Source organism: Bos mutus, chromosome 25 (assembly GCF_027580195.1).
Source record: "Bos mutus isolate GX-2022 chromosome 25, NWIPB_WYAK_1.1, whole genome shotgun sequence".
Lineage (NCBI taxonomy): Eukaryota > Metazoa > Chordata > Mammalia > Artiodactyla > Bovidae > Bos > Bos mutus.
In genome coordinates this window covers 8930389-9034645 of record NC_091641.1, presented here as the reverse complement: position 1 = coordinate 9034645, position 104257 = coordinate 8930389, and the positions used below count along the sequence as shown (strand labels likewise).

General features: G+C 53.2%; 1 protein-coding gene across 2 annotated transcripts; it reads right to left on the bottom strand.

The window, feature by feature from the left end:
- Positions 1-427: 427 nt before the first annotated feature.
- CLIP2 (CAP-Gly domain containing linker protein 2) lies at positions 428-76131 on the bottom strand. 2 transcript variants are annotated; one of them, XM_070363102.1, is made up of 17 exons: positions 75213-76131; positions 53509-53696; positions 35820-36370; positions 32031-32155; positions 30348-30561; positions 29120-29317; positions 27889-27992; positions 25580-25640; positions 20340-20444; positions 17491-18426; positions 14825-14882; positions 12044-12127; positions 10768-10924; positions 9098-9257; positions 7213-7404; positions 6637-6699; positions 428-2456 (listed from the first exon to the last, which is right to left on the bottom strand). In XM_070363102.1, the coding sequence occupies exons 2-17, from the start codon at positions 53630-53632 to the stop codon at positions 2445-2447; spliced, it is 3144 nt and encodes a 1047-aa protein (XP_070219203.1). In that variant the 5' UTR covers positions 53633-53696; positions 75213-76131; the 3' UTR covers positions 428-2444. The 2 variants fall into 2 exon arrangements, with proteins under 2 accessions (XP_070219203.1, XP_070219204.1); XM_070363103.1 differs by lacking the exon at positions 20340-20444 and having other exon boundaries at positions 75213-76127.
- Between the last annotated feature and the right edge of the window lie 28126 nt (positions 76132-104257).

Below are 104257 nucleotides of genomic sequence, written 5' to 3'. Positions count from 1 at the left end.
GGGGCAGCATTAGCGATCTTAAGCGTTCTCACTGAACTCATCAAATTTGTTAGCTGATCCATCACTATTTTGTACAGGGGAGACTTCGATTTTTCCTTGTGGGCCCACTTACATCTCCAACAGATTCAAATCCAAACCCTCATGCCTCTCTGGCAGCCTTGCCCGGCTTCCACTGCTGCCCCCTTTCTCTGGTTCTCTGCCGCTTTTGTTGAGCTCCCTTTTCTCAGACAAGGCAGCTCAGTTCCACACTTGTTCCACACCAGGCCCCCTGAGGCCTTTATTAGCCATTCACATTTGAGTAAGAATTAGCTATCAGTCCACCAGGAGAACAGGATAAAGTCAGACTCCTGGCACCTGGGTGTTCATGAGCTAGGAGACATTGGGGGGAGGCCAGGGGGCCCACAGAGAAAAGCAGAAACTGCAGGGGTCCTGGACCTCAGTCACAAGCTTTATTGTCTTGAGCACGGACTCGCCACACTTCAACAATTCCACTTTGGGGAAGGGAAGGGGAGGGTGCAGGAGGGCTTGGGGAGGGGCACGGCTGAGCAAACACTGGGCAGGCGCAGATGCTCATGGGGAAAACGCTTGCCACCGGCCAGCCCATCCCGGGGGCTCAACTCCTCTCAGAGTGGGCTTTTGGCTGTTAGTAGACTAATCAGTGCCTCCAGTGGGCAGGGCAGCTGCCTGATTTTGCTGGAAAGAGTAGTATTTGACTCTGGGTTAAGCCACTACAGCATTGCTTCTAGACCGTTGTTAATGAAACCGCATGCAAGAGCTACCGAAAGCCAACGGGGAGCGAGGAGGGGCCGATAGGACTAACTGGCTGCCCCCGGGGTGGGCTGCTTTGGGGCAAGGACGTGAAGACCACCCACCTGTACCTGGGAGCACTCAGGGGTGACCTGGGCACCACCTGCATACCTGTCCTGGTGCAACTGGGAACACCATGCTGGCCCATCAGGCACCCCCTCTACCCCTAGGGAGAGAGGCCCGTAAGCTGGGGGAGGTGGGGCAGGCCTCCACGGAGACGCTGCAGTGCAAGGCAACCATCTGTAGGTCTCCCGGCTCTAGAGGTGGGGCTTCGGGCAGACGCTGGCTTTCCCATCACAAACGAGGCTGGAGTAACTTGGAAGGCTTGGGGGAAGGTGGGGAGATTTGTCTTCCCCAGTCAATCCTTGGATTCTTTTCTTGGCTACAGGAGACAGGACTTAAAATGCCCCAGGCAGACGCTTCGTACCACTGAAAGGGGGCTGTTGGGCTGTGTGTTCAGATGCATGTGCATGGCCACACCTCCCTGAAGGCTCACCCACGTGTACCTGGCTGATTCTGTGCACGAGGCTGCAGGCACATTTGTAGTGTGTGCAATCGCAGCCCTGCCAGGCCTGGGGCTCCATCCTGGAGCCCGAGGGTGAGTGTCCATGTGGTCCAAGCATAACTGACTGCAAAGGTCCCATCCACACGGCATGTGTGACCCCTCTGAGTGTGCCTGTGCTAACGGTCAGAAGGTGTATACGTCGGGGTCAGCATGGGTGAATCTGCCAGTGGGAGGCTGGTTTCAGAACATCAAGTCAACCTGGGGGACAGCATACGACCTACCAGTCAAAACACACCCAAACGGCTGGTTTGGGGCCTCCCTGTGACCTCCCTGTCCCAGCTCCAAGCCAGGTCTCTGAGGATGGGTGGGGGAAGGAAAGGGGCTTCCAGACTTTCCTAATACTGTGGCTCCTGGCCTTGGGGACCACCCTCCAGACATCAGCAGCTTGGAGCTGCGTGTGCGCTGGGGTCGGAACGAAGGGCCCACCTCCCAGCACTTTGAACCTGGGGCCTTGCTGGGCAGACGGGCCGAGGGGAACTTGTACCACTGTTTGCAAGAGGCTCAGTGTGTGGGGACAAGAAGCCCTGGGGACTGCCTTAGTCTGGAAGAGGCTGCAGAAAAGGGGTCTCCTCCTGCCTCCAAATGACCAGACTTCTCTCCTTGGTGCCTGAAGGGGAAGCTGGGGCCCTCCTCTGGCCCCTTCCTGGGACAATGGCTCTCGGGGGTCTGAGAGGGACCCCCAGGAGGAGGGGAAGAAAGGGAGTGGGGACACGCCCAGGGGCCAAGACGGTCCTCAGGGCAGTGGCTTCTGGGGAGAGGGGTCTGTTCGGATCACCCTGGCCTCCCTGAGCCAACTCCAGAAACTGCCGGGTGTCCAGGGCATCCAGGCTGCAGGTCCCGGGAGGCCAGGCCAGGGCTGTACTCTCCATGGAAGATCGTGCTTGAGGAAGCCTCCTGGTCCGGCAAGGGGGTCGGGGGTGGGGGATTGTCCACGGCGGTGGGTACATCATTGTTACAAATACTGTTCTCCTCTTCAAAGCAACAGTCCCGCCCCCTGCCTGGAGGGGGCGCCGCCGGGGCCGGCTGGAGGGGCTGTGGTCCAGACTGGGCCGCTCCACGGTGTCCCTCAGGGTCAGTGCTTGTCCTGGAGAGAGCAAGGGCTTGGTCAGTAAGGGTCTCAGGAGGCCCCGGGGCAAGGGGCAGAGGGGGTAGGGCAGGGCTGGGGGAGAACTAGCTTGTGCCACGTAGTGGGAAGAACAGCACGTGCAAAGGCCCCGAGGTAGGAGCACTCTGTGCTGAGTGGGGCACAGCGAGACATGAAGCGGGGTGGGAGTGGTTTATGGGAATTTGAAGGGAAGAGGCGAGAGCAGGCAGGATTTACAAAGAGCTCCAAGGGTCTGTGTGGAGGTTGGATCTGAGGAAAGGAAAACTTGTGGTTGAGACTCCAAGCCTCAGTTTTCACATCTGTAAACTGGGATGAACCCCGTGTGCTTCACAGGACAAAGCCACACAAGGTCTGGACATCAACTCCCAAGGGGCCCGGTACGGGTGGCTCCTCTGCAGACACAACCCTGACAGGTCCTGCTATAGCCTCCTGCTTCCACCCTGCTCTCAGGTCTGGTTCGGGTTCCCCACCTCCCCACATGCATCTCTCTCTGCTTCTCACCACAGCATCAGCCCCTCAGCAGATGCTGTGGCCAGGGTTCTCTGGTCTCCAGGTGAGGGCCTGCAGCCATGGCTCCATTGGCTGAGTTGGAAGGACAAGCCTTCTTTCCTCCAGCCCAAGATCATACTGGTGCAAGGTCACACAGGGAGCCAGGGACAGAGCCTAATTGGGCTGGCACCTGGGCCCCAGGTGGGCTCTCTAACACTGCAAATGGCAGGAGCTAACTGTGGGGTGTGGGCCACCAGATACCCCCTTAATACAGAACCCAGCAAAACACATTCCCAGCAAGGGAGTCAGGCCCACAAAAGTCCTGGGAAACCAATTTTCGGCCCACAATTTTATAAAGCGTAGACTTTACAGAGACTGTTAAGAAAGAGAGAAGATGCTAAGTTTAAAATATTCAGTTGAAAAAAACCAGGAGATGAAATTGAATATTAGAGCATGCTTTGTTGTTGTTCAGTCGCTAAGTTGCATCTGACTCTTTGTGACCCCATGGACTGCAGCACAACAGGCTTCCGTGTCCTTCACCATCTCCCGGAATTTGCTCAAACTCACATCCGTTGAATTGGAGCACGCTGTCTACTCCATTGCATAATTTAGGGAGTTTCCTAGCAGTCCAGTGGTTAGGATTCCACCCTTCCACTGCAGGGGGGCCAGGTTAGATCCCTGGTTGGAGAACCAAGATCCCAGAAGCAGTGTGGTATGGCCAAAAAGATTAAAATGAAATAATTCACGTGCGACTTTGCAACCATCACAATAAAGACAGCTCAGGCAAGATTCACAGACCGATGATGAATCCAGGGGGCATTTGAGTCAGGGACAGAGAATTCACAAGGTCTTCCAGGGTCTCCACTGAATATTCATTCAGAAAGAACCAGTAACCATGCAGTAGGGGTCAGACAACACCTCGACCAGGTGATTAACATTCACACATGGAATGAAGGGCAGATGGACATCACGTGCCTCAGTCGTGATGCCTGGAGAAGAACATGACCTTGACTGAGTATTTCAGCCTGACTGGCAGAACCCGGCTCTAATCACCCCAAAGGACAGTCAAACCCCAAAGGAGGAATCTTCTATTAAACAAAGAGGGAGGGATTGTGTTTCAAAAATGCCAACGTCATCAAAATCCAAGCAAAATGGAGGAAATGTTCCAGATGCAAGGAGACTAAAGAAGACATAACAAGTAAATGCAACGAGCCTCATTAACCTTAGACTGGATCCTGGATTGGGGCAGGGAAACAGCTGTGAAGACACGCCAGGGTCAACTGAAGAAAACAGGTAGGGACTATGATTGGCTGTATTAACAAATCTCATAACAGCATGACATTTGCTGAGATTGGTAACTGTACTGTGTTTATGTAAAATCATGCCCTGTTTCTCAGGGAATGCAGACTGAATATGCAATTATACTCAAGTGGTTCAGAAAAATATTACATGCATATAACACTCACCTACACATAGAGAACAAAAAGTAAAGCAAATGCGGCAAAATCTCAACCACGTGTTATGGGGGAAAGGAGAGCTGATGCTCCAGGCACTATTTACTTTTAGTTTGTATCTGCGTATAGGTATTTATGGGCTTCCCTGGTGGCTCAGCGGTAAAGAATCTGCCGGCAAGGCAGGAGAGACGCAGGTTCGATTCCTGGGTCAGGAAGATCCCCTGGAGGAGGGCATGGCAACCCACTCCAGTATTCTTGCCTGGAGAATCCCCATGGACAGAGGAGCCTGGCAGGCTGCAGTCCACGGGGTCGCAAAGAGTCAGACACGACTGAGCAACTAACATCGTCACTTGCATAGTTATTTATTTATTTGGCTGCACCAGGTCTTAGCTGCAGCATGAGGGCTCTTAAGTCTTCACTGCAGCCTGTGGGGTTTTCTAACTGTGGCCTGTGGGATCTAGTTCCCCAACCAGGGATGGAACCGGGGCCCCTGCAGGAGCTGAGAGTATTTGCCACTGGGCCACCAGGAAAGTCCTTCTAGGCGCTTTTTTAAAATTCTTGTAACTTTTTTGTCAATTAAAAATTATTTCTAAATAAAAAAAATGTGTAGGGACTTCTCCTTTGCCTTCCAATGCAGGAGGTATAGGTTCGAAACTTGGTCAGGAAGCTAAGATTCCACATGCCTCGGGGCCAAAAAACCAAAACATAAAACAGAAGCAATATTGTAACACATTCAATAAAGACTTTACAAATGGTCCACATTAAAAAAAATCTTAAAAACACAGCTGTAAAAAAAAGCATGTATATATGTCAACTATATGTATTAGTCGCTCAGTCATGTCTGACTCTTTGTGCCCCATGGACTGTAGCCTGCCAGGCTCCTCTGTCCATGGAATTCTCCAGACAAGAAAACTGGAGTGGGTTGCTATTTCCTTCTCCAGGGGATCTTCCCAACTGGGGATCGAACTTGGGTCTCCTGCATTGGCAGGCAGATTCTTTACTGTCTGAGCCACCAGGAATAAATTTTTTTTTTTAAGTTAATGTGTACATAGATTTACAGACATATATACACACACATAACAATCTTCGTTATTTGCAGGAGTCCTGTTCTATAGAATCAAACTGTCATGGAACCAGCAAAAACTGAACCATTGCTCTCAGTGGAAATACAAGGTTCCTGCAAATCTCTGATCTGACGTTTTCATCAATCGATCAACAGGTAATCATGTTTCATGCGTGCTTCTCTTTAAAACATTGCACTGAATACGTATTGTTGACTCATTAATAATGAACCCAAGGCCGGCAGCACTATAACTCATGCCTGAATGCAGCTTCTCTAAAGTAGTTTCTGGAAGGCACATTGCAGCCTTCCTGCACTTAGGAACACTAGACGGCTCTTCTAGAACACAAGATGACGCTTGGGGGCCATTTTAAACAGTGGAAATCACCAAGAAAAAAAGCATGAAAATGTGAGAAACGTGTCACTAAATAGACCGTGAGAAGGACACTTGTTTGCAGAATGTTTGTACAAGCACGCTGCTTTGTACAGGCTCATTTGGGAACATGCCATGTCTCAGGCGATTACATTTTTCTCTGCTCTGCACATGTCCGTGAATGACCACAAAAGTGCTGTCAGTGTGGAGTGTGGGGCTACAGATAAATGTCACCAAGCAGATGAGTGTGCAAATGGAATAGTTCGGACTGGCTGTACATGTGGACATACATACACACACACACACACGCATGCTTAGCAAAGTAATGTCAACCTCGGTCATCTCTGGGTAGAAGAGCTACTGGTGAGTGTTTTTTTTCTGGCCACGCTGCACAGCTTGTGGGATCTTAGTTCCCTGACCAGAGATCAAACCTGTACCCCTTGCAGTGCACGTGAGAGTGCTAACCACTGGACCACCAGGGAATGTCCAGTGTTTTCTTCCTTATGTATTTTTGAGTTTTTTCCTCAAAGTTTCCAAATAGGTACATATTATTTTATAATAAAAGGTTTTTTGGAAAGGGGAACAAGGTTAAAAAAGCAGGATGGGAACTGAATCAAGTTTGGCTCCGCGGCCCCCCCTCTATGAGTAGCCCAAACGCTCTTGCAAAATGTGTCTTTGTTCTTTTGCTGCCTTTTCAAAGTTTCCTCTCCAGAGAAGTCAGCCTGCACGCGAGGGCCGTGGGAGCGACGGAGCAAATCCCCCCGGGGGCAGGGTGCCGCTTACCTCTTGTTTGTGACCCTTGTCTTGCTGGTGGATGCCGTTTGCAGAACCAGAATTGCCGATGGCCTGTTAAGAGTCAAGGGCGAGAGGCTGAGCGAGGTGCCCCAGCCAGCATTTCCCGGTTCGTCCACTAGATGGTGAGGTCTTCCCGATGGGACCATCGCAGGCTCTGAACTCTGAGCGTGCGTTTGTGAGTGCTAAGTCACTTAGTCGTGTCTGATTCTGTGCGATCCCATGGACCATAGCCCACCAGGCTCCTCTGTCCATGGGATTTCCCAGGCAAGAAAACTGAAGTGGGTTGCCATGCCCTCCTCTAGGGGATATTCCCTACCCAGGTATCGAACCTGTGTCTCTGTGTCTCCTGCATTGCAGGTGGGTTCTTTACCACCAGCGCCACCTGGGAAGCCCAGAACTCTGAGCAGAGCCCATCAAAATGGGGAAATCTAGGCTCTCAGGGCAAGGCTGCATCTCCGCCCTTCATCTGAGCTCCTCAGGATAAAGGCATGAACCCCTAGGGCTGGGACTTCCAGGGGGCAAGGCTGAGGCTCTCCCCCCAGACCTGGGGGGCACCCAGCTCACCTGGGACTTGTCAGGGCAGCTCCTCATGGCCTCCACGAGCCTCTCCACCTGCTGAGCCTGATCCAGTGCGTCCCTCAGCGCGTCCTCCGTGCTTATCAGCTGGTGCTGCAGCCGCAGGAGCTCTGGTGCCGAGGATGAGGACGGGTCGATGAGGGAGTAGCGCCTCTGATCCGACAGGGACTTCTCTTTGTCCTGGAAGGAGCAGGAGAGAGCACGAGTGTGTGTGTGTGCGCACATGTGTAGAGAGGAAGAGTGTGTGTGTGCGTGCATGCATGCGTGTGTGTGTGCACGTACGTGCTGCATGAGGGTGACCTCTTCTCTGGCAGGAAACTCATCTGTCCCACGTCATCTCTGGGTCAGGCCTGGGCATCACCAGGATGCCCCTCAAGCCTCCTTCCCTCACCTGAGGATCCTCACAGAAGCATCTTTCCTGCCCCTGCCCTGGATTCCCAGGTTCTATCAAATGCTCCATGTTTTCCAAGTCTCCAAACCTAGGACCCCTCCCTCTCCTCTTTCCTTCCAGTATCCCCCTGACTCCCTCCATACTGTCTTATGTGGGTCCTTCCTCTTCAGCCCTAGACCACCCACAGCCTCATCCCCTGAACCTCTCCTCAGAACCCCTCCACCACCCTCAATAGGACATTCCTTCCCTTCCCTTCCAAACGCTCTGCAGCTGACCCCACCCACCACGGTACCAGAGATGGGCAGATCACAAACCCTCCCTGCACTGCCCTCCTTGGGCAGGTGCTTCTAGGTCCTTCTGCTCTGCTCCGATCCTCTGTCCAAGCCTCCCGCTCCATCCGAACCTCCCTCACTTCAGGAGGTTTATAACCACCGAGCCCATCCTAGTTCGCTGTGGTGCTGGGGATGGTACAAGGGGGACAGGGGAGAGGCTGATCAAATGTAAACTTGACCAGCTTGTGGTTCATGGAGAAGGCGTGGCTCTGCCCCCTCCATGCAATTCTGGGAAAGTCTTGGAATCAGAACTCCCAAGGCCCCACCAGCCTCGGGGTCTTGGTTTCCAAGTTATACCCAGGCTCACAGCACCATGAGGACCACAGAGGGGTCTGTAACCACTCTCTGCTGGGCAGACCTGCCAGGGCTGAAAGGCTGCAGGGCAGCTGGGCCCGGTGGTCCCCATGCCCACAATCTCGGTGCAGACAGAATAATGGACATCCCCCTCCCTTAACCCTGCAGGTCTAAGGCTGCTCCCATGGCAGCAGGCGGGTCCTGGGCTCTCCTCCTGCCTGCGAGACCCCTCTTCTTCCATCTCCTCCACTGTGGCTGAACCCCTGTGGCTGGGCGGGTGGGCAGTGAGGGGCTTTGGAGCAGCTTCCCCTGACAGCAAGCCTGTCCTCCTGGACCTAACCTGTCCACACCCTGGAGTTGACCAGGCCCAGGAACCGGCCACAGGCTAGTCTTGAATGCTGACCAATGGGGGATTGAGTGGGATGAGTCTGTCCTATGCTACCAGCCTACCCCACCTGCACTTCTGGGGACTCTGCTCAGTCAGGCCTCTGTTCCCCTCTCGTCCCTGAGATGGATGCATGAATCACCACTGCAGGACCCTGAACAAGGAGCTGGCTTCTGGTTGATTACTTCCCTGGATGGGGAGCTCACCACCTGGCGGTAGGCCACCCCATCTCTGGACTGGTCAGATTCTTAGGGAATCTTCTTTTGCACTGCATCACCCAGACAGCCACACAACCAGCCATGACGTCCACAAAACCCTGCCAGTGGTTCTAGGGGATTTTGAACCCTCACTGTGACTTGGCAGTCCCTGGGGTGGCTCCAGAAGGTCACCAATCTCCAAGGCCTGAACAGCAGGTTGCCCCAGCCCCTCCCTGGTGTCCCCTATCCCCAGGCCGCCCCCTTCCCCACGTACCAGCCCCGTCAGCTTTTCCCGCAGGCCTCGGATGTCATCCTTGAGTTTCTGCTCCTTGATCCGCCACTCGGCCTTGTGGACCTCCCGGCTCAGGTCCCTCTCAGGCCCTGGGGAGTGGCGATTGGCCTCCAGCAGCAATACCCGCAGTTCATTCAGACTCCTGTAGGGGGCGGGGGTGGACAGAACAGCAGTCAGTCTGGGTCCCTCAGCTCTCATCCTCCACAATTAGTCCGGTGCCTGAGACTGGCCATCCCGAGGGGGATACTGGCTACCAAGACACAGCGTCTGTGCCAGGAGGGGCCACAGAGGAAGCACGAGGCTTGAAGCCATCGGACCACAGCTGGAGAGACTCGGGTTTAGGAACCCAACAGTCAAGAGGACTCAGCCTTTCTTAGAATTTTTTTGAAGTTTTTTTTTTTTTAAAGAGAATATATATTTGTTTAATTAAAAATAGTACAGAAGTAGAAATATAATGTTGTATACACAGAACTTTTATAATGTTGTAAATAAATGTAACTTCCATAACATACTTATTTACTTATTTTAAAAAAATATTTTTATTTTTATTTGGCTGCATCAGGTCTCAGTTGTGGCGCACAGGCTTAGCTGCTGTGCGGTTTATGGGATCTTAGTTCCCCGACTAGGGATTAAACCTGTGTCCCCTGCACTGCAAGGCAGATTCTTAACCACTAGACCACCAGGTAAATCCCAATAAAATACACTTTTAAGATAACAATAAAATTAAATTAAATAAAAAATAAAGCATTTTTCCCAAGAGAGCTCATGGGGCAAGACATTTTAAATACCTGACATCAAATAAGTTTTATTTCCTATGTCAACTCTTAATTAACTGGCAGCAGCTGCCTGGAATACTGTGGTGAGATTGATTCTGAGGTCACATCTGGACTTTGCAGAAAAAGAGTGCAGTGATCAATTAGCAATGTCTCCCATGGGCAGAGGCTGGGAGAAAAGGACACACCCATTTTGAGTTCTTCCCCTTGCCAGAATCTACTTTAGAGGAGGGGAAAATTAACTCACTAGGTGGCCATATGTAGTTAAAAGAATAAAGTAAAAGTTTGCTGGTACTGACCCTTTCCCTTTCTTCCTTCTTCCTACTCTGAATGATGGCACCTGATGGCTGGAGCTTCAGCAGCCACCCTGCAACCATGAGGAAGAGTCTAACAGAACCCAAGAGAGCAAAGGTGTTGGCATTGGTACCTTGAGCCACTGAACCAAATGCCAGCTGTAGCTACCTCCAGATTTCTTGTTATGTGAGGAAAATAAATCTCTACTCGTTTAATCTGCCAACACATTTCTAGCTGATCTCCCACTCCCATCCTAAGTACCAAAGAAGCAAGGAGCAGCTTATGGTAGCCTACATCAACCAAGGAAGGCTTCAAGGAAGAGGAGGTGGGAGTCCTCAATAATTTTTAAGAGTTTCAAGGGGTCCCCAAGACCAAGATATTTGGGAACCACTAATCTTTCCTATGAGTTCTGCTTGGAGAACTGTGTTAAGAAGGATTCTGAGGCTTCGTTGGAGCTTAGCAGCAGACAGTATGGTGATCACCGGTGATGCCAGTCATCTGTCTACACCTTCAAAAAAGACTGGGTACTATTAGCTGGTGGAGTGAGGGTCACGCTGTTCTAATCACCGCCCACGGCTGACTCACCGCTCCTTCCGGAGCAGCTCCTGGCTGATGAGGACCAGCTGGCCCGAGGCATCATGGGTCTTCCGGGACACGGCCTCTAGCTCCGCCTCCAAGCGCCGCTTCTCTTTCTGGAGGGTGTCCACCTTCTTTTCGCCCGACCTGCACTTGCTCTCCAGTGCTGAGGCCAGCCAGCAGGGCAAGAAGGGAGAGGGTTGGGATCACCACGGAAACCTGTCCCACACAGGGGCCAAGGCCCGGGCAGGCAGCAGGCTTTCCCGGGGAGAGGGGGGTGTTAACAGGGACACACTCCACTGAGCGGACCTCCCTCGTCCTGCAGGGCCAGGCAGCGAGGGGCCGAAAAGAGCTACTTAGGAAAAGCAGACCATGGCCCCCACACAGCAGCCGGGCCCTCTGGTGTCAGGAAAGCAGTCCAGTCTTCGAGAGACAGGGGCGTTTACAGTGTTGCCTGGATGAGGGAAATCTACAACTTCACCTTGGCCCCGGAGGAACCTGAGGTCACCTGACCTTTGTTGGGACCCATTAAGCCACATGAACATGATGGGGAGTGGAGGGAAGGGGGCAGTGAGAACCATTTCCCAGGATGGCGGCCGGCTCACGGGCACCACCACTGGCATTCTGGTGGACAAGAAGCACAGCCAGTTTGTCACCAAGCCACAGATTCCAGGCCCCCTACCACTCCCCCTGCCCCACCAGGCTACCCTCTGGCTTCATCCCCATTTCCCCTGGGCCTTGGCTTTTGCTGCAGCCAAAGTCCTTCCCCTCCCAATTCTGAAGTCCTGGTATTTCTTCCAGGGGCTGGTGCCCAAATACTATACCAAAAGGCAGAGAGACTGAAACCCAGGGGTCTTCAAGCCCAGAAAGAGATAAATTGTGATGCGATTGCAGAACACAGGGCACAGAGGCCTGGCTCTGGGGAGAGAAGGTGGCTGGGGTCCCCTATTTGTTTTTTGTGTCTGTGCCATTCGGCCTATGGGATCTTAGTTCCCCCACCATGGATCAAACTGACCCCTGCATTGGAAGCGCAGAGTCCTAACCACCAAACCACCAGGGAAGTCCCTGGGGTCCCCACTTATATTATAGATGAAGTGTGGGCTACCGTGCCCCCCTCACCACTGCCCAGGTGGAAGTCCAGTGCAGGCCACCTGGCCCAGGCTGACTTCTCCTCGAGGCAGAGTGGGGAAGGGCACCCTGACCAGTGTCATCTCCCCCTCCCCCGCTGGACTGGCACGTGATCCAATGAAAGCCCCCGCATCTGCCCGGAAGGAGGGAGACTTACCACTTACTTGGGCCCTGAGCATCTCGGTCTGAGATGTTAAGGCTGTCACCTCTTTGTCCCTCTTGTTCAGCTTGTCCTGCAGGCCTGGGGAGAAGGGAGAGATGAGGGGCCATCAGTACCCCAGAGCTAACAATGCAATCTGGTGGACGAGGGGGTGGCCCTCCCATCCGAACCCTAAAATGACATCACATTTGGCTTCCAGAGTCCAAGTTCTTTCTCAAGACAGTCGACCTTCTGGGTGAAGTGAAATTTGCTCAGTTGTGTCCGACTCTTTGTGACCCCATGGACTATACAGTCCATGGAATTCTCTAGGCCAGAATACTGGAGTGCGTAGCCTTTCCCTTCTCCAGGGGATCTTCCCAACCCGGGGATCTAACCCAGGTCTCCTGCATTGCAGGCAGATTCTTTACCAGCTGAGCCACAAGGGAAGCCTGGGTAACCCACCCTGAAGAAGAGGTGCCAGTGTTGTACGGTCTTGAGCAACTTAACTCTCAGACTCTCAGCTTCCTCAAGTGAAAATTGGGGCTAATAAAGGTGCTCACGTCACCTGGCCACATGCATTCAATACTGGATAGCCCAGGACAGTCATGAAAAAGATGCAAGCAAAGTTCTAGAAATGTATTAACTTTCTGTACGTTAATTTATAAATTCAATGTGAAGCCAGTAAAAATGTCAGCCAGACTGTAATTTTTGTGAACCAGATAAGCTAATTCTAAAATCACTTGGAAAAAATTTTTTTAATAAGTAAATAAAAATTTTAAAAAGGAAAAATATTTAAATAAAAATAAACAAAGTCACTTGGAAAAATAAGCAAGATCAGCCAAGAGAATTTGGCAAAAAAAAAACAAACTTCTTCAAAGAATTAAACACACAATTACCACGGGTGTGTGTGCTCAGTTGCTGAGTCATGTTCGACTCTTTGCGACCCCATGGACAGTAGCCCACCAGGCTCCTCTGTTCATGCAATTTTCCAGGCAAGAATACTGGAGCGGGTTGCCATTCCCTTCTCCAAGGGATCTTCCCGATCTAAGAATCAAACCTGAGTCTCCTGCGTTAGCAGGCAGATTCTTTACCACTGCGCCACCAGGGAAGCCTGCAATTACTATACAATTTAACAATTCCCCTCCCGAGTATATACCCTCAAAGAGCTGAAAACAGGAACTCAAGAAGTATCCCCACATGCACACTTACAGCAGCGCTACTCACAGTGGCTGAAAGGTGGAAGCAACCCAGCTGTCCATTGACAGGTGAATGGATAACAAAATTGGGCGTATGCATACGATGGCCCGTTGGTCCCACATGGGAATGAAGCACTGACCCGTGCTATAATGTGGATGAACCTTGAATATATTATGCAAAGTGAATAAGCCAGACATAAAAGGCCACATGTTATATGATGCTATCTATATGAAATATCCAGAAGAGGCAAATCCATAGAGACAGACAGCAGATTAGCAGTTGTCAGCAGCTGCAATGAGGGGAAAATAAGAGAATGACTGATGATGCATACGGGGCTTGCTCTTGGAGTGATGAAAAAGTTTTGGAACTAGACAGAAGAGATGATTGCACAACACTCTGAATATATCAAAGCCCCTGAATGGTTTGCTTTAAAATGGTGATTTTACTTAAATTATGTCTCAATTAAAAAAAAAAAAGGTGGGAGGGGGGACTTCCCTCGTTGTCCAGTGGCCAAGACTCCATGCTCCCAAGGCAGGACACCTGGGGTTCAACGCCTGGTCAGGGAATTAGATCCCATATGCTGCAACTAAGACCCAGCAAAGCCAAATAAATAAAAAAAAGAACGGCCGAGAGAATTTTGAAAAAAACAGAGCCGAAGACCAGCCTTGCCAGTAACTGAAATATAAACGAAGTTTCAAAACACTGTAAAAGTGGTGCATAAATAGACAGATTGGTCATTGGAAAGGAAAAAAAAAATCTAGAAAGAGTTAATTACCTGATGGAATTTAAAGACGGTAAGTTTGGTTCATTCACATCAGTGGAGACAGGGAGATGAGGTTTTCAAAAACGGTGCTGGGGTAAGTGGGCACTCTTGGGGAAAAAAATAAAAGTGGATCCTTACCTCACACCTGGAGTAAGAATTCTGCATGAATCAGAGATTTACAGAGGAAAAAAATAAACCCAAGATCCCAAAAACAAAGATTGATTTTTAAAAATCTGCATGGCAAGGGACTTCCCTGGTGGTCCAGTGGTTAAGACTTTGCCTTCCAATGCAGGGCGCGTGGGTTCGATGCCTGGTTGGGGAGCTATATTGTAAAACTTTTAAAATGGTCCACATCAAAAAATATCTTTTTTTTTTTTCCAAAAAATATCTTGAAAAAAAGAAAAAAAACACACCAAACACACAATCAAGTCCTCAATAAACAGCCTTTGCCCTCCTCCCATGGTGGGTGAGTGGCTGGTGCACACAGCAGGCAGCTCTTGCATGTGTGCGCTAAGTCACTTTAGTCGTGTCCAACTCTTTGTGATTCTATGACTGTAGCCCACCAGGCTCCTCTGTCCATGGGATTGTCCAGGTAAGAATACCGGAGTGGGTTGACATCCCCTCCTCCAGCCCATCTTCCTGATCCGGGGATTGAACCTGTGTCTCTTACGTCTCCTGCACTGGATGGTGGATTCTTTACCACTAGTGCCACCTGGGAAGCCCAGGCAGCTTTCACCAAACACCAGATGACGCAAAACGAAGTCGAACCGAGCTTGGAGGCAAAACCCACCAGCCTTTCCCCAAAGCCCCACATCCCGCCCGGCCCAGTGGCCACTCACCCTCCACAGTCTCCTTCATCCTGATCTTCTCCCCTGAAATGTCGTTGGACTCAATCATCTGAAAGGAGAGCCCTGTAAGGGAGATGCTCGCCTCCCTGTCTCAGCCCCCAGCCCTAGCCAGCCCACGTCTCCCCAGTTCAAGGAGACTTTCATGGACTTGCTGTAGCAGGGGGCACAGGTGTTCTAGGTCTGGCTTCCCTGACAAGAGGACCCCCGCTCTGCTCCTAGGGTCCCCCAGGGCTGCCTGCACAGCGTCCATGTGATCACTCCCTGTCCCTTCCTGTTTGCAAATGTCTATCATATTAAACAGATGTCTCCTTCCTGGGGATGCCTACAGAGATTGGTCCTGGGACTGTTTCCACCATTATCCAGAGGCAAGACTCCCAGCCTCGGTTTCCCATCCATAAAACAAGAATCGACTGCCACGGGGCAGCGCATGCAGAGCACGCCTAGACAGCTCCCAGAGGGACTTCAAGAAACGCTACTTTCTTTCTCTGCGTGCGTGCATGCGTGCTAAGTCATTTCAGTCGTGTCTGACTCTGCACGACCCTATGGACTGTAGCCCGCCAGGCTCCTCCCTCCATGGGATTCTCCAGGCAAGAATACTGGAGTGGGCTGCCATGCCCTCCTCCAGGGGATCTAACACTGCCTTTAAAAAACAAACCCGGAAGCAAAGAAGCAAAAAATCAACTAAGAAAAAAAAAATCTGTGTGGCAAACATCAACAGGCTCCTCGCTGCTTCTTAGCAGAAATTTCTGGCTTCCTGCACAAGCAAAGCTGGTCGTCCCCTGTAGTTTGCCAGACCCTAGCACTGCATATCAGGGCAGCGCGGAGTTGAGCAGGCAGTCACCTCCATCCGCCCTGTCCCTCATACCTCCGCTCATACATCCCCAGCCCTGCTTCAGCCAGTCTGTTGTGATTAACAAAGCCCCCTAGGTCTTTATTTATACACACTGCAGGGAAAACGGGGCACACATTAAACTTTTTTTTTAATAATTCCCATTCTTACACATGAGAACAAAAATCAAGTTGTCCTTGAACCTTTGAATCTGGAGGGCATGTGGGTCCAGACCAAGGTCCCACATGTGTGGAAATCAGTGGGCATTTCTAAGGTCACCACCCACTCCCTGGGGTGCGGTCTGTGACAGAGGGGCAGCAAGCCATCCTGTGGAACCACAGCAACCCCCAACCTCCCTGCCAAGGGAGTCCAGGTCCTGGGGCCCCAGGCCTGACCCTCCTGCCCTGAGCAGCCAACCAGGCCGTGTGCAACCTGGGGCTCTTCTTCTCCCCTCTGCCCAGCATCCTGGGAGGGTATTTGCTAATAGGGGCCCCCGCCTGGGAGAAGGGGGCAGATGGCTGGTGCAGTGGGGCCTTAAGGCATGACACAGGCAGGGCTCCTTTTACAAAAAAGGCACCCCCTGTACGGAGAACTTCTGAACACTGGTTGCTCAAACACTGAATTCTGGATTAAATGTACAAGGGGAACCAGAAGCTCAAGAACCACTGGGGCTGATAAAAAGGCAACCATCTTGGGATTTCCCTGGTGGTCCAGTGGTTAGGACTCCAAGCTTCTACTGCAGGGGCCCAGGGTTCAATCTCTGCTTGGGTATCTAAGATCCTACAAGCCTCGAGTTGGGGGGCAGAGAGTGGGGGGGAGGCAACGATTTTGCTGCGAATTGTCCCTTCATATAAGACTTTGTCATTCCGGGTACTTCTCTGGCCCTTAGGCAGTGGGGTTCAACAGGAACTCTGCCACTGATGGGCGAGAAACTCCGGGAAAGCTACTCCGCCTTGGAATCTGGGTTTGCTCATCTATGAAATGGAGCCAATATGGACCCCAAGGGAGTCCAGGTGAGATGGGGCATTCTAGGGCCTGCACCAGGTGTGGTGCCCAGATCCACTCACGAGGCCCTTCCTGGCCCATGGGAGCACCTGTTCTTGATACCTGGGGTCCCAGCCTCCCCAGTGTGCTCAGCTGGGACGTCTAGATTTGCAGCAAAGCTGATACGGGGGGCAGCAGTCTCCCCAGAGTCACAGCCTTCTGGCCTTGCAGAGCCCACTCCTGAGACCACTCCCCTACCCCACCGCTCCACTTAGGAAAGTGGCTGCCAGACTGTTGTTCCATCTCGTTGGGACTGGCAAATAGGGGGCCACCCTCAGGTGCCCGAGGTCGGCGCTCGGGTTGGAAATGGGACTCTCTTACCCCTGCCCAGGGGTGGGCAGGGTTTGCCTTCCACATCTCTGCCAGCCCAGTGCTGGAGCTCCTGGTACCAACGCCCTGAGGAGGCCTGGGAGCCTGCACGGTGGGACGTGCCTGCCAGCTGGGGAGAAGGCTGCTGCCCAGGGACACTCCTCTCCAGGCTGGCCTGTGGGGACCCAGCCAGGTCTGCTCAGACTGCTTGGGGGCCCCACGGTCACTCAGGCCTGCTGCCCTTCTGAATGGTCACTCAGGCCTGCTGCCCTTCTGAGAGAGGGGCCAGGGGCTCCTCCTCTGAGCCAGGTGCCCTGTGATCTCAGACTGGTATGCTCCAGGTGGGGCGGGCAACGGGGACGCTTCCCTGGGCTGCAAACAAAAGGTCAACAGACGCCGGAACCCTCCCCCAGCAGGGCCCTTGAGCCCGGGGCCACTTGCCGCCCTGTGGGCAGGAGGGGCGGCGGCCACCTACATGGGTGTGCTGGGCCGAACACAGGGACTCGACGGCCTGGAGTCTGTTTTCGGTGACCAGAAGCTTCTCCCGCAGCCTCTCGGCCTCCTGCTTGCTCTGGGCTTCGGAGCGCTGCAGCAGCTCATAGTCCAGCATCTTCTTCTCGGCCAGGGAGATCTGCTCCTTGAGGAACTCGATGGCCTGCGCCTGGCCCTGGTACTCCACGTCCAGCTTCTCCAGCTCGCGCACGCGCAGCTCGGCGTCGCGGCATTGGTCCTGGGCCTCCTGCAGCTCCAGCCGGTGCTGGCTGGCCTGCACCTCCAGCTGGGCACACCAGTGCTGCTGCACGGCAGCCAGCTCCTCCTGGGCCTCCTGCAGCTTCTGCCGCAGGCCCTCCTTCTCCTTCACGTGCACGGCTGTCTCGATGTCATGCTTGGCCCTCAGGTTGCCCAGCTCCAGCTGGTGCTCCATCTTGATGCCCTCCATCACAGCCTTCAGCTCCCCAATCTCCTTCTGCTGGGCGCCGGGGCCCGAGTTCAGGGTGGCCTTGAGATCCTCCAGGGACTTCTGGTGGTCCGAGGCCAGCGAGTCCAGCTTGGACTTCCAGTTGTCCATGAGGCCCATGTTCTCGCTGGTGGCCTGCTGGACCTTGGCCTTCAGGTCCACCACCTCCTGCGCGTACTTTTCGTTGGCCGCCCGCAGCTTGTCCACCTCCGCCTGGTAGGCCCTCAGCGCCTTCTCGTACTTGTCCCTCAGCAGGCCGCTCTCCCGCTGGCGCTCCTTGCTGGCCGACAGCAGTCGCTCCCGCAGCCGCAGGGTCTCGGCGGCCTCAGGGTGGTCAGCGGGTGGTGGGCCCGAGTGGAGCAGGCACTGCTGCAGCTCCTCGATCTCCTCACGGCGCAGGCTGAGTTCCTCCTCCAGCTGCAGCACCCGCGACTTCTCGGCCACCGTGGTCAGCTACCGGGAGAGAGGGAGACCGGGGTCAGCGGGCCGCCAGGTGCGGGGGCAGGGGGGCGCAGGAGGACGTGACAGGGGAAGGTCACGGGAAGGACACCCCATCCCATCTGAGCACCGCCCCCTGCCTTGGGCCCCAGTGATTCGGGAACTCAATGGTCCCCGATGCCCTAGCCGGCTTGTGACAAATCCGTGGTTAAAAGAAACCATCTGGGGGCTTCCCTGGTGGGTCCAGAGGTTGACTCCACATCCCAATGCTGGAGGTGCGGCTTCAGTCCCTGATGGGGGAGCTAAGATCCGCGTGCTGCGTGGTGCAGCCAAAAATAAATAAAGCAACCAAGGAAGAAAATGGTTGGATGGCATCATCGACTCACTGAACGTGAGTCTGAGCAAACTCCAGGAGACAGTGAATGACAGGGAAGCCTGGCGTGCTGCAGTCCACAGGGTCACAAACAGGCGGACATGAATGAGCGACTGAACAACAAAGAGGGGGAGAAAAAAAAGGAAACCGTCTATTTGAGGTTATGGTTTTCTTCAAGTTTAAATTATTTTTAAAGGGTGGACATGACAGAGGGAATTTTGCACTATCTTGCTCTAGAAAAGTCTCAGCTAGAATGAGTGGATTCACAGAGAGGCTGTTTGGAGGGGGTGGCCAAAGAAGGGTCTGCCATTTTAATGCCTAACACAGAAAAAAAAAAATAAATAAGGCCCAGACCCATCTTCTAATGGAAAACTCTGAGATCAGAGGCTCCACCTGCCCAAATCCCACTTTGATCAAGTCGGTGGTCAGGGATTGGAAAATAATATACTTGAGAGTTTTACATCTTTTATAAGCTTAGGGAATTTGTTTCTGCAGGTGACCTCTAGTTCAATAAACATGTTTTTGGTTTTTTAAGTTGGGCTGAACCCTTCCTAGAGGAAGATGCCCAGTGTGGAGGGCTTCGGCCTGCCAACTGCTTCTGCAAGCAGCCGCTGTGCACACACGTGTGTACTGCACACGCAGTCCCCTGGCAACGGCCAGCGTGTGGACAGGGACCGTGTGCATCTGCAGACACCCACAGGACATGCACACTCACTCGTGTGCAGAGGCCAACCCGCAGAAACCGGTGGTCACCCGCCCCACACCCGCACGCTGTGCACAGTGGTTTTTGTCAATCACTGCTGGCTGTCTGTTTAACTCTCTCATCAGGGGCCCTGCAGCTGGGCTGGCCAGCTTGTTTGGAGGTGGGCCTGCATAGGAGGCCAGCCCCTGGCATGCATGGTGGGCAGGGAGGGGCCAGCAGGGTCTACAGACTGGATTCAGACCGTACCCTGGGACTCCGGGGGGACTTCACTCCCACACAGAGCTTTCCCTGACCTAGGAACCACTCAGACCCTGGGGCTGACGGAGAATCATATGCCTTGGGGATCCCCTACTCCCTCAAAGTCCCACCACTCCTTCAGCCCCAGGTCCTTCAGGCTGGCCCTTCGTGCCACCCTATTGAAGACCTTGGATCTCCAGTCTCCCGACCTCTGCCTTCCCCAGCCTGGGGAGAAGGGAGGGGTGGATGGGTCCTCCACACAAGGGGCGGAATGTTCCCAAGAGCCCCCAATTGCTGAACATGACAGCATTGTCTGGACAAGGCACGGGTGGGGCAGTGGGAGAGGCTCTCAAAGGACCTTCCTCAGGCAGTAGGACCACGAGCTGGGGCCCAAAGTCCGGGAGAACCAAGACCTCCCCCTCCTCCAACCAACATCACACGGCGGAGGAGCGCAAAAGCACGTTCCTAAACCGGCACTGCCCTCCTAGAAGGGATGCAAAACGGAGAAACAAAAACCCAACAAAACTGGGAGGAGAGCAGCCAGAGAGAGAAAATAATAAAACGGGGACGCTGACAGGGGCGTTGGCGGGCCGAAGCGCTGGCAGCGGCGGTTACCCGGTTGTCGGCTAGTTCTCGGAGCAGCCGCTCGGCCTGCGCTTTCTCCAGTAGCAGGTTTTGCTCCAGCTCCCCGATGCGCGCGTGCTCCAGCTGCGTCTGGGTCTGTCCACCCGGGGCGGGTGGCGAGGTGGGGACAGGAGAGAGGAGCACAGGCGAGAGGAAGCCGGAGAAAGAGAGAAAAAAGAGAGAGAGAGAGAAGCAGGTCATCTTCTGTGCGCAAGACAGGAGAACAGGTGGAAGGAAGAGAGGAGGTCTGGGGAGGTGCCCGCCTCTCGCTGCCGGATCTGTTTAAGGGCGGAGGACAGGCTGCAGCAACCTTGCCCAAGCCAGCCCCTGGATGGGGCAACCACGGGCACCCGGGTCCCTTCTGTCACCCCCCACGTGGCCCTTCCTTTCGCAGCTCCTGGGGAAGAGCCCCAGCCTACTCCCCACCTCGCATCAGGGAGCCGAGCCCGTTTCTCACTTTAGGCACAGAAACCGGCGCCCAGGAAACCCCAGGATGGATGGATGAGTAAACGACCCCAGGACTCCTGGTCCCCAGGCCTGTCCTGAAGGTTGAACCAACTGAAAGGAAGGATTTCAAATACACCCACACCATCATGATTTCCCCCGGCCAGCCTCCTAAGTGGAGGCCAGGCTGTGTCTCCCATCGCCCTGCCCCGAACCTGGCCCCAGTGGTGCCCACTCCCGGGGCCCCCCCCGCGGACGCCTGGTCTCCCGAAAGCACAAGGGTGCTTTTGTCCCAGCTTCACAACACCCGCTTCACACGCTAACAAAGCCCGACATTCTCAGGGCATCCAGGCTGGCATTTCGATTTTATCCCAACAGATCTGCGGGGGCAGCAGGAGGCTCAAGGCTCTGGGCATCCAGAAGGGTCTGGACCCCAAGTTCTCAGCAGGGAGAAGCCAGAGGGTTCGCTGCATCCTTCGGCTCAGCCCGACATCACCAAGGAGAGACAAGGTGACCACAGACCTGAGCAGCAGTCTGGGGAGGCAGGCTGAGCACCACAGCACTGCTGTGCAAAACCCAAGAATACACACCCAACACGAGCAAGGGAGACGGTGGCAGAGCAGACTGACAGAGTCGTCTCAGCAACTCTCACACAGTTCATCAAGAGCTATAGAGCCCTTATGTCCTTCAGCTCCCAATCTTATTCCTGTGAATTTTCCTAAAGGAACAAAGGTGTCTCTCTCCTCCCCAAGAGGGCAGCATGGCGCAGTGCTAAAAGACAGCCATGCTTGGTCTCTTTCAGAAAGTTAAGGGCTAAAGATGGTTACTCAACCCCAGCCTCGCAGAGGCCATGTTCTCCCCTGCTTCTCTCCCCCAGATGGTGGGCATGGCAACCCTGCCTGGGACCCACACTAAATTGAAAAAAAAAAAAAGTGAAAGTGTTGCTAAGTTGTGTCTGAGTCTTTGCAACCCCAGGCGCTAGACAGAGCCTGATCACAAATACCACACTGGTGGTCCCAAGGGCCAGAAAAAGCCTCTAGCTTCACAATTTCAAGGTCAACTTCATTTGGTACCCCAACCACTGCAAAAGCCCCCTTCCTGTCACTTTCAAAACTCTCAGCCTCCTGTTCCCTGGGTTGGGGTCTCCCTGTGGGCACAGGGGAACTCATGGGAGGTGCTTGCTTAATTTAATTAAGTTAAGTCCTAGAAGTTTGGGGCAGGAGAGCACCTCTGAAGGCTAGATTTTAGTGAGATGGACAATCTGGCTTTTATTCTGCTCCAAGGACACTGCCCAGGGTGTGAGGAGCAGCAGCCACCACGGTTATCCGCAGGGCGGTGTAACAGTGGATGTAATTTTTGTCTCACACACCAACTTTAGAACCTACCCCATCCCGCAGTGTCTCGGCTGTCTCTCCAACTCACAGGAGAGAGAGGCCATGCCAGCAGGACAACCTCAGGCTCAGAATCACCCAGCAACCTGGGACAGCGTGAAGCCTAGAACTCAGATGTCTGGATTTCAGAACTGGGGCCCTTCCCCAAACCAAGCCTGACTCCACGGAGGGGAGACACTGGTAACAACACAGAGCAGTGATGGAGGCTCCGGCCTTGGGGACTCCCTGTGTCCCCGCCCCCATCCAAATCCTGGAGGCTAGGTGAAGCCTGGCCTGAGCCCTTGACCTACTGTTCTTTTCTCTTCTCCTTGCATGCACAGTGTCTACCCTACTCCAAAGCACAAAGCCTCTGCCTTGGGATGCCCTTCAGGTAACAGAGGCCTGGTATTATCAATCAATGGCAAGGGGCCGGCAGAGAGTTACCCCAACTGCACAAGGGGCTCTGAAGGTCATCACCCCTTTTCATCTCCCTCCAGGCCTCGAGCTGCACAGCCAGTTCCCAACAAACAGCTGGTTCTGAGTTCCGTCTCTTCCCATTACAGTGGGTGTTCGCAAGCCAATGAAAAATAACAGCAAGATGCTATCTAATCAACAGAACAATAACACAAGCCCCCTGGATGATAAATCCCCAAATTTCCCGTCTATTTCAGAACCTCAGAAGGTGACCTTGTCTTTGTACATGTAAACAGTCATGATGAAGTCACCCTGGGTTCAGGTGGGCCTGATGACTTCCTTTTACGGTCACGTGAAGAGACACAGGGACACACGGGGAGGAAGGTCACGTGACCATGGAAGCAGGGATGCCATGACAAGCCAAGGAACACCAGCGGCTGCCACCAATCCTACTAGAGTTGAGAGAGAGGCATGGAATTGACCCTGCCCATACCTTGATTTCAGACTTCTGACCTCCAGCACTGTGAGAGCATCGATATATGTTGTCTGGAGCCGCTGCTGAATTGTGAAAGTTCTTCCTTCTGCAGCCCCAGAAGGTGCTACAAATGCCTGTCACTTGCTCCTCCTGGTGGAGATGTCCTGTGGGTACGCTGGTGCGGAGTTTGGGGGAGGACCAAGGAAATCGTGGGCTTATAAAGAGCATTTAATGCCACAGACTGGATGCTCTCAGCCAAAGTGAAGCCTGAGACTGAGCCCCTGGACAGGCCAACAGTCAAGGTCAGAAAGGCGGTGAGAGGTTGTCATGGGACATCTCGCACAGTTGGGGGAGGGACGACAAGCAGAGAAATGGGGTCACATAGCTGGAGGGGTCCTAGGAGGAGCTCGAGGAGGTGTCTGGGGGCTTATTTTTGACTTTCAGGTGGATGGGGATGAGAGGGACTTGGGTCCATGTGCCTTCCGGTTGCCATGAATATGGTCACAACAGAAACGGAAGCAATGGGACTCCACTGCCCTTGGACTGAACTAGCTGTCCGTCACCGTCTGCCCCACCCCCTCCTCTCTCAGCCAGGGCTGATTGGATCTGGGGTGGGCACCCGATCCAGCGAGACAGCCCATTGGCTAGCCTCGCTAGCCAATCAGATTCTCTCAAGAGGACAGCTGGGAGGCAGTAAGTGCTGGAGCTTAGGCGGGGCCGGGCAGGTGGATGTCAGGGCAGAAGGGAGGAGACGTGTCAAGAGATCTGCAGACACACTGAGACAGACAGACTGACCAGGAATCATGAGAAGAGGGAGGCGAGTAAGAGGGGAAGAGACTCCGTTTCTGATGCTGCTCCTCCTTCCAGTTCTCTGAACTGTCTGCCTTTGGTGCTGTGAGATTTCCCTGCAGCCTTTTAGTAACCCGCCCGCCCACCCCCTACTCTTTGATGACTGAAGTTAGCAGTTACCAGATGTCTTTGCAATCACAGGTGCTTTTCCCGGGAGTGACCTCCACCCCCAAAACCCTTCGCAGCCACCCCACAGAAGAGCTTGCTAAATGTCAACCACATAACTGGCCCCTTGGCTAAGCGAGAAACTTATATTGGAACACCGGACGCCAGGCTGGGGTTCCGACACCAGGTTGTGCCCCAGTAGCCATCCTTTAAGCTCAGGCAGCAAAACCCGTCCCAACAGGGGCAGCCGTCAGTGACCCTAGATCACACATATCCCTCCCCAGCCAGGGTCATTCAGGGATAGGACAGCCATTTGTACAATTTTGCTGAACGCTGGAAGTCAGAGGGGTTTTGACACGGCTCTTTCACAAAATCAGAAACCGTAGTTTCCCATCAGAGCTCAGAAATGATCCAGTGCAGTGATTCCCAAAGTGTGGTTCCCAGGTCAGCATCACCTGGCAACTCATTAGAAATGCACACCCTTGGATCCCACCCAGACTTACTGTATGGGCACTTGGGTCCAGAGTTCTGGGTCTGAACACACCTACTGGGTGACGAATTCTTAAGCTGGGAAATCACTGACCTGGTTCAACCTCCTCATTTAACAGAGGAGCAAATGGAGGTCCAGGGAGAGGAAATGGCTGCCCAAGACCAGTTAGGGTCAGGACTGGAATGTGGAGAGGGACTGAGCTGACTGCCCTCTGCCTCATCTGATGGCTCCGGGAGTCCACATTTTCTGTCACCTCCCAGGGAGCAGGGAGCGTCATGGAAGAAAGGCATTCCTACCCACCCAACTGTGAGCAGCCTAGTGAGCCCTGTAGACTCCAGACGGTTTGGTGAGGAGGGCTGGTGTCTGTCTTGGGTGGCAGGGGTCCTTAGGTGCTTTATTAATTGATGTGAGTGTCTTCCATCCCTCAGCTCAGAAAGGGTGAGTGGGATTGAAGAGGGGGAGTGAAATTCCACTGGTGCCCAGACCCCTTGGCCAGGTGGTGTGACTTGAAGAGGTGCTATCACTGGCCATCCTTATGGGCTACACTAGGGAGTCAGGAGTCCTGGGTCCTGGTCCCAGTGGCTGCTGAGGTGCGCCACGACTGGGTGAGTCCCTTCTGCCTTTCTGAGCCTGTTTTCCCATCTATAAATTCTGTGACTCAAACACAAACTATTCCCAGCCAAAGTTTTAGCTGGAGTTCAAGATGAACGGAGGGCCCAGGGAACACCTTTAGGGATACTGCCAAGAAAGAAGGGACAGGGAGCCCAGCCACCATGCCCTCAGGCCAAGCTCTGTGGATTCCCTGGGTCCATCCCACCCAGCTGCTGACCAGGAAGCGTGGCCCCTCTGGGGCTCCTGGAGCTGAGCCACTCGACTTCTGATGCCCGAGTCTCTCGTGACGGGCCCCTCCCCATGCTCCCAGGGTATGACCTTTGACTCTTCCCCAGTTTGTCTACCTCACAGTCCCCATGGCCCCCTCCCACATGGCTCAGAGTTGCTGCCTGGACCTCATGATGATTTTCCCTTTGAGGGCTAAGCCTGGGGTGCAAGCCTAGAGGGAAATTTGGGGGCCTTTGACCATTACCTCCAGGTCTCCCTTGGTGATGGACTCCTCTTCCACTCGGAACTGCAGGTCCTCCACCTTCCTGCAGGGGGGGAGAGGGGGCTGAGCAGGCTTCACCCACAGGGGTCCGTCCGTGCTCCTGCTCAGTCGTGTCTGACTCTTTGCGACCCCCTGGACTATAGCCCACCAGGCTCCTCTGTCCATGGGATTCTCCAGGCAAGAATACTGGGGTGGGTTGTCATTTCCTCCTCCAGGGGATCTTCCTGACTCAGGCATTGAACCCGTGTTTCCTGCATTGCAGGTGGATTCTTTACCCGCTGAGCCATCAGGGAAGCCCATAAGTGACTCCTACCCAGGGGGGTGGCCTTTGCCAAGTCAGCAATGGCAGAGAGAGCCAAGGCCACCAGAAGCTGTGAGTCCACATTCAGAGTACCTAGAAGGTACTGTCCCAGAGCCTCATGGCTGGTGGGGGCGGAGCCTCATGGCTGGTGGGGGCGGAGCCTCCTGGAAACCCCCAGCCCTACCAACTTCCTGGTCCAAGCTCTACCCAGAGAACATGGACTTCTCTAAAAAAGAAGACATTGCTTAAGGAAAAGATCCCCGGTGTTCTCCTTACTTGCTGCAAGTAATAAATCCTTTATTCTCCTGCAAAATAGTTGTGTTTAATGCAGCATCTTGCCCCTCTAGGGTGGTTGTGGGAATAAATGATAGAATAAATGATAGAATGGACAGAATAAATGATAGAATGGATAGTAAATGAAGCAGAATCAGCTCTGTTTTCATCATAGCAGGGAGCAGATAGGCTGCATGAAACAGTCTATGGGGAAAGACAGAGGGTGGGCTTCTTCCCCTGCTGACCCCATCCTCACTCACTCCCTCCGCTCAGAATCAGGGCCCAGGGTTCCAGCCCCCACCACTTGGGCTGCTCCCTGATGTGGAGGGCCCCCAGTGCCCTGCTGCAGGTGTGGGGCCCACCCTCAAGTACACTCACCCACCCACTCACCCCCAAGAGAGCACTGGGGAGAGACACAGGCACGTTACAGGTCACAAAGCGGCTGCTCCTGGGGCCTCCTGACGGCTCTCAGCACACAGAGGATGAAACTGAGGCCCAGAAAGGGCCAGTGACCTGCCCAAGGTCACACAGCAAGCGCCGGGCAATGCTGGCCCTTGTACCCAGGACTTCCTGAATGCAACTCCCACGATGTCTCAGGGATCTGTTTTTGTTTGTTGGCATCAGGCGCGTTGCCATGGGAACCAGTTGTGTGGGCCCTGCCGTTGGTCTCAGGCAGATATAAATAAGCCCTCCTCTCCCGCAGTCAGACAGTAACAACAGCCCCTAGAGCACATGCCTGGGCTGAAAGCCCAAGAGCAGACCCAAGTTGGGGGAGGTGGGGGGCTGGGGCTGGGGGCTGCCTACTGCACAGGGGGAGCAGAAGCAGCTGCAGAAATCTGTATGTCAGCAGCTCGGAGACAAAGAGAGGCTCCTGGGCCAAAGGAAACCCTGGCCCTTGTGGGCTCTGAACCCCGCCAGGTGCTCCAGGACCAAGTCAGCCCAGAGACCCCACACGGAGGGAACACAAACCCCACTCACCACCCTGGCAGGTCACAAAGAGCCAGCGGCACCACTAACAAGACTAGTGACCTCAGCGAGTCCCTTCCCTGCTCTGAGCCTCAGTTTTCTCATCTGTGAGCTGGGGGCAATACCTCCCTGGGTTAATAGTAAGACAGAGAGACGGTGCAGGTGAAGCGCCCAGCCCGGGGGCTGACCCCCAGGGGCAAGGTGTTTCCAGTGGCCTTTTCCTGCTGCTTCTGAGCCTCAGTTTCCTGACACGTGAAATGGAAATGAAGCTTCAGGACACAGGCTGCACGCTCCACTGGGAGGACCTGCCTAGAGCAGAGGCGGGTAGTCCCTGTGCTGAACTGGGTCACAGCGTGGGCACGTGGGGTACACGTCTTCCTAGTGAGAGGTCCCCCCCAACTGCCCTCCCTGGGCATCCTCATGATGCTGCACAAGCCAGGCAGGGCAGGAACAGTGAACCCCACGTCAGGAAGGAAAGCAGTGACAGACATGGTGTCTCCCAGTTGCTCAGCGCTGTTGTCGGGCGCGTCACTGGGGTTATCTTGCAAGTCCTCCCAACAGCCTGCAGAGGTGGGGGTCATCACCCCACTTTGCAGATGGGAGGACTGAGGCTTGCAGGGCTCCTGTCACCAGCCCAGGGGACACAGCCAGTACACGGTGGGGAGGCGGGGTTTGGGCCTGCTGGTCCCGAGCCATCCTCAGCGAGGCTCTGGGAGTGTCCCCCCGGGACGGGGCCCGGGGCGGCACGCACCTCCTCTCCTCCTCCAGCTGGTTGGACAGGTCCACCTTCTCTTTCCTCACGCTTTCCACCAGGAGCCGGGCCCGCTGCAGCTTTTCTTCTGCTTCTGCAACATACTGGGCCCCGAGCGGAGGGCCCGGACAGGGTCGGCCTCTTCCCGGAGGACTGGGAGTCGGGGTGGGGAGGGATGGGGAGCGGCAGGGGAGATGCGAGGAGGCAGGCCTGGGATCCCAGCCATCCTTACTCCCCCTCCAGCCCATTCAGGCAGGAACTGTGGGTCTAGATGTGAGGGAAGAGGGCCAGCCTCACCCAGCAGGAATCTCAGGTCCACCTGCCCCCTCCCTCCGCCCTTGAGGGCCTATAAGACCTTCTGTCTTGTGAATGCCCCTGTCACAGCACATACGTGAGCTTGGCCTTAATAATTCCAGAGCCCAAGGGAAGAGGGAGCCGGGCTCCAAATGGGGACAGGGGCCCAGGAGGGAGCTCCCAGGTAGGGGACAAGCGCCAGGGAAGAAGAGACACGTGACGGCGGCAGAATCGAGGTGATGGGTGACACCTTCCTTCCCTGAAACCCAGCCCAGGAATCTGCTCAGAAACGTGATCTGAAATGTGGACATCTGTACCTCCAAAAAATTTAGTATTAGAAATTATTTAGAAAAAGTGAGGAACTGGAAAACCACGTGAACACCAGCAGGGAACAGGCCACGTGGGTAAGGACACAGCCTGTGATAGATGGCAATGCAGCCATTCAAACAGGGAAGACTTTTCCATGACCTAGAAATCATGCTCGGGCTGTGTGTGTCAGTCGCTTCAGTCGGGTCCGACTCTTTGCGACTCCACGGACTGTAGCCCGCCAGGCTCCTCTGGCCTTGGGATTCTCCAGGCAAGAATACTGGAGTGGGTTGCCATGCCCTTCTCCAGGGGATCTTGCTGAGCCTGGGATCGATCCCCGGTCTCCCACATTGCAGGCGGATTCTTTACCGTCTGAGCCACCAGGGAAGCCCTGCTCACACTATGGGAAGTAAGGAAAAGCAGGATACGAAGTCTGTACCCAGGTTCTGGAGGAATGTGGGCCTGCCACTGGAAGGAAAATCACCAGGAGGACAGGGGAGGTTGGTAAACCGCATCTCAGTGTCTTTTGCACACCCCGAGTTCTCTCTAATCATGAGGGATGGACAAGGCTGGCCCGAGGAGGCCGCTGGTACCCCGCTGGGGACCCCACCGCCCCAGCCCACCCACCCACCTGCTCGTGCTGCGCCTTGAGCAGGGCGATCTCCTTCTCCACCTCGCAGATGTGGCTCGTGGCCTTGGCCACCTCAGCCCGCTCCAGGTCCCGTTCAGCCAGCAGCTGCTCTATGTGCTGCTGCTTCTCCTTCAGCGCCTCCTGCAAGGCCGTGGTGCCCGAGATCTTGCGGGCGTAGCGCGAGGAGGTCTCAGTGAGCTGCAGAGAGGCGCCGGAGCAGGCGGGACTCAGGGGTGTGGAGCTCCATCCAGACAACCCCCAGTTACCCCACAGGTTGCGGGGGCATGGGGCCCAAGTGCCTGGACTCTAGGGTCCAGCTCCTCCCCTTCCTAGGGCCCTAGACACTCTGCCTACTTATGTGGAAGGAATCGTGACGTTTGAGATCCAGGGAACTCCCCGCTCCCAGGCAAGTTACAGCCCCTGGGGGTCCTCCCCACCTCATGGCGGGGTTCCTCACCTAGGCCACCTTCTCCTGGATTAGGAGGAAGCCTGTGTAGACAGAGCTCTGCACGGCAACCTCACCTTCTCTCCTCACCCCAGGTGAGCTATCGGCCTTCCTAAACTGCTTGCCCTCCACCCGTATTACCTGCTCTGCATTTGTATGACCTTCTTTAATTCCTAAGAAAGGGTTTTAGACTAGTGACACCTCAGTAATAGAAAAATAACAATAAATGTAAATGGGTCAATTTCTCTGTTACAAAAGTGTACACTTTCTTTTTAAAAATTATTTCTTTGTTGGTGGTGCTGGTTGTGGTACCTGGACACTTGGTTGCTGCACATGGGCTTTCTCTAGTTGTGGTGAGTCGGGGGCTACTCTCTAGCTGTGGCCTGTGGGCTCAGTGGTTATGGCTCACGGATTTAATTGCCCTGTGACCTGTGGGATCTTAGTTCCCAGACCAAGGATTGAACCCACGTCCCCTGCATTGGCAGGCAGGTTCTTAACCACTGGTCCACCAGGGAAATCCTTACACTTTCATCTTTGTTCAAAAACTCCAAACTTCTACCTTAGCACCTGAAATGTATATTTCAGTTTAAGAGCCTAAGTTACCAAGTTTCCATGTTGTTTTGTAGAAACTTCTATTAAATATTTAAAGAAAAAAAAAAAAACCTCAAAACTGACAGATGCCTGGAGCCAGAGGAAGTCAGAGGACACCTGAATCTCTACGGCCCCACCCTCCACATCCCCATATACACACCAGGGTAGCCCTCCCCAGTCCGCCATCCTCACCAGGCCACTGCGGCTGGGCCGGCCACCCACGGAGGAGGCCACGGAGCTGACAGAGCTGATGGAGGAGCTGCTGGGACTGTGGGTCAGCGCCGACACACCCATGGCCATACGCTTGGTCTTCTTGGCCTTGGCTGGGCTGGTGGACGGGAAGCCGATGCGGATCACCTTGTGGATGGGTGCAAAGAGACCAAACTTGGGTGGGCACTGGAAGTACCTGGAGGGGCAGGAGAGACCACACTGCCATTACTTCCCCACAGCCTGGAGCCTGGCCTGCCTTCCCCACCTTTTCAGAGCCCAGCAAAGACAGAGAGGTTCCTCCTTGGGGACCCATCACCCGTACCCTAAGATCAATAGACAGGACTCCCAGAAAAGGAACAGAGGTGAGCAGGGTATGCTATTCTGCACAGCCATTGGACATATTTCTGGGGAATGGGGGAATAACAATCAATGAACCCCTGCTCTATGTCAGTCCCTTTTCATAAATGCTCATTTCAATCCCCCAACCACTCTATTGTAATCCAGTTTTCACAAATGAGACGTGGGCTCAAAGAGGTTAAGGAACTTGCCAGAGTCACACAGCTGGTTAAATGGCAAAGTTGAGAGTGGATCCAGTGGACGCCAAAGTCCTCAATGTTTTGGCTCCACTCACACACCAGAGGCCCCCAGCCACATCTGCAGCCTTATTTTCACGGCTGCCCCTGGACCACCCCCAGAGCCAAGGCTCTCTGCCCATGGAGCTCCCTGCATGGAGAAGCAGAAATGGGAAGGAAGCACCTTAGGGGTCAGGTAGGGGATGCTGACCAACCTTCCTCTGAATTCTGAATGCAAGAGTAAGTTGAGAGAAACATTCGCCTTGAAAACAGGAAGGCAAATGTTGTCATGGAAACTGGAGCATCTTCTCTCAAAACCTCTCTGGCAGCTGATTCCACACGGGACCAGGAACTAGTCCTGCACAGTTTCCGGCTCACCATGAAACTGCCACACCATCCCGCCACTTCCTGCATTCAGGTCTTTGTTCAGGCTGACCCCCAGCCTAGCAGACCTTCCTTCTCAGAGCTGTCCCAGCCTCACTTGGAGCACAGAATCCAGCCCAGGGATAAAAACAGGCTCGCGGGCCACCTCCCCTTAGCCCCACACCCGTGACACTGCTCACTCATCACATCACCCTTCCCATCCCCAATGGGCCCAGGAACAGCCTTAGACCCTGTCGATCGAGAATTCCTGACAGTCAATTCCCTTTCATGAGAGATGCTGAGAAACCTGGGACCTAGCTGTGAGCCTAACCTTGACTGTAGAGCACCAAGCACTGATTATTTCCTGCGTCCCCCAGGGCACCTCCCAGAAGGCAGGGACCACTGCCTCTCCTTTTCTGGTACTCCCACTGCACTTAGCCAAGGTGGCATGGGGAAAGGGACACAGGGACAGATGACTCTCCTAGCACTTGCTCGTGACTCTGCGTGATCTTGAGAAATGACCTCTCTGGCCTTGGTTATCTCATCTGTGAAATGGGAGTGACAGTCCCACCACCTGTTTCCATGAGCTGCTATGGCAGCACCTATACATGGTATCAGGCACAGACACCAGATGCTCAACACTGGCATCCTTAGATGCCCCAACCCGTCCCCTGCACCCATCCCAGAAGAGGACGCCCCTCTTCTCCTGCCCAGGGGAAGCCCACCATACCTGGTGCCCGCCACCGCCCCATCGTTCTTCCCAAGGGGCTCGTCCAGTTCCACGCCACACCACTCGCCCTTGGCAAAGTCTGTCTCCCCCACATACCGCACCACGCCAGTCTTCGTCCCACCAACCTGTTGGCACACAGAGAGACTCGGGTCCAGAGGATGCAGTGGGAAGAGCAGAGATGGCACAGGTACCCAGGCGCCCAGGCTCATCCCACCCCTTCCTTCCAGTATGCAAGGTTTAGGAGAGATGGAGGGAGCTCAAGGACAGCAGGGAGGGATACGGGTATAACCAGCGCTTCCCCAGGCTGTCCTGGGCGAGAGCTCTGGAGTCAGAAAGACAGACTTGTATTCAAACGCTGCCACTTACAAGCTGTGTGAGCTTGGGCCAGTTACCTAACCTCTCTGAGCTTTAGCCCTGCTTCATCTGTCAAAAGGGCTCTGGTGAGGATTAAGTACTGTTTGTGCAGTGTCTGGTACATACAAGAGCTCAATAAATGTTATCCTTAAAAAATGGCTTGAATGGGGGTTGCCAGGAGCTGGGTGGAAGGGGAAATGGGGTTATTGTTTAATGGGAATGAGTTTCAGTTTCACAAGATAAAAGAGATCTGTTGTACTACAACAACATGAATCTATTAACGTCACTGAATTGTACTCAAAAATGGTTAAGAAGGTAAATGTTATGTGTATTTTATTTTTTTTATTTTTAAATTAATTTTTACTGGAGTACAGCTGCTTTTCAATGTGGTGTTAATTTCTGCTGTACAGCAAAGTGAGTCAGCTATACACATACATATATCTCCTCTGTTTTGGATTTCCTCCCCATTTAGGTCAGCACAGAGCACTGAGTAGAGTTCCCTGTGCTGCACAGTAGGGTCTCAGTTTTCGATTTCATACATAGCAATGTATAGTGTATATGTCAACCCCGATCTCCCAGTTCATCCCACCTGCCTGTTATGTGTATTTTACCACAGTTAAAAAAACTCATAGACCAGGCCAGTAATCCGGAATATTACCGTAAAAAATGGTTTAAAAAACTTTTAGTTAAGTTTACATATATACATAACGGGGCTTCCCTGGTGGCTCAGAGGGTAAAGACTCTGCCTGCAATGTGAGAGACCTGGGTTCGATCCCTGGGTGGGGAAGATCCCCCGGAGAAGGAAATAGCAACCTACCCCAGTATTCTTGGCTGGGAAATCCCATGGACAGAGGAGCCTGGTGAGCTACAGTTCATGGGGTCACAAAGAGTTGGACACGATTGAGCGACTAACACACACGTATACATAAAGAGTCAAATACTTTCAAAGCCTTAAAAAGCTCCAGGAATTTCTCCACCTCTCTCTCCCCAGAAACACTTTAACTCTTTATGATGAAGTTTTTGGTGTTGACTGCATATTTCTAGTTGACATGCTTATGTTGCTACTTGTCAATTTTTCAGTTTGGGGTGATATCCATTGACTTCCCATCAAGGAAGGGGAGGCTGAACCCACCCCTACTGGCTCTCCACTCTTCCCACACATCAACGGCTTCATTTGATCAGACTCCAGGCTGACGGTGCTGGGACTTAGGTAAACACTAGTCACAGACACGGATGGGTGGATACAGAAACTTTTCCTTCCCATGACCAATTTTCCTACAGATAACAACTGTCTTCTATGATTGTTTGTTAGGTTTTCACACTAGGTTAACCCCAAACTCTCTCAGCCCTCTAAAATCTCCTGCCAAGATGTGTAGAGCCATTGAAAACCCTATCAGATTCTTTCTGGAGGAGACTCTCCTGCAGCTGGGAGTCCCTCTGCTGCGTGGCCACCACTCCAGGGCCAGCTGGCACCATCGCCCTGAGGAGTCCCTCTTCTTCCCTCCTGGGCTGGATTTCCCATTTCTTGGATGCAATATCTTCTGTTTTCTTGGTTTATTCACTTATTTTGGTAGAGCCTTCCACTGCTTTCTAAGAAGAGGTGCAAGAGGAAATAAAATATTTGAGCCTTTGCCTATCTGAAAAAAAAATTTGCAGGATCTTAGTTCCTTGACCAGGGGTTGAAACCAGGCCAAGCCAGTGAAAGCACCAAATCTTAACCATTAGGCCGCCAGAGAAGTCCTGAGTTGCGAAGTTTAGAATTCACATCTTCAATGTGTCTGGTGCATAGCTGGTCCTTAAGAAATGGTGGGAATGAAGTGAGTTCTAATCATGGAGCTGGTTCCTTTGAGGGTACACACCTGAGGCATACTTAGGGGTGTCAGAGAAGGTAACCTTTAGAAAGTCTTATTTTGGTTCACATAAATATGGTAGGGGCTTCCCTGGTGGCTCAGATGGCAAAGAATCTGCCTGCAACGCAGGAAGTCCCAGGTTTGATCCTTGGGTCAGGAAGATCCCCTGGAGAAGGGAACGGCTACCCACTCCAGCATTCTTGCCTGGAGAATTTCACGGACAGAGCCTGGTGAGCTACAGTCTATGGAGCCGCATAACACCCAGACATAACTGGGCGACTAACACAAACGTGGTAGATAAGCACACACATTTATTTTCAGCCTTTCTTCAATTTGCACTAGAAAGACAGTGAAGCGACTTTTTTTTAAAGGTATTAAGTTCTCAAAGGCAAAGAGAACAGGAGAAAAGATGGTAAGACACAGAGCTGGAAAACCCAGGGCAACCAGGTCCACAGGCAGCTGCAGGGAAAGCAGAAAAGCAATCAATGTTTCTCTCAGAAGCCACCTGAGGCAGATCCTTTTATAATTATGGGATGATCTTTATATGTATATATATATATATATATTTTTTTTTTTTTTTGGACCACGTCATGCGGCTTGCAGGATCTTAGTTCTCCAAACAGGGATCAAACCGGGGCCCTCGGCAGTGAAAGAGTGACGTCCCAATCACTGGATTGCCTGGGAATTCCCAAAAAATATATGACACGTACCCCCCATTACAGTATCTTACAGAATAGTTTCGCTGCCCTAAAAATTCTCTGTGTTCCCCAAAGACCTCGAATAGCCAAAGCAATCTTGAGAAAGAAAAACGAAGCTGGAGGAAATCAGGTTCCCTGACTTCAGACTATGACAAAGTTATACTAATCTAGACAATACGGTAGTGGCACAAAACAGAAATATAGATCCATAGAACATGATAGAAAGCCCAGAGATAAACCCACGCATCTGTGGTCATCTAATCTACGATAAAGGAAGCAAGAATGTACAATGGAGAGAGGGCAGTCTTCAATAAGTGGTGCTGGGAAAACTGAACAGCTACATGTAAAAGAACGAAATTAGAACACTCCCTAACACCATACACAAAGATAAACTCAAACTGGATTACTAATGTAAGGTTGGACACTATAAAATTCTTAAAGGAAAACACAGGCAGAACACTTTTTGACATAAATCACAGCAAGATCTTTTTTGATCCACCTTCTAGAACAACAGAAAAATAAATAAATAAATAAACAAATGGGATCTAATTAAACTTACAAGCTTTTGCACAGCAAAGGAAACCATAAACAAAATGAAAAGACAATCCACAGAATGTAAATTGTACAACTATTATAGAGAACCCTATGGAGGCTCCTTAAAAAACTAGCTACAGGCCCAGAAAGGTTAAGACACTTGCCCAGGGTCACACAGCAACAGTCTCCAGGGCCCCCACTTCCCTTGTCTTGCTCGTCCCTCTGTGGTTCTGACCAGGTGTGGGTGCCCCAGCATGAATCCCACCCGAGCCCCGAGGGTCCCGGTCCCTGCCCAGGGCGGGGACTCCAGCTCGCCCACGTGGGGTGGGGTGGGGGTGGGGGCAGGGACTCACCAGCACGCGGTCTCCGAGGCGCAGGTCCTTGTCGCCGCGTTTCACAGAGCCACTGTCCGAGAGGTTGGAGCCCGACTCGTTGCCGGTCTTGACCGAGCTGTTGAGGACGCTCTCCCGCAGGGGGATGACGCGGCTGGTGAGCGGCGGCGTGGCGGTGCCCGAGTGCAGCGACAAGTTCTGGGCGGTCAGCGACTCGACCGAGTGGGCGTCGCTGCCCGAGCCCTCGGCCGCGGGCTGCCGCGTGAGCTTGGAGGGCCGCGTGAAGATGCCCTGCAGGGCCGGGCACTCGAAGTAGCGCACGCCGCCCACCGCGCCGTCGTTCTTGCCCACCGGCTCGTCCAGCACCACGCCCGCCCACTGGCCCGGCGCGAACTGCGTCTCCCCCAGGTATTGCACCACGCCCGGCTTCACGCCGTTCACCCACACGCGCTCGCCCACCACGAAGTCCCCGGCGAACTCGTCGCCCACCTCGGCCGCCTTGGCGCCGGGCTTCTCGGGGGCAGCGGGGGCCGCAGCCGGGGGGCCCGAAGCCTGCTTGTGCAGGGGGGAGCCTGTGGAGACAGGACAGAAGTGGTGGTTAGGGCTCGGGTCCAGGGAGGGGGTGGGGGGCTGGACCCTCGGCGGCCCCCCAGAGCGCGGTCTGGGAGGGGGCTGGTGCCAGCTGACGGATGGGTAAACTGAGGCAGGTGAGGCTGGGAGTGGGGCTTGAGGCGGGTCTCATGGCTCCTGGGCCGTGTGGGTATCCCCTCCTCTGCCAACCCCTCTGGAAGATTCTAGGGATGGAAAGCTCAGGACAGTGCCTCCTCAGAAGGCTTTCCACCCCAAATAAATAAGTAAATAAATAGAGTTATAGGGAGTTCCCTGGTGTCCTAGTGGTTAGGATTATGGCCTTTCACTGACAGGGCCCAGGTTCAGTCCCTGGTGGGGAAACAGATCCTACAAGCCCCACGGTGTGGTCCCCCAGCCAAAAAAAAGTTACAGAGGACTTCTCTGGTGGCCCAGTGATTAAGACTTCGCCTTCCAATGCAGGAGGTGCAGGTTCTATCTCTGGTCAGAGAGCTAAGGTCTCACTTAGCTAAGTCACTTCAGCTGTTTCCAACTCTTTGTGACCCCATGGACTGTAGCCCGCCAGGCTCCTCTGTCCACGGGCTTCTCCACGCAAGAATATGGAGTGGGTTGTCCGTGCCCTCCTCCAGGGGATCTACCCAACCCAGGGATCAAACCTGCATCTCACATCTCCTGCACTGGCAGGCAGGTTTTTCACCACTAGGGCCACTTGGGAAGTCCTAAGATCCCCCACACTCTGTGCTCAAAAAACCAAAACATGAAATACAAGAGCAGCAATATTGCAAAAAATTCAATAAAGACTTTAAAATGGTTCACATAAAAAATATTTCAAAATTTTAAAATTTTAGAAAATTAAAAAAAAAAAAAAAAGACTTTCCACTGCTCGGGGTCACTCAAAACTGAGGGCAGAATGAACCCATGATGGACGGTTACAGGCTGCTACTTCCTCACCCTGGTGGGCTCAGGCCCTCAGCTGTTAATCTGAGACCACCCATGGCCCCATGTAGGACTCAGATCTTGTCGGGGGGATCTCTATGCTCCCCACTTTCCTCCCCAGACAGTTCTGGGCTCCCAACTGTTCCTGGACAGCTAGCCACAGACATCTCAGGACAAGGAAGGAGCCAGTAAACCCTCTTACTCCACTCCTGTTATCTTCTCCTCCCCCCCCACCCCCAAGCTGCAGCCCAAGCCTCAGGGTGCACAGACCAGGAAAAGAGGGGTTGAGGAGTATGGGAGGTGGAAGCAAGCACTTAACCTCATTCCTGGTCTGAACTTCAGGCTCTGTGGCCTAAACTGGGTGCCCTGATTTTGCCCTTCTTTAGAGAAAGAATGACCCTGAGGCTCAGGCATGGGCCTTGCCCAAGGCCACATAGCAGAAATGGGGATAAAAACCCTCGCTGGGGGGCCTGACTCCCAGGCCTGGGCTCAGATGTGCTATAAACTCAGAAAAAGAACAGAAGGGGGCCAACCTGCTTGTATTCGTATGCGTGCGTGCCAAGTCTCTTCAGTCGTGTCCGACTCTTTGTGACCCTATGGACTGTAGCCTACCAGGCTCCTCTGACCATGGGATTCTCCAGGCAAGAATACTGGAGTGGGTTGCCATACCCTCCTCCCGGGGATCTTCCCGACCCAGGGATGGAACCTGCATCTCATGTCTCCTGCCTTGGCAGGCTTGGTCACTCACAAAAGGACAGAGCAGAGCTCAAACCCACCATGCTTTGTGCATGTCTGGCTCCTGGGTTGCATGCAGGGCCCCATGTGCAAGTGTTTGGAAAGCCTGCCCAGTTAAACCTCAAGGTTCAGAGGCTGTTCCTCCTTCCTGCCAGACAAAGTATCAGGCAGGGAAAGACTCATCCTTTTTCTCTTCTACTCCAGAAGCTGATGCGGTTGTCAAACAGAGATGGGGACAGAAGGCAAGCAGACACTGCCATGCCCCTATCAGAGATGCTTGTGTTTCTGGATCTTTCCACAGGCAGCCAGTACAGGGGTCACAGGGGCAGCAGCTCTGCCAGCATCCTCCCGGTACCCAAGGTCAAGGAGGCCAGGGCCATAGGCCTGGCTACATGCTATCTTAAGGCTGGAAGGACAGAGCTCCTGGAGGATGAGGAAGTCACAAACTCCACGGCAGGACGCACATACGAGGCCAAGCAGGCAGGGATCCGTCTGGGGCACTAGTAGTGGTGGGAAAGCATGTGACCACCCAGAGCCTAGGCAGCCAGAACGGGGGTCTTAAGTGAGGGGCAAGGGGCTCCCTTTCAGCTGTGAGCTGGGCTCCCGGGAAATCTGTGAGCTTTGCTAGTGACCTTGATGAACAGCCACAGTGACTGTACCCATGAACGGATGCCCTGTGCTAAGGCGGACGTACAGTAGCTCATACGACCCTCACGGTCAACTGTGTGAAGTGATTTTGTGATCCCATTTTACAGATGAGGAAACTGAGGCTCAGAGACATCAGTTGCTTTATCTAGGGACCCAGGCAAGAGGCAGCAGAGCCAAGCTCCGACCAAAGGCCTCTGGCTCTTGGTGCAGGGCGCTTTCATTCATCCAACAAATGTGTACAAAACACTCACCACGCCAAGCCCCAAACTACAACCACCCTAATCTTGGACTCCCCTGCATGGACCCATTTCCTAGATTCTGGCCAAACCCTACAGTTCCCTTCGAACAGGGAACAGTCTCACCTTATACTCCTTCCTGGAGAGGGATGTGTCCTGTTTCCTGTGGGACCCTGGGTGGGTGGGTCCCCAAGGTTCTTCTCTCCCACCCCTGAGATCCCCAGAGGTAGAGGCCATGGTGGCTAAGGAAGCAGACTCTGGAGCCCCACCTCCATCTCCTCGCCTGGCCCCCATCACAGGGCTGCTGAGCAGTGATGCACAGAAAGCCTTAGGAAGGGTGCCTGGGCCACACCAGTGAGCAAGTGCCGACCATTCTTATTGCGATACGAATGACTGATACTCGAAAGGATTAGAAAAAATTAAAAATCACAAAAGGCCCAGAAGAAGGGCTTCCAGGGAGATTCTGGTGACCTTGGACCAATAGTTCTGCCTCACCCCACCCTCTGGAGCAGCCGACTTCATCCCACTGTTCCCCGCACCTGGGCCGAGCTCTGGGTCCCCAATTCTCATCTAGGACCATCCTGTTACCAGGAACTTCTGCTGGGATCACACCTGTATGGGGACTGGGAACCCCGCAAGTTCAGGTGGGTCCCTTCCTTAGGAAAAAAAAAATGCTGCCTCAAAAAGCAGTCATAGTGGGAGGAAGCCACAAATCAGATGGAGCTCCAACCGCAGGTCCTGCATAGCACTGCCCAAGTAGCCCATGGGTCATGCTAACAAGAGTTCAAGGTTATCATCATTAAAACAGCAGCTACCATTCATGGAGTGCTGACCCCATGCCCTTGATGGACTGGGTGCTTTTTATATTCTTATCTTGCAGATTAGGAAATGGAATTTACAAAACTTGCCCAGTTACCCAGGCCGGTGTATTAAAAAGCAGAGACATCACTTTGCCGACAAAGGTTCACCTAGTCAAAGCTATGGTTTTTCCAGTAGTCATGTATGGATGTGAGAGCTGGACCGTAAAGAAGGCTGAGCACCAAAGAACTGATGCTTTCAAACGGTGGTGCTGGAGAAGACCCTTGAGAATCCCCTGGACAGCACAGGGGTAAACCAGTCTATCCTAAAGGAAATCAACCTTGAACATTCTTTGGAAGGACTGATGCTGAAGCTGAAGGTCCAATATTTTGGCCACCTGATGGGAAGAGCTGACTCATTGGAAAAGACCCCGATGCTGGGAAAAATTGAAGGCAGGAGAAGGAGGCGACAGACGATGAGATGATTGGATGACATCATCAACTCAATGGATGTGCGTTTGAACAATCTCTGGGAGATAGTGAAAGACAGGGAAGCCTGGCAGGCTGCAGTCCTCAGGGTCACAAAGAGTCAGACACCACAGAGTGACTGAACAACAACCCAGGCCTGAGCCGGGCCCAGCCGGTCTGGCTCAGAGCCCCCTGGTAAGGCAGGCCCCGCAGGGGCTCGGCAAGCATCTGTGCCTTTCCCATCTCCGCTTCCTGAACACTTCCTGGAGCAGAGGGGCTCTGTGATGTCTGCTTAACCTAACAGCCATGGCCCAGGTGAGAGCCTACCTGTTGTCTGTCCTGAGAACACAACTGGGACCCCCGGTCGAGGGGGACCCAGCGTGGCTATTCTTGGCCAGAAGCTGCCTACTCAGCTGTCCTCCCAGCTGTCCCAGCCCACGCAGACCCCCAGGTAATCTCCATTCTTCCTCAACCCCACCCCTTCCAGGGGTCACAGGCCCAGGGACCAGTTGTTTCAACAGCTGCTAAAATCCAGGAGCCGGGCAGCCGCACTTGGGTGTTCCGCTGCATTTTTCCTCTTTGGTGGCCCAGGCTGTCAGGCACAAACCTTCATCAAATCCTCCACTCACCCCGGGGCAGCTGGCAGCCGCCTGAGCTGAGGAAGGCATGGCACCCCACAGAGCCCCCTTCCCTCCAGGGAGCCATCCGTCACATGCTGGCTGGGCCTGACCAAGCCCCTTCTCAGGTGTGGGCCTTGGTTTCCCCATGGGACTATGAAGGGTGAGGTCAGAAATTGCTAGGGTTCTGGGAAGCATGGACATTCTACAAGCCTCACCTCTTCTCCCAGAGGAGCCGGCATGTCGTCAAAGACCTGGCTGATGGGTTGAGCCTCTGCGCCGGTTCTGGAAGCTCCTTGAAGGCAGGGCCTGGGCCTCCCTGCCCTCTTAATTCCCTCAGGGACCAGCAGCAAAGCCCCAAGAAAGCAAAGAGCAGCGACGGACCTAAACCTCACACTAGCAGCTGACCCTTCCCCAGACAGCAGGCACAAAGGAACTGACGGCTGGTTTCAAGTTCAAAGTAGAACTTTGATGAAAAGGGCTAAAGGATGTGATGTGGAGGGACAGCAGCTGGTGGTCTGGTCCAAGGTGGGGGGGAGGGGTTGCCCAGATGAGAGTGCCCTCGCCTTTTTCAGCAAAGTCTTTGGTCCCACCCTCCCCAGGAAGCCATTGCTGTTGTTGTCCAATCGCTCAGTCGTGTCCGACTCTTTGCAACCCCATGGAATGCAGCACACCAGGCTTTCCTGTCCTTCACTATCTCCCGGAGCTTGCTCAAAATCATGTCCATTGAGTCGATGATGCCATCCAACCATCTCATCCTCTGTCACCCCCTTCTCCTTCTGCCCTCAATCTTTCCCAGCACCAGGGTCTTTTCCAGTGAGTCGGCTCTTCCCATCAGGTGGCCAAAGTATTGGAGCTTCAGCTTCAGCATCAGTCCTTCCAGTGAATTCAGGGTTGATTTCTTTAGGATGGACTGGTTGGATCTCCTTGCTGTCCAAGGGACTCTCAAGAGCCTTCTCCAGCACACAGTTCGAGAGCATCAACTTTTCAGTGCTCAGCCTTCTTTATGGTCCAGTGGGCACAGGCATTTGTCACACCTGCTGAATCTCAGCCACCAGGTACCCCATTCGCTGAGCACCCAGTCAAATGCCAGCTCAGCCAGAGGGGTGGGGAACACCAGGACCTCAGCTATAACTCAGTGCCTGGCACTCAGTGTCTGGCACTGCCAGACCTCCTGGCTGGCAAGAAGGCACCAAGGGCATAGGGGCCTGGGGTTGGGGAGAGAGGCTCACTGTGAATGGGGGTGGAAGCACCTCCCTGAACCTCTGCCCCGAGAGTCACCTGTTCATTCCTTTACCTCCCCTGAGAAGCCTTCCGTGACTGCTTCACCTACAAGCCCACCTGCCCGCAGTACCCTTTACCTGCTTCATTCTTCTAGAGATCTATCCCATCTTCAAAAAGCTTATGTCTGTCTTCCAGACTTAAATGGAATCTCATAATGTGCTGTGTTTCTGCTCTAGCACCCAGGCCGGGATCCCATAGCAGGCCCTGAGTGCCAGCCACTCTGCACAGCCCGCACAGAACTGGGACCCACCCGGCTCTGTGCTGGGTGCATGGAACATTCACTTCCTGGGCTGCAGGGAGTCAGTCCAGGAATCTGAGGCTCCCTCCAGGCACCTTCCGGTTCACCTGGTCTCCCTCCCACTTTTAGACCTCCCTGCTGCTACTGCTGCAGCTAAGTCACTTCAGTCGTGTCCGACTCTGAGACCCCATAGATGGCAGCCCACCAGGCTCCCCCGTCCCTGGGATTCTCCAGGCAAGAACACTGGAGTGGGTTGCCATTTCCTTCTCCAATGCATGAAAGTGAAAAGTGAAAGTGAAGTCGCTCAGTCGTGTCTGACTCTTCGCGACCCCATGGACTGCAGCCTACCAGGCTCCTCCATCCATGGGATTTTCCAGGCAAGAAGCAAACCTCCATCTCCCTTTGGTCTTCCCTAGGACCCACCTCCCCACCACCTCTCTCCTCTCCCCACACCAGCCCTCTGACAGAGGACAGAGGCCACGTGTGGCATGCACAACCTCCTGGCCCACAAAACACCTTCCTTCACCTCACCCCCTCCTGCTGTCGCCCATTCTCCTTCCCAGAAAACAAGCTTTTCTCTCTCTATTTAAATACTTATTACATGGATCACTCAGGTACACTGCAGAAAAAATTTTAAACATATAATATTTACTGATTTTTAAAAAGGACCTAGAGTTCCATGGACGGGGGAGCCTGGTGGGCTGCCGTCTATGGGGTCGCACAAAGTCGGACATGACTGAAGTGACTTACCAGCAGCAGCAGCAGCAGCAGAGTTCCATCATATAAACATAATCACAGTTAACATCCTGAGCTTTGTTTTTCTAGGCTTTGTCCCGTACACGTACGTGTGCGTGTGTGTGTACACAGTACTTAAAAGTTCAAAACACCAGCCAGGGTGTAGTTAGATACTTATTACTTGTAGACAGAGGAGGCTGGCGGGCTACAGTCCTCTGCTCTTCTTGCAGCGGGTGTTCTTCCATCCAGCAGCATCTAGAAGGGAGTGGTTCCATCCCCCGATAGGACTCTTGCTTCCTCATCCCTCTCTGACCCTCAGCTCCTGACCCCCACCCCTGCCTCCTGGCTCTGGAAACTTCTGCAAGGATGCCCTGTCCTCCTCATTCACTGCAGGAGACCCTTCCCGGCCTTGTGGTGCCTGGCCCTGCTGTCCACGCCCCTCTCAAGGCTCCCTGCTCCCATGACAGGACTGGGTCCCCTCTGCCTCCTCCACTCCAGCCCGATCCCAGTGGTCCTCTCCAATGGGGTGGTCTCCATCTATTTCTTTCCACATATATTCTGGCCAGTGGTGTGCTGGGAAAGGCTTAACTGATTCTCCAAGAGAAAATAATAGTAATATTGGGTTGGCCAAAAAGTTTATCCTGGTTTTTCCATAAGATGCTATAGAAAAAACCAAATGAACTTCTTGGCCAGCCCAATAATAATAATAGTAACCCGATTTTTAGTCTATGCCAATTCCCATAGTGTAAATTCTACCCCCGTGGTCCATCTCAAGATGCCAGTATGATGCCATTGAACACAGAGTTGGGAAGAGATTATATACCGTACTTCCAATATAGAGTAAACACCCTCAAAAACGGGCTTCCCCGCTGGCTCAGCAGTAAAGAATCTGCCTGCAATACAGGAGGCGAGAAAATGTGAGTTCGATCTCCAGGTCAAGAAGATCCTCTGGAGGAGGGCTGGCAACTCACTCTACTATTCTTGCTGGGAAAATACCATAGACAGAGGAGGCTGGCAGCTACTGTCCATGGGGTGGCAAAAAGTCAGATGCAATGAAGCGACTAAGCACGCGTGCAACCTCAAAAACACAGATGCTAAAAATCTTACTAGGAGTAAACAGTAGTATTTTACCAATAAAACAATAGTTGTATTAGTGGTATAAATTAGTGGTGTAAATGCTACTAGGAGTACTACTAGAAGTCATAAGTTTTGAATATTTATTACCTTAGTTTATAATAGAATGTGCTTAATTTTAAGTCCACACACAATCTGATTGTTTAAATAAGGGCTGTGAATCTGGCTTGCAAAATTCCTGACAATTTCACAATTGGTTCTCATGAGCCAGCCTGGGCCAGCGCCAGCACACCACTGGCCATGTCCCAGCCCACACCCTGGCTAGTGGCCCATCTGAGCCCCATCTAAATTCTCTAGACCCTGTGAATGAGAGACAGGAAGAGGAGACAGAGAAGGACAAAGCCCCTGGCCTGTCTCCAACGCTGGGAGCGGGTGGGCAGGAGGCGGGAGGCAGGAAAAATATTCCTCTTCTGCAGTCAGTACCTGGGAACCCTGCTCCGCACTGTGCTCCCCTGTAATCCAACCGTCTCAATCTAACCCTCTCCTGCGCCTTTAGCTGCTGTTTATATGCTGCCGTGTTTCTGCCTTTTTAAAAAAGATGTTAATCAATTCTCCTTGTGAAAGATCCAAGTGATGCGGACACAGCGGGGAAGGAGAGGTGGGCCGAGTTGACAGAGTCGCATTGAAACATACACATTATCATATGTAAAATAGATAGCCCGTAGGAATTTGCTGTATGACACAGGGAGCTCAAACCTGGTGCTCTGCGACAACATAGAGGATGGGGTGGGAGGGAGATTCAAGAGGAAGGGGACACATGTATGCCTATGGCTGACTCATGTTAATGTATGGCAGAACCAACACAATCAGTCTAGTTCAGTCGCTCAGTCGTGTCCAACTCTTTGCAACCCCATGGACTGCAGCACTCCAACACAATACTGGAAAGCAATTATCTTCCAATTAAAAACAAATAAATTTTTTTAAAAAGATCCAAGTGACACAAAAAGATGGAGAATGAAAAAAAAAAAAGATGGAGAATGAAGTTGGAGCTCAGTTGTTCTCCCCAGTCCAGATCCCCTCCCTGGCTGCCAGCCTGCCCTTCCAGCAGTTGCCTCCTCTTGGATGTCCTCCAGGACTTCACACTTGACATTCTGAACCACAGTGACCCCACCTCTGTCCTCCCTATCTCAGGAGTGCCCCCACCCACCCATTTTCTCAGGCCACTAACCCTCATTGCTCCTCCCCTTTCCCCCCACCTCTTCACTCCCAATCCAGTTATTCACCAAGACCTGGAAATTTCACAGAAGAAATAACTCCTAAATCCATACCTCCCTCAAGGGTCTCAGAGACCCCTTCTGAGATCAAGTCCTTGAGATTTCACACCTTGCCCAGCAAAGAAGCTTCCAGAAGGGTTTCCCAGCCTCCAGTCTCCAGCCCCCAGCTTCAGGCCCTCTTCCAGAGCCATCAGAGCAAGCTCCCTGAAGGCAAACCCACCACATCCTCATTCCCCCTGATTCACTTAACTTTCGATTTGGGGATCACTTTTTATGTTAACCTTTGGCTTTTATGAGAAGCCCACGTTTCTCGTTTAATAAAGTGAATAATGCACAATAAAAAACAGAATATTTGAGAAGGAAAATAATAAAATAGGGAATGTCATCTGCGGCCAATTCCCCAAGGAAATAATTTAGGAAAAAAAAAACTGACTCAGTGTCTTGTCATTCACAAAACAAAACCCCCCAAATAGTAAGCAGTTATATAAATTATGATCAAGTCTTGCAGATTATTAAGTACTCTTTAAAAATAATTTTTTTTTAAATTTTTCTTTCAAGTGACATGGGGAAGTGTTGATGATGTGATATTTGGTTAGAAAGGGTTCAAGAGGGTCCCAAGGCAAAGTACACGGGCATGAATATCTAGGTGTGGGGGAAATGGGAACAGGGAACAGGATAAAAAGGAATCAACTTAAAAAAAATCAAGAGAGGCCTTGGAGGGACCCACGGTGGCAATATGACGTGAACCAAGGGGCATGATGAAGTCAGCCCTCTGCTCATGAAGGCCAGAGGGGATAAAGCGTATCTGTACATGTCCCATGGGGCTCCCCAGGTAGTGCTAGTTGTAAAGAGCCCACCTGGCAATGCAGGAGACATAGTAAGGACACAGGTTCGATCCCCGGGTTGGGAAAACCCCCTGGAGGAAGGCATGGCAATTCACTCCAGTATTCTTGCCTGAAGAATCCCATGGACAGAATCCCTGGACAGAATTCCTGGCAGGCTATGGTCCATGGGGTCCCAGAGTCAGACATGACTAAAGCGACTTAACATACACATAAATATCCCACAGAACGTAGTTCCACACAGTGTTAATAGGTCTCATGAAAACAAATCCTTAATCTCAAAATTCAGACAAACTGAGAAGCAGGGGCTTAAGCAAAGTTAAGGTGACTTTGCTGCAAGACTTGTCAAAGCCTTTAATGTGCAAATGAGCAGTGTGATGACTTAGGAGGGGCAGTGAATAAGGTGACTACATGATTTATCATCCAAAGCCAGACACTGTGGAGAGAAAGCCAGTGCTATTAATACAGTATCATGCTAAGACTGCAAGCATAAACCAGGGCTGTCCCAGGCAGTACATGGTCACTCTGACCTAAAATTACAGCATTTTTCCTCTCTGTGTCACTTAAGGAAACCCTGCCTGCCTATCAGACCAGCTCCGGCACCACCACGTGGGCACTGCCACGGAGCTCCATTCTGCCTCGGTTTGCACAGCCTGCCACCCAAACTGCCAGGGTACACATCTGCACCACTCCACCCAGAACACTAGTCCTGGGAAGCAGGGTCCACACAGACCGCCTCTCCAGCCCCAGAGCCCCAGGACGGGGCTCAAATGCAGCCAGGCCAAGACCCTGACCTCCCCTCCGTGGTGAACCTGAAGTAACACACATCAATGCCCCACAAGCCCCACAGCAGCTTTCTGCTCCAAGACCCCTGCTCTCCCAGCAGGTTCTCAACACAAAGGTCGAAGGAAGGGATGGGGTCTCCAGAGCATTCCACAACAGCGCCAACTTTCCCCTTGCCTGCTCCACCTCCCATCAGCTCCTTGACAGCACCTGCCCATATCGTCTCTGGAGAGACCCCTCCCAATGCACCCTGACCAAGGCAGGGCCCACCCTCTGGCCACCACAGGCCCAATATCTCCCCTGCTATGCTGTCCCCAGCCATCCATCCCCGAAGAAGGGACCCTCTACCAGCCCGCTAGGGGCGGGTCCCAGCCCTAGGGATCGCTCAGCATCCTTCCTGAGCCCAAGGGAACTCAGAAGCCCCCCTTCCATTCCCCTTACTCCCAAACCAGGTGGACAGAGCACCCACCCAGCAGACTCGGCTGGGGCCCCAGGGAGACAAAGACACGGGAGACTTACCCTGGAAAGAGCAGAGCCAGGTCCCCATGGAGAAGCCCTGCTATGGCCACGCCAGCCGCGGTGGGCGGGTGCTGGCAGCTGGGCCCCTGCCTGCCCCTCCCTGCTCTCACCACCCCCTGCCACCATTCCCAATCGATTCTGGGAGCATTAGGAGGCTGCCCTGCCCCCCGCCCGTCCACAGTCCAGCCACAGAAAAGCTCAGCTTGGCTTTCCCCATCCTGAGGGCATAAAAAAAGTTTAGGATGTGGTTAGGGGAGGAGAGCAAGAGCGTTGACCTTGAAGGGAGTGCGTGCCGCCCAGGGCAGCGCTGGCTCTGCACGAGCAAGGGCTGGAAGCTCCTGGTTCTGCCCAGGCTTGCACAGCATCTGGGACAAGTCAGTTAAAACGGGCATGATGCCACCTACCCTCCTAGGGGGGACTTCTCAGGTGGGACTAGTGATAAAGAATCTGCCTGCAATGGAGGAGATGCAGGAGACTTGGGTTCAATCCCTGGGTCAGGCAGATCCCCTGGAGGAGGGCAGGGCAACCCACTCCCGTATTCTTGCCGGGAGAATCCTGTGGACAGAGGAGCTTGGTGGGCTACAGTCCATGGGGTCACAGAGTGGGACACGACTGAAGCGACTGAGAGCGTGCGCGTGTGCACACACACACACACACACACACACACACACCCTCCTCGGGAGCATGGGGACTGAGCTGAGAGACAGACCTCCAGGGTGGAGTGGAGGGGGGTCAGTGTCTAGGACCAGAGGCCAGCTGTGAAGCTCTGTGAATGCCTCATCCCAGGCATGGCTGGTGCTCATGTCCGAGCACCCACAGGGTGTGGGGGCACCCGGGCCCCAGCTCAATAAGTCAGACCTGAAAAGCTCTGTGCCCCTTGGGGGAGATCATAGAATAAGAGGTAGACCCTGTCCTGAGTGGGCACTCCTTGTATGAAGGGAATGCCCATGCACACCGGTCCTTGGTCTCCTGTCCCCGACGCTCCGAATGGAGAAAGGCCACAGGCCCACAGGTCACCCAGATCTCATCCTAATACAGACAGATGGCTCCTCCCACCCTGCCCACCAGCCCCAGGTCTGAGCAGAGCGTGGGACTGGACTCAGCACTCCAGCCATCCCAGCCGCCTTACCCCTGGTGGGGGGCAGTGGGTGCCGGCAGCCTGAACCAGTTTTGTTTTTTTTTAATTTCTTTCTTTCTTTATATTTTTTTAGCTGCACTGGATCCTCGTTGCTGCGCTCAGGCTTTCTCTAGTTGCGGCAAGTGGCTCCTCTCTAGCTGCAGTGCGCAGGCTTCTCACTGCAGTGGCTTCTCTTGTTGCGGAGCACGGGCTCTAGACAGCTTGGGCTTCAGTAGTTGTGGCGCATGGGCCTAGCCTCTCCACAGCACGTGGGATCTTCCCGGACCAGGGATCGAACCCGTGTCCCCTGCATTGGCAGACGGACTCTCAACCACAAGACCACCAGGGAGGTCCCCTGAGCCGGCTTTAGACGTGTCTCATGACCCCAGTCCTGCCTCTCTCTGGCCCTGTAACTCTGGGCAACTCAGCTGAGAGCTCGAAGCCTCAGTTTTGTCACCTTTAAAATGGACAGAAGAACAGTTCTTTTCACTGGCTAGTTAATGAGAAAGAGACGTGAAAAGCCACCTGCTGCTGGGCTGGCTTGTAACAAAGCAAGTGTCAAATGCCATCCCCGCCTAGATGGGACATCTCTGGGGCTGGACCACAGTGTGAGGGATGCAAGAGGGGAGAGACCCTCCAAGGACCCACCTGCCCCAGTTGGGGGCAAGGGCAGAAGACCTCAACAGTGGTTTGTGGTCTGTCCCTTCGCTCAGCCGCCCTTGAGTCTCCTCCAGGTCCCCGCGGCCAGTCCTTGTTCCAGAGGGACACACACGGCCTGGCCTGGCCTGGCCCCGACCTGAGGCTCAGAAGTGGACCCAGAAGGGCGAAGGGTCCTGTGCAAGCCCACCGTGGTCCCACCTTTCCCATGACGGCCCAGCAGCGTTGGGCCACCGAGGGCTGCTCCTGACCCACAGCGAGAACCGCCGCCAGCAGCATCTGGGGCCTGGAGGCCTGAAATCCCTCCATGTCTTCCTCAGGCCCAGGATAGAGCCCCAACCCCCAGGGAAGCCCGGGTTTCAGCACCCCATCTCCCTTCCAGTCCCGCTCTTAGCCTGGCCCACTCACAACCTTCCAAGGACCCCTCAACCTGCTCTCCATCCATTCTAGTCCTCAGAAACTTCAAGACTCAGAATCTTTGCTGGGGTGCCCTTTTCCTGACCTCTGAGTTGATGAGCGGCTTCCTGCTCATCAACTCAGATCTTCACAATCAGTGTCACCTCCTGAGTGAGGATCCCCCCCCCGGCCCCCGCCTGATCTGAAGCAGCCTCCAGGGGTTCCATCCCATCTGGCTGGGCTCCCCTGACCTCGAGGCCCACCCAGGCCTTGGTCCACCGGTGGGTCCCAGACTCCCATCCTGTGCACCAGCCCTGACCACCTCTGGGTCAGCTCCTGGTATGGGAGACCCCCTCCCACGTCCCCCTCCACCCCGGGCCATCCTCTCCCCATGTGTCACCACTCTGGGAACTGACACAGGCTGGGGTGGGCTGGGGCATCAATCCAGGCCTGGCCCTTGGCAGACCCTCTGCCCGGAGGCTGAGCTCATACTTTGGGAAGCTGCCACTGCCCTGATTCCCAGAGCAACTGCCCCCTCCAACCACCACCAGGCTCCAGCTTCTGCCAGACCCTCTCTCGGCGCCCCAGTGCCCACCCCCAGAGTCCCAGTGTCCCATGGGGACGGGCACCTCCAGCACCTTGGAGAGCTGATGGCCAGCTCCATGGTATGGGTGAGGGAGCCCACAGGCCAACAGGAGTTGGGGGCAGGCACCATCCTCCCCTGCTGCGGTCTCCCATCCCGGCTCTGCAGGGACTCATTATGAGACCTGGAGCTGTGCCAAAAACGCCTCCCTTCCCCTCTCACAGGGTCCTTGCCCCGGCCAACTACTCCCTCCCCCAGCCCGGTGTCTGTGTCTCTCTGACCTGCAAAGGCAGGTGCCAGAGCAGGAAGGAGGGCGGCACCCAGCACAGCTGCCCCCTTTGGCCACCAGTATGTCCCTAAGTGGGGGGCGTGGCTCCTGATGGATCGGGCATTCAGGGAGTGGCACCCCCTCTCCCCAGAACAATCCCCCCTGCAGGGTTGGGGTCTAGGCAGACCACCCAGCCACCACCCTCAGGGGCTCCCAGACCAGGGTGACCAGGAGGCAACCAGCAGGCCCCACAGTGTGGTCCAATCCCCTTTCCTCCAGGGACCACAACGATGGAGCCGTTCAAGACAAGACGGCAAAGATGACACTGCCTTAGCAGGGGGCACGTGCCACAGAGGCAATGAAATGCCCAGCAGTCAGATGCTGGTTCGGATACAAACCATGCCTTAACTGCTTGAAACAACATGAGCAATAGCAAAGAAGACCAGAAGGAAATAGAGGACGATGGGTGGGGGGGTGTGATTAGGTTAAATGGAGGAGTAATGGGAGTTCCTTCTTTTATCATTCAGATCTTTCCGTAATGAGATTATGGATGGTTGAAAGGAAAAGAAATTACTCTCTAATGAGCCTTGTGCCTGCAGGCACTTAATGTTTATTAACTCAGTTGATTCCATGAGAGAAATGTTATTATCCCATTTGCGGCTCTGAGAGGTCAAGTAACTCTTTCAAGGTCACACAGCAGGGGCAGAGCTAGGAGGGACGTGAGAGCTGGGTCACAGCCAGAACTCAGGCCTCTCTAGATCAGAGCGGGGGCAAGGAGCAAAGAATCTAGAAGGTGCTATGGGCTCTCTTCAAGAGGGAAGAAGGCCAGCAAGGGGCCTCACTTAAGCCCTTCTCCAATCAGTGTGTGTGTGTGTGTGTGTGCGCACACAAGTACACTCAGTTGTGTCTGACTCTCTGCAACCCCATGAACTGCAGCCCACCAGGCTCCTCCGTCCATGGAATTTTCCAGGCAAGAATACTGAAGTAGGCTGCCATTTCCTTCTCTAGGGGATTTTCCTGACCCAGAGATTGAGCCCACATCTCTTGTGCCTCCTGCACTGGCCTCTCTCCAATCAAGGGGCTACACAACTCCCGACCCGCACTAGACCGAGCTCAGCCCACTTGGTGCCTCTGCCCAGGCTCTTCCTCCAGGTCCCATGTCACCCTCCTTCACATTTACATTCCTCTCGCCTCCAGGCTGAGCTCACTCACACTTCCTCCAGGAAGTCTTCTGCAGCCCACTCATGGTGGTCAGTCCCTTGACCTCTTCACAGCCCTGGCAGTGAGTGCAAACATCCTCACCTGGGTGACCACATGCCTCCTCGCCCATCTCCCCAATCCCGTTCTGAACCCCTGCAACCCTCTCTCCAAGCTTGAAGGATGCTTAGCAACACCCAGATGTTCTCTGCTATAATAACATCTTCCAACAGGTCCCATCACACTTAAAACAAACCCAGTCCCCCTGCCCTTCATCACCTGCCTCTGCCGCCCTCCCCAACCTCATACGCCTCATTTCCCAATTCCCTCTATCACATTCCTTTTGATTGAAAATTTCTCAGCAGCTCCTCACCGTTAGGATGGAAGTGAAACTCCCTGTATAACCCCAACTTGTCCCCGCAACCAGTCTGCCCCTATCTCACCGGCACACTTCCCACTGGTCACACAGCCTCACTCGCTTTTTCCCCTCCCTTTCCGCTCCCTTCTGCACCGGGCCTTTGCATGTCCTGTTCCCTCTGCCTGGAATGCCTTCCCCTCCTCATCTAGTAAACCGTCACCCTCACACCTCAGCTCACACGTGCCCTACTCAGGGAAGGTTTTGCTGACCTTCGGGACCGTGTCAGGCCCCAGTTAGAGGACCTCGTGATACTCAGCACCCCACCCCCCACCAGGCTGGCAGTCCCCTAAGGGCTGGGACCACATCCAGTTTTGCTCAAAACGAGAGCTCCAGTGGTTAGGACTGCGTCCACAGAGCAGGCCCTTGATTTATATTTGTTAAGTGAATAGGATATTCTACAGCCATTTATAAATGATGGACACGTGAGATTTTTAGTGACATGAGAAAATCCACTTGATCATGTTAAAAGGGAAAAAGCAGATTTTCAGGTTGTATATGCAGCATGATTGCAAACAGCTAAGAAAAAAGTGAAAAGATAAAAACCAAAGTAATAATACCAGGTTGGCCAAAAAGTCTGTTTGGGTTTTACTGGTATATCGTACGGAAAAACCGAATGAATGCTCTGGCCAACCCAGCAGTTGCCTCTAGAGACGATGTCTGGCGATTTTAGCCCCGCATCAAACTTTAACTAGTACACAGTGGACTATCTTAGTTTTGTCACCAGAAAAAGCCAACAGCTAACAGCTGTCCTCAACCATTTGCCTTCAGAGCTGGTGCCTCCAGTCAGAGTGCCCGGCCTTAACCCTGCCCTGTGGGCACCCTGTGCCCACCCGCAGAAGGTTACATCAGTAAAGCAAGTTCAAAGGGCACGGGTCTGGGTGGCACACAAGAAAGCTAGTGTGGGGGACCATCTCAGACCCCAGAAGGGGAATGAGTGGGCGCAGGGAGGTTGGCAGAGGTTGGAGTGCGAATAGGGCTGTGTCTTCCAGGCTGAGTGATGTGGACAAGCTGCCATGCCTCCCCAGGCTTCCACTGCCTCGTCCCTAAGGGAAGGCAACAGCGGTACCTGCCTCCTGGAGCTGGAAGAGTGTCAAAAGGAACAATGAACCCAAAGCACGTGTTACTGCTCATCGCTAGTTAATTTTCAGAGGGCTGTGGGCAGACATCAAGGAGAACTTCCCAGAACCACTGGCCTCCGGGCTGGTCAGGAAGTGGCTCAAGTCCTTTCAGCTCTTCCAGAAGAACCACTACCCGCCACCCCCCTCCAGCCTCTCACCCCTCTACCCTTGGTCCTACGCACCTTCCTTAGAGCCAGTGGGCGCTACGGTGGTAGAGGCCGAGGCTGACCCAGTGGACGTCCGACCCATGGGGCTTGAGTGCTTCCCCCCACGGCCGGGGGGCTTCAGGCCGCTGGGCTTCTGCATGGTGGTGCCACTGGGTGGGCACAGAAGGTCCGCGGGTCACGTGCTCTCCGCCATGGTCACTCACCTGTGGGCAGACAACAGAAGGGATGACATTACATCACCAGATGACATCACACCCCTGGCCCCGTGAAGTGGAGACCACGGTCACCCCCATTTTCCAGATGGGGAAGTTGAGGTACAGAGAAGTGGTCACAGGTGTGGGCTGTGCATGAGAAGATGTTGTCGGGACTTGTGTCCTGGTCTGCCGGACTCTTAGTCTGGCTTGCTCTCTCTGCCCAGGTCCTGGGCCCAGGAGGTGAGAATCGAGAGTGAGCTGGCTCGGGGGTCTGCGGCACTGGCTGTATTAACCCCAGACGCCCCAGAGCAGGACCACGTGGGTCATCACAGCCACCAACAGCTGGATGCGGCTCTCACCACCAGAGCACAGGCTGGCAGGTTCTGACATGCAGGGCAACCTGGTGGGTCACTCCCCAGTGGACCCCAGACCCTCTAGGACTAGCCAACAGCTCTCATGCTTCTCGATGTGGGCGGACAAAGCAACATCTAATTTAATCAACCAGCTTCACCATGCAGGCCACATGCCAGCTATTGAGTCCAGCACCCGCCCACCCCATCCCTAGTGGAGGGACACACCCACACACAGAGAAGCTTAGACCTGCCCCAACCTCGCACCAGGATGGACTCAGCATGCCCTCTGCCCGCCCTCCCACCGCTACAGCTCCCTGCTTTTATGACTAAGCAGAGAAAAACGCGATGCACACAGCACGCAGGGCATTAGGTCTGACAAAGGGGACTCCTGAGAGGGGAAGTCCCCGTGTCCATGGTGATCAGTTCAGGGTACCAGGTGACAGCAAGATGGGCCTGGCTCAGGGGGGCTGGGGGAGCAGAAAGGACGGGCCCACCACTCCACCCCCACCACACTGTGTGCACTCCCTCTCTTGTATGAGGTGCCCGTGGAGGACTCACCACCTGCTGGGCCCTGTCCCGCCCCCAGAGCCGCAGGCAGGATGCGCCCTCTGCCTTGGGGGGCACACTGTCCAGTGGGGAGAGGGAATACAGAGCACCACGGACGGATAGAGGATTTGGGGAGAAGCATCACGCCCCCCAGGGGCGCTGTATCTCATCCCACTCTTGGACATAGAACACTATTCCTTTTTAGAGAACATTTTTCTCCATTCTTTTTTTCCCCCCAGTTTTAAAATTTTATTATTTATTTTTTATTTTTGGCTGCACTGGGTCTTCATTACTGCACTCGGGCTTTTCTCTAGTTGTGGCGAAGGGGCCTTCTCTCCAGTTGCAATGTTCAGGTTTTCTTATCGTGGAGCACAGGCTCTAGGGCACGCGGGCTTCAGGAGTTGCGGCTCCCGAGCTCCGGAGCACAGGCTCAACAGTTGTGGCGCACAGGCTTAGTTGCTCCAAAGCATGTGGGATCTTGCCAGACGAGGAATCAAACCGGTGTCCCTGCATTGCCAGGTGGATTCTTTGCCACTGAGCCACCAGGGAGATCCCCTTTTCTCCATTCTTGATGCATACGATCTGTGTGTGCACACTAAGTCGTTTCAGTTGTGTCTGACTCTGTACAACCCCAGGGACTGCAGCCTGCCAGGCTCCTCTGTCCATGGGATTCTCCAGACAAGAATACTGGAGTGGGCTGCCATGCCCTCCTGTAGGGAAATCTTCCTGAACCTGGGATCGAACCTGCATCTCTTATGTCTCCTGCTTGGCAGGTGGGTTCTTTACCACCAGTGCCACCTGGGAAGCCCCATATGACTTATGTAAGCTGACCCCAAAGTCCCACACCTAGAGTCCTAGAGTAGACACATGACCCAGGCCTGGCCAGAGCCCCATGGTTAGCTGAAGGAAGGTGGTATGACCCAAGCAGCATCAGGGCCCGGACTCTGGTTGGAAGCTTTGGGAAGAGGTGCTCTTCTTGTTCCGGGGCTGCCTGGCTGGGGATGAAAGCCAGGAGCTGCAGGGTTACCACATGGCAGAGCCTGCCAGGGAGCAGTGCCAGCACAGAGAAAGCAGATCTGAGTCCCAGGATTCAGAGAGCCTGGATCCAGCTGAACCTGAAGGTGGTCCCCTGAGCCCTTCATTCACATCAGCCGACAAATCCTCACACACACACAGGCATTGTTATATCTTTTTGCCTAATTCTCTTTGAGGGACACCTGCAATTGACTTCAGGTGGGGCAGTGGTAAAGAATCTACCTGCCAATGCAAGAGACGTGGGTTCAATCCCTGGGTCTGGAAGATCCCCTGGAGGAGGGCATGGTAACCCACTCCAGTATTCTTGTCTGTGTGAACAGAGAAGCCTGGCAGGCTACAGTCCATGGGGTTGGAAAGAGTCAGACACAACTCAGCGACTTAGCACGCATGCACATCACCCGAAATAAAATAAATTCTGACTAATACAGAAGCCAACCCACAATGCTCCCAGCAGGAATATGCAAAGTGTCCCCAGAATGGCTCTCAGGCCAACAAGATGAGCCAGCAACATTATTACCCATCCTGGCACGGCCATGGAAAGAGTCAGCTCCTCATACAGGGCAGCTAGACATCAGAGCGGAGGAAAATGACCTCCCCTAAGCCACAGAATGGTGGCACCTACATGCCCAAGTGGGCTGATGGGAGCAAGGCATACCTGCCAGCCTTGACCTGCCCGCCCCCCGCCCGAAGCCACCAAACCCAGCATTCTAATCACCCAACCAACTACCTAATACCCCAGGAATTCTGGGGCCTAGGAGTCACTTGCTGTTAGGCATGGGTCAAGCTACAAATCATGTATCTAATAAACGTCATCCATCACCAACATATAAAGAACATTTGGACTCCCCTGGTGGTCTAGGGGTTGAGGATCCACCTGCCAACGCAGGGGACACCGGTTCAATCCCTAGTCCAAGAAGATTCCACCCACGACTAGTGAAGCCTGCGTGCCCTAGAGCCCGTGCTCCGCAACAAGAGAAGCCACCGCAATGACAAGCCCTCGCACCGAAACTAAAGCCCCACGTGCAGCAACAGACCCAATGCAACCAAAAATAATGAACAGATGACTTTTAAAAAGAGAACACTTGACAACCTGCTAATAAGACCTAATAAACAAAATAACAAAAGAGCTGAATACCCACTTCACCAATGAAGGTGTGCAAACAGCAACAAGCATGTGGAAAGATGGCCAACATCCTCAGTCATGAGGGTAATATGGATCAAAACCACAATGCGATACCACTTCACGCCAACTGGAGCAGCTAACATAGAAAAACTGACAATATCAAGTGCTGATGACAATGTGGAATAATCAGAACAGATTGTTGGGAGAAATGAAAAATGGTACAAACCCGCTGGAAAACAGTTTTTGACAATTTCTTGAAAAGTTAATACATACCCACTATATGACCCAACCACCAAAGAGAAATAAAAACATGTATCCATACAAACATTTGTTTAAAAAAAAATTGTTCATAGTGACCTTATTCACAAAACATGAAACACCCCCAAATGTCCATCAACTGGTGAACACACGAACACGTTTATACAATAGTACACAGAGGTCCCTTGGCATCCTCAGGGGATTGGTTCAGGACCCTCTGCAGATATCTAAATGGGAGAATGCTCAAGTCCCTCACATAAAATGATATCATGCAGTCAGCCCTTCTGACTGCAGATGCAGAACCCAACTATCCTTTTTTTTGGCCATGCCATATGGCATAGCCACCAGGGCTTCCCTGGTGACTCAAAACGGTAAAGAATCTGCCTGCAATGCGGCAGACCCGAGTTTGACCCCTGGGTTGGGAAGATCACGTGGAGAAGGAAATGACAACCCACTCCAGTATTCTTGCCCGGAGAATTCCATGGACAGAGGAGGCTGGCAGGCTACAGTCCACGGGGTCGCAAAGAGTCGGACACAACTGAGCGACTGACACTTCCACTTTTCTGCAGCATGTAGGACCTTATTTTCCCAATCAGGATTGAACACACACCCCCTGCACTGGAAGGCAGTCTTCACCGCTGGACCACCAGGGAAGTCCTTGACTGCAGACATATGCAACGATATTGAATGAGCCTCCAAAACACGATGCCAAGTGAAAGAAACCAGACACAAAAGACTACACATTGTTTGAAATCTCAAAACTATAGACACAGAAAGATCAGCAGTTGCTGGGGGCTGGGCAGGGACTGACTTCAAATAGGCACAAGAGAACATTCTGGGTGGTAGAAATATTCTAACCCTGAACTGTGGTGATGGCTGCCCACCCATATGTTTATACTAAAAGTCATCAAACTGTACACTTAAAATGGATAGATTTAATGGTAGGTAAATTAGATCTCAACTTTTTAAATCCATAAAAAAAAAAAAATTCCTGAAGACTCCCCACAGAAGTTAGTGCAAGGTCCTCCTCATGCCCTACCACGGCCCTCCCTCGCCCACTCCACTCCAGCCACTCTTGCTCACGCTAAGCATGGCCTGGCCTCAGGGCCTTTGCACATGCTGTTGCCTCTGCCTGGAGTGCTTTTCCCTCAGATATGCAGTGTGCTGCTCATTTCCTTCAAGCACCTGCTCCAATGTCCCCTTGTAAGAAGAGTACAAGCCCTCCCCACCCCTCCCCTGCTTTGTATTTCTCTACTGCCTGAGGATAGGACTTGAGTCCGTTTTGTTTCCTGAGGTATCTTTGGTCCTGATGTAGGCCTGGTGCCTACAGGTGCTCGGTGAATCTCTTGAATGGTTAATGACACTGGCTTAAAGCAATGAAAGGCCCGGGAGGCTCCCCTCACCTCCCCAGGGCCCAGGCTTCAGGACTCAGTGGCTTGTAATGATCAACCCAGCTGGTCGTCTCACACTGCGGCTTTTCAGGCAGCTGGTCCGCTCACTAGCTTGCCTGCTCTCTGAGACAGGGACCAGGCGTCAAAACTGTGTCTCGCATTCCAGCCTCCCCAGCCAGCCTCGCTGACGATGACCCTGCATTTCCTCACCACTCGCCTGCCACTCCCGCACGTCCCAGACTCTTCCTGTGCCTTTTTTCCCCACCTGCTTCACTTCACATATTCCAGCCACATGTGAGACACTTGGCCCAATGCCTCCTCCTCCAGGAAGTCCCCCAGGACCTTTGACCCACAGAGGCTTGAGGATCACACACTAAGCCAAGAAGAGAGAATACTGTTCTCTTATCTTCATCTGCCTCCTGGGAGCCCACGGGCCACCCCGGGTGGGGCCACAGTCTCCTCTCTGGGAACCCCAGCTTCAACAGGGTACCTGGCACAGAGCTTGTGATTCAGAAACCACACAGGACAGCACATTTGCTGTGGCTCAGAGGACAACAAATCTCCGGGGATACTGCTCTCAGGGGAGGCTTCCAGAGGCTCCCATAGTCGCCCTCCTGCCCTCCCAGGCCCTGATGACCCAGGAGCATCCAGTATGAGGAACCTACTGTGTGCCAGACCATACGCCCTGGTGAGGCAGTGGGCATCCTACAGGTGAACATTCGATGCCCAGGAAAGTCCGAAGATGCACCTAATGCCACAGACCGCTTAGCAGCTGGACGGGAGTCAGACCCAGATCTGGCCCCGCCTCCCCACGCTGCCTGGACCAGGCTTGGAATAACATTTGTAGGACCCCTGGCCTCTGGGGAGGGCGCCCACGTGCCTCACTGACAAAGGAGACCAGAAGAGCAGGCGGAAGAGAGCAGAACCCCGGCGGTGTAACCCAGTCCCCGGAGGGCTGGGGTCAGAGGAGGAGAGGCCAGCCACCCACCCCCAGCCCCACCCCCACCCCCGTGCAAGGCTCCAGCGCTGGGGGAGCACAGCGAGGGGCAAATGGAACAGGAAGAGGGGGAGGAGGGCCCTTTATGACTCAGGCCCGCTCGTGGGATACAGGAAGAGAGAGGTTTCTTGGAAAAAGCTGGGACGTGGGGATACGCTGGCCTTTGACCACGCTGCGGCGGATGGGGGAGGCCTGGGAGGAAGTATTGCTTTCAGTCTCACGGAGTCCAAACTCTAGACCCATCACGACTAGCTGTAGGGCCCCGGCCGGGTGTGAGCCTCAGCGTCATCACCTGTAAAATGGGAGGGAACACTGCTGCCACGTGGGAAGCACGGCGTGCAAGGCCGCGGAGGCAGCCCCACGAGGCTGCCTCTGTGCCCGGCACACAGGCTGTGCAGAAGGGGCGGCGTCTCTACGATCCGGTCTCTGTTATGTTCTCCGCAGGCCCGGAACGCACACGCCGCCTCCCCCTGGGACCCGGGGCCACAAGGCAGGCATCACAGAGGCGGGCGAGGGCGGGCGGCATTCAGACCAACAGGCCCCCTTTGTGGCGCCTTCAATCGCCATTGACAGAAGACAAACCGGGCTGCATTTCAGGGTTTCCATTTCAGCTGTCCCGGGGGTGGCAGGCCGCAGTTTGAGGCCGGGGAGGGGGAATGGGGCCCAAGAACTTTCTGCCAATCGGAGGCCCAGGGTGCAGCCCGGCAGATCGGGGAAAGGTGCCAAATAGGACAGTGGAAAGCCCATGCCCTCGTGCCAGCGTCGCCCAAAGGGCGCGGGAGGCGGCACCAGGAAGTGGGCTCCCAGGACCAGACCTCAGCTCAGCCATGAGCCGCACCCTGGGCTCTCCTGCTGGAGGGCAGCCCTCCCCCTCCGCCCAACAGAGGCGGCTCTCCGGGCGCGGGGTTGGGGGCTGCGCCTCCTCCCCACCCCACGGATCCCCGCGGCTGGGGTGCCCAAGCTCCCCCTGCTCTTCTGAGCCACGTGGCAGCCAGAGATGGACTCAGTGTGGCCCCCTGCCCAAAGGCTGGGGACCACAACAGTGCCATGGTGGTGTGGGGGAGGGGAGGAAGAGTGCTCTACCGGGAGGACGGGGTGGGGGCTGGGAGCACAGAGCCCACCCTACCAAGTCGACCAAACAGCTGAGGATTTAGAGTGCTTAAAGTGGGGCGGGGGTTGGGGGGTATCCAGAGACTGAAAGGGACACTTGGCTGGCGGGGGGTGGGCTAAGGGTCTCCTAGTGGTGCCCAGACACTGGGATGGCGGGGCGGGGATAAAGCGCCATGGAAGACATGGAGCAAAGAATCCAACAGTTTGCATGGGCATTTTTTTTTCTTGGAAAGCACAAAGCAATCAGTTTTATTATGTCAAGTATGTATATATGTTGTAGAGAATTTCTAATCAAATCAAGTTTTTTGCTCTGTTTCATTTTTCTACACCTTTGAAGAATATTTAATGTTTTAAAAAACTGTATTATTGGAGTATAACTGCTTGATGATGTTCTGTTAGTTTCTGCTGTACAACAAAGTAAAGGACACATATATGCTTTCCCTCTTGAACCTCCCACCCCCTGCCAGTCCCACCCCTCTAGATCTGCACGGAACACCGGGCTGTGCTCCCTGTGCTATACAGCAGCTTCCCACTAGCTATTCCTTTTTATTTATTGATTTTATTTGGAGGACAATTACTTTACAATAGTGTGATGGTTTTTGCCATCCATCGATATGAGTTGGTCACAGGTATACCTGAAGCCCCCTCCCCCAGCTGTTTTACACATGGCAGGGTGTATACGGCAGTGCTACAATCCCAATCTGCCCGACTCCCCTGCCCTCCTTGGCCACATGTCCACTCTCCAGGTCTGCGTTTCTATTCCTACCCTAAAGATAGGTTTGTCTGTACCATTTTTCTAGATTCCATATATATATGCGTTAATATATGATTTTTTTTTTTCTTTTTGACTCACTTCCGTGTGTGTCCAGATAAGCATTTTAGCAAAACTTCCAGGAGCCGATGAGGACGAGGTGGGTGGGGGCTGCTGCGACACACAGGGACTCCAGGAAGTCTGAACTGAGACAGAGGCAGTGGCTGGAGGGGACAGACGCTGAGCAGGTGGCAAACAGCGGTGGGGGGTGGGAGGAGGCGGGGTAGGGAGGGCTAAGGAAAGGAGGAGGGACCTGGGAGATGGGAGGGGCTGGGGCGGGGGTGGTGCTCATTTGGGGACACGTTAGTGGGAAGTGATGGGGGTCTAGGGCGCCCACCCAGTGTGCAGGGTCAGGGGCTGGAGGGGAAGAAGAAAGGGACCCCAGGCACCAAGCTGAGGGCACCCGATGACAGCAGGGCATGAGCAGGCCAGCTTTTGAGGAGACAGGTGGGGCCTCCCCAGTCGCAGGGAAATGCAAATCCAAGCCGCCAGGAGATCCTGTTTCCCATCCAATCAGATGGGCGCAAAGTCAAAGAGCCAGGTGATACCAAGTTGCTGGAAAGGCCTCGGGGTAGAGCTCACCAGTGGGCACCGGGAAGGGAGGGGGGCAGGGAGACGTGCGGGTGCAGAGGACACCCAACCACGGACCTTGGCCGAGCGTCCAGGAAGCACCTCCATGGTGCTAATCCACAGCACCCCCAGCAAATGTGGCTTGAGGGATGGGGCTGGGGCGGGGCAAGTGGGGGCTTCATTTCTATTTTTTTTTAATGCAGGAGGCCTGGGTTTGATCCTTGGGTTGGGAAGATCCCCTGGAGAAGAGAATGGCTACCCACTCCAGTATTCTTGCCTGGAGAATCCCCATGAACAGAGGAACCTGGTGGGCTACAGTCTGTAGCATCCCAAAGAGCCTGACATGACTGAGCAAGTAACACTTTCACTTTTCATTATTTATTTGGCTGAGCTGGGTCTTTGATGCAGCACTCTCAATCTTCAATTTTCCTTGTGGCATGCGGAATCTTTTCAGCTGGGCATGTGGGACCTAGTTCCCTGACCAGGGATTGAACTTGGGCCCCCCTGCACTGGGAGCACAGAGTCTTAGCCACTGGACCACCACACAGAAGTCCTGCTTCATTAGTATTTGTAAGATTTGCTTCTTTCAGTCCCGCATGCTGTACACGGGAGTTCACTGAGCCCTGTCTATTCTTTCGAGTGCCTAAAATATTTCAAAACATTAAAATTTTACTTTTATTTATTTTTAGACTGCCTGGTGAGGCATGCAGGATTTCGTTCCCCCGCCCAGGATCGAACCCATGCCCCCTGCAATAAAAGTGTGGATTCTTAACCACTGGTCTGCTAGGGAAGTCCCTCAAAATACTTTTTAAATAAAAAAAAAAACAACATTTTTTTTAAAGATAGACACAAGGAGAGAGGGAGAGAAAACAGTTCCCCCCCCATGCACACCCACCAAGAGGAATGGGGGGCAGGCACCAAACAGAGTGAACCCCAGGTGCTGACCCCAGGCTCCAAATGGTGGGCCCTTATACAAGCATGGTATGGGTGCCCCCAGCCCTGGCCCACTGGGCACCCCAACACTCACACCCGCACTAGAACCCCAGTGCTACCCAACCCCCAAATCCAGGGTGACCACTGCCCCCATGAGCCTCCACCCAGCCGGCACCACAGCCCGTCCCATCCTGCTGGGGAAGGAGGCCGTTTGTTTGCATGTGACTGAGGCTCGGGAAATTTCAGCCAGTGGTGAGGCTCGGATCCCCACAGGCAAGTGGAGAGTGGGGCACCCTCCCTGCGAGCCCTGCCAGCTCAGAGCAGCCGCCCCGAGGCCGGGGAGGGCCGGGGTGGTGCGGCCTGCCTGTGGCCCCGGCCCCACACCCGCCCTGCTCTCACCCAGTGGGGGGGACCACAGGGCAGAATGTGTCAGCCCAACATTCACACAGCCGCCGGCCAGCGGCAAGACACTCCAGGAAGCATGGGGCAGCAGTGGGCCCCGTCTGGGGTCCGAGTCACCCTGGGGATGCCTGGCAGCCATTCAAAATGTGCAGAAGGGACCCAGCCCAAGCCTCACAGCTGCGCTAGGGTAGGAACCCAGGCTCCACCAGCTGATGTGGCTTCCAGGAGCGGGGAGAGAGGACGAAGCTGGGGAGATGACAGGGCAGGCGCGCCCACAGGACTGAGGAGGGAAGGACAGGCGGACCCAAGAGCCCTGGTCGACTCCCCATCTCCCTGGCACCTGCAGGGGGAGCCACGAGCAGGGCTGAGTCCAGAAGGCCGGGATGTAGTCCCGCCTGCTTGCCATCCTGCATCCTCACAGCTCCTGAGCTTGGGGCTGCGGTTCTTAATTTTTAAGTCAGTATCTTCCTTGTCCGGCCCACTGCCTGGGCAACTGCAGAGCTCTGGAAATGGCCAGCCTGTCAGTCCTCCCTGAGCTGGACAGACTAGGGTGTGGCCATCTTCCCTTGGGCTGGGAGTTCAGATCCTGTCTCCCAGCAAAGGGGATCAGGGCTTCCCCTCCCTGCCCTGCCAGTCCAGCGAGGGGAAGGAATGTGGATATACTTCTGTGCATTACACACACACACACACACACACACACACACACACACACACATACAACTGGCATGCTCAGAACCAGAGCACAGCCATGGCCCCAGAGCCCCAGCCCTAGCTGTGCGGCCACGCTCCAGACTTAGTGACTGGACAGCTGGGATCCTCTCACCACTGGTCCAGGACACTGGGCAGGCATCAGCCTGACTTTGCTGGATGGGGTCCCCGATTAGGCCCAAAGAGAAGGGCTAGTTGCCCCCTGACCCACCTTTATTCCCATTTCACAGGATGGGAAAACTGAGGCCCAGGGCAGAAATGTGAAGCGAACAGGACAGTAAGAGACAACTGCCTAAATGAAGAAGAGCTGGGCTGGGCAAGAAGGTCCTTGAGATCAGACAAAATTGGAGTCACAGGGAAGGGCAGGGCTGCTGAGGTCACCCAGCCGTCAGGGCAACAGGAAGGAACGGACTCTGGTATCCTGCCTCCCTGGCCACGATGCTGAGCCAGTTGTCTTTCACTACTGCCTCCTTCCCTTCTGGTTTCCATGGCAGCTCCATCTAACCCGTCCAGGCCAGCGCAGCTGCAGGAGGGTCACCCATCTCCTGGGTTCTCCTCCCCAACCCAGCATGCTGGGCCTCCTCCCTGGGCTTGGGATTTGCACAAGCAACTCAAAAAGAACCCTGAGCAAAAGGAGAGTCTTTACAATAAGTGGTGCTGGATCAAATGGATAGCCAAGAGGGAAAAAAACCAAAAACAAAAAAAACCCCATTATCTTTTCTGTGACTGGCAGAATAATGGCTTCATCCTGGTCCTTGTGAATTTATCAGTTTATGTGGCAAAAGGGAATTAAGGCTGCAGATAGAACTAAGCTGCTACTCAGCTGACCTGAGAGGAGATTATTCTGAATGATCCAGGCAGACGCAATGTAATCACGAGGGTCCTTATAGGTGGAAAGGGGAGGCAGGAGAGGCAGAGAGATGGCTGCCTGCAAAGGACCCGGTCCGACATTGCTGGCTTTGAGGATGGAGGCAGGGGCTGACAGCCAAAGAATGCAAGTGGCCTCTAAGAAGCTGGAAAAGGTTTCCAGAAACAGATTTTTCCTTAGAATTCCTAGAAGGAACGTAGCCCTGCTGACATCTTGATTTCAGCCTGCTGAGATCCATGTCAGACTTCTGACCTCCAGAAGTGTAAGATAATATATTTGTGTTGTTTTAAACCACTAAGTTTGTGGTCATTTGTTATAAGAGCTACAGGAAATTAATACGCTTGCTTCACATCATACACGACAATCAGCTCCAGACAGAGGGCAGGATCTAAACATGAAAGGTAAAACAATACAGTTTTTAGAAGACATGAAAGAGGATCTGCCTAACGCTGGAGAAAGGCAGAGATTTCAACACAGGAAGTGCTGAAAGGGAAGAGATGGAAAAACTGGACAATATGCTTCTGTGACTCAAATGATACCACTGGGGTTGGGGGGAAGGAGAGAGAGAGAATGAATTTGTAATTCCTGTATTCTGCAAAGGATTCCTATTCAGAATATGGGAAAAACTCAACAAATCAAGTAAGAAAAAACTCAGCAAGACTTGAACAAGCACTTCAGCCCAGAAAAGGGTATTCAAACGACCCATAAACAGATGAAAAGAAGTTCACCTTCATTAGTCACCATAACAACACTACATCCACTGGAATGTATAAAAGGAAGCATGGACCCAAGTGTTGGTGAGGACATGGAATATCCAGAACGCTCGTGCACTGGTAGCACGAGTACAAAGTGGTGTCAGCAACGTGGAAAACAGTCTGGCATCACACACCGCAGCTGAGCGTGACCCCGTAATCCCACTCCTAGCTATGTGTGCATGCGTGCTCAGTCACTTCAGTCGTGTCCCACTCTTTGTGATCCCCATGGACTGTGGCCCGCCAGGCTCCTCTGTCCATGGGGATTCTCCAGGCAAGAATACTGGAGTGGGTTGTCATGCCCTCCTGTAGGGGATCTTTCCAACCCAGGGATCGAACCAGCATCTCTTATGTCTCCTGTATTGGCTCTTTACCACTAGAGCCACCAGAGAAGCCCATCCTGAGCTATGTCGCCGCAGGAAAGTGCACATACATGCACCAGGAGACATGGACTGTTCCTAATACCCTCGAACTGAAAATAACCCAAATATCCATCACCATCAGAGTGAGTAAATAAGTGGTGGTTTGTTCACACAACGGAATAAAGCACAGCAGTGAGAATGGGCGAACTACAACTACACGCAACCATATGTGTGAGCCTTGTGAATCTCGAGTGAAAGAAGGCAGTTGTGAAAGTGCTTAAAGTTTGACTGCACGCTTCCGTTTAAAAAGCAGGTCAGGGATTTCCCTGGTGGTCCAGTGGTTAAGAATCCCCCTTGCAATGCAGGAGGCACCAGTTCAAACTCTGGTCCAGGAAGATCCCACATACTGCATGGGATGAGCTCACTGCATGAGCTTGTGAGCTGCAGCTACTGAAGTCTGCATGCTCTAGGGCCCTGCAAAAGTCTGTGCAAAAGAGGCCACCGCAAAGAGAAGTCCGCGCACCACGACTCGAGAGTAGCCCCCGCTCGCCGCCACAACTAGAGAAAGCCCGCACACAGCAACGCAGACCCAGTGCAGCCAAAAATCAATAAAGTTTTTAAAAATAAAAAGAAGCTCAAAGGCAGGCAAAAATTTATTGATGGTGCCAGAAATCAGGGACAGGGTCACCCCTGGGTCAGGGGTGTAGACTGGAAGGAAAAACAAGAGGGGCTCTGGGGGAGCTAGCGGGTTCTGATTCTGGATTTGAGTGCCACACAGGTATTTCAGTTTGAGTAAAGTTGACAAAATACTACACTCATGATACACACACTTGTCCGTATGGACGCTGTACTTCAACAAAAAGGCTTGTTTTTGTTTTTAATTCCCTGGGCTTGGGGGGAGTGGTAGCAGGAGTAGAGGAGGCAGGGCAGGCCCAGATCATTACCCCAGGCGTGATCCCTGCTGCTCCGGGGCCTCCCCCACCCTGCAGATGACCCCAGCCAGCACCTAACCACGTGGACCCACTGACGCATCCGACTCCCCCAGGGTCTGTGGACTGCCCACGGGCAGGCTCAAGCCCCACGGGGCTCCAGCTCCCAGGACCTGGCACAGAGGGGTTCTGTGCTCACCGAACAGCCTTCCAGCCCCAGCTTTCCTCCCTAAAGAAGGCATGCTGATTCCCACCCCAGCAGCCTCTCACTCCCAGGGCTTCCCCTGTAGGCAGGGGGCAGGGGGAGGCAGAGCCCGCTGAGGTCAGAGCCTGGCTCCTCACCCACACGAGAGGAGGGGACACCAACCAGGGCTCACGACGAACGGTCAGGATGTGGGTGGCGTGGAGAAGGGATGAACCAGCTAGGGTCCGTGGGTACCACCTACACCTCTGAAGGGCCAGCCAGGATGGCTGGTGGGGGGCGGTGCAAAGGAACGGGGGAGGCAGGGCAGAATTTAGTGGCCCCAGGGCTGAGGTCAGTGACTAACAAGCCCTCAAAGTCTGTATTTTCTTTTATTGCTTCCAGGAAGGCACTCCCCATCAATGCCCCCAGTCACCAAATTCTGGCAGAATATCGCCAACGCCCAGGCACAGCCACGCAGTCTGTCACATCTCCAGGCCTTTGCACACTCTGTCCCTCCTGCTAGAATCCCTTCCTCTCATCCACTGGCAAGACCCCTGGCCTCTCTCACTGAGAACAGCTTTAAAGGGCAGGTTCTTAGAGTATCTTGTTTGTTGCAGGGCTCTTGGTACCTAGGACAGCGCCCAACCCACAGGGGAGCTCAAAAGATGTTTAAGGAATACATGAATGAATAAAACACCCTCCTCTGCCTTCATCAGCTTCCCAGGTGGCATTAGTGGTAAAGGACCCGCCTGCTGCTGCAAGAGACATAAGAGATGCAGGTTCGATCCCTGGCTCGGGAAGATCTGGATGAGGGCATGCAACCCACTCCAGTATTCTTGCCTGGAGAATGCCATGGACAGAGGAGGCTGGCGGGCTACAGTCCATAGGGTTGCAAAGAGTTGGACACGACTGAGGTGACTTAGCATGCACACATGCATGCCTCCAACACCACTCTCATGTTGAGTTGGAGGCCCATGGCAGCTTGTCACACCCCATGGCCACACTCACTGGCCAGCTTGGCGTGATCTCTGGAAAGGAGAGAGAGGAGTAACTCAACATTCCAACTAACTCACATTCTTCTAGAATCCCAGTGCCACGCACACCTGGCACAGAGCCACTGCTCACCAGTGAGTCCAACAAGCAAGGAATCAGATAGTGAGCCCCCGTCAGTGGGGGTAATCAAGCAAGGACTGAAGCCTACTCTCAGAATGGTTCTTGCCTCAGTTCCTGCTGCCCTGAGAGGCTCTTGTAAGCTGGCATGGCTATTATCACTGTCGATAACAACATGAACCAGAACTTGCTGAGCATCTCCCCCAGTCCACGGCTGGGCCACCACAGCTGTGCTCTGCACTGTGCCTGACTGCGAATCTGGGTGGTGTACCAGGTGCAGGAGTCTGGGTGGGATGGTGCTGTATCCCCACGAAGCTGTTTCAGCACAAGGAGTCACAGACCTGTAACACTCATTCTGCTGCAGGCACGTCTAAGCCCTTCATAGATATGAACCTGTCCAGTGTGCGCTGCGACCCTGTGAAGAAGATGCTGTCATGAGCTCCACTTACTAACCGGGAAACTGAGGCCCAGAGCCAGCAGGTCGCTTGCTAGGGATGATACAACTGAGCGGTGGCAGGTGGGATTCCCGCTCAGGTCCCCTGGCCTTGAAGTTCACATTCTTAAACACTGCTCTTTTAAAAAACTTATTTATTTGGGGCCATGCTGCACAGCATGTAGGATCTTAGTTCCCCAACCAGGGATCGAACTTGTGCCCCCTGCACTAGAAGCATGGAGTCTTAACCACTGGATCACCAGGGAAGTCCCCCTTAACCACTGCTCTTTACTTCCTCAGAACTGAGACCAACGCTCCTCCAGGCACCGGGTTGGGAGAACAAGGGCACAGTTTGAAGCAGGAGGTCAGGAGGGCACCCCATGGCCCTGGGTGCCAACACCACAGTCCATAGCGTGTCTGCCAGCTCCTTCCTGTTTCTGGCCTGTTTCCTGGGCCCCTTCCACCCAGCGCGCTGAGCTCCAGCTTCCCTGAGCTTCTCCCTGCTCCTGAAGACACCCCCGCCAGGTGCCTGCTATGCCAGGATGCCCTCACCCCTCTTCTGCATGCGTGCTAAGTCACTTTAGGCGTGTCCGACTCTGTGCAGCCCTAAAGACTATAGCCTGCCAGGCGCCTCTGTCCACGGGATTCCCCAGGCAAGAATACTGGAGTGGGTTGCCATGCCCTCCTCCAGGGGATCTTCTGGACCCAAGGATTGAACCGCATCTCTTATGTCTCCTGCACGGGAGGTGAGTTCTTTACCACTAGCGCCACCTGGGAAGCCCTTCACGCTTCTTCTACCCCTGAGTCAAGTCCTGGGACCCAGTGGGTGTGTCCAGAGCTTTCTGCACACCTCTGTATCACAGACTCCCTGGCATCCTCACAGGATGGGGATTCTCTGGCAGGGACCAGTTGGGCTCCGGGTTCCCAGGGTCTCACTCCTTCCCCTAGAGCTCGTCAGGCCCTCGTGGAGGGGACTGGCTGTGAGAACCAGCCCCCGCTCTCGGCTCCCCTGCAGCTGCTGCTAAGAAGCCTCCGGGAGGAGGGTTATTAAGATCACAGGGCGGCTGCAGTCCTCTCTTCCCTCTGCCAGGGACCCCCTCCCAGGACCTGCTGCCCCTCACTCAGGCTTTCATGTTATATATAGCAGGGGCTTACACCAGACAGCGTGACAATGCAAAGTCACTCCAAACTCCTTATGCCCCCTGGATCTGGCTGCTAGAAAGCTGGGTCAAATTACCACCAAGGTGCCGCAGCCCCTCTGGCTTCATCTGATGTTTGCTACCCCGGGCTCCCCCTGCTCCAATTGTCTCAAGTCTTTTCCATCTCCTTAGACTGCGTTTATCTTTGTAAATCACCTCGAGTCCTTTCTGGATTGGACAAAGAACACAGGAGACCCTTCTGGGCATCTTCTCTCCTCTGCTCTGAGTTCCCAGTGCCCAGTGCAGCCCTCGGTCAGAGAGAAGCTGAATGCGGGCTGAGTGAAGTGAACCTACAAGCAGGTGAACTCAGGCAGGGAAGTCTACAGCAGAAGAGGGAACAGCAGGAGCGAAATCAGGATATGTGCCATGCACGTGTGTGTGTGCCAAGTCGCTTCAGTCGTGTCCGACTCTGTGATCCTATGGACTGTACCCTGCCAGGCTCCTTGTCCGGGATTCTCCGGGCAAGAATACTGAAGTAGGTGGTCATGCCCTCCTCCAAGAGATCTTCCCAACCCTGGGATTGAACCTGCATCTCATGTCTCCTGCATTGGCAGGCAGGTTCTTTACCACTAGCGCCACCTGGGAAGTCCCCAAAATCAGGATAGAAGGTAGCAAAAAAAAAATCAGAAAACACCTCATGTCATTTCCTCCTTCATCGCAGGGAGGGGCCTTCAACCAGATGCCCGGCCTCACAGCAGGCCTGGAAGAATGGTGGGCTCCACGCTGAGCCTCCAGGCCGGACACTCAATGCCCCACTGCCCCCAAACTTCTTCACTTTTCTCTCTCTGCGCCCCTCAGGAAGGCGCGCCTTATCCACCCCGAGTCCGCCCATCCTTCAGGACACAGCGCAGTTCTGCCTCCCCCCGAGAGCCCCCTCAGCCATCCCACCCACACCGTGCCCTGCCTCTGAGTCATTCTCAGGGACTTGAACCATTGTCGGGGGCAGTGACCCCACTGGGTATGGAGGCTCTTCTACTCTGGCCTTAAAAATGTTCCTCGAAGGTACTGATGTCATTTATACTTTCAGGAAGGGGACTTTTGTCTTCCCGATTCGGCAAACGCCTCTTGAAGGCGGGGTCTGAAACTAAGGTGTCCTCTGCTCCGTCCACGCTGAGGGGCTCAGCCATCACCCACTCCTACCTACCACGCTGGATGCTGGAGAGTGAGGCTGGGGCACCCCAGGGGTAGCTGAGGCCAGGCTGGGGGCAAGAGGAGCGGATCAGCCCTGAGTCACCTCCTTTAGGGAGGAGAGATTGGAAAACCAGGCCCTCATCGTGAGCTCCCAATTTCCCCTCTCCCGGTAAAGAGATCAAAAAGGCGAAGATGGAAGTGAATGAGGGGCGGGCATCTCCCTGGGCTGTGGCTGGAGTCAGAGGCACGTTCCAGGGTCGGAGCCAGGGCGCTCCTTGAAGCCGGAAGCTGGTAAGTGGACATGGCCCCAAACTCATGCCTCGTTAATCAAAACCACCTGCTATGCTCTACTTTCTATTCAGAGGGGAAATGTTTCATTATCATTTTGAAGCATTTCCTCTGAAAACATGAGCTCTGTTACCGTTTCTGTACGCTGGCAAGGAAAGGAGAGGTGGGATGGGGTGGGTCCCCTGCTGGCACCACCCCTCCCCGACCCCAGTCCCCTGGTGCCAAAGGGGAGCCCATCCTGGGCCCCAAGCCTGGTGCGGAGGCCTGCAGTGGGCTCCCAGAGATGGCGAGCCCCCACTCCCCTGTCCTCCCCGCATTCCACACACCCCACATCATAACCCCATACCAGCTGTGCCCAGCCATGTCCCCCACCCGCAGACCCAGAGTCGGCATGGCCTGCCCTCCACCAGCCCAGCGGATGGGGTGGGTGCCCTCACCCAAGCTGGGCCCATCCAGCTCTCCGGCACCCAGAGACTGAGGGGAGTGCCCCTGGGTGGTCCTGTGGCCTCCAGCTGAAGCCACCCTTCAGGGCGGCCACACAAGAGAGAGGAGCCACGACAGAGGCATCAGGAGAGGACAGCAAATGAAACCGGAGTCCAGAGAGAGGAAGGCTGGAGGAGGGGCTGCCTGCTGGCTTCCCGGGTCCTGGGGGAGCCAGGCCGCCTGCAACCGTTTCCTGCAAAGTTCCTTTCCTCTCAACTCCCCTTTCACTTAACCTAATTGGAGGCAGTCCCTGTTCTCAGCAACAGAATAAACCAAAGCGAGGTGTCGGGGAGTGGGGAGGGGGGCCCCCCCTTCTCCCATCAAGCCTTCCCCTCAAGGCCTGCCCATCAAGCCTAGGACACTAGACGGTTTATAAAAGGTGAGGCCCTGGATATATAAAAGGCAGGGCCCCGTCAGCTGGGAGTGGGCCCCGAGAGCCAAAGAGGCTGGACTTGGAAATTGAGCCGCGAGATGGAGGCGTCTGAGGAAGGGATGGCCAAAACCTTGCTTTCCGGAAGTGAACCAGATGGGCAAGTGGATGGTGGAAGGAACTTATGTCGTCCAGGCACACAGTAGGTACTCAATAAATGCAAGGAGGGACTTCCCTGGTGGTCCAGTGGCTAAGACTCCGAGCTGCCAAGGCAGAGGGGTCGGGTTTGATCCCTGGTCAGGGAACTAAAGAGCTCGCATGCTGAAACTAAGACCCGGAGCAGCCAAAATAAATAAATAAATGTAAATGCGTGGGGGGCAAACAGGGAAACCTCTCCTCGTCTTGAATTCCTCATCCATAAAATGTAAGCAATGTTATCAAGATATCCACAAACTAAGACACGCGTTCAAAGAGCTTAAAACAGTTCCTGGCAGAGTAAGCATTCAGCATGCATTGTTGTTGCTGTTTTTTAACCTAAACAAAGGCTGACATTCTCCCCAAAGACCGCTGTGCGGGGGCTTTGGTCTGAAGGTGCCCTCCCTCCTCCAGCTTCATAAGTTGAAATCCTATCCCCCAGGGAGACAGTATTAGGAGGTGGGGCCTTTGGGGTGATTAGGTCAGGAGGGTGGAGTGCTCATGAATGGGATTAGTGCCCTCATAGAAGAGACCCCACAGAGCTCCGAGCCCCTCTACAGCTTGAGAACACAAAAATAAGTGTGACTCGGAAAAGGGTCCTCACCCAACCATGCTGACACGTGGATCTCAGCCTTCCAGCCTCCAGAGATGTGAGAAGTAAATGGGCTGTTTAAAGCCACCCAGTCGTTTGTTAGAACCGCTCAGACTAAGGTAACAGGGAACCCGGAGGGTCAAGAATACAGCTTCTCTCCTCTGGGTGCTGAAGCAAAGGTGGGGGGAGATGGCATCAAGAGGGCAGGATCAATCTTTAGGGTGACAGCTCTAGGGACAGAAAGGTCAAGAGGAAATTGTCCCCCACCTCGTGGGCTGGAGCAGAGGGAGCAAGAACGGCATCACCAAGGGAGGCTGGACCAGGAAAGACAGAACAGCCCAGGGAGGAGGCTGCACTGAGGCAGAGAACAGCAGGGCCTCGGAGGAGGCTGACCGACAGGACTGCCTGACAGGGGACAAACAGCTGGGGAGGGAGCAGGACGGGCCACTCGTGGGTGGAGATGGAGGCCGAAGGGCCACAAACACCGGGCATTCTCTCCATTGCAGTACACGCGCTTCGCACACACTTATCTATCCGTTCAGTTCTCTCAACAACCCTAAAAGGTGACACCTTGAGTATCCTCATGTTACAGATGGGAAAACTGAAGGGGAGAGAGGTATCACGACTTGTCTGAGGTCACACAACTAGTGGGCTGGGCTTTGAACCCAGGCTGTCAGGCTCCAGCAGTCAAACTTAATTGCCAGAGGGGTGAGCAGATGCTGAAAAAAAATTGCTGCCTCTGCAAGTGGGTTCCTCACTTGGGACTTCAGGCTCTGGGTACAGAATTCGAGGCACCTCCTTCCCAGCCTTCTGGCTGCACCTGGGGACCCACAGGTGCACAGTCCTGCTTGCTAAGGCTCCCTCCAGGTCTCCTCTGCCAGACTCTTCTGCCTTTGAAACTCCCCTCCAGCCCATCCCCCTTCACCAGTCCCACCATCCCTCCCAGGCCAGGACTGCAGATGCCAACACATCCTGGGCTTATGGAGAAGGGCATCATGCCCCAGTCACCCACATCCTTTGCTGCCCTTCTGACCCACCAGCCACCTGGTCTCTTGCCTCTTTTTCTGACTCCCACCCCTTGCCCACGCTATGTCCTCGCTCTCCAGCCCCCCTTTTGGGATCCTGGCAGCAAACTTCTAGGCCCAGGCTCTGTCAAGCTTCCTGTTCCACCCCATCCTCCAGGTATGCTTCCAGCTCCCGCATCACTGTGCTCCACCGATGCTGCTGGGCTGTGCTCCATGGGGGCCAGGAAGCACCAGCCCTGTATACCTGCCAACCCCTGGCAGTGCTGGGCAGGTGACAGCAGCTGGATGAATGAAGGGCTCATTGTTTACGTTACAACTGGTGCGGAGTCTTCCGCCCACGTGGTCCTCCCAGCCTCCTCCTCCTCCTCTGCCTGCTATCCCTATAGGGACCAGCACCATCCCCCACAAGCCTCCCTTGGGCATCTCACAGCAGCAAGGGCAGCCCCCCTCCCCAAGCTGGACCTCCCACTTCTCACCCAGAAGGGAAGAGGCGGCAAATCAGAGGTTGGGGCATTCGCAGCTGAGTGGGTGACTTCCCCCCAGGTGCCCCCTCTTATCCAGGGTGGGGCTGGGGCTTGCGTGGCAGTGCCCAGTGGGCACCCTGCCCCGCCCAGGCCCCGCCTAAAGGACCCAAACGGGCGGGCCCTGGAGGCCCAGCTGTAGCATCCTTGGGGCAGCCAGGGCCCCTCCCCGTAGGGAGGGCAGAAAATGTGCTGCCTCACCAGCCACCAGTGCCAGCCTTGGGGGGGAGGGGGGCACCCCTGCGGGAAGACGCCCCACCTCATCCGTCTATTCCCCCTGCGCCATGCACTTTAACCAAGTTTTGCAAAGGGCATTGGCCAAGCGACCACAGCCCGTGGGGCGGGGGCTCCACGTCCTCCCAGACCCGGGGTCTGGAGAAGGGCCGTGTGGCCGCGCCCACCAGGCTCAGCTCCCCCCATCCCCCGCGCGGGGCCTGGGAGCCCAGAGCCCTGCAGCGCGTCCAGCCGCTCAGCGCTGCCCTTGGAAGCAGCGACGGGCGGCTCCCTAGCATCTGTGCCGAACCCCCGTTAGGGGCACCGAGGGCGCTGGGGATGCCTCCACCGAGGGGACCCGCAGCTCGGGAAGGGTTCCCCAACGCCGGCAGCAGCCCCTCCTCGCCTGCAGGCGACGGGGAAGTTGGGGCGGGGGTGCACCCAGAAGGAGCTCCCGCTCACGCCCACCCGCCGGGCCCCGACCCCTTCGGCCTCCCCTCACTCCCCGACAATGCCTCCGTGTCGGCCGCCCGGCTAAGGACCAGGCCCGGGACTACCGCCGCCTCCCGCAATCCCTCGGTCCTTTGTTGCCCGGCGAGCCCCCTCCCTCGGGGTTCGGCCGGCTGTTCCTACCTTCGCCCCTCCAGCAGCAGGCGGAGCGGCGGGCGGCGGGGGCGCCCGACCCCCGTCCTCTCCCGGCGCCGGGGCACCGGCGGGGGCAGAGGATGCTGCGGTCCCCCTCCCCGCGCGCCGCTGCCCACCGCCTGCAGCCCCTCCCGGCGCCGGGGTTCCGCGTTCGCGCTCCGGGTCCGGGCCTAGCGCGCCGCGTGTGCGGCCGGCTGGGCGGCGGCAGGGAAGCGGGTATGCGCTGAGCGGGGCAGCCCTAGCCGCCGCCTGCGCTCCTTGCGGCGGAGCCCGAGCCGAGCTGAGCGGGAGCGGAGCGAGCGGCCCGGCTCCGGGAGGGAACAAAAGGGGCCGGCGCTGGGGCGGGCGCGGGAGGGCGGGGCCTGGCGCGGCGGGGGTCAGGCGGGCGCTCGCGCGGCCTCGCGTTTCTCAGGCTGCAGCGCCGCGCCGCAAGGGGGCGGGCGGGCGGAAAACCGCCCCGGCACCTCGTCCACCGGCTCCTAGAGGCGGTCAGTGGCTGGGCGTCCGAAGCGTGCCAGCCCCCCACCTCGGCGCCGGGCACCTATCGGCGCTTCCATTGTATGTGACGGAAGAGAGCATCCTCAGCCTTGCTCGGCTCACAAGGATGTCCCAGACCCCTGAGAGAGGTGGAAGCTGCGCAGAGGGCTGGGGAGGTTTCTGGAGTTTCCGGGAAGGCTTCACTGGAGAGGTGACGTTTGAACTGGACAGGATGAGGAGGAGACAGTGTAGCGGAGCTGCAAACTCCAGGTCTTCCTGGACGGTCTAGAGGCCAAAACGGAGTCTTGGTGATTTGCTCCCAACGCTTGTTTGGAAAAAGTGGTCCCCAAGATACAGATTGAACCCTGCACCATCCTCCCAAGGCACGCGCTGTCTCCCGGAATATCAGAGGACTGATGCGGCTACCCGCCTACCCCGCCTACCCCTCCACCCCGGGGGAAGTCGAGGGCAGAGGCTAAGTGGCAGCCGAGGGGTGAGAAGGAACTGGGTCCCAGCACGCATAGGTGCCTGGCTGTGGTTGGTCGCTGTGCTTTTTGTTCTCCTTTTCTTTTCCCTTCAATGAGCTAACCTCAATGCCTTTGCCCCTTGCTGGTTCCTCCCACTTTCTCTGTCTGACAAGTCATCTTTCCCCTTGAAGCCCATCTTTAATTCACCTCCCCCTTACTGTATGGGAATGTGGGTGTTGGGGGAGGTGCGGTCAGTACAGTAGGACTCTGGGGAGGGCAGGGACCAGGCCCAGGCTTGTTTATATGCCCTAAGGCACCCAGTGCAGAGCTTGGCCGAGCAAGCCTTAGAGCACATAATGACACCTGTTGAGTTGTGCTTCTCCGTGGCTCAGCAGTAAAGAATTTGCCTGCAGTGCCGAAGATGAAGGTTTGATCTTTGGTGGCTCAGATGGTAAGGAGTCTGCCCAAATGCAGGAGACCCAGGTTCGATCCCTGGGTCAGGAAGACCCCTTGGAGAAGGGAATGGCTACTCATTTCAGAATTCTTGCCTGGAGAATTCCATGGACAGAGGAGCGTGGTTCCCTACAGTCCACTGGGGTCCCAAAGAGTTGGACATGACTGAGCACACACATACACACATTTCCCTCCACTGGAATCCATAATCTTTGAGAAATGAGTTAATTTCTTTAAATATATATATATATAGGCCACCTGGGACTTCCCTGGTGGTCCAGTGGCTAAGACTCTAAGCTCCCAATGCAGGGGGCCAGGGTTTGATCCCTGATCAGGGAACTAGATCCCTCATGCCACAAGGAAGATGGCAGATTCTGTCCACCGTCACTAAGACCCGGCATAGCCTAAATCAATATATTTTAAAAAATTTTCAGCTGTGCCACGTGGCATGCACAATCTTAGTACCGAATCAAGAACTGAACCCGTGTCCCCTGCAGTACTCTTTACCACTGGATCACCAAGGAAGTCCTCTTAACCTCTTAAACTCAGTTTGCTGCTGCTGCTGCTGCTGCTGCTGCTAAGTCACCTCAGTCGTGTCCGACTCTGTACGACCCCATAGACGGCAGCCCACCAGGCTCCCCCGTCCCTGGGATTCTCCAGGCAAGAACACTGGAGTGGGTTGCCATTTCCTTCTCCAATGCGTGAAAGTGAAAAGTGAAAGTGAAGTCGCTCAGTCGTGTCCGAGTCTTCGCGACCCCATGGACTGCAGCCCACCAGGCTCCTCCGTCCATGGGATTTTCCAGGCAAGAGTACTGGAGTGGGGTGCCAAAATTGGGGAAAGTATTTCCCTTCACCTCAGCAAACCGGTCATGGTATTGATGATGGAGGCTGGAGCACTGGACCAGCCTTGAGAAGGTCCTTGGCTGGTTGGGGGAGCCAGACCCGGAGACCAGACCAGAGCCTGGTGGACTGCAAGCTTCTGGAGGAGGCCTCACATGATGGGAAGGCTATGGAGAGGGCTGTGCTCAGGAAACATGGAGTGAATTGTCCCACATGGCTGGGGTGGACGGTCTTGCTACTAAGAAATAAGATCTGGGGCAAAGTGCAGTGATAAGAAGCCAGCTCCATCACCTACCAGCTAGTGGGCAGTCCTCTCTGGGCCTTAGTTTCCTCCGTCTGTAAAATGGTCTACTGACGCACTTATCTGCCAGGGCCGGCCATTATCGAGCTTGAATACATTAATCTAGGTGAAGTGCTAAGAATGAATAGCGCCTGCATTCATGGAATATGACCCCTTTTTTCCCAAAGGGCGAGGTTAGAAAAGGACTTGAGTGCATATTGTGAGCAGTGCCCTCCCACAGCTACCCAACTTGGGCTTCCCTGGTGTCTCAGATGGTAAAGAATCTGCCTGCAATGCAGGAGACCTGGGTTGGGAAGATTCCCCTGGAGAAGGGAATGTCTACCTACTCCAGTATGCTTGCCTGGAGAATCCCGTGGACAGAGGAGCCTGGCGAGCTACAGTCCACCGGGTTACAAAGAGTCAGACACGACTTAGTGACTGAACAACGACAACGACGATAGGAAGGGAGCCCAGGATGATCCCGGAGGCCATGGGGCGCCTGATGACGGAAAGTAGGTAGGACCCAATCAGAAGCAACTCAGGAAGTTCTCCAGGCAGCTGGTGGGGGCAGACTGAAGCCCTGAGAAACCAGCTGGAAGGCTGTGGGGCTCCAGGCTAGAGCTGGGGGGCTGGGAAGCTGTAGGGGAGGAGGACAGCACAGGAAAGAAAGGGACAGGGCCAACCAGGGGTTCTCACATGTCTTTAGGGTTGCACGTGCCTTGGAACTCTGAAATCCATGGAGACTCTCCCCAGAAACACGCAATATGCTTACCCGCCTACATGTGTTCACACATGCACACACGCACACACACACACACACGAGTTTTGCAGGCAGGTTCAGGCCATTCATAGACGCTGGAAGCCCACCTGGTCTGTGCACCCAGGTTTGAGGGTGGTAGAGAGAGCTCAGAACAGACAGGGGTCAGTAGGATGTAACAGAAAGTGTGATTTGTTCAAATTAGGGCGGTGGGGGTGGGGGGAAGGGAATGACCCAGATCAAAAGATACCTGGGCCCTGGAGGCACCTCTCCCTTCTGTGACATCCAAGGCTTCCGGAACCAGAAAATTGGCCAAAGTTCCTAGGACCTCAGCCCATCAGGGATGAACTAAGAAGTTTGTTTCCTTGCTGGAAATGAAACCACCATTTAGTCCTGGCCCCTCTTTGCACAGGTGGGGAAACCAAGGTCTAAAGAGAGGCAAGTGGACTCCCCTGGTGGTTCAGCGTTTAGGACTCTGTGCTCCCAATGCTGAAAGCATGGGTTTGATCCCTAGTTGGGGAATTAAGATCCCACATGGCAAAAAATAAAAAAGAGAGGCAAGGGTTTACCCAAGTGCCACGGCAATACACCTGAGCCCACCTGTGCCGCCCCAGCATGTTCAGTCACTGCCTCCTCCCACCTCAGCCCCCACCAGCCCCCTCCTCACTGACAGCCTCACCCCCACTTATTCAGAGCAGCAAGACACACCCCAGGGTACTAGCTTCCCCTCACCTGAATGGTGAGCTGCAAAGGGGCAACTGCCCTGAGAGGGAACAAGCCAGGCTTGTTCCAGATGAGCAAGGAGACCGGCTTCTACCCTGGTGAAGCTCGGATGGGTGTTTCCTGCTGTGGATGTGGACAGTGGAGCCGGGCACAATGCCCTGGGCATCAGACCTGGGGAGGGGGGCTGGGGGGGCCGGGGGAGGGGCTCTCCCCGCAGACCTCTCACCCAGCCCTTTGGTCTCCACAGAAAGTGCTGATTTGCCCGTTTTCTTGCTGACACGGGCAGTGACTGGCAGCCCCACAAGAGGTGGGGGGTTTCATGGGAAGAGCCTGTTGGGAATAACTGGCCAGCCAGGGCAAAGCTCTCTGGGGAGGGGGGGTGCTTGCAGGGGGGACAGTCCCTCTCCTGGGACACTTGTTATTGTTTAATTTGTTAGGACCAACGGGACATTCACCTGATAGAATTTTGTAACCTCCGAATTGCTTTTCACAAGGAATTTGTAGTAAACAACCTGAGAAACACGCCTGGATTTCTGTCAAATGAAAAAAACAAAGCATGAAATCGTGGTCCAGTTGAATCTCATCCTGGTAACCCATCGAGAGGGGAACTTGTAACCGTGGTGACCTTTGGGTGGGGAGAACCAATGGGACTTTTCCCTTTTCTGCCTTTTCCAGCAAAAGAAATGTAAACCCAATCCTATTTCTGTTCAAACAACTGCTTGGATGTTGTGCGTCTGTTAAAAACACAAAAAAATGATTGTTTGGACGTTGTCGTGGCCTTGGACTGGGAGTGACATCACCATGGAGACGTCAGCTGAGGCCGCCTCACTCTGAAAGCCACACCCTTACTTTCAAACACAAGGACATTGCCGGAGCCCTGTTCTTTCTCAAGAGGAAGCCGTGTCCCCGCCCTCCAGTGGATACAGGCTTGATAACAGCCCATACGGGCTCGATGAGTGACCCAACGCTGGCATTTGAGTAATTATTACAGGGTGAAAGTGAAAGTCACTTAGTCATGTCCAACTCTTTGCGACCCCATGGACTATACAGTTCATGGACTTCTCCAGGCCAGAATACTGGAGTGGGTAGCTGTTCCTTTCTCCAGGGGCTCTTCCCAACCCAGGGATCGAACCCAGGTCTCACGCATTGCAGGTAGATTCTTCACCAGCCGAGCCACCAGGGCAGCCCTTATTACAGGGTGATTGTATGGATTGTGGAAATCCACAAAGACCACCCAGAGGAGAACCAGCAAAGGCTGTTCATTCAGTGCTTGCTTTAGCAAGGGAGTCAGAAGCATCACTTGTGTTTGGCAGAGACTCATGGGCCTCCAGGGAGTGGGAGTGCTTCAGAGAGGACCTGAGGGAAGGCACAGGGATATCTCTTTTTTCCAACTGTGCCAAGTCTTAGTTGTAGCCAGAACTTCAATCTTCATAGCGGCATACAGGATCTTCTATCTTTTTATTAGTTTCAGCATGCAAGGTCTAGTTCCCTGACCAGGGATCAAACCCGGGCCCCCTGCATTGGGAGTGCGGAGTCTTAGCCGCTGGACCAAGAGGGGAGTCCTTCAGGTGTGCCTTGATGGGAGGCTGTTGGCCAGAGAGGCTGGAGGCCATGTAAACTAAATCACCTCTGTGATTGGTGAGGTGGGACTATTTGGCTTTGGAGTTGGTCCTAAGCTGGTAGTAGAAGCAAAAACTTCAGAAGCCAGCCGTAATTATGAGGTCATTTTAGGATAAAGGAAATCAAGTCACAGAGAGGTTAAGGGACATGCCCAAGGTCACACAGCTTGTGAGGGCAAGCTTAGCCAGGCTCCCTGACTTCAGGGGGCTTCCCTGATGGCTCAGCAGTAAAGAATCTGATCCCTGGGTCAGGAAGAACCACTGGAGGAAGGAATGGCAACCCACTGCACTGTTCTTGCCTGGAGACTCCCATGGACAGAGGAGCCTGGCGGGCCACAGTCCATGGGGTCGCAGAAGAGACATGGCTGAGCAGCTAAGTACGCATGCACACGCGTGTACAGTAGGCTTCAGAGCTGGGCTCCCTCCTGCCAGTAAGGAGAGAGCAGGGAGATTCATGCCATCTTAAACTCCAATCTGAGGGACTTCCCTGGGGGTCCGATGGTTAAGACTCTGCACTTTCACTGCAAAGGGCTCAGGTTCAATCCCTGGTTGGGGCACTAAGAGCCTCTGTGCCACACAGCCAAAAAAAAAAAAAAAAATTTCTGAACTGAATAAAAATGAAAATATAGCACATCAACTTAAAAAATTTTATTAAAAAAAATAACAACTCCTATCCAAGCTCTGCTTGCTCCCAGCTTTGTGACCCTGGGCACGCGACACAGGAATCTCGCCTCCCCCACAGGGTGCTTGCAAAAGTGCCAGCTCCACGTGCACATATTGAGTGCCTACTGTATGCTGCATTGATTAGTCACTGTAGGCCAGCACCTGAGATTCCATAAGCTCACATCCTCCTCAGGATGCCCCAGGAGCAGGGGCTGTACCTGCCCCATCTACAGGTGAGGGTCTGAAACTCACAGGCAGGTAGGGAGCAGTGCCTCGTGGGATCCAGGCCGCCCGGAGCCAGAGTCTGTTCTTTCCTGAGTTTTGCTTTTGGCTGCGCTGGGGCCTCGCTGCTGCGTGGAGGCTTTCTCCAGTTGCTGCGAGCAGGGCCTCCTCTTCGTTGCGGTGCACGGGCTCAGTCGTGGCGGGACACGGGCTTAGTTGCCCCGCAGCACGTGGGGTGATCTTCCTGCACCAGGGATCGAACCCATGTCCCTAGCTTTGGCAAGTGGATTCTTAACCACTGGGCCGCCAGGGAAGTCCCCAGAGTCCATGTTTTAATCCCTACACGTCCTGCCTCTCGGGGGAAGCAGTGGCTGTGAGAACGCAGCAGGGGGGCACCTGGGAGGAGGGACGAGGGGACCTCAAATCCTCAGCTGAGGCCTGATTGGGGGGGCACTTTTCCTGGGGTGACTCCTGAGTGGGCTCCTTCAACATGGGGGACTATAGAGGGAAGACACCAGCCCTTCTGTGGGTGGACAATGCCCCCACTCATTGGGCTTCAGGTGAGGTGTGTCTAAGGACTTTGCTGCCACCGTGGCTCCCGCTGGGGTGGTTCCTCTGGGTGGAAATCTGCCTCTCTGAGAAGAAGCCTTAGGCCCCTGTGCCAGCCGCACCCCCTGGGCTACCTTCTCCCTGGATCCCTGGCTGGGCCACAAGCACCCAGCCTGCCCTGGCCTAGGAAGGTCTCTGGAAGGGGCTGTCCGCCGGGCCCCTCTGCTGTCCAGCCTGAGCCTGCCCCACCCCGCCCAGCTGCTATTCCTCATCCCTCTCTCCACGTCCCCAAGTTTGCACATCTGTGCATTGCATCATCGGCCGAGGTGGTGACACACCCTGGAATCATGTTTATTCCGTTTCTGGGAGCCTCTTGCCCGGGGAGCCTGCCAGTGTTTTCCTGCCCAGGATGCTGGCCGCGGGCCCCTGCTCCCCCCAGTGATACCTGCCCTGAACAGGCTGCACCCTCTCTGCAGTCCCCACCGAAGGGTACATCTCTTCTGGTCTCCTGTGTCCTTCTGAGAAGTCACATCAATTACCAGTCACCCTCCCCACCAGAAATACAAAACTCGAAACTGACAGAAGGTTACCCATTTCTGATTTTACCATGAAAAGACTCTAGTGAAAAAAAAAACAACCCAGCAACTGGGCCATCACCATCATTTCCTACAAGAAAGGACATTTCAGCACCAGAAAAAGGTAAGAGTATTGTTTTGGAATAAAGGACAGCCCTTTGAATGAAGTAAATCTGGGTCTCTGGAAAATTTTTGTTTTGTTCACTTCGAGGCAGATAGAGGTCCAGATTGGCAGTTGTCCCTGGAACGTTTGGGAACCAGTGTCCTAAGGAGGCTCAGTCTGGCCTCCAGGCCCCGGTGGCGACTTTCCTGGTCCCGCCCGCTCCTGGCGCTCTCAGTCACCCTGGTTGCCTTACCAAACTGCACTGCCTGATCTGGCTTTTCTCAGATCCACCCACACACCCTTCCATCCTCCCCATTCCCACCTTCTGGTGCCCCCTGAGCCTTACTGTCCTTCTACCCCAATGTCTGTGAGCCAGACGTTTGGGGAGAAGCTAGGAGGCCATTTGTTCAACCCCTGTTGCTTTTCAGCAGGAAAGATGAAGTGCAATTAGACAAAACATCACTGAGAAAACCATGGACCCTCTTCAAAGAGCAGCCTCCTTTCTCTAAAGCTTACCCCTGTGGCTTCACCATTCATAAACTGGTCCCTCAGCCCACAGATGTGCATAATAGACAACAGTTAGAACTCATATTCAAACTTCTAGTGTCCCAGTCACAAAACCCTTCACTCCTTTTGAATACCTTCACCACTTTTCTGCCCAATGTGTGTCTACAAAATTGCTTTGAAAAGATTTAGGCACAGATACCTCAGTAGAGGGGTGATGAGAGCTCTGATGAAGTTGTAGGCAGAACGCTTTGAGCCACATCGAATTCTCGATGCGTGGAGCCAAGGGCAGCTTCCTAGAGAAGGAGACAGCCCAGAAGTGTCTGAAAGAATAAGCGTGTGGCAGGCAGGGGGAACAGCGTAAATACGCTGTGGGAGGAACTTTGAAGGGCTCCGCCCACAGAGCAGCAGGAAACTGGGACTGAGGTGAGGGTGAAGGGGCAGCCTCAGTCTCCTCGTCTGCAAAATGGGAATGACAGGCTCTGACTCCACGTACCCAGACAGATGGACAGACAGAGTTCAAAGCCTGAGTGCTCTGACGGAGGCATGGCCAGGCTGCCTGCGGTCACGTCTACCTCCCATTTGTGGGGCTATGAAGTCAGGGCGTGTGCTGGGGGATTTAGGGCAGTAGGGCTGCGGCCTTAAAGCATTTGCACGCCCGTCTTTTCCTGTTGGCCGGACAAGGAGAGGCAGAAGCCGTGATGCTGGCTCCGAGTGGGCAGCTCTGAGCAAGATTTAGCAGGGAAGAGAGGAGGAGGAGAAGCCTTTTTTGTCTTTGGCAGGAGGGAGGGTGTCTGTAAATGTCATCAGCGAGCTGGTTCCTCTCCTCCTCCCCCACCCTGGGGAGCTGAAAGCAGCTTATGCACAAACCTTCCACAGGGCTCTGAGCAAGACACCTAAGAGCTCCCTGACTCAGTTTCCCCATCACACACAGAAGAGCACCTTCTCCTGGCTAAGCTCTCCCAACCCTCCCCGCAAAGTCCCAGAGCTGGTGCTGGTGCGGGGCGGGGTGGTGGGGGAGCCATGTCCGGAAGCCCACCCCACCCCCACCCCCACCCCCAACCATGTGCTTCTTTTCTCTCTGCAACTCCATCCTCCCAGCCAATGCCCTGAAGTGTCCAGAGGCCCCAGAGCAAGTCAGAGGGGCCGCCACAAATGAAGAGGGTGTCAACGGGACTTCCTGGTGGTCCAGTGGTTAAGAATCTGCCTTCCAATGCAGAAGACATGGGCTCGAACCCTGGTCAGGGAGCTAGGATCCCAAATGCTCTTGGGCAACTGAGCCCGCCTGCCACAAGTAAAGAAGCCTGCCTGCCACAGCAACGAGCACACACACCCCCTCCCCGGCTTCTCTGGTGGCTCGGATGGTAAAGAATCTGCCTGCCGTGCAGGAAACCAGGTTCAATCCCTGGGTCGGGAAGAGCCCCTGGAGGAGGGAATGGCTGCCCACTCCAGTATTCTTGCCTGGAGAATCCCGTGGACAGAGGAGCCTGGTGGGCTACAGTCCATGGGGTTGCAAAGAGTCAGACATGCCTGAGTGACTTAACAATTCACTTTCATAGCGAAATAAATAAATACATATTAAAGAAAGCGGGTATCACCTGCTGAAGGTCACTCAGCATCATCTACCAAAGGGCCTCCATCTCTCAAATCATGGGGTGCCTGCACACACCCAGCCTTCAGCTGCAGTCTCCCCGAGTTGCTGCCTGAGGCCCTGTGTGATTTTCAAGGCCACCTCTCCCCACTGTCGTGCGTGCCAGCTCCCCATGAGCACCGGTGCCTTGGGGACAGTTCACCGGCCAGGGACTGATTCGCCCTCTGGCCCCTTTGCCCTGGGTCAGCACACTGACCCTGGTCTCCTCCCTGGAACCTCGTGGAAACACCTGGATCAGAGCCACAGCAAGGCCTGTAGACCAGAGGAAGGGGGAGAGGTGAGGCGTGGTATCTAGAGCATGTAGGAGTTGGGTGGAGGGTCCCTAGACAAGAGTGGGGATGGGGTAGTGGAATCTCCAGATCAGGCTGCTAATGGGTGGGTGTAAAATAATATAAAGAATATACTGGTCTCTGCCCCTGCAGTCCCCAGCACAGAACTCCTAAGATTCTTACAGTTCCCTAAGTGAGAAGAGCGCCAGCAGCATCTTTTGCTCCGATACTTTGTCTTTGACCCCCGGTTCCTGATACAGGGCTCCTGAAACCCTTGGAGTTTCCTGGGTGACAGGAGTGTCTTCTGGTCTAATGAGCCAACTCTGGGTGGGCTCCTGGATGGGAGCTGATCACCAGAAAGACCAAGCCATGATAAAGGCTTAGAACTTTTAACCCCACCCTCCAAGAAGGGGAGAGTGGTTGGAAATGGAATTAATGATCCGTGGTGCCTACATGATGAAGGCTCCATACAAACCCGCAAAGTATGTAGTTCAGGGAGCTTCTGGGTGGGAGAACTCATCCATGCGCCCGGAGGGTGATGCACCCCAACTCTATGAGGATGGAAGCCTCTGCCCTCGGGACCCCTCTGGTCCTCCTCTAGGTATTTCTTCATATGACCACCCGTCTTTTAAAAAAATGTATTTATTTATTTATTTGGATGTGCTATTTATTTGGGTCTTAGTTGCAGCATGTAGAATCTTTGACCTTCATGGCAGCATGCGGGATCTTTAGTTGCAGTGGTGGAATCTAGTTCCCTGGCCAGGAATGAGGAGGTCCCTACACTAGGACCACGGAGTCTTAGCCACTGGACCACCAGGGAAGTCCCTGGCCATTCATCTTTATTCTTTATCACATCCTCTGTTAGTTCGGTTCAGTCACTCAGTCATGTCTGACTCTATGACCCTGTGGACGGCAGCATGCCAGGCTTCCCTGTCCATCCCCAACTCCCAGAACTTGCTCAAACTCATGTCCATCGAGTTGGTGAAGCCAGCCAACCATCTCATCCTCTGTTATATAATAAACCAGTAAATAGAAGTGTTTGCCTGAGTTCTGTGAGCTCGTCTAGCAAATGACTGAACCCAAGGTGGGGAGGATGCGTGGGAACATCCATTTTACAGTCAGTTAATCAGATGCACAGATGAGAACCTGGACTTACGACCAGCATCTCGGTGGTGGGGTGTGTTGGGGGGGTTGGAACAGTCTTGTGGGACTCAACCCTTAATCTGTGGGTTCGGTGCTAACTCCAGGTAGAGAGTGTCAGAACTGAGTTAAATTGTACGACCCCTGGGAATTCCCTGGTGGTCCAGCAGGTGGTTAGGATCCTGCACTTTCACTGCCTGAGGACCAGGGGTTCAATCCCTGGTGGAACCTTGTGGTACAACAGAAAAGGCAAAAACCAAAATTGATGGGCCATGTGAGTCTCCTCCACAATGAAATAGTTATCCATGCACGTGTTTGTGTTCTGTGGGGTGGTTTGTCTTTTCTCGTAATGATTTGCAGGATTATTCACACTTGACAAGGCTGGCGAAGAAAGTTTTTTAAAGAGAAGGCATCAGATTATTCATGAATTGACAAGATGTCTCCTAGTTTGTGGCTTGTTATTCAACTCTGTTTATCATGTCTGTGAACGGACAGAAGTTTTAAATATGTTTCCAGGTGGCCTGCCAATGGGAAAGAACCCACCTGCCAATGCAGGAGACGAAGGAGACCTGGAGTTCGAGCCCTTGGAGGAGGGCATGGCAATCCACTCCAGTACGCTTGCCTAGAGAATCCCACAGACAGAGGAGCCTGGTGGGCTAGAGTCCATGGGGTCGCAAAGATTCCTACACGACTGAAGTGACTTAGCATCCACCCGCGTGCAGTCAAATTTATCATCAAATTTACCGGGGGCCCAGGACACAGTGGGAGAGAAAATGATTCCAGTGCCTTGCAAGGGTCCACCCAGCCCCAGACAGGCAGGTTCTCCAAATGCCCCTCAAGATTGATTCATCACCCCATCAGCCCTGCCCCCAACACCCCCCACCCACTCCCCCATTCCCCCTGCAGCTGGGGCAGACAGGGCTCCTGCCTTTCCGGCTTCTCTCCTGAGCCTGGGCTTTCAGTCCAGATGTCACCCACCCCCTCCCTGACTCCTGACCCCCGTGGGAAGGCAGATCCGGCCTGGGCTGTTTGCAGACGGGAGCCCCTCACCCCTCTCCTCTGGGCCCAGGGTGAAGCTTGCAGCCTGGCCCACGGCAGGGCCAGATTCTAGCAGATTCATAGATGGTCGCTTAAGCCAGGAATGCTTGACTTCCTGTTTTGTTTTCCGTCAGCAGTTCTAAACCAGAACTTTCTTTCCCACAAGAAGTATTTCCTCAGGTTAGGAACATTGTCGCCCCACTCTGAAACCAGGGGAAACTTGGGAGACTTTTTATTTGGATCCAAATTAAAATTAAGGCCATCCAAGGAAGCAGTGAGCGCAGAAGAATTGATGCTTTCGAACTGTGGATCTGCGGGAAGACTCTTGAGAATCCCTTGGACAGCAAGGAGATCCAAGCAGTCAGTCCTAAAGGAAATCAACCCTCAATATGCATTAGAAGGACTGAAGCTGAAGCTGAAGCTCCAATATGTTGGCTATCTGATGCGAAGAGCCTATTCACTGGAAAAGACTCTGATGCTGGGAAAGATTGAGGGCAGGAGGGTAAGTGGGTGACAGAGGATGAGATGGTTGGATGGCATCACTGACTCAATGGACATGAGTTTGAGCAACCTCTGGGAGATAGTGGAGGACAGAGAAGCCTGGTGTGCTGCAGTCCACGGGGTCGCAAAAGAGCTGGACACAACTTAAGTGACTGAACAACAACAACAAGGGAAGCAGTGAAAGTTTAGAGCCTAGATCTAACCGGGATCAAACACTGCCCCCCATTCCAGGCATTTGCTGGCTGCCTGGCTTTGGGTTAATGGATCAAGAACTTGTTTGGTTCTCTCGTGTATAAAAATAGGAAGAAGGATTTCTTTGCTACAAACTTGTAGAGATTAAATAAAATGTCGCAGGAAATAGCTTCCAGCACTGAGCTTGGCGTAGGAAAAACAGTCCATGTCCAAAAAAACAAAACTTCTCCCAACTGAGGTTTTGTACAGAAGTCGAAACTGAGACCAAGACCACGTAAGAGGCGAAAATTCATGACAAGAAAGGTTGTGAAGAAATTCTTTTTAAAGAGGAGGCATGGGAAAGACAAGGGAGAAAAATTGCTGAGGCTCAAAGACGCAAGTCCGGGTACCAACCTGAATTCATCTCTATAGTTAAGGGAGAACTTTGTGTCATTTTCCAGGAATTTCTACATCTTTGAAAGGAGCAAAGAATGTGAAATATTCAATCAACCTATGAGATCATGGCATCCGGTCCCATCACTTCATGGGAAATAGATGGGGAAACAGTGGAAACAGTGTCAGACTTTATTTTTCTGGGCTCCAAAATCACTGCAGATGGTGACTGCAGCCAGGAAATGAAAAGACGCTTACTCCTTGGAAGGAAAGTTATGACCAACCTAGACAGCATATTCAAAAGCAGAGACATTACTTTGCCAACAAAGGTTCATCTAGTCAAGGCTATGGTCTTTCCTGTGGTCATGTATGGATGTGAGAGTTGGACTGTGAAGAAGGCTGAGCACCGGAGAATTGATGCTTTTGAACTGTGGTGTTGGAGAAGACTCTTGAGAGTCCCTTGGACTGCAAGGAGATCCAACCAGTCCATTCTGAAGGAGATCAGCCCTGGGATTTCTTTGGAAGGAATGATGCTAAAGCTGAAACTCCAGTAGTTTGGCCACCTCGTGAGAAGAGTTGACTCATTGGAAAAGACTCTGATGCTGGGAGGGATTGGGGGCAGGAGGAGAAGGGGACGACAGAGGATGAGATGGCTGGATGGCATCACTGACTCGATGAACGTGAGTCTGAGTGAACTCCGGGAGTTGGTGATGGACAGGGAGGCCTGGCGTGCTGCAGTTCATGGGGTCGTAAAGAGTCTGACACGACTGAGTGACTGATCTGATCTGATCTGATAAGATCTCTATCACTCCTGCGTGCTTGCATGCTAAGTCGATTCAGATGTGTCTGACTCTTTGCGACCCTATGGATGGTAGCCCATCCGGCTCCTCTGTCCATGAATTTTCCAGGCAAGAATACTTGAGCGGTTTGCCCTTTCCTTCTCTGGGGGATCTTCTTGACCCAGAGATCAAACGGGCATCTCTTATGTCTCCTGCATCAGCAGGCAGATTCTTTACCACTAATGCCACTTGGAAAGCCCATATACACCGCTTATGGCCAAATGAAAGAGCCAATCTGAAAAGGCTATATACTGTGTGATTCCAGTTATAGGACATTCTGGAAAAGGCAAACCATGGCAAAAGCAAAAAGATGAGTGATCGCCTGCGACTGGAAGGGAGGAGGATTGAACAGGTGGAGCACAGGTGATTTCTAGGTACCGAAACTATTGTGTCTGCTACTGTCATCGTGAATACATTCACAACATCACATCTTTGTCAAAATCCATAAACCGATGAACATAAAGAGTGAACCTTGGGAATTCCCTGGTGGTCCAGTGTTAGAACTTGTGGCTTCACTGCCGAGGGCCCAGGTTCAATCCCTTGTCGGGGAACTAAGATCCCACAAGCCCCGTTGTGTGGCAAAAAAAAAAGAATGAAACTTAATGTAGACTATGGGTTTTAGTTAATAATAAGGTATCAATGTCGGTTCACTAATTGTAATTAAGGCACTACACTAAAGCAAGATGTTAATAGTAAGGGAAGCTCAGCCCCCAGGAATTGGGTTATAGGGGAACTCTGTATTATCTACTTAATTTTCTGTAAATCTAAAACTGTTCTGAAGAATACAGTATTAATTTTAAATTTTTGTGTGATACAGTGGAAAGAACCAAGTGATAGGGAAGTGAGACAGATTATCATTGATCAGCTGAATTGGTCTGAGCAAGCCCCTTGCCCTCTGAGCCTGTTTTCTCCTCTTTAAACTAGGACACTGAGCTAGATTTTCTCTAAACACCCTCTCCAGCTCTAAGATGCTCTGACTTTAACATTTCTGAAGGATAAACCAGAGTGTTAAGTTTCTCAGGGAATAGCCCTGTGAAAAAAGTTCAGGGTACATGCGCTGCAAGTAGATTAGATCCAGGAAACCTCAGATAGTATAGAAAAAGCCAAATTTCCCGCCCCGGGTCACCTTGACCCGGCCAATTCAAATTTCCTCCAAATACCACGCGGGCGGCGACAGCAACCGAAACGCTAAACTGCCTCTGGTCCCTACCAGCTGGCGGGGGTTTCTTTCCCTTCTTGGCTCGGCCTGGAAACTCATCTTTTATTCATGAAAATTGAGGCCCTAGGAGGCCTCAGCATAAACAGGATGTAAATATTTGCGGCTGGTTGGGGAGAGGTGGCGTTTGATCGGGGACTGTCCAGAGTGGCGGCCGCCTGGACAATGCTTACTTGGGACCCGCCCACCTCCATCTCCTCTATAGGTTGGGTTTGGGGGGCATGTGCAGGCTCTCCCTCCTGATTGGAGACCAGGTTTGGGACTCCTGTGCCCTCCAAGTCAGACCGGATGCCGCTTAACCCTCGGGGCATCCTGCTCTCCTAGTCGTCGGCTCCCTTCATCCGCATTCCTCGGTGTAGGGGACAGGATTGGCTTCCTGGCCCTCATGGAAGTGCCTGGTCTCCTCTCCAGGCCCTCACCTGCCCTTCCTGCAGCCGGGTATCCTTTGTCTCCGCTACATAGAGCGCTCCTAACACCCGCTCTCCCTCGCCCGTCATTCCCCCGAACTGTACCTTCTCAAGGCGCTATCCCTTTGCTTCTTCCAATTGCTCCACCGGGTGTGAACTCACCTCTGTGAACTTCAACTGTTCTCCGAGCACCACCACCCGCCCCCCCAACCAGATGTTTGCACGGACATCTTTCCTGGTACCCAGGGCCGCCCCATCTCGGGGTGGAGCGGGGCGGGGCGGGTGGACGGGGTGGGGGGAGGTGCTTGCCCAGGAGAATAACTCCCTGTCATCTCTCAGGGTCTAGCCGGGGTGTCACTTCCTCCAAAGAACCATCCTGATGCTTCCTCCAAATCTGGGTTCAGAGTCCTCCTCCCCGCATCCCAGACTTGGGATTTTCCCTTACTGGAGCACCTTCTGCTGAGCGACAGCCCATCCTCATCCGTATCCCACACTTCAACAGGGCTTAGACTCTCTGGCCCTGTTCACTAAAGAAATAACTTATTGAATAAATGAATGGATGGAGGGAGAGATGTATGGATGGATGGAGGGAGGGATGGATGGATGAAGGGATGGAGCCATGGATAGATGGGTGGATAGATGCATGGACAGATGGATAGATGAATGAATGGATGGAGGGATGAATGGATAGAGGGAGGGATAGATACATGGATGGATGGAGGGAAGGAGGGAGGGATGGAGGGATGGGTGAATAGATGCATGGGTGGATGGATGGATAGATGCATGGATGGATGGATGGAGAAAGGGAGGGAGGGAGGGAGGGAAGGAGGGAAGAAATGGATGGATAAATGGATGGATGGATGGATGAAGACATGACTTAATTACCAACTTTGTCAGTGGCCATCTCTTCTTGTTCCCACCCTCAGATGGAACCCTTCACTCCCACACATCTGCTCCACGGACATCAGACCCTACTCTTTTAGGACCTTACACACACTGTGACCTTACACTTGCTGTGTCTCCTCACGTCCTCCCCAACTCCACCTGTGTACTGCACATCTCTGCACCCAGGACACTTCCTGGAGCGTGTAAGAGGCTGTGGTCTTGCCTGGAATCTGGCTGGGCAGGAGGCACCCAGCTGCCTCAGGTAGGAAGAAAACATTTCCATCTGTGAGACATTCTTCTTGGAAATAATGCCCTCGGGACTCCCCAGGGAATGTGGCATGCTGGTGTGAGCATGAATGGGCATGCTGGGATTCAGCTTTGTTTAAAATGTTCAGCATGCCTTCTTCAGATGAGATCTATGCTTTGCCATGTCTGGGATTAGGGCAGACATCAAATATACCTCCCCAAATTGGGGCACCGGCTAGCCAGACTGGACCCACGTGAATCATTTGCAGAGGAGGTGGTACGGAAAGAGTGGACTTGAGAAATAATGTCCTGGGGAAATTGCTTTGAAAGGATTGTCAAACTGCTTAAATGAGGTTTTTTGAATGCAATTAATCAACCCCTAATTGATCCTGTGAGGACACACAGTTTTCTTCAGTATAGGACCTTTTTTCCCCCGTTTCCTTGGCCAAGCAGCTTGTGGGATCTTAGTTCCCTGACCAGGGATTGAACCCACACTCTAGGCAGTGAAAGCACAGAGTCCTAACCACTGGACCCCTAGAGGATTCCCGTGGGCTTCCTGATCTGGCAGTCCAAATACCCCAGGCCACAGAGTACCTAATAGGAAGGGAAAAACCAACAAAACCCACGGATCAGCCTGCCCCTGGCTCTGATGTTCTTGTTGGGAGTGTCCCCCTCTCCCCCAGCCGGCACTGATGCCCCTGCATTTATTAACACCTTAGCCGGGGTTCAGCCTGGCTGCATGCCCGGGCTCCCAGGCCTATTAAATCAGAACCTCTGGAGTGGATTCGAACCTCTGCGTTTATGTAAAATCTCTAGGTGATTCTCTGCAGCTGGTTTAAGCAAAAACCTGCTGTCTTAGCAATCATCTTCATAGCGTTAAAATGTAGTCATTTTAACCTTACCGAGAGGGAGAGAGTAATGCAACGAAGTGGGTGCTTAAACAGCTAATCCCACTAGGAGATTGTAAGTAAAGGAAAAAGTACGGGAGAAGCTGTCAGTTAATGATCACTCAAGAAAGCAGGTTTGCCCAACCACCAACCAAGCAGGCTTGCTGAGCAACAAAACCACACAGCAGGAGCATGAGGCATTCCCCCAAACAATAAAACAGTGATGACATTTGCCGGGGTCCAGCCTCGGCTGATCCAGGGAGTTCGAACCAGGGACAGCGTCGGCGAGGATCAGGATATGATAGCTTCAATTAGATATTAATTAGAGATATAAAGAGTGATAGAATAAGGATAGCTCAGTAGGAAAATTCAGTGGAGAAAAGAGGCTGAGTGGCTTGGTTTACGCGGGAGACCAATAAAACTTCAAGACAAGAAGTTTGCACCACTTACGTAGGCCGCAGGCGTCCTTCCATTCTCCCAAAGGAGAGGAGACACTGAGGCCTCCCCGGTCGGATCTTAGAAGCCCAGGCAAAATTAGTAAGCTTGGTGGGTTCCGCGCTCCAGATGGAGACTCAGCCAGAGTGAGAGAGAGAGAGACATGGGGAGACCAGTATTTCGAGAAACTGATCCCCATTCTTTATTTTCCATGGTCTACTTTTATACACTGAGATGTTATGCAAAAGTCATGCGGGGTCAGCAGTCCTGACTTTTATCAAAGTCAGGTGCTTCATACAAATGTATACAGAGGTCTTAGCGGTGTTACATCATCTTCTGGCCAGGGGGGCCTGCTGACAATTTATGACCCTCTCCTTGTGACAGCGGTCAGTCAACCAGGACACTTATTTCTCCAGGGGTGATTATTCTCAAAACAGACGCCACCCAAATAAAGTTACATTCCTACAGGGTGAGGGTATAGTGGGTTTTAGTTAAGGAAAGAATTTACTTAGCCTAAGGTCTAACGTGATTAATATCAAAGGTTAATACTTATTCCTTCTATATATTCATTAATGTGTTAAGGGCAGGGGATATGGAGACTTAGCAACAAACATTGGCTCAACAAATGAAAAACCGTTCACCAACACAATTTCTAATCAGCCCACTATACTTATAGTTTTCTAACTTCTCTAAAGAACCTGTTTTTAGAGGGTTTAAAGCATCTCGTGCCTCTCACAGTTGGGAGGCTGTGAGCAATCACATGTGGCTGGACGAGCCTGTCAGGCAGGCTAGAGAAGCTTCAGAGGAGTTTGTAGGTTAAAACATTCTTGTCACGCCCAAGAGTTTTTATTGACTGGAGCTCTAGGTTAACTCCTTCTCTGAAAGAGGTGGTGGGGGACAGCCCCCCGTAAAGTCAGAGGTGTAGGTGAGAGCACAAAGTAGTAAAGTAGGCAGGCTCTGGTTATAGGGGTAGACGCTCGAGAATTTCCAGGGGGACTCCTGAGGCTCGATCCCACCTTTGCATATGTCGAGCCTCCTTCCTCATGACCTTTGCCATGGGCGGAGTACCTCACTCTGGCCCCCAACAGACATTAGAATCGCATTCTGCCCAGTGAGCTCAGGAAGGTACTAATCCCCAGGACGTGCTTCTCGGTGCCCATGCAAACAAAAATATAGGGAAACGGTGACGCACTGAGACACGAGATGATTTACTGTGTTTTAGTATGTGCTACCACCTTTTTGCTCTTTTCCATTGCACCCTGACAGTCTTGGCTTGACCATGTAGGGAGAGGAAACCTCCTCCACCCAAAGCGGAGGAGGAACTGTTGATGGAAACTTGAGGTCTACTCAAGAATGAGAAAGAGGGCTTTCCTGGTGGCTTGGTGATAAAGAATCTGCATGCCAATTCAGGAGATTCAGGTTTGAACCCTGGTCCAGGAAGATTCCACATGCCCTGGAGCAACTAAGCCCATGCGCCATAGCAACTGAGCCCAAGCTCTAGAGCCCGGAAGCCACAACTGCTGAAGCCTGTGTGCCTAGAGCCTGTGCTCTGCAACAAGAGAAGCCACGCGATGAGAAGCCCGAGCACAGCAACTACTGAAGCCTGAACGTTCTAGAGCCTGTGTCCAAAGCTGAGAAAAGCCTGTGCAGTAATAAACACCAGAACGGCCAAATAAATAACATTTTTTAAAAAAGAATGAAGAAGGTAGTCTTCTCTCCCTCCCCTCTTTTCCTTTGATTGTAAAACTGTAGCCCACTAAATTCTCGAGGTGGAACACCCTTACCTGCCCACTCGTACCTCTCACAAGCGTCCTATACAAATAAACCCCTTTCCCTACTTGTCACTCTGCCTCTCGCTGAATTCTTTCCATGCCAGGACAGAAGAACCTGCACTCTACTGAGTACTGAGATGCGTTCTGCCGGTTTCATTATTAGTGGAGGGATTCCTGGGACGCTGCATTTCTAACCTGTTTCCGGCTGGTACTGTTGCTGCTGGATCCTGGACCACACCTGAAGTGGTGAGACTTTGGACAAAACGGGCAAGTGCTAAGTCGCTTCAGTCATGTCTGGTTCTTTGTGACCCTGTGGACTCCTCTGTCCATGGGATTCTCCAGGCAAGAATACTGGCCTGGGTTGCTATGCCCTCTTTCAGAGGATGGTCCCGACCCGGGGATAGAACCAGAGTCTGTGTTGCAGGCAGATCCTTTACCGTCTGAGCCCACTGGAGATAGCTTGGATGAAACTGAACAGACTTCAAGCTCTAGTGTAGTATCCAGACCAGATTGAGACGGGAGTGGATTGAGAGGTAGTCACACGGAGGCCAGGGCAGGCACGCTGACTGAGAGCAGAAAGCGGGGAGAGCTTGGATGGGTAAACAAAACAGAATAAAATGAGAAGCAAAAAAAATCCAAAAAAACTGATGATCTGGGCTCTCAAATGTGGGGGCAAATGGTCTGGCAGACCCAGCAGCCCTGGGGTTGGCAGCCTACCCTGTTTCTACCTCCTACCTCATCACAGTGCACAAGTCAGGTGGCCCCTGTTGTGAAAACCCTAAGGCATGGGGAAACATTTCGTTCTGGTTTAAGGCCAGGAAGTGTGTAAAGCAGCTTTCAAGTTTTCCCAAGCGAAAAACTTTCCATGCAAAAGCCACTGAACTGAAACTGCATTTGTGTAGACTAGCTGGTTCTCTGGGAGGGTTCTCAAAGGATCTTTACTCGGGGGGGTGTGTGTGTGTGTGTGTGTTAAGTCACTAAATCGTTTCAGTCGCGTCCGACTGTGTGTGACCCCATAGACTGTAGCCCGCCAGGCTCCTCTGTCCATGGGGTTCTCCAGGCAAGAATACTGGAGTGGGTTGCCATGCCCTCCTCCAGGGGATCCTTTCGACCTGGGGACTGAACCTGAGTCTCTCAGTCTCCTGCAGTGGCAGGTGGGCTCCTTACCACCCAGGACAGGTGCTCTGAAATCCCCAGCCCCACCCCTTCTAAAATGCTACCTTGCAAGGGAAAACGAAGGCCTTTTAGAAGGTGCATCTCAAGGTCCTGTGTAGGCATTCGCCCCCGCCCCTCTAAACGGAGGTGTCTGGGGGCTGGGACCTGAGCTTTTCCCCCGAGGGGTGTAGACTTTTAAAAATCACACATCCTCTGGACACTTCTGCTCTGGAATGTCGATTTAAACTCGACCTGTGCTTCCTTTTTTAAAATGATTTGTCTTCATGATAATTTTAATTGTTTGTTTATTTTTGGCCACGCACTATGCGGGATCTTAGTTCCCCCACCAGGGATCGAACCCGTGCTCCTCGGATTGGAAGCTCAGAGTCTTAACCACTGGACCATCAGGGAAGTCCCAGGCTGGGGTTCCTTTTACAGCTGAGCTCCCTTTTACAGCTGAGCTCAAAGGTCGTTGATTCCTGGATTGGGAAGGTTCCCCTGGAGAAAGGAATGGTAACCCACTCCAGTATTCTTGTCTGGAGAATTCCATGGACAAAGGAGCCCGGCAGGCTACAGTCCATAGGGTCACAGAGTTGGCACGACTGAGCACCTAACACTTGCACTTTTCACCAGTCATCTCTCCATGGGGCCTGGGCCACTCCAGCCACCAGTGACCCTTCCTCCCCGTGCTCTCCAGGTGCGAGGACCTTTGGATCACAGGCTTCTCACGGGACTTAGTTTAGTATCTCTCACTGTGGTCAGAACTCAGAGCTCACTCAGGGCTGGTCCTTCGTGGACTGACCATGTGAACATGACTTCCTGGCTAGAGAGCCAGGACTGTCCTGGTCAATGGACTGCCTTCTCTGGAGCTCCTGGGAGACAGCCGACGGGAGGACACTCCGTGACCTCATGATCCAGAATGAAGGAGCAGGCCGCATCCCCAGAGACACCAGATTCAGGGAGAGAGACTCCGAGTGAGGCCGAGACAGGCATGGAGGGAGGGCCTTTCAGGTGGCCGGTGCGCCTTCTCTGAGACCAGACTGACCCTAACCCCAGGTCATCAAGGCTCTCAGGGAGGTCCTGGAGAGGTCACGGTGTCCTCAGAGACGCAGACTGAATCTCAGTGACCCTAGGCTCTCTCATCTGTAGTAATAACAGGACTGGAGCTTTGAAGAGCACTTTATTTATTTATTTTTTAAAACGTTTTATTTCTGATTAACCTCTCCACCTTTCCTGTGGAACGCACGAGCACTTTAAAAAAAAATGCCTCCTGGTGCTGCAGTGGGACGGAGGAGCCCGGCAGGCTGCCGTCTGTAGGGTCACAAAGAGACGGACACAACTGAAGCGACTCAGCACACACGCTGCGGTAGGAGTGTGTGCTGCTACAATGCTGTGGGACGCAGTGTCAACACTCAGGGGAAATGTGGGCTTTCTGATGGGCCCGGAGACAAGTTTTCTGCGTTGAAAAGTTTACTTGCAAAATTACTAAGATTTCTTTGGTGAAATTTCCACATTTGAAAATCCTTGTTCCTTCCTCAAGCTTTCAAGTTCATTTTACAAATCTTATTTTCCTTTTCATCACTGTAGCTAATTTTTTTTTTAATTTGGACATACCTCGAGGGTTGCTGAATCTCAGTTCCCCCAACCAGGGAAAGAACCCGGGTCACAGAACCCTAACCTAACTGTTGGACCTCCAGGGAACTCCCCCCATAATATTTTCTTTCTTTCTTTTTAAAATTTTTTACTTTTTAAAGGAGGCAAAGCTTTAACTTCTGTCTTGGTAGTGAGTCCATGAAGGTTGATATTGTTTTCAGTATATTTGAAACGCTTTACAATTTACAATTCAGAAATTAAGAGAGCACCCAAAACAATTCTGCACACATTTCTTCCACACATTTCTTCCACACGTACCCTTGCCTCCCTCCAGACCACTTGATGCATGGCAACCAGAGTGATCGAAACAGTAACTGGGTCGTGCGGCTTTTACCCAACCTCCTCCAGGGGCTCCCTGCTCTTGTCCTGCACGATCTGACCCCTGCAGGCCTCATCTCTCTCCTATCCCGACACCCACGCATTCCGGATTGATCAGCCTCTCTTGCTCTCAGTCATTCATCCCTTCAGGACAAATGGAGCCTCCACTCTGGGCCAGCACTACGGGCAATGGGGAAAAGGGGTAACCAGGACGGAGTATCTGTTCTTAACAAGCTGTCATTCTAGGAGGGGAAACAAACAAGAAACAAGGCAATGTTGTGTGTTAGGCACCCAGTCGTGTCCGACTCTTTGCCACCCCACAGACTGTAGCCCACCAGGCTCCTCTGTCCATGGAATTCTGCAGGCAAGAAAGAATACTGGAGTGGGCTGCCATTCCCTTCTCCAGGGGATCTTCCCCACCTAGGGATCAAACCCAGATCTCCTGCACTGCAGGCAGATTCTTAACTGTCTGGGCAACCCGGGAAGCCCAAACAAGGCAATAAACCCAGATAATTGTGGGTAAGTACGGTTTAGAAATGAACAGGGTGAAGGAAAGACACCAGTGGGGGAGGAGGAGGGTGTTGTGTTAGGAGGTGTTTGCCTGCCAGGCAAAATAAACTGATGCTCAGGTCTCAGGTTCAGGGTTCAAATCTCAGGTAAGATGCCTCCTCCCGGCAAAGCCCTTCCTTACTTCCCAGGTGGGGTGGTACCCTAGGGTTGATATCCTAACAGCCTACCAGTGATTTTTCTTTTTCTTAATAATTTTATTTACTTATATTTAGGACTTTCCTGATAGCTCAGTTGGTAAAGAATCTGCCTGCAATGAAGGAGACCCTGGTTTGATTTCTGGGTGGGAGAATCTGCTGGAGAAGGGGTAGGCTACCCACTCCAGTATTCTTGGGCTTCCCTTGTGGCTCAACTGGTAAAGAATCCACCCGCAATGTGGGAGACCTGGGTTCGATCCCTGGGTTGGGAAGATCCCCTGGAGAAGGGAAAGGCTACCCACTCCAGTGTCCTGGCCTGGAGAGTTCCATGGACTGTGTAGGCCATGAGGTTTATTTACTTATATTTAGCTGTGCTGGGTCTTCATTGCTGTGTGGGCTTTTCTCTAGCTGAGGCTCCAGGGCTTCTCATTGCCTTGTTTATTGTTTGTTTCCCCTCCTAGAATGCAGTTTGTTAAGAACAGATGCTCTGTCAGTCCTGTCACCCCTTCTCCCCATTGCCTGTAGTGCTGGCCCAGAGTGGACACTCCATTTGTCCTGAAGGGATGAGCTACCCACAGAGAGAGAGAGGCTGATCAATCTGGGATGATCAGCAATGAGAAGCTTCTTTTGTTCTTCTGTTGCAGAGCACCAGCTCTAGGGCGCACAGGCTTCAGTAGCCGTGGCACATGGCTCAGTAGCTGCAGCTCCCGGGCTCTAGAGCACAGGTTCAATCATTGTGGCACACGGGCTTGGTTGCTCTGCGACATGTGGGATCTTCCTGGATCAGGGATCGAACCTGTGTCTCCCGCACTGGCAGATGGATTCTTTGCCACTGAGCCACCAGGGAAGCCCCATCAGCCCTTTTCCTAATGCATCATAATCACGATTGGCTGCTGGCTGTTTCCCCACCTACAATGTAAGCTCCAAGGTGCCCTGTTCACTCATCCAGCGGTTATAACAGTGGCTGCAGGTTCCCAGTTGATATTGCTAGACAGAAACTGAGAGTCAGGCTAAATGGCTTCCAGCTTCCAAATCCCACACCTCTAACCAGAGCACTTCCTGAGGACAAATCCTTATACTGTAGAGAAGTTTAGGATATATGCTTTTTCAAGCAATGGCATCCCACTCCAGTACTCTTACCTGGAAAATCCCATGGATGGAGGAGCCTGGTAGGCTGCAGTCCATGAGATTGTTAGAGTCGGACACGACTGAGCGACTTCACTTTCACTTTTCACTTTCATGCATTGGAGAAGGAAATGGCAACCCACTCCAGTGTTCTTGCCTGGAGAATCCCAGGGACGGGGGAGCCTGGTGGGCTCCCGTCTGTGGGGTCGCACAGAGTCGGACACGACTGAAGTGACTTAGCAGTAGCAGTAGCAATGAGCCTTTTAATACGGAACATGCTAATGAGAATGTTAGGAAGACCGTACTGATGATGGAAGGCTGCAGTGTCTGAGGGCAATTATTTCAGTGACAGAATCACCATTAGAAAGATAGCTAAAACTCCTAAGGAAATCCACTGGACAGCAACAAATGAATTTTTAAAACTTCAGTGCAGGACTTCCCTGGTGGTCTAGGGATTGAGAATCTGCCTTCCCATGCAGGGGAGGAGGGTTTGATCCCTTATCCAGAAAGATTCCACATGCCAAAGGGCAACGAAGTCCTCGAGCAGCAACTCCTGAGCCCTCCTGCCCTAGAGCCCATGCTGTGCGACAGGAGAAGCCACCGCCATGGGAAGCCAGAGCACCACAACGAGACAGCAGCCTCCAGTCGCTGCCACTAGAGAAAGCCCAAGCAGCAACAAAGACCCAGCACAGCCAAAAATAAATTAAAAAAAAAATTCAATGTAAAGAAAGTAAAGCAGCAAGTCGGTTCAACGTTCTGGGCCAATGAAATGGAAAGCAGGAGAGTCTGCCTATCCTGGGCTTGAGATGCCACCAGATTTCCAACCCCAGATCCCGCGGTGTCACAGGGGAAGTGAGCGATACTTTAACTGTCAAAGTCAAGGTGTCACTTTAACCAAGATTTGTTGCCTGTCCTGTTTGATAAATGGGATTGAAAGCCTCTGCCTTTAGGGAAAGGATTTTGTTTTCAGCTTTATTTCTTTGCTCTTTTCTCTAATTGCCCTCTTGTGATAAGAGTCTGAGAGCCCTTGCCCTTTCACAAGAACCTGGTCCCCATCCCCCATGTGGCTGCTGTGTGGCCCTGAAGGAGTGGCCAGAGTTTTCAAGATCTAAGCTCTGTCTGGGCCCAAGTCCAGCAAATCACAGACGGCTCAGTCTAGAAAAAATAAAAGAATGTCCTGATGGTATAGTTTCCCCGAAGGTCGCCTCCTTCTGATTTTTCTGGTATTCCAAGCACATCAGTGGACTTGGGGTCCTGGGAGCACCAACAGGTCCTCTGTAGAGTGGAGGGTTTTTTTGGAGAAGCAGGAAAGGGGAAAGATCTATACACCATTTTCTGCATTTATTGAAAATGTTTAGTTTCTAAACTGCATATGTGGTGGAACGTGTGTGTGTGTGTATGTGTGTATGATAGCTGACTCTAAGGAAAATATGAATATTAAACCACATGGGAACAATCCCAAGGGGAAAAAACCACAAAAAGACATTTCAAAAAAAGTTTAGATTTCAAGAAAATTTGTATTTTCTCCTGCAGAGAAATAAAGGACCTGTGAATAGTGATTCTAAAAATATACAGGATAGCTCTGGTAGTCTCAAGGGGAATGGAAGAGATATAGCCAACTTCAAGTATTCTTTCTGAAATCGTATAAAAGAGGGAAGAAAAACACTGAGTTAGTTTTTGAACCTGGAGACTTGAGTAATTACCGTCATTAGAACAAACTGCTTCAGAATCTGAGTCATTTGAGGTTTTTACCCAACTGGCAATGACTCGAAAAGAATGAGGAAGCACATGTTTTCTTCCCAGCTGTATAACACAATGGTAAATTGTGCCCACTGCCTTGAACTTGCGAGCCTGGCTGCATAACTGGAATAAGCAATTGGCAGACATCAATTCCATGCCCCTATTTACCAGGAATCGAGGGACAGGTATCATGTCCTGAAGGAGCTAAATAAACACTCAGGTTGGAAAGATGAAGCACAGAATTTTCACACAGGAAAACTGAACAGAACAGCAGGATTGTCTTTCCCAATAAATTTCCATAATGGGCAGGGTTTCTTGAGAGAAAGAAAACTGAAAAGATAAAAGGAGAGAACAATTACTTGCAATAGAGACTCTGGTACGTGTCAGTCGCTCAGTCGTGCCTGACGCTTTGCAACCCCATGGACTGCAGCCTGCCAGGCTCCTCTGTCCATGGGATTCTCCAGGCAAGAATACTGGAGTGGGTGGCCATTTCCTTCTCCATGGGATCTTTCTAACCCAGGGATCAAACCCAGGTCTCCTACATTGCAGGCAGATGCTTTACCGTCTGAGCCACCAGGGAAGCCTTCATAGATTCTGGAGACCATATTTACTTGAATGACCAATCAACTGCTTAGAAGATAAGGTCATCTCTCTGTAATGTATACAGATTTTAACTCATGATGAAAAAACCGCCATGAGGCTTTAATCAGCTCTCTGAATAAAGCAACCCAGTTCCTCACAGCTGATCAAAGCTGTTGTGGAAACATGGATCCTTACTGTTCATTAAAGATACTCATACTGAACACTTACAGAGCCTTGTGCTAAGCAACAGGGATAGACATAAAGAAGTTCCAACCCTTTTCTTCAGTTCAGACTTTTTTTTTTGGCCGAGTGGCAGTCTTGAGGAATCAAAGTTCCCCAGTCAGGGATTGAAACTGGGCACTCAGCACTGAAAGCACAGAATCCTAACCAGACTGGAATGCGAGGGAATTCTCCAGTTCAGACATTAAAGTCGGATTTTATCCTGAAACTATGATGTAATATGGGATGGGCTCGATAAAGGACAGAAATGGTATGGACCTAACAGAAGCAGAAGATATTAAGAAGAGATGGCAAGAATACACAGAAGAACTGTACAAAAAGATCTTCACGACCCAGATAATCACGATGGTGTGATCACTGACCTAGAGCCAGACATCCTGGAATGTGAAGTCAAGCGGGCTTTAGAAAGCATCACTACGAACAAAGCTAGTGGAGGGGATGGAATTCCAGTTGAGCTATTCCAAATCCTGAAAGATGATGCTCTGAAAGTGCTGCACTCAATATGCCAGCAAAGTTGGAAAACTCAGCAGTGGCCACAGGACTGGAATAGGTCAGTTTTCATTCCAATCCCAAACAGAGGCAATGCCAAAGAATGCTCAAACTACCGCACAATTGCACTCATCTCACACGCTAGTAAAGTAATGCTCAAAATTCTCCAAGCCAGGCTTCAGCAATATGTGAACCATGAACTTCCTGATGTTCAAGCTGGTTTTAGAAAAGGCAGAGGAACCAGAGATCAAATTGCCAACATCCGCTGGATCATGGAAAAAGCAAGAGAGTTCCAGAAAAACATCTATTTCTGCTTTATTGACTATGCCAAAGCCTTTGACTGTGTGGATCACAATAAACTGTGGAAAATTCTGAAAGAGATGGGAATACCAGACCACCTGATCTGCCTCTTGAGAAATTTGTATGTAGGTCAGGAAGCAACTGGAGAAGGCAATGGCACCCCACTCCAGTATTCTTGCCTGGAAAATCCCATGGACGGAGGAGCCTGGAAGGCTGCAGTCCATGGGGTCGCTGAGGGTCAGACACGACTGAGCAACTTCACTTTCACTTTTCACTTTCATGCATTGGAGAAGGAAATGGCAACCCACTCCAGTGTTCTTGCCTGGAGAATCCCAGGGACAGGGGAGCCTGGTGGGCTGCCGTCTATGGGGTCGCACAGAGTCGGACACAACTGAAGTGACTTAGCAGCAGTAGCAGGAAGCAACAGTTAGAATTGGACATGGAACAACAGACTGGTTCCAAATAGGAAAAGGAGTACGTCAAGGCTGTATATTGTCACCCTGTTTATTTAACTTATATGCAGAGTACATCATGAGAAACGCCGGACTGGAAGAAACACAAGCTGGAATCAAGATTGCCAGGAGAAATATCAATAACCTCAGACATGCAGATGACACCACCCTTATGGCAGAAAGTGAAGAGGAA

Coding starts and splice junctions, on each gene's coding strand:
- CLIP2 (XM_070363102.1), bottom strand. CDS start 53,632: ATGCAGAAGCCCAGCGGCCTGAAGCCCCCCGGCCGTGGGGGGAAGCAC. Junction 25,641..27,888: donor CAGCTGGAGGAGGAGAGGAG/GTGCGTGCCGCC, acceptor CCCCCCCTGCAG/GAAGGTGGAGGACCTGCAGT. Junction 20,445..25,579: donor TCACCAAGGGAGACCTGGAG/GTAATGGTCAAA, acceptor CCGGGTGGACAG/ACCCAGACGCAGCTGGAGCA.